This window comes from Thamnophis elegans, chromosome 5 (assembly GCF_009769535.1).
Source record: "Thamnophis elegans isolate rThaEle1 chromosome 5, rThaEle1.pri, whole genome shotgun sequence".
Taxonomy (NCBI): domain Eukaryota; kingdom Metazoa; phylum Chordata; class Lepidosauria; order Squamata; family Colubridae; genus Thamnophis; species Thamnophis elegans.
In genome coordinates this window covers 74,942,429-75,086,607 of record NC_045545.1, presented here as the reverse complement: position 1 = coordinate 75,086,607, position 144,179 = coordinate 74,942,429, and the positions used below count along the sequence as shown (strand labels likewise).

Here is a 144,179-nt window from a genome sequence, read left to right as displayed (position 1 = left end):
AAAGTGTACTAGAAGAACGGAATCGGAAATAAAAGGGGAAAGTCATTTTATAGTACTGAAATTTTAATATTAAAATTAACTTTCATATTGGTTTCACAGATATTTTAATAATAAATCACCAGGAATAACTCCTGATGATTTCTCCCCAAAGTCAATTCGTTTGAATGCTGCAGATATTATTTTGGATTTTTTTTAAAAAATCTCAAATTATAGCTTTTTTTAACTGATATTGTACATCTTGAAATCAATCTACAAATTTGATACAAAGTATGAATGTAGTAAAGCAGTTTTTATTCTTCCCTTTTATATATAATAATTTAAATCTATGAAGCAACATTCTTAAACTTACTGGCTTTTTTTGCTCTTTTTAAAAAAAATTGACTGCACACTTAGAAACATTATTTTTAAGGGTGAAACATGTATTTTAAAAATATATGAAATAAGAAACACTTCTTAATCTCATTCTTTAACTTCTGGATTCCCTTAAAGCAGTGCTTCCCCAAACTTTGTGGCTTGGAGGCCTGGCTGGGGAGGAAGAGAGGGGAACTGGGCCACTCTGGTGATGGACTGGTGTGCATGCACACAGCTTGACTTGTATTAGCGGCAGGCCGGTGTGATGTATGTGGTTGCCTGCTGGCCTGCTGCTTGCACAAGTTGAGCTGTGCAGCCAGCCACTCATGCAGCCCAATTCCGAATAGGTCATCCCCCCCCCCCCCGAGATTGGAAACCCCTGCCCTACAGAAAATACCTTTGCAAACATACCAAAGCATACAATCAGTGGTGGGTTTCAAAATTTTTAGAACCTCTTCTGTAGGTGTGGCCTGCTTTATGGGAGTGGCTTGCTGGCCATGTGAACAAGTGGGAGTGGCTTGCCAGCCATGTGATTGGGTGGGAATGGCCAACTTGTAAAATATGGTGAAACTCAGTTAACAATGCTCTTGCTTAGCAACCAAAATGTTGGCTCAGAAATTCAGGCATTTTCTGAAGCACGCAAGTCTTAAAGTTGTCAAGTTACAAGACACCTGCACCCCTAATTCTTTAGGGAAAAAACCCCAGGGGTGTTCAATCTTGACAGCTTTTAAACTTGTGGACTTCAACTCCCAGAATTCCTCCTCTTGTTCTTCATCTTGATGATGTGTGGAAGGCCGGGGGAGGGAGCTGGAACCGGTTCTAAATGGCACTGTAGATTTGTGGAACCTCTTCTATAGAAGAGGTTAGAACTGGCAGGAACCCACCTCTGCATACAATCCTGCCCCTTTCTGAATTTTATCGAGATTTGGCTTCTCAAAGATTCACTTGAGAAGACAAGCTTTAGTTTTGCAGACCTGAAAGGAAGAAGTGCCCTAGCTGCATGATTTGCCAGCTGAATAAAAGAGAGTAGGAGGTCTCTTTTGCCCTGCAATACCCTTTTAAGAGATGGTTTCACATCTCCTGTCTTGACCCTGCAGATTTGTTGGCCACTTTAAGTCCCGCCGAGAGCGAGAAGCAGAATATGGAGCCAAAGCAATGGAATTCACTAATGTCTACATCAAAAACTTTGGCGAGGACATGACTGATGAGAGGCTGCAGGAAATATTCTCAAAATTTGGTAAGGGTGGCAGTGAAAAGTACTGTTAATAAAATATGGGTTGTGAGCATAAGTTTAACAGCTTAGCAGAATAGCAATAGCATTTAGACTTATATACTGTGTTACAGTGCTTTGCAGCATTCTCTGAGGAGTTTACTATGTCCGAATATGGCCCCCAACATTTTACTCATTTTACCAACGTTGGAAGAATGGAAGGCTGAGTCAACCTTGAGCTGGTCAGGATCGAACTGCTGGCAGTCAGCAGAATTAGCCTGCAATATGCCATTCTATCCACTGAGCCACCATGGCTTAGATGCTGCTTCAGTTTTTTTGTGCAAAAGATACGGCCAGTAGTGTGATCTAACCTACTTCCACATAGGTAAAAACATTCCATTGTGAAGTAAAAATTTGAAATAATAATCTAAGCCATAAGGGTACAACAATTTTGCATCTGTTTTTAAGGATATATTATGGGACATTTTCCCCATCTGTTGCTGTTCATATATCTCCCCTAATCCTTTTGAATTTGTCTAGTATCCCTAAGGAATGAAAACTGATAACCATTATATTTGGAGGGTACAGAATTATGGAAAGCTACACGTAAGCTGGTTTAAAAATGGCTTCCTTTTCAATATCAATTAGAAATTCTTTCCCTCTAATGATAGGCAGAACACCTGACTTGTTTGTCTTGAGTTATCTAGTAAGTGGATGCGCTTGGTAAGAGGAAGACTTCATTGTAAGAGATATAAAATGACAAAGTTGACTATAGTGTTTAGGAAATAATAACTTGATTTGTATGGCTAGCCATTGATTTAAGCAACTCTGGGTCACATAAACTGTCATGAAACAAATTTGAATTTTCTATTGCAGAATTTGAAGACATGAAAAATATCTACCTGGAGTAAAATTTCTCTGTGAGCCAAAAGTTTAAATGTAATAGAAGAATGTGGTACTTATTGGCATGTATCCATTAATATCCATGAATGGAGTTGAGCATATTGTGCCTCAGCACTCCATCAAAATCTTCTTTCTTGTAGTATTAACCTAAACGTTTTTGTTCTACTTCCAGGAAAAACTTTGAGTGTCAAGGTCATGTTAGATAATACTGGCCGCTCAAAAGGATTTGGTTTTGTCAATTTTGAGAAACATCAAGATGCTCAGAAGGCAAGTTGATCTTTGTTCTCTTTTCTCTATTAAAGAGTAATAGTAGGGGGAAAGATTTGGGGAATATATTAAGACTTTAAGAGTCTTTTTAAAAGCTAGTATCTCATCAAAGGTTGAACTAGTGTTCCAATTATTTCCTCAGGCTGCAGCAGGATAGCATTTCATCCTTTGGCTAGTTCAAAGCAGGCCTCGATTAAAATAATAAATGCTGTTAGTACGTGACTTACAACCAGTGGAAGGTTATGACTGGTACACCCCGGTATGGGCGTAACGGTGCCTGCTGGGAGCACCAGGTACCGATTCAGTATGGTGCCCTGGAGGGCCCACCCACCCACACTCCTTACTGATATTTGAGGTTTTAGGGGCTTCTGCGCACACACATGGAGTGTATGGCACCTGCGCAACGCTCCGCCAAGCAGCTGGAGCGTCGCGGAAGCATCGTGGAGCATCGCGGGTGGTAAGTATGCATGCGCGCACTGCATGCATTCATGTGGACGCCCAGCCCCATTGCACCGTACCAGTTGGAACGGGATCTAGAACCCACCACTGCTTACAACATTTCATTTAGCAGCTCTTTGAAGTTACAACAGCACTGAAAAAAAGCAACATACAACTGGTCCTCACTCTTACGACTGTTGCAATATCCCCATGGTGAAATGATCAAAATGTGTATGCTTGGCAACCAGCATGTTTTAGGACAGTTTCACTGTCCGATTGTCATCTGAGATCTCAAGGAATTCTGACAAATGAGATTAATGGGAGAAGCAAGATTCAACAACTGCATGATTCATTTAAGAACTGCAGTGATTTGCTTAACAACCATGGTAAAAGTTGTAAAATGGTGCACAACTCACTTAACAATCTGCCTTGCTTAATAATGGAGATTCTGATGCCAATTGTGGCTGTAAGTCAAGGACTGCCTGTAATGAAATGATAAAAGTAAGGTGATTTCCTGTGAAATAAATTTACAGCCTGGCCTGTCGCCTCTTCTCACTGTAGGCCGTTGAGCAGATGGATGGAAGTGAGATCAATGACCGAACAGTATTTGTTGGCAGAGCCCAAAAAAGGATGGAGAGACAAAATGAGCTGAAGCGTAAATTTGAACAAATCAAGCAGGAAAGAATTAACCGATATCAGGTAATATGATCTGAAGGCAAAGAGTGATTGGTACAGAACCATTGGATGTCTTTTAAAAATCCCACATTCTGTTGTTGGACTCCAAAATACACCTGTACTAGAATGAATGGACTGGATGAAGGGATAGAGATAGCAATAGCAATAGCAGACTTACACACTGCTTCGCTGTGTTTTACAACCCTATCTAAGCGGTTTATTGAGTCAGCATATTACCCCCAACAATCTGGGTCCTCATTTTGCCGACATCGGAAGGAAGGAAGGATGGGTTGATCTTGAGCCTGGTGAGATTCGAACTGCCAAATTACATGCAGTTGGCAGTCAACCGAAGTAGCTTGCAGTATTGCATTCTAACCACTGTGCCACCATGGATCTTGAAGAAAGAAACAGGATCAGGAGTGGGAGTGAGAGAAGGAAAATTGAACTAAATTCCTCTTTTCTGCTAAATGATCTCAAATGTCCTGTCTATCGCTGGCTATGATTCTTCATCTTGTATTATGGTTGACTCTGATTTGATTCAGTCCCTCAGTTACATATTTTATTACAGTAACATTCTCCATTCTCATACTCATTCTCTGCCCCTTTTCTATTCTGTAGTAGGACCTATTGAACAGAATGTTGGAAAATATTGAGTTTAAGTGACTGTTGTTGGCTAATCCAATACTTCAGATGTTTTCTGATGCCTCTAGCATCAGTTAGGTTCACTTTACTATGTTGCTTTTAGTCAGGCATAGGCAGCTGGGGGATGGAGGCTGCCTGAAGGAAGAATGGACTATAGATTTGGAGGTTTCTGAACAGCAAGTGTCAGGTTGCTACTAAATAAATGTAGAGATGTCTCTCTTCTTTTTATGCCTTTTGAGCAGAGTGCCTTTTCCCAAGAAAAGTGCTCAAACTCTGGACAAACCTCATTTTCTTGTATTTTATCTATTTTAATTTGGACCCAGTTTCCTATTCTGCACATTTCTTGCTTCATGTTACAAACTCTGAGGTATATATTTTGCCTAAACAAAAACCACAAATGTTGGCAAGATGTAACTGGATTGGAAGCTAACAAATATGATAGTTTAAAAAACTATTTCTAGAGGCCAATTCTGTCAAGCTCCTCCATATAGTCTGAAGTTCCTCACATTTCTCAAATAGGGAACTTTTCAGTTAATCAGTTTTTCTGCTAATTAGCTCTTTCTTATCTTTGTTACATGAATAGAATGTTATTATTGTAATCCAGGAGTCAGGAGGAACTTGGGGATCATTTGGGGAAGGACTGTTTACAGTATCTAGGTCGGCCTTTCTAACCAGTTACTCTTCTTTTGTAAAATATGAACATGGCTGCATAGTTTAGGACTTGGATATCTTTCTAATATTTTTTTTATTATTTTTAATTTTCAAAACAAACACAACACATAAAATCTTCCTTCTTTACATACTGTAGAAAGTGTATCAGTTGGTTACAAAAGGCTTCCGTGCATCTCTTCCACAGTCATCAAGCATAATTCATATTAACACAAGTATATTAACTCAGATATTTATACATGTTGCCATCATCATACCTCCATTTTCATTTGACTATAATTGTTTAAATGTCCATCATAAAATATACCAAGATTCAATACATAACCACATACTGGCATTTCATTTATTATTTCTAATAATCCTCTTTTCCAAATCACTGTTTACAGTTTACATCCAGTTTTCTTATGTTCTACCCGTACATATATATACGTTGTTATCATTATCCCTCCTTTATTTGACTATATCCTGTACCATAACATTTTCCCCCTAATAATCAAGACTTAACTGTATTTAACTTAGTTCTTTTTAAATAACCTTTATATATAATCCAAAAGGATTTCTAATCATACTTTCATGGGTACCATTCAATATTCATATCTAATTATCATAACACTACACATTGTATACATTATTATCATTATCAATTATTATTTAACATATCGTCACTAAATTTCACTAAGGTTAACTAGTTTTAAATTATACTCTTCCATCTATCAACCTGTATATTTCCAGTAGCAAAAGAAGTCTCACATCTTCCACCATTTGTGGTGTCAGTCCTCTAATCATCTCCTTAATCAAATTTGTATGGACCCCTCTTAGCAACTCCTTGCTTATAAAATCTCTCATGTAATTTCGATGCCCTTCTTCTGTTTCCTTAATCAGCTTATCTTTGATTGTCGGTAGTGTTATCAATGATGTTGCTAATAAAATTTCTCTCCTTAAATACATAATTTTTTTGTTTTTTCTTCTTCTGTGTCTTGCCATCTGGGATAGAGTTCCTCTCCATTTAATTCCTTTTTCAGTATTCCACTCTTTCCATTTTCAGAGACAAACCTATCACCATAAATATCAGCAAATATAATTTCTTTATAGTCATTTTCCTCTTCGATTTTTAGGATTCTAACCACCACTTTTTCCACTTGATAAACAGCTCCAACTTCATCATATTTTACTGTTAGATGCTCTAAGTCTTCCAGCTTCTTCTCTATCCTCTCAAATGTGTTTGATAATTTCTGTGTTGCTGAGAATATCTTTTGAAGACTTAAAGTTTCTTTCTGCTGTTGAAATTTTGCCATTATTTCCAGCTAACAAACACTGCTGCTGTAGCTTGGATGGTTTTAACAAGATTAAGCATAAGCATAGATTCACAATAAAGTTTTATTTTCACTTTTCTCTGGTTAAAGATATACTTCAAAGGGACATCTGTATGCTTTTCTTCTTATCACTCTCTATAAACAAGCAGTGAGACCTTGGAGTGCCAAGCCAGGATAATCAGTGAGAAAAGTAAGAATGTTTCATTTCCAATACACAAACCTCCAGCCTCTGAGTAGCAGTGTTATTATTGCAATTTTCTTTGTTTCTTTTTGTTTCTTTTTTGTATTTCAAGTTAAAAAAAAGTCCGATTCTTGAATGAGGTAGAAGAACACCCACAGTAATAAAAGAGGAGAATTTTAGTCCATAGGTTACAAAGAATAATAAAAAAAGAAGAAGAAAACTTAATCCATTTGTTTTAAAAGGTTTGCATAAATTCCATCCATGAACATAGCATTTAAAAAGTAAGATAACCCACTGTCCAAAACCATTCCAAACTGAATTCCGCTGCTTATTTCTTCTGTTCTCCAATTTAAATTAATTTTAAGTTTTTTATAAGCAGTCTCTTTTAAAACGGTAAAAAATCCTCACCAGCTGGAAACACTTTCTCTTTCCGTATCCTTCCATTTTGGAGCCGCACCGGCTTCATCAGCCTAATGGATAGGACTTGGATATCTATGGATTGCCTTCAACCTGTGGCTTCCATCCACTCATTAAAATTGGAAGTCCTTTCTCTTAAGGAATGCCATCTTTAGAGACCTTAAGATTGAACCTTCTCAGTTGGTGTCCTCCTCCTTGGGAACAGCATTCTTCTCAAGATTAGGTTTGCTCCCATCTCATTGTTTGTCAGAAACATAACATTTTCCTGAAAGGATTGCGATTGATTGATAATTAAAGGGATCATTCTGCCATGTATTGGTTGTTATAATTGATCCTCAGGGTGCTGTCATTCTGTTTTGTTGCATATTGTCATTGCTATATTAATGTTGCATTGCTCCTTCTGGTTGTAAGTAGCTATGACCCTCATTAGCATCATGTAAACTGTAGTAGATATAAACAACCAGAGAACGAATTCAATAAAAATAACATGTGTTCTAGATTTAGGTCCTGGGTAAATGGCAAATAATAGAAGTTAGCTTAGGTCAATGTTAAGTTCACTTCATGAATTTGAAAGATAACATCTAGGGCAGCCCCTTCCCCCGAGGAATGTCTAACTGTTTTTTATCTTTGACTTGCATGACTACTTATCAGATAAAGCTAATCTTAAACTCTAGTTATTGCTTTTGATGACATGTAAGTTCCTTTCAGCCTTATGATGCTGGATGATGCCACACACACACATAGTCATTACAAAAGTCTTATCTAATATCATTTATGGTGAAGAGACAAAAAATGGCTGTGCTTGTTTGCTTTCAGGGAGTAAACTTGTATGTAAAGAACTTGGATGATGGCATTGATGATGAGCATTTGAGAAAAGAATTCTCACCTTATGGAACCATAACAAGTGCCAAGGTCAGATTCTAATGCCTGAGTATCTTTGCATATTTGATGTGAATGCTTGCTAGTTGTTCTCACCAACTGAAAATAGTACTGGGCTGTATCCTTTCAGAATGCAGTTTGAACTTGTTTCATGATTTGCTTTACCAAAACCTAGTGGATGTTTTAATATGTAGGGGTACATTATATGGAAGGTATAATAATCATGGGAGCTTTTACTTGCAGCACAGTCCATTATAATTCTTCCTTAATTATTTTATTGATCTATTTATTAATATGCTTAAACCACTCAATAATCAAAGCTCATTTTATGACACCAAGTCAGTCTCCATGTAATTATAAATTAATTACCACTCTCTATGCCTTGTACTTTCTGCAGTAATTCTGATTGGTATGTTTTTTATTTAAAATATTTTAATCTATTTTTTCTGTCTGAAAGCATAAAACACAACGCTTGTTTTATACAGTGGTTGAAAGCAGAGGGATAACTACAGGTGTGAAATCCTCCCGGTTCGGCCTCGTTTGGCCGAACCGGTAGGGACAATTGTCCTTGGTTCTGTGAATCAGTAGTAAAAAAAAAAAAGCTTCCAAGGATCGTGCTGCTCAACTGTGAGCCGCACAATCATTGGAAGTGTTTTTTCTGCTTTTTAAAGCATTTTTCCCTGCTGGTTCAGGCGAACTGGCAGGAAAACAAATGCTTTAAAAAGTGAAATGAAGTTGGTCACGCCCACCCGGTCACATGACCCACCACCACCAAGCCACACCCACTGAACCAGTGGGGAAAAAATTAGATTTCACCATTGGATAACTATATGGCTTACCGATAGATATACCAATATAACCAAGTTTCTGCAAATTCTCTCTCTTTGTCTCTCTGGGGGAGAGAACATGGAAGGGTAGAAACATCATACAATCTTGAAATAATAAACCAATTTAATACATTGATTACTGTGTGTTAGAAGCTATGTAACAGATTGGGCACAGTATAATATGAAGCTTGTAATAAGGGCTGGAGACGGACATTTGGAATTGAATCAACTAGTGTCATTTCCCTGGTAGAGTGTTCTACCTGCAAGGTGGATTCTAACACTAATACATCTTCAAATCTGTTCTGCAGTTTTGGAAAAAATCTGGGACTTCTGCTTAGGAAAGTGTGAAGAGAAATCTGTTCCATATTGTTTGATATAGCTATTAGCTTTCACTTGAAAACAAGAATTTAAATTAGAGTTTTAATATTTCGAAACTTCCTTAATCCACACAAACTGCTTTAAAAAGCTTGTTTTTCCAGAGTTTGGAAAAGTTGCCAGTTGGTTTCATTCTCTTGGGTCCATTTCTTTTTCTATGCATGGGGTGTCTGCAGGTTGTGGTCAACAAATCAAGATGATGGCCACAGAAGTGCAAGTGATGCTCTACTGTTCTTTTTATGTGCAACCTACATAAAAAGATGTGGAGCTTTGATTGCACTTCTTTGTTTAGTTGCAAACTACGGATTTGGGGTCCAATATCTTTTGTCATTAAAAGGACTGTTGCAGTCCAATTGCTGCCTCTCTAATTTTTGACAGTAAGAGAAAGTATCCAGTTTGGTTGAGATGTGTATAGACTTTTAGCCACTCTGTTAGGAGAGAGCATACAGCTTCATACACCTGGCCTGGCAGTGGTGGGTTTCCATTATTTTACTACCAGTTCACTCATGCATGCAACTCTTCTGCACATGCACAGAATCATCCGTGTGAGTGGGCAGAGCCTCCCACCGATCCGGGCCGAACCGGGAGCATCTCACCTCTGTGGCCTGGGATGATCTCATAGCAGCTACACCAGAAGCAGTTAGATGGTTAGCTCCCTTAGCTATAGAATTGGAACATCTATCCTATTGTGACTCTATGGTACCACATTAGGAAGATTTTATCATGGTTTTACCTTAATGTAATATTTTATCTCATATAATGTATTGTACACACAGACACACACAGCTCTATGTAAATGCATATTTGCATATTAATGTTGCATATCAGTGATTGCATGACCTCTGTAGATGCCATCGTGACCCGACAAAAGCGCGCACGACAAAAGCGTGCCGACAAAACTGCGTCGCTAAAACCGCGACGTCATCAACGTGCCAACAACAGCACGCCAACAACAGAGCGTCGACAGAAAGGCGATTTAAGTTAAGGTAAGGGTTAGGTTTAGGGTTAGGTTTAGGGTTAGGTTTAGGGTTAGGTTTAGGGTTAGGTTTAGGGTTAGGTTTAAGGTTAAGTTTAGGGTTAGGTTTAGGTTTAGGGTTAGGGTTAGGGTTAGCGTTACGTTTAGGGTTAGGATTAGCGTTACGTTTAGGGTTAGGGTTAGCGTTACGTTTAGGGTTAGGGTTAGCATTACGTTTAGGGTTAGTGTTAGGTTTAGGGTTAGTGTTAGGTTTAGGGTTAGGGTTAGGTTTATGTCTACAGCACGCTTCTGTCGGTGCACTGTTGTCGGCGCGATTCAGTGCTCATTCATCGGCGCAGTTTAGAACTCGCGGTTTTGTCACCACGGTTTAGTCGGGCACGCTTTTGTCGGTCGCCCTTTTGTCGGTGAACCAATGCCATATGGTAAATAAAATAAAAATTAATTGCACTGTTGTAAGCATCACCTTGACTGGTTTGATCATCCTGTCCAAGGTGGACAACCCTTTCTATGCTGAGAATCATGGGCTCAGTGGACTTTGTTTTAATTTTCCATTCAGGTAATGACGGATGGCGGACACAGCAAAGGCTTTGGGTTTGTATGTTTTTCTTCCCCAGAAGAAGCAACCAAGGCTGTGACTGAAATGAATGGACGTATCGTCAGCACTAAGCCTTTGTATGTCGCCCTTGCCCAACGGAAAGAGGAGAGAAAAGCCATTCTCACCAATCAATATATGCAGAGGCTGGCCACCATGAGGACCTTTCCTGGTCCCCTCCTATGTTCTTTCCAGCCTTCTACGAGCTACTTCATGCCCTCAATTCCACAGGTAAGACCTATAAGAATACCGCTTCCATTAAAGATGCATAAATAAAGCTAATAGCATTTGACAGCTTAGAAGTCAAGGAATAGGAAAATACTTCTCCCTTGAGATGCATATTTTAAAATGTGCCATCAAGCATCAGAATCAAATTTATACCTGCAACATGTGAGTGATTAGGGTGGACTACTTTTTTTCCCCAACCTGGGGCTCTATTTTGCTTTTGTGCTTGCCTGGAAGCACAACTGATGTCATGGCATTACCAGGTAGACAGGAGAATCATTTGGGAACTTTTTTTGTTTTGGGGACAGAGATGGGAGTGAGATGCATTCCCTTTAATCTTCACAGAGAGATAACTGGTTTGTCTAATCGTTAAAATATTACAATGAAAAACTGGAAGGAAAATTAGATTTTTGGTATCATGTAACCCTAATTTAAAATTTTGTTAGTGCTTATTATCATTCTTATGGGTATTATTTCCACAAGGTAATTATGCACTCTGTGAAGAGGTATTATTTCAGTTTGTCAAAAATCTAATCAGCTTTATTTGAATCCCCTCAAATTCTCCTGTTAGAGGGGAAGTCTGCGAAACAAGCTATGGATTGTTTCAAATAAAAAACGAAGTGAATTGTTGCATGTGAAGCGAGGCTTCATCATTCATCATGCTCTGATGGAAATCTGTAGTCCATTCCATTTGAAATTCACTAGGTTGACAAAAGCTTCGTATGGTCATGGCCAGCAAGTAACATTATTCAATTAGGCATATAACTAGACTGGGAAATAAAAAAGAAGACAATAGCAAAACATTTTCATATTGTTGCTATAAAACCTGCCTGGATATGTTAATGAATTCATCATCAATCATTGAGTTAGAGCTGAAACTCCCAATCTGGAGGCACCAGATTGGGAAAAATTGCCTAGATTTATAACCCTATTGCAGGATAGCAACAATCTGTAACCGTGATGGTGAACCTATGGCACATGTGCCACAGGTGGCATGTGGAGCCATTTCTGAGGGCACGCGAGGCATTGCCCTGTCAGCTCCAGCACGCATGGACGTGCTGGCCAGCTGATTTTGGCCTTGATTTTTAGCCATTTTTCTCCCTCTGGAGGCTTCAGGGAAGTGGCCTGAAGCCTCCGGAGAGAGAAAAATGGCCCAATGGGCAACCCAGAAGTCAGAAAACTATTTCCAGCCTCTTGAGCGCCTCCAGGGGGACTGGAGAGGCCATTTTCGCTCACCCCAAGCTTGTAGAAAGCCTCTGGAGCTTGGGGAGGGCGGAAAACGGGTCCACCATGTCATCACGCACCAAAGGCGGGGGGAGGGTGTGGGGGGTCTGATATACATGCACAGGGGGAGGGTGCATAGAATTCTGGGTGTGTGCATGTGCGTGCATGACACCCTCCCCCCCCCCCAAGCTCCCTCGCTTTTGGCACACAATGGCAAAAAGGTTAGCCATCTCTGATCTATAATAATACTGAAAGTACAACAATAAAAATATCACAGAACTTATAGAATCCCGATGTTGGTTCCTTCGTATGTTTCAAACTGTTAATGAGGTAAAAATAAATACCTTGTTAGTTAGTTAGTATATATTGTCATGCCATCTTCTCTTCTTTCTTGTCAGCCACAAACTAGAGCTACTTTTTACAGTCCTAGCCCTGTTGCCCCGGTCCGCCCAGCCCCACGCTGGAACACGCAGTCCTCCAGACATCCTTGTGAGTTGAAATGTCATTATCCAGAAAATATGTCTGTGAATGTAAGGAAATGTGGCTGCGCATGTGTGAAGTTCTTCCTTTAATGTCACAGTGTAGAACTATGGTGATGAACCTATGGCAAGTGAGCCACAAGTGACACGCAGAGCCCTCTCTGCAAGCATGGGAGATGTCGCCCCAGCTCAGCTCTGCCATGTATATGCGCGTGCCTCCCGTTGGCCAGCTGGTTTTGGGGTCTCTGCTGTGCATGAGGGAGATGCATGCGAGGCACATGCAGGAGATGTGTGTGCATGCATGGGGGTGGGGAGCAAGCATGCGGTTACGTGCGCAGGTGCAGGGGGCTGGTCGCACATGGTGGCGCATGCGGGGGCAGGGCCACATGCACATGCATGGAGGGGTGCATGCAGGGAGTCATGCACTTTGCATTATGCATGTGCGCGGGTGCATTTTCAGCACTTGGTGCCAAAAATGTTAGCCATCATTGGTGTAGAATGAAGAAATGTTCTTAAAACAGCAACCAAACCAGGGGGTGGATTCTGGCAGGCACTACTGCCAGTTTACCCCTTGTGAGCACTGCATACACATGCACAGTGCAATTAAAATTGTTATGTGCATGTGCAGAACTGAAAAACAAAATGGTGACACCCCTGGCACCACCCGGAGAACCAGTTCAGGGGGCGTGGCAGGCCTGGGTTGCTGCCGGTTCCAGCTACCCAGGCCACCAAACAACTACCGGTTTGGCCAAGACAGTTTGAACCAGTAAGAACCCAACACTAAACCAAACTATGATTCAAATATGGTGGGGGAGTGTGATGGCTGGTAGTCTTAATTGTAAACTCAGTATTGAAAATGAACCAGAATCCTGTTATTAACTACTGCTATGATCTCATCCATAAATCAGGTATCTGAGTGAAGCTATTTACTTGTTGTTAGCATCCTATCATGCAGCTTCTCCAATGTTAAGAGCCAATGGACCCCCTCGCCGCCTCCTCTCCAATATCAGCACTATGAGACCAGCCTCCACTCAAGTTCCCAGAGTACCATCCACTGGCCAGAGAGTGGGTAGGTTTGGGGCTTTTGCTAACCCATCGTCCAGATGAATGCGAATTATATCTCTCAAGGGAATGGGTTTGTCTTGGTTTTTGAATCACTGACCGGAAACAGGGAGGAAATTGGACCTTAAAAGTTTGCACAATAGATTCTACAATGTGCTACTTATTTCATAACATAAAACCTAACTTTTGGAAGTCTGTTGCTGTATGATTGGAAAATATAATCTGAGAATACAGTACTATGTAATGCTAAATCTGGGTTTTGTCTTGGCTTACTTAGCAAACCCATGAGGGTTAGCCAAAAGGAATGGATTTACACAAAGCTAAAACAATTAAGGCACGTTATGGCTTTTTAATATTAAATGTAACCCAAGAAACTAAATTTATGGCTTAATTGGGCTAAATGTATTGACAGCAGAATGGTGAAAATGTTACTTCTTGGGAGCCTGTTCTGGACAAAAGGCTCACCAAGAGTTTCTGTCTGATGTAATCTTTCTTCCCGGAGTGTCATCAGATATATCTTTTTACTTTTGTACTATGTATCATGCATGTGAAATCTGGCAAGGCTATTACAGATCTGTATCTTCCCAGGTTTGGGTGCAATGCAAAATTGTGCTATTTTAAACTTTTTTTAAAAAAAATAAACATGTAATATTGTGGAACAATTAAAGCCTGTCTTCAAAATATTTCTGGTTTCATTCCAGTCAACATTGGAACCCAGACCATTAGTACAAGAGCATCCTCTTCTCCAACTTTCTCACGTGGTATCTCGCAGTACAAGTATTCTTCAGCTGTGAGGAATGTCCACCCTCTGGGCGCAGTAACATCTCAGCCAATGCAACAGGTCTCTACTCTTCCATTCTGCAGTTAAAATGCACGGTTAGATGCAGAACCTAACTGCTCTTAGATGGGTTGTTTTTGAGATACTGAATTTGGCAAATTGTAGCCAAGATATAAAAGGAATGCAGTGGCTCAGTGGCTAAGACGCTGAGCTTGTCGATCAGAAAGGTCAGCAGTCCGGTAGTTTGAATCCCTAGTGCCATATAACCGAGTGAGTTCCCATTTCTTGTCCCAGCTTCTGCCAACCTAGCAGTTCGAAAGCACATTAAAAATGCAAGTGGAAAAACAGGAACCACCTTAGTGGGAAGGTACTGAATTGTAGCCAAGATATAAAAGGGACGTGGCTAAGACACTGAGCTTGTCAATCAGAAAGGTTGGCAGTTCGGTGGTTTGAATCCCAAGTACCGCACAACGGAGTGAGCTCCTGTTACTTGTCCCAGATTTTGCCAACCTAGCAGTTCAAAAGCGCATAAAAATGCAAGTAGAAAAATAGGGACTACCTTGGTGGGAAGGTAACAGCATTCCGTGCGCCTTCAGTGTTTAGTCATGCCGGCCACATGACTACGGAGACATCTTCAGACAGTGCTGGCTCTTCGGCTTTGAAACAGAGATGAGCACCGCCACCTAGAGTCGGGAATGACTAGCACATATGTGCGAGGGGAACCTTTACCTTTACCTTTAACTGAGAGATGTAGAGCTGGGATTCTAATTTGGGAATGATCTTAAGTTGGATATCAGTGAGAACTCATTCACAGAGAAACCAACAAGTCAGATTATTATCCAGTTCATGTTTGCACACTTCATTGATCAGATGATAAGGTGACCAGATTACCAATAACATTCCTTTCCTGTGTTTCTCTCTAGATGGAAATGGAGAGCACTACACTCCTGAAATTCCTAGTGCTATTATTACACTCAAAATACAAGATTGTTCTCTTCTGCATTTGGTTACACGAAAACATACTTTGATTTTTTAAAAAATACAAATATAGGATTGAGAGGACGCTGCAAGATACTTTCAGTGTTTGCCCAGTAGTCAGAACATAGTGGGGATCTTTGGGCTACAATGATTGACAGCAGCTTTCCATCTTTTAAGACAACTCCGTTTTCAGAAATTGAGGTTTAGGTTTATGGCTTTCTGTATGAAATGGAGATATTATACAACAACATTCCATCTTTTAAGTTAACTTAAGCTATATATTGATTACTGCATAGTGTACAGAAATCAAAGGTACTTTATTGTTTCTTCAATACAGCAATAGCAATAGCAATAGCAGTTAGACTTATATACCACTTCATAGGGCTTTCAGCCCTCTCTAAGCGGTTTACAGAGTCAGCATATCGCCCCCAACAACAATTCGGGTCCTCATTTTACCCACCTCGGAAGGATGGAAGGCTGTAAATATGGCCAGGAGGAAGAATAAATTCTTTCACTGGATAAGATTTGAGTTGGATAGATGCTTATATTAAAGCTGCTCTATGAGTTTGCAAAGCTCTAACCAATGGCTACTTCACAGAGAGTCATCAGTTGATATTAGTTGTTCGGTAGGAATGGAAGGGCTATTCTCAGTGTATTTTGTTTCTTGGGCTTTAGGCTGTAGAACCAATCATTCATATCCATGGACAGGAGCCTTTGACCACAACCATGTTGGCTGCAGCCCCTCCTCAAGAACAGAAACAAATACTGGGTGAGTGGTGTGCATCTTCTAGTAGGCAGCACTGTGAACTTCCCCCTCAGCCAGGACTTTCTCATAGAAAAAAGTTGCAATCAAATATTTTATGCTTCAGCTTAGAAAACAATGTTTCCTAAAAAAGGATGTACTTCAACCAATCAGAATAGAGCTGGAGATTTTCTAGTCCAACCCTCTGCCCAAGCAAGAGACCCTCCACCATTTCAGGTAAACTGCTGTCACATCTCTTATTAAAAACCTCCAGTGATGAAGCACCCACGACTTCTGAAGACAAGCTGTTCCACTGGTTAATTGCTCTCACTCTTAGGAAGGTTCTCCTTAATTCCAGGTTGCTTCTCTCCAAGATTAGTTTCCATCCATTGTTTCTTGTCAATGGATATACAAGTACTGCTTGTAACGACAGTAACTGGGACTGAAAACTCCATTGCTAAGCAACGTGGTTGTAAAATGCAATGTCATGTGACTGCACCAACATAGGGCTGCAGTCCTGGCAGTTCAGGTTGCTGAAATTAACAAAATCCTTCCTGGTTGTTACAGGCAATGTCTTGTGATCGCCATTTGTGACTTCCTGCTATCTTTTCCCATGGACGATCCTTGTCAGAAGTCAGTTGTGAAGGTTGCCAATAGGGACCATATGACCATGAAACACTACAACCATTGTAATTGGATGCCAGTTGCAAGTGTTTGAATTGCAATCACCTGACTGTGGCACTCAGTGTGCAGCCCCCGCCAAAAAAGCTAGTTCAATCCTTGGTTGTATAAACAGAGGCATAGAATCAAAATCACATAAAATATTAGTACCGCTTTATAAAGCCTTAGTAAAGCCACACCTGGAATACTGCATCCAGTTTTTGTTACATTACAAAAAAGATAGTTGAAACTTTGGGAAAAGTGCAAAGAAGAGCTACTAAGACGATTAAAGGCCTGCAAACTAAAACATGAAGAACAGTTGTAGGATTTGGATTTGGCTGGTCTAGAGAAAAGAAGGACCAGGGGGGACATGGGCAGTCTATATAAAGTATTCCAGTAGTTGAGAGGCTGCCACAAAGAGGAGGGGGTCAATTTATTTTCCAAAGCACCAGAGGGCAGAACAAGAAACAATAGATGGAAACTAACCAAGGAGAGGAGAAACCTGGAATTAAGGAGAAACTTACTAAGAGTAAGGACAATTAACCAGCAGAACAGCTTGTCTTCAGACGTTGTGGGTGCTTCATCACTAGAGATTTTAAAGAAGTGACTGGACAGTCACTTGTCTGAAATGGTATAGGGTCTCCTGCTTGAGCAGGGGGCTGGACTAGAAGACCTCCAAGATCCCTTCCAGCTCTATTCTAATTCTGACTGCAGAGATTCTGCAATGGCTGCAACTATGGGATCCAATCCTAAAACTCATTCAATGCCATCATGGTCACTACAAGAATGATTGTTAAGCAATGACTCCCTGTATTATACTAGTTCTAAAATCTATCATAATGTTTCCTACAATTTATCTAAAGCTTTTATTTATTTGCTTAGAAATTCACAGGGCCGCCTGTTTGGTACAAGGCAATTCTAGGCAACTCACAACATTAAATAAAAACAGAATAAATGAAATATTTAACTTCATATACATAGTTCTGCAACGTCACATCACTTTCCATGCTCTTGCATTTGCTGAGCCCATTTCTATCCTAGCCCAAATGACTGGGTGAAGAGCCAGGTCTTTACAGTTCTCCTAAAGCCCAATACAGTGGGTAGCTTCCAAATCTCGGGGAAGCTGTTGAAAAGCCATATGCTAATGGACTAATAGCAAATGTAATATTTTAGAAGGTTAGTTTCTTAGATGAATACTCTACAACTCTGTATGTGGGACATAAACCATAATAAATCAAATTATAGTAAAAAGACTGGAAGAGATGCATCTTTTAGCTGATAAGATGCAACTTCTTTTCTATTGCAAGAGAAGAGGGTTATTATCCAGTTATCTTCACAGGCTTAGTTTTTGAGTCTCACTCTGAATTATATGTTTCTGGCTACCACACTGAGTTCTAGAGTCAGTCTTTGTTGCTTTGCTCCTCTACCCCAGTGCTTCTGGAAAATACAGATGCAAGAAACACTCTCAGGGAAAAAATCTAGCTTCATGTCTTAGTTCAATGCCACCCATGTGCACTTTATAGCATTTAGAATAAAGCAAGCAAAAGGGATGAAATTGTTACAGCGAGTACTGGAGAGAAAAGGGGGAGAAGTATTACCTTGGTCAAATCTTGAATTTTCCAGTTTAAATCACCTGGTAAAGAAATGATAAAGCTTACTGAAATTAATGCCTTTATAGGCGGTCTATGTAGAGGTTTTTTTGGTAACAGTGCAGAAGTCGTCTTCTGGGGTGCTTTTGTCATCTACTCAATGTAGCCTATAGCCTAAACACTTCTTAGAGCCTACCTATTTGACTTTAATCAGGATGAAGTCTATCTAGTTTTTTGAGATCCCAGTGGTCTCCAACCTTGGCAACTTTAAGACTTGTAGACTTCAACTCCCAGAGTTCTCTGAGAGTTGAAGTCCACAGGTCTTAAAAGTTGCCAAGGTTGGAGACCACTAAGATGTGATAATAGGACAGTAAAAACAAGTGGTTGGCTGGTGAGTCATAGAATGTAAGAAACCACATGATAAATCAAGAGGTCCTTGGTTAGAGTCTTGTTAGAATCACTTGTCTTCCAAAAATGTGATGTATGTGACCTATGACGCTCCTCTCCCAAACAGTCTAGAACAGAGGTGTCAAACTCACGGCGTCACAATGACATCACATGACGTATCAAGACTTTTCCCCCCTTCGCTAAACCAGGTGTGGGCGTGGCCAGCATGTGACTCATCTGGTCCACAAACCAGGAGTTTGATAGCCCTAATCTAGAATATGTGGGCTAAGGGAATAATAACAGCCTAGCAGTTTGCAAATCAATATACCTATTGCTAATGCACACAAAGCACTGTAAAAAATGAAATCTCTATCCAAATATTATTATGGATATTTATAAAAATGTCACGGGCTGCCAGTTTGACACCCCTGGTCTAAAATATCTAATGAGCAGCATTAGGCCTTGATGCAGATGTAGAGAGCCAGAAAAGTAACAAATAAGTATTACTTAAAGAAGTATGATATGAGAAAAATACCTACTCGGTGTAGTCTTCAAAGATTTTTAAAAATAGCATTAGATTTATATCCTGCCTTTTTATTTGTTCAGCTTAAGTCAGTATACATGATGCTCTCACCTTCTATTTTCCCCCCACAACAACAACCCTGTAAAGTGTGTTGGACTGAGAGAAAATGAGAGACCCAAAGACAACCATCCAGCTCAACTTTCAGGCCTAAAGAAGGACTGGAATTCACAGCCTCCCGTTTTGTTGTCCCGTACTTTAGCCACTACACCAGACTGTCAGTTGGGTTGTCTGCATTATCTATGTATCATCTTCTAACTGTGGTGGCTATGGAGAGCACCTGGGTTCAGTGGAGGATGAAATCTGCCAGCTCAGTTTTACCCAACAGCTTAAAGGCAGAACATTGACAGGTCTCGGTCTGAAGCAATGGTGGTCCATCTGAGATTCTGCTTCCCATGTTAATGAACCTACTTTTCAGATATGGATTCCCTAACATGGAGAGATTAGCTTTGGGTCTCTCATGAAAGGGTTGGCTAAAAAGTTGCCATTTAAAATTTTCCATAGTACCTGACAATGATCACTATACATTAGCTATTTCAAAGATTGTAGGAAACTTCTCAGACCTCATAGTCTTGTGTTGGTGGGCTGGATGAAGGTTAGGTGCTGAAATAGAAGTGACCGGGGGAATGTCATAAAACACAAGAAAAATTCAGGTTTCCCAGTACTTCCTTTTTTTATCCTTTTTTTTTTTTTGCTGTGCATAGGTGAACGTCTCTATCCTCTAATTCATGCAAAGCACCCTACCCTGGCTGGGAAGATTACAGGCATGCTGTTGGAGATTGATAATTCTGATCTGCTACTTATGCTGGAGTCACCAGAATCCCTTCAGTCTAAGGTACTGGGATTCCATGTTTAAAAATGCCCTAATTCTGCCATTTCCAATTTTTCAGTTGAAATGAACTATCCTACTTTGTGTTAGGTTGGTCTGCATGGTTAAATTGTCTGAGTAGCACCTCCATGGCTGTTTTTCAATTCAGTTTTTTCTAAGCAGACTGATTTTCCACCTGCTTTGTTCTTTTACACCTCCTGATTGTTCCTTGTGGTACTGTTCAAAATTGGGGTTATGTAATTGTCCCTTGGGACGCAGTGGCTCAGTGGTTAAGACCTTGAGCTTGTCGATCAGAAAGAAAGCTGCAGTTTGGCAGCTTGAATCCCTAGCACTGCGTAACGGACTTAGCTCCCGTTACTTGTCCCAGCTTCTGCCAACCTAGCAGTTCGAAAGCATGTAAAAATGCAAGTAGAAAAATAGGAACCATTTTAGGTGGGAAAGTAACAGTGTTCCATGCGCCTTCGGCGTTTAGTCATGCCGGCCACATGACTATGGAGTCGTATTTAGACAGTGCTGGCTCTTCAGCTTAGAAACGGAGATGAGCACCGCCCCCTTGAGTCAGGAAAGATGAGAACCTATGTGCAAGGGGAACCTTTATCTTTAATTGTTTAACTGTTGTATGGATCCACCAATACAGATCTGGTTTAACTTTTCAATGGTGATCCATTATAAAGATAGCATGAGGGAAGAACAACAGGCTAGAGACATTAACTGTGGAGTATTCACTCCTACACACGTTCTCTCCTGTTTCAACCTTATGAGCATAGGGATACTGGAAGAGGGATAGCAAATGTTCAGCTAGTCCATTGTTCTGCCTCCTGTAATGGCCAACCAGATGCCTCTAGAAAGGATGACATTATCAAAATAGAACTCACTGGTGGTTGATCTCCAGCTAAGTACTAAATTTCTGACTTGGAAATCTAGCGGTTGCATATAGCAGTAATGTATTCATTACTGGCCTGATCTATTTTAGCATGGTATGGGAGTGCTACCATGAATATGATAAGTTCTAAGAATGATCAGAACTGTGGTCAGAAGAAAGCATGATAGATTGTGAAAATGCAAGTTTTGTTTTAAAAGGTGGTGTGAAGAAACTATGATAAGACAGGAAATCTTGAGCAGATATAATGGGAGTGATACAAAAGGTTGGGAAGGATTGCATTTAAAATAACATTTAAACTTGTAAGGATGTATTCTTCAAGGTGTTTGTTTTTATAGCTATTATATATCTACTGAATATTCATGTACCTGTATTGGAGCAGGTTTGATCCTAGAAGGACAGATTGAGCACAGGTAATCCTCGACGTACAACCACAATTGAGCCCAAAATCTCCATTGCTAAGCAAGGGGGGGGGGGGTAAGTGAGCTGTGTCCCATGTTATGACCATTATTTGCCACAGTTGTGAATCACTGCAGTTTTTAAGTGAGTCACAGGGTTGTTAAGTGAATCTGGCTTCCCCATTGACTTTGCTTGTCAGAAGCCAATTGGGAAGGTTACAAAAGGTGACCCCATAATGCCAGGACAGTGCAATTGTCATTTAATACATTCCAGTTGCTAAGTACCCACATTTTGGTCACTCGATCAGAGAGATGCTGCAGTGATTTTAAGTGTGAAGACTAGTCATAAGTTGCTTTTTTCAGTGCCTTTACAATTTCAAACGCTCACTAAACAAATGACTGTAAATTGAGGACTTACCTGTAGAGTAGTTTAATTCATGGTCTAGTCTTAACATATCAGTGTCTATTATTGTTTATTAACTGTTTAGTTAATAAAAGTACTTGGGCTGCTTTATCTCTGTACCAAGTCCCATCTGTTTTCTTCCTCTCCTGCATCTGCATTAGCATGAAAAAGTTTCATCATCTCAAAAGCTCAAGTGTGGATTAAAAAAAACATTGAATTTGAATGGGAAATAATAATTAATAATTTGGGTGGCATTGTTCTTATTAGCCCCTTTTCAAATATTTTATAGCAAGATGGTTCATCTGAAAGCTTGTGTAGGTGGGTTCAGTGCCAAGTAGAGAGAGCGAGAGCCCACAAGTAAACAGATGAACTGGACTATAAATACAACTTCCCAGATCTATTAAACAGGGACCATTTCACAAAAGTAGTGAAATAGTTGTCTCAGTATGTTATTATAGTCTTCTCCAACTTGGGGTCTTTCAAGACAATTGAAATTGGAGCCAATGAATTCTGGGACTGCTGATCTCAAAGCATCAGCAGGGCTCTGGAGAAGCATGCGCTATTGTACCAGCCAAATTCAAGTGGAGCTTCCTTTTAAAGCTTTTTTTTTGTCCTGACTGTGTGTTGGATTCTTTGGCTGCAGAAACAGTGATATTTCAAACTCTGCAACCAGCTGTTCTAAACTCCAATCTTGTCTTTGACTACTTTGCCTTTGTTAGATCGAGGAAGCAGTAGCTGTGCTTCAAGCCCATCAGATCTCTGAAGCAACCCACAAGAGCAGTTCAATGGCATTTCACCCCTGACGAAGGTGCGCCGAGTAAGCATTACCAGCTGAGCCTAGCTCTCCATTTCCAGTGTCTGTTATTTTACAAAGCCAATATTCTGTTCCGGCTGCCTTCCCTTTCCCCACGTAAAAGCATTACTTTCCATTGCATAGAACGCCTTAGCAGTGTTTGCTCACTCTCTACAATTTTAAAATGTCTGGATTTCAACTCCCATAATTTCTAGGACCCGATATCCACACGTTTTAAAGTTGAAATGACTGAAAAACACAGCTTTAGCAGGAAATGAATGTTGATGGTATAATAGATTTTAAGTGCACAAAGGCTGCAGGAAGGCCTGTCTGGGAGGGAACACCTAATTTACAATTGAGGTATTGGATGCAAATGCTCACTTTCACATTGAAATGGAAAAAAATTGATTTAAAAAGTTGTTGCTGAGGGTGTGAAGCTAAAAAAAAAGCTATTGAAAACCTGTTAAAACTGGCAGCATTTTGTTAAAAAAAGGAAATTAGCCTTGGCTTCTCCAATTAAAACTAAAATGTGTCGTTGCAGGAAAAAATGAAAACAGACAATCTCCACTGAAGAGGACAAAACCATCATGTTACCAGAGATTTTGTGAATATCTCTTTAAACTAGTTGTTCTTGCAAAAATCTAGCCTGATTTGAATTGTTTTCTTTTTTGCACTGAATAGCTATTTATAGTAACTTTTCCCGTATGTAATCCTGGTAATATATGATAATGATGCAGTAGGAAGATGAAATTGGAACAAAATGATTCTCTTATGTTGTTTTTTTGCAAATTTAGTTTTCAGTTCTGGTTCTTTTTTGTTAACCTTAAGCTTGAGAGTCTGTAAAAATATTTTATTTATTCCTACTGTTGACTTGATAAAATAGCTGAAACTTCATTTCACCAGCCTTTGTCTCCTTTTTTAGATGCTACTCTTCACATTTACTGTAGACAACAACCAAATGTTTTGTTTTGTGGTGGATTCAAAACTCTTCAAATGCTTATTTTTGTATTTATTTTATTCAGTTTATATGATTGTCCACTTGCAAGTAATTCTGGCCACTAGCAACATTGAAATAAGCAAAGGAATATAAATAATAAAAATCCAAGAGGAAAAGTATCATCACAGATCTGTCGCATCAAAATTCACCAGGACTGAAATTGCTGTTGCTAAGTGTGATATCATCAACCATCATCGCTTAGCAATGGCAGTTTTGGCAGGCCGCTTTGCCATTGTTTAGTGACAACCATATGGCTCCTTAAGTGAGGACCTCACATGGCTGTGGCTGCCTGCTTCCTGCTGGCTTCCCTACTGACTTTTGCGTGTGGAAGCTGTCAGGAAACATCAGAAATTTTGACATTAGAACTGCAACTCATTGTGGCCAGAACTACAAGGACCTGTCATAAGTACCACTCATGCTGTTGTAACTTTGAACAGTTGAATCTGAGGACTGCCTATATTAACAGACTGATGCTCATGGAATATCCTGACCTGCCGACTGTGGGAAGGCCTTTTTGAAATCTGGCAGTGTTGGAACCATCTGGATTTCTGGGTGTTTTTAAGAACTGTTCTTAAGACTTAGAACAGTCTTAAATAGAAGACTGTTCTATTTAATAGGAACTACAATAGTTCATGCTGGCACTGTTAAATAGATGTAACCTGGAATATGCCAAACCTTTCTAATATTCTTGAATGAGCAGAGAAATGGAGATAGGCAATTCTTCAAATATTCTAGCCCTGTGCCATTAAGGGGCTTTGTACACAGTAACCTACCCTCTGAATAATAGAAATACACCAGTAATCCCTGCAACTTATGCAGGGATGGTATTATATGTGTATAGTAAGGTGCAACCATAACTACTAAATTCTGGATCACATGTAGCTTCTGAGTCGCCTTCAAGGAAGCCCATTTAGAGCATGGTCTGTTAATCCAGATGAGTGACTGTAAACAAAGTCCTCTAATCCAGGAGCTGGTTTAGAAGGTTATCTTGTCTGAGCTGTCAGTTGAGGATGACCAAAAAAGGAAATTTGGCTTTTATAAATATGTAAGATAATGCTCTCTTTAGCATGAAGAGCCCTGGGTCTTTCAGCCTATGGCATACAGCCTATGGCGTACTATATGCCACAAACCAAACTCAATATAAACGTGTATTTCCCTGATTAGTATGACACCATCATTCATATTACCAGAATTACATTTAATATTATCATTTGGGCTGATGTCTGCAGTTAGTTTGTGGACGTATGTAATCCAGTTCCAGTTGGCTCCAAAAGAGGGAGGGAAGATTAAAGCCTGTCTGGAAATTGGCTATTCATGTAGGCTGTATTTATGCCATACAAGTTATGGCTCTTTCCTCTGATGTTCCATTTGCCTTAATATACTGATTTTTATTTAAACAATGCCCTGCTATTCAAGGGCAGTCAAGAAATGCCAGGATAGATGCACCATTCCCACACCTGGATAATTAATTCTATGTCAGTGCTATACTAAAACCAATAATTTACTTTCTTCAAGGCCTATTGAAGCTGCAGCCTAATCAATTTCTCCACCTTTCCAAAAAAAAAAGGAGGAGGAAGATTGGTTGAAAATTTTCTAGGATGATGGTATCTCAAAGAAAAGGTGGCTCAACTATCCCATCCCACCTCCCACAAAGCTGGAAACTTCCACAGATTATGAGATTTTAGTGGGTTTACATTTATTTTTAGCAGATAGTATTGCTTGGCAAGTATAGATGCTACATGCATTCCTGGTGTAAATCCATTCATTCTTGGGAATGAAATAACATAATGATAATGTAGGGATGAAATTAGGATAAGTTTCCTTCAAAAAGAAGAGATGCCCAGTATTTATAACACTAAAAAAAGAGAGAGATTTGGATCATTCTGATTTTATATTCATAACAGCTTTTTTATTTTGAAAGTTAAAAATAACAAGGTAATTTGATACTGTAAGCAACAAGCTTTATTCCTTGCAACAAAGCCCAAGGAAAGAATTTTCCCTCTCGCTAAAATTTCTAGGAACAAATGATACTCCACAGTACATTGAAAACGGATCTTCTCAAAATGCTTGGTGCATAAGTGTCTACTCTGTAGTAAGAGGCAAAACTCTTCTCTCACTAAGACAAGAAGTAGTAATGTTCTAAGTGGGTCCCTACAGACCCAACTTGGAAAAGCTGAAGAGATAGCATAATTTGAGTAGCAATATATGTATAGGTACTGAAGAAGATATAAGGATTTTTTAAGGTGACACAGTGGTAAATCTTGGGTAGCGTTTTTACCAAATAGCAAGTGGATGTTCAATTCTCCTACTCAAGTAGTTATCAGGATAGTAGGCTGAATACTAACAAAAAGTGTTTTTTCATCTGCAATCTATTTCTCTATAGTAGGAAAGGAAAATATGCAGTTATCTAGATGTTGCCAAATTACAGCTGCCCAAGAGACCCATCTAAAACAAGGCCAATGTGAGAGATACAACATACCAACATATGTGACTCATTCCTCTCTACAGAGATGTTTTTTGAATTATCATTCTGAGTGTTCTTTTTTTTTTGGCTTGCAAGAATCTAGGTTGTAGATAAGCAATGGTAAGCAGGTGCAAAAGCAGCCCTGAGATTGGGCCATTCTAAACTGATCATATTTTCCTTCCTCCACTATAACATGAACTTTAGCTTATAACAAGGTTAAAATGAAAAAAAAAGTATCTCTGGAAAAAGAATAACATATTTCAACATGTATTTAACTTCAGAGAGTGAAATTAAGCTAAGTTACCAAGAATTGAAGAGGTAAACTGCTAAAAGGTATAGATAGAATGAAGAAAGGACAACATGCCATTCTATAGTAAACAACAAAAGCATTTTAGATTTCCAAATAACACATTGAAGATCAAAATGCTCCACCAAAGCTAGTCCACAAAAATTAAGGCAAAGCAGGATCTTGAAAGTCTTACTGCCTATTTGTTATGCCAAGACTTTCATCAATCAGCCACTATAATAGTTCTGCCTCTGCAAACACACTAGGAATACATTGGACAAATAGTGTGCTAATTAAAAACAGTTCTCTAGAATTATTTAGAATTCTCTAAATAATTTGCAGATCTCAAGAGATAACACAGAATTTTTAGAACTGCAGGAGGAAGAATGGACACTTTTTATAAGGGAAGGAACCAGAGAAACATCAGCAGGCCTAGGATTTTGCAAACGCATCCCTGTAATCTTTTTTTAAAAACAAAAACATATCAGAAAAGCACAAAGTTCTAGCTATCTTATTTTAAAAGCTTGCTTAGTTCTTGTTGTAGCTTCTTAGCAGCACTGTTCTCTGATTCAATTTTCAAGAGGCTGTTGATATCTGCTTTGCTGGATTTATAATCCTAGAGAAACAGAAAGAATTACAATTCTGAGAAAAATACCTTTAATATATATTTAAGGGATTAAAATACTTTATTTTGTTGCAGCCATACTGTTCTAAGTGTAGACAATACCTGCCCATGAATGTACTGTCCATAGAGTTTATAAACTTTGTTTATAAGCAAAGAAATAATTGTTTGGAGTTGTCTTTTTAACATACAGGCAGAAAAAAAATCACAAAAACACCTAGAAAAATATGATAAGCAGCTCCAATAGTTCCAAATTTGCAAGATGGGTCTTTAAATGAAATGCAGTTAAAATGATCTACATTGTAAGGAATATTATCTCCTGAAAATCTTAAGAAAACCCAATGGATATATTTTCTTACTGACTAATATAAATCTAAGTGTCCTATGTTGACTGCACATTTACCTAAAACTAAAAAAAATATTATTTACCTTAAGCTCTTTATATGCTTGTGCTCGTCTGTAAAATGCTTTGACATTCTTAGGATCTATTTTAAGAGCTTCTGAGCAATCCACAATTGCTTCTTTGTACTGCTTCAGATTCAGGTAACAAAGAGCCCTGAAATATAGAAAATAACCTATAAATATCTTCAAAAACATTTGGTTACAATCTAGGATTCAAGGTATTGATTCATCTCTTGATGACTAATGGTGCAAAATGTTCCATTTGTATTTTCAAATGTTTGGCTTTAATTATACTCCTATACAATGCACCTGTTAAAAGGCTTTACATATCTTGCAACATTATCTACAATTTCTGAAAAGCTTGTCCTCCAAATCTGTTTCCATATCCCTGAAATTATAATGGATGTAATTATTTGGCATTATTTGTCACCACCAGTACAGTATTTATTTGTATATTCACTACCATTACATATTTACTGTTGCTATGCACTTATTAACTGAGGATACTGCAGTTATATATACCCTGACCAGTTGCTCTAGATTTGTTATTAAAATTGCTACAATGTATCTCTTTCTGTTCATGCGTATAGGTGACAAGAATGCTATATTCCAGCAAATCCAATTTTTATAGCTAAGAGTTCTCCAGATTTTTTTTTTACAAATATACTGCAGCCCCTCCATGTAGCATTTATTCACAGCAACTCTGAACTTTCAATCTACTTTTCAGCATCATCTCTAAAATATTACTAAGATGTTTGGAAATATAATAGAAATGGAAAACTGAAATATTTGATCCTGTTTTCATTGTTGTTATCATAATCATAAACCAGCATTTTTCATAATTGTAAATTTTAAGAAGTGTAGAGTTTTGGAAGCCCTTATCCACACACATTAAAGTTGCCAAACTTGAAAGTCAATATCCAACATCAGCCACAACACGATGAAGTCTTTTTTATTGGTGCTATGTAATCCACCATGTTGATCCAGTGCCGGTTGATAGGCAGAAGTTCTTCAACTTCTAGGATTGAATCACTTTGTCAACTTCCATGCCCAAAGGAGGACAAGAAACTGGATTACCCTATTTCTATTCTCACACCTTAACTTTTTACCATGCTGGCTCTCAGAACAGCACTATATAATCCCTTATTATAATATACTTTTTTATTTTGTTTGCTATGCTACATAATTCTATGTAATCCTTTTCTTGCGTTAACTTAGAAACAAAGCTATTTTACTAATGTATGTTTTACTTGGATAGATGGCATATAAACTAAATAAACATCACCAGCAATTTTCCCACATTCCTACACAGGATAAAAATGAAAATGCATTCTACCAAAAGGATTCTTACCACTGCATTACACCCTTTGCGAACTGTTATCTATTGGACTATTACTACTGTCCGCAGCTTTTCTAATTCAACATTCTTACATAATGCAAATGGGAGGTTGATCTTTTTCAGTTCAAGGGCCCAGTTTAACTTAGGGATCTAAACTGACTTCAGAAGAGAATGGGGCAAATGTTTTTCCTATATATGAAAGACAGATAAATTATGCCATGTAAGTAGAGCAGGAAAATGCTGTTCTGAAATAAAGAACTACAGAAGGAAGAAAGGACACGTGCAGGTTGTTTTCCATGAACAAAGTAATTACTAAGATGTTCTTCCTTTAGTATAATTTTAAGCTGACAATCAAATCATCTCCAGTCCCTGACACTACCACATTTTTGGAGTATAAGACGCCCCTTTTTCTCTCAAAAAAGAGGCTGAAAAGCTGGGAGTGTCTTATACACTCTATACAGCATTTTTTGCCTCCCCAAACCCCGCCTCTTTCACCAAAATGGCCGTGCATAGCCTTTAGGCGGCTTCCAGAGTGCGCCTGCGGGCTGGGGAGGGCAGAAATGAGTGAAAAACGGGCCGCTTTTTGCTTAATGTTGCCCTCCCCCCCAGCACCCAGGAGCACTCTATAAGCCTCCTAAAGGCTATGCTTGCCCTTTCTTTGACAAAAATGGGCCATTTTTGGGAGGTCTGAGGAGATCAAAAAAAATTTTCATTTGCTTCTTCAAATCGTGATACATCTTATACTCCGATGCGTCTTATACTCTGAAAAATACGGTATATAGTGCTTTGGTTCATACGTATATCAGGCAAAGCTGTAACATCTATCAATCAGTCAACTTTACAATGGCTTCAAAACAACAAACATATCCATTATAGTGCTTCAAGTTATAGTAGCAAAGTAAGAGATGGAGATTATTTAAGCATTATATTATAAAATACAATAAAGTACACTGATGAGATGCATTTCCATCTTCCTGTGGGTTTTTTTTTTTTTTTTGTTCCATGTGATGGAGCTGAAAAATGTTGCTATTTGCCGTTTGATTTCGGTCCTTATTTAAAAGTAAACACTTATACGAAAAACAATCCAGAACATCTGGAAATGTTTGCATTAAGGGGACAGACTATCACAACATTGTAGACATCCACATGGAAGAGGCAGTCATCGGTTTATGATAACAATTTGGACCAGAACTGCCATAGCTAAGTGATACAATGATAAAGCACGATGACAGGTGATTGCGCTGCTTAGCAACAGCAGTTTTGGTTGCTGCTGTTAAGCAATGTTACGTGATTACAACGTCCGACTCCCTTTCATGTTGATTTTGCTTGTGGGAAGTCAGGGAATGTTGCTGGCTGCAAAATCCAGCACTGCAATCAATGGCTGAGGGCTTACTGTAATTCCCTCTTGTTCAGTGCTGCCATAATGATAAAAAAAAAAAATGGATGTAAGCTAAGGACTACCTGTACAGAAAACATCGGCAGTTCCAAACTCAGTTCCTGCAACTCACCGGAAGAATTTTCTTCCATGCTGAACTCTTCAGGACAGAGCTCAGAACCCAAAGATCTGAGCTCCAATCCGGCAGTCTGCTTCCACACATGGAGGGGTGCTGAACTCAGCGGGCAGCTCTTTGTTTCTATGCATAATAATGTGCGAGAACGCTAAATGACCACAACCAGGAGGGCTGAGATTGTGGTTATTCTGGAAGGCAGTCATATGGGTGTCTCACTTAATGACCTCTTCACTCAACAATCGAGATATTGGTCCCAAATGTAGTGGTAACCTGAGGACTACCTGTATATTTGTTATATAAGGAAATCATTTTCTCTGTCCTTGGGGTATAAGGTTTGGAGATGCTGTTCCAAATTCTCATGTTCCACATCATAGTGACATAACTGAATTATGTTTTGCTATTTCTAATAAATGATCTAAAGTAATGTGGAAGTTCAATGGAGTTTACTGAGGCCATAATTCTTCTTTTCAGTTCAGACTCGAATTTATTACATCACTGGATGTGTAAATCTCAAAGACCAGTACGAGTACCAATACCAGTATCACCATTTAAACAGCAATCATCCTTGTATAACTCCAAAAATTGCAGCAAACTATGTAAGAGTTACATAGAGTGCTGCTCATACTGGTGCTGGCTAATACATATATACATACATACATACATACATACATACATACATACATACATACACACACACACACACACACACATATTATCCTCAATATATACATATATTGAGGATAATTCCTTTCTATGACCTATTTAAAGTTGAACAAAATGTTAATTTGTAAAATAATACTTATGAATAATTATATTGCATACAATTAATCAAATTACGGTTTAACATGTAATGTCAACTCTGCCAGTGACATCATCTGATTACTTAACAGTCAACCTATTGAAGTTACTTTTCATTTGATTACATAAGCATTACCTGTTAGTGTAAGTTGTGCATTCCATCTTGTGGAGTTTTATGCTCTCTGTATATTTTTCAATAGCTTTCTTATAGTTGTGCTTTTTCACAAATTCATTTCCTTCTAGTTTCAGCATATTTGCTCGTTCACTTAAGGCAGCGTTAGGCACTAGAATTCATATTCAAGAAAAAAACAGTAAACTCACTCTAAAATGAAAAGATTTCACTGCATATTTATTATTATGCAATATATAATATATTATAAGAAAAAATATCAGGAATGAAAATCCAGTCCTGAATGCTTGGGACTTTGAATGACAGTACTTAAGATTTCAGGAATTAACCATGGTGCTATAAAATATGATACTTCAAATATCAACAAGCCCAATGTTTTTCCAGTTACTTGAAATTAATTAATTATCTGAAGTAGAAGCTGCTTGTACTGCATGGAATAGTAGATTTTGCACTCTTCCTTCTAAAATCAATTCATATAGAATGCCTCTTTATTTATTCTGTTAAAAAAACATATTTCCTACTATTTAGCAGAACAGGAACACAAATAACCACATGCTTATTTATTGATGTGATATGTGCAGATAGCAATTTTTGTACATGTTTTTATCAGTTATTTTCTACCCAAAAAGATGCTCTCTTTCTCCACTCACAGCATTCCAAAATGCATTTGTGGTTACACTTGGAAACACGATACAACAAAAATGAAAGTGACTGTTTGACAATATATTTTAGAAAAGTATATACGCATGAGCTAAAGATGCTTTAGTCACTTACCACTTAGTAGATAAGAAGGCTACTGACCTTGGTTTGTTGCAGGAACAGAATTACTTGCTTTGGCTCTTGGAGTATCTTCCTGGCTTCCAGTAGGTGGCTCCCACCTTCTCTGAGCAGAAACAGGAACAGTTGGGATGGGGGGTAACTTCTGGCGCCATTGAAGACCATCTTTTTCCAATAAAGCCTTTGTCATTCTAAATGAAGAAAACTATACATAAGCTTATTATAATGTGTGTTACCTGCCTCAATATCTTTTTTTTAATGTTATTTGGTAAACAAATGTATGTCTCTTGTCAGAAAATAAACAAAGAAAGATTTTGGTTGATAAGTTTAGAAACATTCATTGGTCATATAATGTAATAGCCATTTAATGGCAGTCACTTAAAACAAACTGATTAACAATTATGGAATAATAGTTATGGCCATTTCTAGAATGTTTAATTCAATACAGTATTCCCAAGAAAAAAGCTGGTTTACTTTATACTATGCCTATCCTCCACATCTGACGGCCTCCCTGTTGACAAGAACCTTAATACTGACAGGATTCTAGCTCATGTGTGCTAGGGGGAAAATTGGTGAAGGGAGAGTAATGTGTGCCATCTTGACTTCCTGGAGGACAGAATATAAACCAAATAATTATACAAATAAATGTTCCAAAACATTACAGAACATTTTACACATTTCTATACATAGCATGTACTTCTTACCTAAGTGAGGCTAGAGAAATCTATAATATAACCATGCAGTTTCATGCTAAATATTTTGAATGTCATATCCCATGACTCCCAGCCACTGTGGGCTAGAGTCACAGACTGTAGGAGTACAGTCCCATTCGTATCAACGGCATCAGATTGGCAAATCATTCAATCACTTTTGTATACTCATTAGATACAAAGAAAGGGATTACCTATTGACTCCATCATGTGCAGCCTGTACAGTGCAATCAATCTGTAATACAGTTTTGTAGTCCACATAAGCTAAATTGTATCGCTCAAGGGCTTCATAGGCTGCTGCCCGCCTCAACAAAGGTTTAATTCCAAAAGGGACCAGATCCAGAGCGCTAATCAGCAGAGGAGAAAACAATTCATGGGAGCAGAAAAGTTAATATTCATATTTAATTTCCGGAAATATTATATACATAGAAGTACCATCAATACAAATAATATTTAAATTCACCTAATTTAATATTTGAAATTTGGCTGAATTATCCAAACAGCTTTAAGCATTTGATTGAAGAGTATAAAATATTTCTATAGAGCTTATCTCTCACAAATGTTTCCAAAGTATATGAGAAAATAAAAATATGTATGATATATAAATATTGTGCTTGCGATATAAGAAGACCTACTCTGTTACAAATCTCCCCACCTCAGAAATATCTGTTTATCATCTTTACTAATGTTGAATAATATTTATTTAATAATATTAACTTTATTTTTCTTCTTCTGAACCACCTATCAAATAATTGGAATGCCAAATCTGTTCAACTGAATCAGCTGCACAGACAGGTGAATCATTTGTCTAGATAATCACCAGGGATGATTTTCAACTTGATGGTACCTAAATAACAAATATGACATTCCAATTTTTAAAATATTTACATTTCCCAGACCTAAGAGGTGTAGTGCTAACTCCAAGTCAGCAGTTAAGATGGCTGCTGCTATCTTAAGGACGCATTGCAAGCCACTTTTTAAATCTCTCCTACTTTTCCTACTGTTTGTCACTTAATGGGAGAGAATTTTTCAATGTCTTGAACAAGCAGCATTAGTTACTTTCTTTATTTCGCAATCCCAACTAGACTATGAAAAACTTCAACTGCTAAATAGCCAAGAAGTAAAAAAACAGGGCTGTATGCATTCATTCTTCTTTTGAGAGCAGCTACTTACGCAGAACAATCCTTAATGCAAAGACTACAGTTTCCATCTTTCAAATAACAAGCAGCACGGTTGGAATAGAGAACACTTTTTTCTTCTGTATTCACATCCCCTATGTATAAAGACAAGTATTAAAATATAACAAACATACCCTAAGTATAGAACAGCATTTGTTTATGAAAAGGAACAGTTGACTTCTCTTTTTGAGATACCTTTTGCTGTCTACATAAAACTTCCGAGTCCACTAATTTCTACTTAGCCTTAAGTCACAACTGGGGAAAAATCAAGCGAAATGTGTGGCTTATAAGTAATAAAATTTTCTCTATCACATTATACAGGTGAAATTCAAAAAATTAGACTATCGTGCAAAAGTTCATTTATTTCAGTAATGCAACTTAAAAGGTGAAAATAATATATGATATAGACTCATTACATGCAAAGCAAGATAGTTCAAGCCCTGACTTGTCATAATTGTGATGATTATGGTTTACAGCTCATGAAAACTCCAAATCTCAGAAAATTAGAATATCATGAAAAGGTGCAATATTCTAGGCTCAAAGTGTCCTACTCTAATCAGCTAATTAAGCCCTAACACCTGCAAAGGGTTCCTGAGCCTTTAAATGGTCTCTCAGTCTGGTTCAATAGGAATCACAATCATGGGAAAGACTGCTGACCTGACAGTTGTGCAGAAAACCATCATTGACACCCTCCATAAGGATGGAAAGCCTCAAAAGGTAATTGCAAAAGAAGTTGGATGTTCCCAAAGTGCTGTATCAAAGCACATTAATAGAAAGTTATGTGGAAGGGAAAAGTGTGGAAGAAAAAGGTACACAAGCAGCAGGGATGACCGCAGCCTGGAGAGGATTGTCAGGAAAAGGCCATTTAAAAGTGTTGGGGACTTTCACAAGAAGTGGACTGAGGCTGGAGTCAGTGCATCAAGAGCCACCACACCAATTTCGACACACTCAACAGTAGGCAACAGTAAAAAATATTGGGTTTCTGTCTGGATGGACTCTTGTGACGAGCCTAATGACAGAGAGTGGAAGTGTGACCTTCCTCCCATACTTGGGCATACCAGGGGTTGTGACTTTAAGTATATATATATATATATATATATATATATATATATATATATGTATATGTATATGTATATGTATATGTATATGTATATGTATATGTATATGTATATGTATATGTATATGTATATGTATATGTAGATGTAGATGTAGATGTAGATGTATATGATGTATATGTATATGATGTATATGTATATGTATATGCATATGCATATGTATATGATGTATATGTATATACATACATACATACATACACATACATAAATGTGAGTGTGTGTGTCTGTGTACGTATGTATGTATATATATGTATGTATGTATGTATGTATGTATGTATGTATATATAATTTTTGTAAGGATCATTTAAATGTAGTTTACATGCATTTAGATATACCAGCATCTCGAATCGTATTACTAAACTCTATGGATCAATGGTTTCACTTGATATGAAATTCAACACTACTCAGTCTTATATACTGCCTTTCAAAGCACTATTGAATATTCCAATCAACATGGCTAAATAATCAATATGGTCTGTAAATTTCCTTATAATTGAATACAAATATCAAAAAATATAAATATACACATTCAAAAATGAAGTTCTCTTACGTTACCTTTGCTGTTTTATATACACTGGGTCCCTAAATAATGCTTGTACAGTATACAATTTAAAATAGAATTTATTCAAGGAAAGAGGCAGAGGTAGCAACTTTTTACCTTATTTTTAATAGGTAGCATGTAAACCTTTGTATCCATTATTCATACATGATTATTAATAAAGAAAATATCATATATCTAAGCAAATTATGGAAATACTTTAATTAATTTTATATGATATTTTCAAACAACTATGTTACAACTATTTATTATTTAAAATTCTTTCTCAGAATATACATTAATAGCATTTTATAAGACATAAAGACATGCTCCTTAAAAATGGTCTTTATGTTACAAAAGGCCTTTTAAGTCTTCTCTAATTTCTTTCATTTATCTGCTGCATATCTTAGGGCTTTCACTATGTTCTATCATTCCAGAATGTTGCTTTCTATTTAGAAGGTCACTCACTCACTATCTCTTGTGTTTAGGAAAGGCCATGGGCTATAACTGCGTAAGTGAAAGGGTGATAAGGCTGATGCTACAAGGTAATTAGATAAGTTTCTGTTCCTCACCTTAGAGTCCATAAGGAACACAGGGGACAGAAATAATCAGAAAATACTTAAAAATGAATTGCTCCTATTAAAGCTCTGAGGCTCGGGGCAGTAGAAAGGAAAAGAAACAGAAAGTGCTTCACTAGAGCTATCCAACTTCTGACTCTACACATAACTTTCATTTCTGCTAGTGGCCAAAAATCTCTCATTGTGACTGAAGCAGATAGCTTTGCTGACATAATAAGTCTAAAGCTTATTATGAAAGGGGCCTCAGAGGCTCCCAGTAACTTAAGACCAGGAAATTATGAAGACCTAAAGTTCTTCTTGCATGTCCACCACAATCTGCCACATTTGGTCTATGTACTCCACGGGCTGCAATTCCAAGAATATGTAGCAAGAGAAAGAATGCTGTTCCATTTTAATCCAGAGGACCATAAAGTACCTCTTATCTACCCAAGAAGCTGGTAAAAAAAAAGAAAAGCCCAGAACAGCTCAAAGCCAGCTAATGGGATGGAGTTTTTATATTCTGCCATCAGGTACTGTTTAAAATATTCTGGCTGTCTGCATTTGTGATTGTTGGTTTTGTTTGTGCATTTACACAAACATCCTTGTTGGTTTGTTTTGTGCATTTACACTTCAGAATCCTCAAGCTTGGTTCTAGTTCTATAATCTAAAATATTAGTCACTAACATGATTTTTTTTTTAAAAAAACAAATGTCTGGGCAGGACTTAAGCCCAAAGAGAATGTGCATTGATATCAATTGGAATTCATCTAGGAACTTGTTTTGAAATATAGCATTACTCTCATAAGCCCAGGCCAAACTCAATTCTGAATTGTGTGTCTTTCTAAGCTTCTGCTTGTCTCTTAACAGTGTGTGGCCCATACATTTTACTACCCAATTGCTGTTTCAACAGATTCAAATCTCACCTCTGCCAGGGAATCTCTCCTCCTCAGTTTCACCCACCTATGAAATGGGTGAAGTCATTACCCAGGAGATATTGAGAGAATCCGTAAAGGCCTTTCGTGATTTTGCAAATTAAATGTGGAATGTAAACGTAAATAATGCCCCCCCCTCCACACACACCCCCTCCTCCCCAACCTCCTCCACCGGCTGTGGCTTTGAAGCCCAGCCGGACGCTCCCACCCCATCTTACAACTCATTTACAACACGAAAGAAGTAAATGGAGTCAAGACTTGGGGAACAAGCCGGTATCGACCCGATGGCTGAAGGTTAAAAAAATCAAAACACCCTTTCAATGCCCATCGAAGGGATTCTAAGAGAGGCAATGAGGCGACTGCCTCAGAGTCCTAACCCGAGGTCTCTCGTCCCGGACTTCCCGCCCCGGACAACCGAGCGAGGCCTTGCAGGGGCTTCGCGCTTCTCGCCAGTACCTGCCGCTTCCAGCAATTCCAGAGCTCGGCCGTAGAGCGCAGCCGCCTGGCCGTATTGCCCATTGCGGAACTGTTCGTTGCCCGCTTGCTTAAGGTCGGCGATCCGCGACGCAGGAGCCATGAACTCGGGAGGTCTGAAAAAGCCGGCACCGGCTGGCGGCGTAGAAACCAGGAGACGCTTTACTTCCTTCGTGCTCGATTTAATTAGGGGCGGCGCAAGAGGCCTAAGCCCCGCCTCCTTCCTTTAGAAACGCCCATGCGCTGGAGGTCCAGCGCTGCAAGCCATGCATGGTTGGCTAGGAAGTCAGTTATGGGGGGAGGGGGGGGCAGAAATGATGCTACCTGCTTAGATTACGGGCCCTTTATTCACCGGGAGGTGGGCCCAATGGAGTATTTCGAGGTCGTTCTGTGAGAGGAAACCCCACTGCATTCATTCTGGAATAATTTCTCAGTAAATTTATAATCTCCAATAAAACTGCATAGAAATGAATTGAATAGGAAACTGAAGTTTCAGTAAGAAAGAGAAGGTTGATGTTAAACGTGTGTGTGTGTGTGTGTGTGTGTGTGAGAGAGAGAGAGAGAGAGAGAGAGAGAGAGAGAGAGAGACTTTCCAACTGCTAGTGGGGTTTCTATTGTATTAAAAGGTGGGGAGAGTCATACCAGTTTTTTTTTTCTAGCAAGGTTCAGTGACTTGTAGATTAGAAATGTCTGCAGTTTGGCGGTTTGAATCCCTAGCGCCACGTAATGGAGTGAGCTCCCGTTACTTGTACCAGCTTCTACCAACCTAGCAGCTCAAAAGCTTGTAAAAATGCAAGTAGAATAATAGGAACTACCTTTGGTGGGAAGGTAACAGTGTTACGTGCGCCTTTGGTGTTTAGTCACGCTGGCCACATGACCAGAGATGTCTTCGGACAGCACTGGCTCTTCAGCTTTGAAACGGAGATCAGCACGCCCCTAGAATCGGGAACGACTAGCACATATGTGCGAGGGGAACCTTTATCTTATAATAAAGTATCCATGGGATGGAAATTTAGAACAGTGCAAATTCTGGATCAAGACAGAATGCTTTTCTATTAGAAAGGAAGTGGATTCTGCACTGAAGTTTTAAGCCATGAGGGACCTTACAAAAGGGATTCATGAATTGCACCCAAATTTGTTACACTAATGAGATTTATAATGCAACAGAAAGGAGGATGATTAAATACATGACAATAATATGAGCTCTATTTAATTGCAATTAGATTTATATATAAGAATACCTATTTGTTTGTGCCATCCAGCCCAAAAGATGTCTGCAGACTACACACAGCCTCCAAGTGGCCCCCATAGCCTTTTCTAAACCTCAGAATTCCCCTTTTAATCTTTTTAAAAATTCAGAATCATAGCATTGAATGGGGCCTTGGGGATCTTTTAGACTAGGACTCCTCATGATATACCATTCTTAAAAGCAAATGAGCACCTTAATCTTAGCGGTTAAGGTACTTATTTTATTTTTTTGAAAAATTCCAGCAAAGCTGAAATTTTCCAGTTAATACATACTCAGTTTGGTCCTTATTTTTCCTCAAACCTACAAAAAAACTCAGACTAGTTCTTAACCAATTACCTCTCCCCACTCTTGCATAATTGGCTAACAGATTGTTGTTAATAAGCTTTATGCCACAGACAATTTAGTTGTCTGATGGAATTTCAAATGTCAAATACTTTTCTTGGGAGTTGCTAGAATTGCCCTCAGAAAGATCATTCTGCTTAAACCAGTGCGTGCTGTAATATATAAATAATCCCTAATTCTCTGTATTATTTTAACAATTATAACACAATTCACTTGATTCAAAGGAGCTGTCTTCCAAGTGAATGGATTATTAACAATCCCAAATAATCAGGACTGTTCTTTTGAACTAAGCATACTTACTACCATATGCTTACAGTATTCTAATCATAAATATTCACAAATAACCCTGTATGTAAGATTGAGTGGTAGCATAGTGGTTAGAATGCAGTACTGCAATGTGCTCTACATGGGGCTGCCCTTGAAGAGCATCCGGCGACTTCAGCTAGTCCAGAATGCGGCCGCGCGAGTGATTGTGGGTGCTCCTCGGTTCGCCCACATAACATCTATCCTCCGCAAGCTGCGCTGGCTACCTGTTGATCTCCGGGTGCGCTTCAAGGTGCTACTTACCACCCATAAAGCCCTTCATGGTAGTGGATCTGGGTACTTGAGAGACCGCCTCCTGCCAATTACCTCCTCACGACCGATTAGATCACACAGATTAGGCCTCCTCCGAGTTCCATCTGCCAGCCAGTGCCGACTGGCAACTACGCGGAGGAGAGCCTTTTCAGTAGTAGCTCCGACCCTTTGGAACGACCTCCCCGTGGAGATTCGTACCCTCACCACCCTCCAGACCTTCTGCACAGCCCTTAAGATCTGGCTATCCCGCCAGGCCTGGGGTTAAAGATTAGGATCCGTCCCCACCCGAATGATGAATGAATGTTGCTTCTATTTTTTAATTATGTACTGTCTGTATATGTCATTACGTGTATCCCCTCCCTATAGGTTGTAAGCCGCCCTGAGTCCCCTCAGGGAAAAGGGCGGCCTATAAATAAAAGCGATCTAAATCTAAATCTTCAGGCTATTTCTGCTGATCACTGGCTGCCAGCATTTTGGCAGATCAAATCTCACCAGCGCAAGGTTGACTCAGCCTTCCATCCTGGTAAAAGAAGGACCCAGATTATTAGGAACAATATGCTGACCGTAAACCACTTAGAGAGGGCTATGAAGTGGTATATGTCTAAGTGCTATTGCAACCAAGTTAGTTAAATTCTCACTGACCAAAACTAACATATATTTGTAGGCTCAAATGTTTTTCCTGGGTAGCTTAGGATACTTAGGGCCAGTTATTGTCAATGTTCTGACAACATAATTTTCTGGGTTTGTACACTACATTGGAATATAAGCCATGAAACTTAGCTTTGTGACAAACAAGCCTAATGGATGTCAATTTCAGGGGATCGCTGGTAGCCAATGTTTGCCCTGGACTGTGATGCTTCAGTTTTCATATATTTTCAAAAATTGTTAAAATCTTAGGGGTTGATGTACTCCCCCCTCCACCTTTTTTTAAACTTCCTGCCTAAAATCTTAGAAGAGGAGAGTTTCAGGATATTTCAGGACTTTTTTTTAAACTGTTTTACTTAGTTTTGTGATGCTATTGATACTTCCTGGCCCTAACAGGTCATAAAGATATAAATCAGCTAAAGGAATGAATTCCGCCAAGGTGATTGAAAAAAAATCTTTTAGAATAGAATAGAATTATTTATTTGCCAAGTGTGATTGGACACACTTGGAATTTGTCTTTGGTGCATATGCTCTGTGTATATAAAAAGACAAGATACATTCGTCAAGAATCATAGCTTAATGATAGTCATAGGGCACAAATAAGCAATCGGGAAATAATCAATATATTGTTTTTAATATTTTCATGCAATATGTGGATCCAACACTTCCAAAGTTAACGTGTTTGCCACATCTCACTCAAACTTCGGGAAAGCGCGTGGCCACCACGCCCTCCCTCGTGAATAAATGAGGACTAAAAAGAGGGATGCCCCCACCTCCCGTAGCCACGCCCTCCAAAGCCAGGAGAGAATTGGCGCGAACCACGTGGGTCGGGCTGTGAATTTCATCTCTTTCCCCCCCCCCGCCCGCCCACCTCCTTCTCGCGCGCCGTCGCCCGTCAGTTCCAGCTGCCGGGTGGGCGGGGTCCGTATTTGGCTTCGGGTTGTTTTTTTTTTTGGTTGTTTTTTTTTTTGCAGAGGCCGGCGGGCATCGCCTTGATAGGCTGCTCCCGAGGCGGAAGTGCAAGCCGCTTGTTTGGGGGAGGCGGGGCTGCTCCTCGAGTCGGAGCGAGTTAAGAAGAGCTGCGGGAAAGCAGGGCGGGATGGAGCGCCGGTGACTGCCGCCTCTCTTTTGATTCTCCGCACCACTCCCGGCTCTGCCAACCGGCCGCCGCTGCTCCTGCGGCCATGGAGACCGTGCAGTTGCGCCACCCGCGCCGGTGAGAAGCCGGACATTGGGGGGGGGGTAGAGAAAAGGGCGTGACCGCGCAATGAGGATGGGGGAAGACTCCTCGGGGATAGAGCAAAGCCGGGGGAGGGGGCGGGAGGCTGCGCGCAGACTGCGCGTTTTCTCGCCTTTGAGCCCGGCTCTTTTGGTCTTCTCCGCTGGTGAAGCCCTGACCCTTCTCCGCTGCTTTTCGCTGGTCCGGCTTCGCCTGCACCTTGTGCTCAAGGACAGGCGTCTTTCTCTAATTCTTTGTCTCAAACTGGGGTGCCCGGCTCGTTTCCTATTGGCTTAGTCGGGTTTGCGTTTTGCAGCTGTTTGCCTCTCTCTTGAGTCTGCGTTTAATCCAACTATTTTCTCTATGTTTAAGTTCCACCTGAAACAATCCCTAGACTACAATTTTGGGTTACCACCTCGGTGTATTTTGATTAACTGCTTTCCTCAGTCGTGTTCTTTTTCCATTATAAAAATCGGACCAGAAATGCAGCGGTCCCGTTACTGTGATAAAACAATATTTATTTATTTATTATTTATTTAATCAAGCATGAATTAGATAACAGATATAGTATAAACATGATTATGAATACATGAAATGAATACAAATACAAGGGAATATTAGGACAGGGACGGTAGGGACGCTGGTGGGCTTATGCACACCCCTTAAAGACCTCTTAGGAATGGGGTGAAGTCGACAGTAGACAGTCTAAGGTTAGGGGTTTGGGGAAGATAACCAGTGTCAGGTAGTGCATTCCAGGCATTGACCACTCTGTTATTGGAGTCGTATTTTCTGCAATCAAGTTTGCAGCAGTTTACCATAAGTTCGTATCTATTGTGTGCTAGTGTGTTGTGGTTGAAGCTGAAGTAGCCATTGACAGGTAGGACATTGTAGCAGATAATTTTATGTACTACAGGCGGCGAAGTTCTAAGTTGACTAACCTCAAAATTTCAAATCTAGTGGCATACAGTATTCTGTTGTGTATCAAAAGATACAAACTTCTCATCTCAAGCCAGGGAGGCCTATAGGGTGAAATCCTATATTGATTATTGTAGTAGTTTTCCAAAGATTGTTTCTTGCCTGGACCTAGGTTTTTCTACCTGGGCATTCCTACAGTTCAGGTTGGTTTCCAAGTGTTTGTGTTAACCCATCAACAGAAGAATAGAGAAGTGAATAGTAAAAGTTTTGGTTTTATGGATTTGCAAGGCTTTCCAAGTAATATATTGTCTTTTTAGAAATAGCTTTTCTCTAGGAGGTAAAGCATAAACTGAAATCCAAAATATTATGAGCTTGCATGTATACATTTTGATGTACTTTGGACATTTTAGATACTGTCTACAGAGGAAGTTGGTATGTTTAGTTACCAAAGCTCATTGCTTAAAAACATGCTAAGGGGAAGTGAATAAGTAAAGGAGTACTCAGTGTCTTAAAAATGCATAAAAGGAAGTTCTAAAATGTCAAAACCCTGAAATACTGGCAATACATTTCTTGTGCAGTTTTAATTGCTTAAAGAGTGCCTTAAACATTTAAAGTATTAAAAATTTCTGTTTATGTAGATTGCAAATTACACAATTTACTGAATTATTATAGATTTTTGTCCCATCTTTAAAAATACTTCTTGAACATACTCCTTGATATTAACTCAGACTAGTCATGTGTAATCTAGAAGTACCTTTCGGCTTTGTACATTTTAGGTATGAAATTATAAAAAAATCCCTTTGAAAGCAGGCGTAATGTTTGTATGAGTATCTTTATAAAAGTAAAACAGTAAAGATTATGTAAAAAAAGAATTGTTATTTACTGCCTGCCTTGTTTAGTGACTGTTTGCAATTATAATGGTGTGAAAAAATAACTTTGCAACCAATCCTAACATTTATAACCTTTGCAGGCCTGGAAAGCCAAAATAAGATCATAAAATTGTAATATTGCACTTAGCAATATATTTTTATTAGTATTTTGTAATATACGTTCTGTGAAATCAAGTGGCCTCTACATTGGATGGACGGACAGACAAATTGGAGTTGCAACTCAGTATCTGGAGAACACAAATATAGTATAGGTAGTCCACAACTTATGACCACAATTGAGTGCAAAATTTATGTTGCTAAGCAAGACAGTTAAGTGAGTTTTGCCCCATTTTACGACTTTTCTTGCCACAATTAAGAGAATCACTATAGTTGTTAGCAACCCGTTTGTTAAATGAATCTGGCTTTCCCATTGACTTTGCTTGTCAGAAGGTCGCAAAGGTGATCACATGTCCCCAGGATACTCTGCAGCCATTATAAATATCAACCAATTGTGAAGCACCCAAACTTTGGTCATGTGGCCACGGAGATGCTGCCATCTCCGTGGTCACTTGGTTGTAAGTGTGCCATCATGGTTGTAAGTGTGAAGAACAATCATAAATCACTTTTTTCAGTGCCGTTGTAACTTTGAATGGTAGCTAAACAAATGGTTGTAAGTTGAGGACTACCTATAGTTTACCAATTGCAATAGGAACACAAACCCAAATTAAAAACAATTGAGGTCAGAAGGAATTTCTGAAACTTTAAACTGTTATCAAAGACTGCAACTGCTTTCAATTAATGCATTTGCAAGCTGAGCAAAAGAACTTTTTTTGTGTGATACATTTATTCCACAATAGTGATGGGGTGAGAGAGAGGGGGGGGGGGGAGGGAGAGAGAGACAGATATTGATTGATTTGCTTATGTGTCTTATCATCTCAGCCTTTCCATATTTATATTCACATGAATATGAACAGTTTGGAGTCTCAAATTTGTTTCCTTTTTTGCCCTTTTATTGCCAATTATTTTTTAAACCTTTTAGGTTTGGGATTTTACTTGATGTATTATTTGCTTTGTAGCATTTCTCTTATTTTGATAAATATTTCATTATTAGTCTATAGCTGTATACATTAAATTGTATTACCTACATACAATATCCTGGTTCATTGTGACATTTTGTAATCATGTTTTCAGCAACTTTATTCAATTTCTATATCCGCCGAACTCAGTCAATGATCTTATAGGCACGAGTGACTTTAAAATTGGGTTAATGTTTTTCTGTTAAAATATCTAATCTCTGATATGTGAGTTGACTGGTCATATTTCAATTACTCAATGAAGTAATACCCAAAGAGTGTATGTTCTAAAATTGTAGATGATGACCATCCAGAGTCATGTTTGTGAAATGGGCAGCTGCACAGATAACCCCCACTTACTGACTGCCTAGTTCAGTGTCTGTTCAAAGTTACAACCATGCTGTCCTTCAGTCATATGATAGTCACAGTTATGTCATCGCCATTAGTAGGCATTTCGTGCCTGAGCTGTTGTTTTCTTCCCCGCTCCCTTGTAGACCAGAGAGATTGAAGAGGAAAACATTACAAGAGAATAAACAGGTACACAGTGGAAAATACATGTCAAAAGCAATATGCTGTTTACCTCCAATCTCTCCCCTTTTGAAGGAGTGGGAATGGATCAGACTCAGGAGAAATTGCTTGTCCCCCTTCTCCTACAGAGTGGAAAGATTGGAGAGAAAGGTATAAGAGTGTAAATAGGCATGCAACAGAGAATATACAGGGTAATATTTTCATTGTATGCTCCCACCTGCTGATGCTAGTACATTGCTTTTCATGGGTATTTCCCCTTTGTGTGCCTGCTTACTCTCTTACAGTATAGTATAGCCCGTGATGGCGAACCTATGGTGCAAGTGCCACAGGTGGCAGGCATAGCCATATCTGAGGGCACATGAGGCATTGCCCTATGTAAGTTCCAGCGTGCATGCGTGCGCTGGCCAGCTGATTTTTGGCCTTCTGAAGGACAGGGGAGGCCGTTTTCACTCTCCCCAGACTTCAGGAAAGCCCCCAGAGTCGCTGGTGAAAAAGGTCCCAACAGGCCTACCCGAAGTCCGGAGGCTTTAGTGAGGCCTGCATGGGGAAGGGAGCGTGGGTGGTTGTGCACGCATGCTTCGGGGGAAGGGCATTGCATTATGGGTGTGGGCACGCACGTATGTTATCATGCGCACCCTTTTGGTATCCAAGCAGAAAAACGTTCATCACTGGTATAGCCTTTATTATAATTGTACTTCATATATACAACGAAATTGGTTATTATCTTATAATCTTTCTCTACAATGAGTCTAAATAAAACATTAATTCCCTTCTTGTTAATTATCCCAGCACTAGGGTATACATTCCAAAGGTAGGGAAGTGCTTAGGAGGCAAACGAAAGTGAAAGGTATAATTAGTGTTGTCAATTTTGATTCAGAAAGCACCAGTTATTGTTATTTCCTATTTAGCCCTGGTCCCAATTGTGGTGCTAAACAAAGACTACCTATATAAACTTACCAAATAAATAAAATTACAAAGTTTAAAAAATCCTAATATATGTAGTTGCTAAATATGTTATGATAACATTTAGAAATCAATTAACTGATTGTTTATAGTATATGAGCACGATTAATACATTTGAATTCACACTATGATATATGAAAATAGTCAATTATGGCTTATTTAAAAATGCATAGCTGGAACAGTTTGTGAGTTAACAGTTACCCAAATTGTAAAATGGAAAGGATAATGTATTTGCGATTTTCTATTCTAAACGAGATTATATTCTGTAATCTCAAAACTTTATCATTAAGACTTGTTTTCATGTTTCATCATTTCCTGGGCAGAATCTTAGTAATATTTCCTCTTTTAAAATCATTATCTGTTTTGCATATGCTGCTGATTTTTTTTTAATATTGTTGCATTCAGGAAATGAATACCTAGTTTTCATGAAAGTATAGAAGACATTTCATTACCAATAAGTGCATTTTGGGTGAAAAATATTTTATGAATTGTAATACACTGTAGTACAAGAGATATTCTTTTTCTTCTTCTTGTGCCATATCCATCATCGGACATTGGCGATCATGTTGGTGATCCTATTTTTATCAACAGCTGCACAAAAAAGTGGTTCTGTGTTTTGTCCAAACCAGTCCCTTAGGTTTTGAAGCCATCATGTTCTTTCTTCTGCCTGAACCTCATTTGCCTTCAATCTTTCCCTGGAGGATTAAGTGAAGTAGTTGATGCAAATGTCAGGCTGCCTTAGAACTTTGAGACTCTCTCTTCTGTCTGTCCTTTAAACACACAGTGTTGCATATGTCTGGATTATACTCAGTATTAGTAGAAAAATTTGTTAATAAACTATATTGACGGCTGGAATTAAGTTGATATTGAAGGTGTGTCCATCAAAATCCAATAACCTATCTAATTATTTGATTCCAGGCAGCTAAGAAAATTAGATGAAGATAGTTTGACAAAACAGCCTGAAGAAGTGTTTGATGTGTTGGAAAAACTTGGAGAAGGGTAAGTAAACCACATAAATTATCCTTATAATGCTACCATAGATAATAGCTGTACATATAGGATTGATATCATTTCCTGATACATATGTGCAGTTAAACAAAACTATTTGAAACAGAAGTCATTCTGAAGACTGTAAATAAAACAGATTACTTATTTCAGGTCAAAACATTGTTTTATTAGACTGCAGTAGAGAAAGTCAGCCATAGAGTAACTTGTAGACTAGGACAGGGGTCTCCAACCTTTTGGACCTCGGGGGCCACCAAATCCATAATTTTAAATCCCATGGACCACTGGGGGCGGGCAGAGGGTCAGCCTCCTTTCAGGCCTACTTGTCTGCTGCTGTTAGGCGTCCGGGTGGGAGGCCCAAGAGAAAGCGCCTGGTCCAGGTACACAACCTGGGAACTCTTCTCTCAAGAAGCTTGGTCAATCTGACTGAAGGAAAACAAAGACGGGCAGACTGATGGTGGCCTCCTGACATTAGTGGAAAAGTTGGTCCCATATTTCAGAGCTGTAGTAGTCACAGGACTGGCCCCTTGGTTATCCTGGAGCAGCTCCTCCACCTGGGTGCACTAGCCTGCAGGGGAGCTCCCCATTGCAAAAGAAGAACTGGGCTGGATCATTTTAACTAGCCCTCTAAGCTTGTAAAGCAGGGGTGTCAAACTCGATCTCAATGTGGGCCACATCAGGGTTGTGTTTGACCTCGGGGGCATGGCTGGGAGGTGTGGCCAACCCAACATCACACACTGCACCTCCCTGGCAATCTTTGCACCCTCCAAGCCTTGCTGCACTCATGCCATATATTCTCATGCATACTGTTCAGTAGTGTGCCACAGTAGCAGCCACCCCGAGCCCTGCCTTCCCCTCACTCCACTTCCCATTTGGCAGTAGCTGTCTGCTGGCCTGCTTATAATCTGCCCGAGACTTGCAATTTCCTGTTGGCTTCCACACTGACATTAGTTGTTAGAATCCAGCAGGTAGTTTCAAGGAGGACTTTGCTTAACTACCCCCAATCCTTGTTTAAGAATAACAATGGGGACTACAGTGATTGCCTTTCTAAGAGATCTAGTCATATGATGTCATGCTTTACAACTGCTTAGTGACAGAAATTCTGCTACCGGTGGCCATTGTAACTCAAGACTGCTTGTATGCATGCAGAATTCTGTAAAGATTCCATCACTATTATTCTGAAGACTATTTTTCTAAACAGGCCAGGAAACCATTAAGATTTTTCCACCATGGCTGGGGGAAAGGGGGGAAACCTAAGAGTAGTGTTAGTGAGGTCTATGAAATGGTTTTGTCATTTCTACGCAGAGTGTTTGTTACTATCTTCATTTTTGTAATGTGTGACCTAAAGATCATTCCATTGCTACTCCTGTAATGTCAGATATTCCATATTGCCAAAAGTGGTTGAAAGTGCACAGACATAAATCAGAAAATAAAATATTTTTCCAAAACAAAGTAAACCTTTTTACCTGAATCAAGTTGTTAGTAGCACTTATAATGAATTCTTAAAATTTTATAGTTTTTTGTTTGCTTCTCTCCCCCCCCCCCCCCAATTTTCTGGTGTTTTGTTTGTTTAGCCTATTTTAGGTTCTGCAAGTTTCCTGCCTCAAGGCAGTAGGAAACTGTGGTGGTTAGAGGGGTTCCGAAGGGAGTCTGCAGGTTGTCCATTTCTAGCAATTGAGGAAGTCGTGCTGTGTGCAAAGCCTCACTTTCTCGGTCTGAGTTAAGAGAATGAGAGAACACTGTAAATATTTAGAAATGTTTCTCTTATATCCAGCAGTGCCATGCGTGATTTACATCGCACTCTTTCCAAAAGCAAGATTAATCACGCAAAATATACTCCACAGGTCATTTCTAGTAATGAAACAAGTTGATTAATCTTTGGCACATTTAAAGTTAAATAATGTCACTGGTGCATAAGATTGTAGATTGTAGAAGTTTATTTATATGCCGCCCTTTTCCCTGGGGGGACTCAGGGCGGCTCACAACCCAAAGGGGAGGGGGAGACAAACTTTTAACATATAAGACAATACATAATTAAAAACACAACATATCATTCGGGCGGGTTACAGTCTTAGCCCCAGGCCTGACGGGATAGCCAGATTCTGAGGGCTGTGCGGAAGGTCTGGAGGGTGGTGAGGGTACGAATCTCCACGGGGAGATCGTTCCATAGGGTCGGAGCTGCCACCGAGAAGGCTCTCCTCCGCGTAGTTGCCAGTCGGCATTGACCGGCAGATGGAACTCGGAGGAGGCCTAATCGATGAGATCTAATAGGTCGCGTGGAGGTAATTGGCAGTAGGCGGTCTCTCAAGTACCCAGATCCACTACCATGTAGGGCTTAACTTGTATCCCACTAAATAAAAACATTGATTAGTGATGAATATTTATGCTAGTCTAGTTTTTAGCTTCTAAAATCTAAAAAAATCAGCTTATGAGAAAAAGAAAGTTATGTTTCTCCTCCAAATATATTTTTTTCCACATTAGGAGTATTAAAACAGCTTATTCCAGTAATGTTTCTTTTGTACAGTGGTACTTAAAGGTTGGTGAACCATTTTCAATATTTCTGCATATATGATCTATGATATGATCTGTTCTCTACATAAGTTCTAAAATTAAATTAAAAAACCCAATTAAATGAGTCAGAACATTGATTTTCATTAATTTATTAAGGAAAGAATCCCTTGATTTATTGAGGAAAATAATCCAAACTTACATATTTGTGTGTAGCAAATTTTTTTGAACGTTTACATTTATCAGTTTATTTGAAGGGGAAAATTAGAATGAAGTTTCAATCAATGATGATAATAAGGTACGAATGTAACCATGGGGTAGTGGTGCAACTAGTGGTACATCACAATGAACAAGCTTCTTTTATTGCTTTTTCTGAGTTTCAAGTTTGGGTTTCTTGTTATAGATCCTATGGCAGCGTATTCAAAGCTATCCATAAAGAAACTGGCCAAGTTGTTGCAATTAAGCAAGTTCCTGTTGAATCTGATTTGCAGGAGATTATTAAGGAGATATCGATAATGCAACAATGTGATAGGTAAGTATCAGCACTCAGTATTTTCATTCACCTGTGGGAAGTCTCTTATTTCTCATTTTAGAAATGTTATCATATGGGAATATGTCATAACTTTTCTCTTCTCAGAGCTGAACACAGTCAGTTCCTATAGTGTCTTCTGATCAAATGTCCCATTTTCTTTTTCTGCCTCTTATTTTTCTTAAAATGTAGGGGCAAGGACAACATACAATACTTAAAAGGAATACAGCCTATGTGGAGCTGTTGCTTCCTGTGATTTATAAACCAGATAGCTGTTGATTTAGCTTAAAATTGCTTTTGGTTTTTTGGCAGCTATGTCACTCTGTTGGATTATAGTTATATGGTGATGTACTATTCCACTAGACCTCATGAGGTCTAGTGTTACCCAGAGGACCAATATCTGTACCTTCAATTTATTTCATAATTTGAGAACTTTGCATTCTTCTTTCTTAAAGTTTATTCTGTTATTTTCATCCTATTTCTCTAGTGATTTTGTTCTCATTAAATATGAAATTAAGCTATGTCTAGCATTTCATAACCTACTAATTAAATTACTAGATAAGTTTACTCTGGTGAGATTTGTTTTGGGCAAACCACAGTACTGTTTTTAGATGCTATAGATCAAACTCTATAATCTTCTGTAGAATGTTTCAGGTTAAAAATTTCAGTTGAAATAATCAGAAGCTGTTGCCCCCAACCTTTTGAGCACCAGGGACCAGTTCCGTGGAGAAAGGTTTTTCCGCAGACTGGAGGGGGCGTGGTTTCACATACTGCCTGCAAACTACATATTGGGTTTTGCTTGTTTCACGGCCCGGTTGCTGGCATGCCACAGATTGGTTCCGGTCCAAGGACCAGGGGTTGGGGACCCCTGGTCGAAAGTATTCAGAATTCCATTTTGCCTTTCTGTAGTTGGACAGAATTCGGCTGACTCCATCTCCCATTCTCTAATATTTCTCAGAGAACTAACTCAAAGTAGGAATTATGTAGTTTTTCTTTTTCTTCATTAACAGTTAGGATTTTCTCATTTTCACCAAACGGTCATTAAATGTTTTTTTATTTTCTTTTTAACCATACCTGAAGAAGCCCTTTTTGTCATTTCAAAATTGCTTTTCGAGGCAACTGGACTTTGTTTTTCCTTGAAGCTTCTTCAGCTCCTGAAGATGTTTAGCTTCTCCACCATTTAGTCAGAAGTGAAGAAGCTTGAATGAGAAGTGAAATCTCTTCAAGGAAAAATAAAAATAAGAAAAAGCACCTTTGAGACAACCGTCACCTGAATAACCAAGAATCTCCATAACATCCTTCTTGTCATTTTTAGCACTCTTTACTGACTGGCTCATTTTGAGCTTGACCTTTCCTGATATCACCTACAATTTTGGCTACCTGTATATGCTATTATTCTGCATCCTGTCCCTCAATTCTAATTCTGTATGTTCCTTCCTTGTTTAATTTTTGCTAAACTGTTTGGACTGCCATCTAAAGTTCTTCTGCTGTTTTCCTTTATCTTGCTTGAATTAGTCATTATTGTGCTTTTAGTGTTTTATTTCTTCTTCCATCCATTTTGAGCACCTTTCAGAGATCCACTTTTCATAGTTCTGAATTTATTAAATCTGAAGTTCAAGATAATACTCAGTTATATTGATCTTTACTTTCTCTTAATATCAGAAACTATATACTATCATGTAACTTTCCTCAAAGTTTTCATTGCTTTCATTTCATCTACCAAATATTTTGTGTTAGTTAAGTTCAAGACCTGTTTAGCATGTTCTCTTCTTCTGTCTCTTCCCTCTGAAGGAGAAAGTTGTCAGGAATTTCCAATCATAATAGTGGACACCAGCAGGGCCTGTTTATTTTGATAAGAGACGCTCTCAACAGCAGAGTCTAAATCACTACTCTGGATATCAGGGCAGATGTGGATATTTTTTTAATAAAGAGTTAAACGTGTCATCCTTTTCTATTGCTTCTATTCTTTCTGAACAATTGAAGCTTTTAGTTATTGTATTTGCATACATTTGTATTTGTATTCTAAATACAAATGTTTTATTAACTTGGCCATATTGATCTATGTAGTCTCGCCTCATTAGGTTGTTTTGAACTTTGTAAATACAATAGCAGAGTTGGAAGGGACCTTGGAGGTCTTCTAGTCTAACCCCTTGCCTAGGCAGGAAACCCTTTACCATTCCAAACAAATGGCTATCCAACATCTTCTTAAAGACTTCCAGTGTTGGAGCATTCACAACTTCTGGAGGCAAACTGATTAATTGTTCTAACTATCAGGAAATTTCTCCTCAGTACTAAGTTGCTTCTCTCCTTGATTAGTTTCCACCCATTGATTCTTGTCCTATCCTCAGGTGTCTTGGAGAATAGTTTGACTCCTCCTCCTTTGTGGCAATCCCCCAAAATAAGAGAGCTCTGTCAATTTCCCACAATCATCTTTCACTACAGTAATTTATTTTTAAATTAAAATGATAACATGTTTAGCTTGTAACAAAGTGATTAAATGTTGTTGTTTTTTCAGAAATTTTCAGTTTATTTAAAGAAAGGTGAGATACAAAAGCTTAAATGTTGTGTTAAAATATTTTTATTGGAAATGATTTCTTGGAAAATTATTGGAATATTTGTAGATATACCAAAGTCCATGTGATCTTTTTAAAAGAAATATGTATAAACTCTAACCCTAACCTATTGGTGCTGAAAGGAGTTTGTATGATTTAATTATGCATTTTCATTTAAAATAGATTAATAATGAAAGCATAGCAATCTGAAATATGTTAAAACTGTGAAGCTGTCCCACTTGATTGATAATGGATTATTCCATTTGCTGAAGAGATTGAGATCTGATGAAAGAATTTAGGAAAAACATTTTCCTTGTCTTTGCCTATCCTCCTTGCAAGAATTGGGCCCCCCATCCCCAAATGCTTTAGAGCAGATTTTCACTAGTGTACAAAGGAAGCAAGAATGTGTGTGTAGGTGGGGGAGGGGGGGTTGTAGGAAGAGGACTCACCTTTCCTACAGCAAGAATATGTAAACCATTCATGAACCATTCATTCATTGCTGTTATTTTAAAACAACTGAAGAATTTCTACAGAACAATACATCAGGGGAACTCTGTGTGAGCTGATTGTTTTCACTATGTATGGGTGTTTAAAGAAATGTTTTAAATGTTAGTAAGATAATAGATAGAAAACAATGAAAATATATTTTGCACAATTTTCTCTGTTAAATGTACTATTATATATACAGTATATACTATTGTAAGAAACTAAACCTAGAGGAATATATTTTGAAAAGTTGTGGCTAATATTAATATAATGGTTATAAAAATTATCAACTTGAATAACATTTCATACCTGAACTGAATTATTTTATTTTATTAGTATATTTCCTGTAAAATATTAGGTAGCTATTGGAAGTGCTGGACTTTAGATAAACATGACTTCAGATACTCAGCTATCATTCCCATAGTCATAGCTAAATAACACCAGACGTTTCAAAGACTTAACACCATTAAATAAAACTTGTATTGCTAATTAAGTCATAGCTACCTAATTGCTGCAGAATCCAGGAATCCAGCTTTGCCTGGGTAAATATGTATGAGGGAAAGAGATAGTCAGATGGGCACTCAAGACTTAAATCCTAGATCTTGTTCACCTGTCTTTCATGGTACCAGTAATTTTTGACAGTGTTTTCCCAGAACAGAATGTGGAAAGTGCTGTCTCATATTTACAGAATGGTCTTGCCAAGGTCTGCAGCTTTTTGATTTTTGCCTTGCCAGCTCAATCCTTAGAGCAAACCAGCTAAATCAAACTCTTCCACGAGTTGTCTTTTGCAAAAAAATTCTCTCCTTTGAAATAGGAGTAGAAATACATAGTTGAAAACCAGAAAATGGAATTTCATTTTTCTGAGTTTATGCTTTTTCTTAAGATCCTAATACTCCCCCAATCCTAGAATTGTAGGTTGATTCATAGCTGGCTTTTTTTTTTGCAAAATGTGCACTTGAGTCAATTCAGTAATATGTTCTGTCTTCCTTAGTCCTCATGTAGTCAAATATTATGGCAGCTATTTTAAGAACACGGACCTCTGGATAGTAATGGAATATTGCGGTGCCGGATCTGTGTCTGATATAATTCGACTACGAAATAAAACGGTATGTGCTGCTTTAGGATCTGTATAAATGCTTGAGGGGATTTTTTGGATAAAAAGTTTGAATAACAGTTGATGAACTTTATAAATGTTAGCCTGGTTTATTAAATAATCAAAAATGTGAAAGTGCAAAAATTGAACATTCCTTCTATGTTCCACTGGAAATTTGTTATTCCTGGAAATCAATAAGTCGCATTTTCATCTTGTAGCCTTTTCCATCCCCTATCCTAATAGAAGACATGTATTTTAAGCGACAATAATAGTGTCTTAGCAATGACTGTTCATTTAGTAAGTTTTCTTCTACAGCTGATGGAAGATGAAATTTCTACAATAATACAATCAACACTGAAAGGATTGGAATACCTACATTTCATGAGGAAAATACACCGTGACATCAAAGCTGGCAACATATTACTTAATACAGAAGGACATGCTAAACTTGCAGATTTTGGGGTAGCCGGCCAGCTTACTGTAAGTGCAGAACCATTGATACAACTCTTCCTATATTGTGCAAAGACTTGATTGTTTAACAAGTCACTGTTGGGAGCATAGTAATATATTAACAATGTTTTTACAAACCGTATTGACTGGATGCAAACATCACAAAATGCCAGTATCCAAATAAACATTCTAGTTCAATATATGTAAACCAAGCAGGAGTATATTTTCTGGATCATATGTTGCTGTTTAATATGAGATGGTCATGGGAGAACTACTGGCATAGATAAATAACCTGATTTTCGTAAGCGTTAGATTTTTAGAAATTATCTATTTTCATTTGAATGTATCTTTATTGACTTGGATGTGCACAAAGTGGGAGAAGTGTTTTCAACCTAGAACCTTTATATTCTGGAGGTTTTGCTAACTTGTTCAGGCCAGGCATAATTTAGAAAAATTGAAATTCAGAATGCTTTGCTTATTTAGGTTTTGAATGAAACAAAATCCAGACAGGTTGAACAGGACAAGGTTGATGTGCATTGCTCCCAACCCAGTATATCCTACCAGCTTGGCTATCTGTAATAATCTTCCACTTTTTTCCTTTCTCTCCCCTCTGCCATTCTGCTGGATTGAGAGCATCACTCATAGTTCAGCAAAAAGTCCTATCACCTTACCAGAAGCATCATATCCTTTCTCTTGGTCTTTCTGCCTCTCTCTTCCCTTATCCACTAATGTCCTTTGGGTTTTTCTTTGCCTCTCCTTCCTGGAACAAAGTTATATGTTCCAGTGCAGGCATGAGCAACTTGAGCCAAGCTACTCTGTACAGAGTATTTTGCCCATCTCTACTATCAAATATGTTGAAAATTCTAGGAGATGGGTTACCATTATATTTCTATCCCACTTTTCCTTATGTATATGTAACTCAGGATGGCTAACTTATTTTTGCTTTCCCCACAACATCAACCCTGTGAGGTGAGTTGGACTGAGAGAATGATTGGCCCAAAGTCATCCAGCTAGCTTTCTTGTCTAAGAGAAGCCTAAAACTCATAGTTTCAAATTTTAGAAGAGCATATTCACCACCACACCAATCTGGTGCAGAGATGTTTAATATAGCTTACAGTATCTGTAATTTAAGGTTATAGTATAGCTTACAGAAAATTTGAAAGCATTTGAACAATTGATCAGCAGATGCTTTTACCAGACCCCTTTTAAAAAGCTAACTTCCTTAAAATTTGTCTCCCTTCATAGGATACTATGGCAAAAAGAAATACTGTGATAGGAACTCCATTCTGGATGGCACCTGAAGTGATCCAAGAAATTGGATACAATTGTCTGGCAGACATCTGGTCTCTGGGTATCACTGCCATTGAAATGGCTGAAGGAAAACCTCCATATGCTGATATTCATCCAATGAGGGTAAATGCTGGGTATCTGGTCCAAAATAGGAAGATGATTGTAGCTTTAATGCACTAGTAAAGTTGAGCCCTAGTTCTCATTATCTTTGGTTTGATCCTACTTTGCTAGATGTAGTCTCTAAACACCAGCTTAATAAAATTCCACGTGCATGATGAGGATACTGTGCGTAGTAAAGTAGATTTGCCTAACTTTTTGCAGGCATAAAAGAAAAACTAAATTTGATTACTAAATATGTCTATACTGCATACACTTAATAATTTCTCCGATTATATTAAAAAAATACAGTGTTCTGTCTACTCTTAGAATAGCTATAGCTATATTCAAAAATTTTTACAGTCTGCCTGAAGACTCAAGTTCCCTTCCTTTGTAAACAGCAGTACAGACAATCTTGTTGAATGACCACACATTCACTTATGACAAATCTTTGTAGTTGTGGTGGTTCCTGTGGTCATGTGATTGTGATTTGGGTGCTTGGCATTCAGCTTGCAATGTCCATAGTCACATGATTGCCATTTGCAATCTTCATTGCCAACTGCTGTTTTTAAATCAGTGTGGTCACATGACATTACGTGTTAAGATTGTGTCACTGAGCGATGAAGTGCAGTTCCCAATTGCCATAATGAAGTGAGGACTATGTGTATAAGTGAAACATCTGTGTGAAACTTAAGTCTTCTTAGAGAATAAATTTTTTATCATTTTCAACCCACTTTAAGCAGGAAGTTGGATTCAGTAAAGTTCAAAGTCATTTGAATGCAAATATGTAAAGTAGCCCATGTTGAAATATATTGTAGTGCTGTTGCTAATTACAGGTAGTCTTTGACTTTCAACCACAGTTAGCCCAAACTTTATGTTGCTAAGTGAGGAATTTATTAAGTGAATTTTACCCCATTTTATGATCTTTCTTGACACATTTCTTAAGTGAATCACTGCAGTTACTAAGTTAGTAATACCGTTGTTAAGTGACTATGGCTTCCCCATTGACTTTGCTTGTCTAAAGGTCGCAAAAGGGATTTACATGACACTGGGACATTGCAACCACATAAATATGAACCAGTTGCCAAGCATCTGAATTTTGATCACATGACCATGGGGATGCCACAACAGTTGTACCTTATTTTTCGGAATATAAGATGTACTGGAGTATAAGACGCACCAAGGTTTTGAAGAGGCAAATTTTAAAAAAAGTTTTTGCACTCTGCAAACCTCCCCAAAACAGCCCGTTTTTCAAAAAAAGGGCATGAATAGCCCTTAGGAGGCTTGTAGAGTGCTCCTCAAGGTGAATGGGCCAAGAACGAGCAAAAAATGACCCGTTTGCAAAAAAAAGGGGCATCAATAGCCTTAGGAAGCTTATAGTGTTGCTGGGGGGGGGGGCAAAATTGAGCAAAAAATGGGCTGTTTTTTTTGCTCATTTCTGCCCTCCCCCAGCCCCCAGGAGCTCTCTGAAAGCCTCCTACAAGCAATGCATGGCCATTTTGCGAAGGCGGTGGGGTTTCAGGAGGCAAAAATGCTATATTCAGTGTATAAGACCCACCCAGATTTTCAGCCTCTTTTTTGAGGAAAAAAGGTGCTTCTTATTCTCTGAAAAATATGGTAAGTGTGAAAAGCGGTCATAAGTCACTTTTTTCAGTGCCGTTGTTACTTTGAATGATCACAAAAACTGTTGTAAGTCTAGGACTATCTGTATACTGAAACAGGATGAAGACCACTAGAATAGCTTTTCCAATCTGGGCCATTCAGATAGTTGGGGTGCCATTGCATTTAATATGTTGGGGAAGACTAGAGGAATGTCCTGTTTCAGCCTTGTGCTCTGAAGTGGGACATTGCTATCCTTTAATATTTTCTGTGAGGCCAAGAATGACATTATATAAGAACCCATTTCACATCTGGGCAGATTTTGGGTTCTTGAGAAAGGTTTTTTTTTTTAAACCTACTTCAGGATTAATGCTATAATTTTCATCTCTTTTCCATTGTCAGTATGGCAGAAACCTGTGCCACCAGTTTTTAGTAGTTGTGATTAGAAAAATAGCCACATGAAGTTGTACTCCTATTTTTGATCTACAGAAAAATGATAGGGAAGCTTTGACCCTTTGGGCTCTTGAAAGTATTTTTCTTGTGCATCAATTTTTTGCTTAGATACAACATGAGCAAAGGGCAAAAACCAATATTGTTATTTGCAGGCAATTTTCATGATTCCAACAAATCCACCACCAACATTTCGAAAGCCAGAGCTATGGTCAGACGAATTTACAGATTTTGTAAAACAATGTCTTGTGAAGTGTCCAGAACAAAGAGCCACTGCTACGCAATTGCTTCAGGTTAGTATCTGCTATTCTGGAATAGAAGGAAATATGGAGCCCTTCCCTCCACATACATGTTTGGAGAGCTTAACAAAGTAGTGTTTTCTTCTAAGCTTTTAATGGGGATGAGAAGAGAATGAGAAGCGCTCCTTTTTTTTGGTCTTTCAATTTCATTTTATCAAACTTTGAAAAATCATGTCTCTGAATTTTGCTTGGGAGTTTGGGAGTTTCCAAAGAGGCTGAAAGGGACTGACTAAATCCTGCAGATTGGACTTCTCTGTTTATTAAAATATTATAGAATAGTGTATCAATTTTTCATTTTCTGTATACATTATATACAATAAGTTGAACAAAATTGACCTGGTTTTGCATTAAAGTTACTACTAGCATTCTCTTTAGAGTTGTATTAACACAACTTTGGATTCTGATTTTTTTCTCTACTGCCTTTAACTTTTGTGTTAAAAAATTAATATCTGTTTTTTAGCACCCATTTGTAAAAAATGCCAAAGGAGTTTTCATCTTGCGAGATATGATTAATGAGGCAATGGATATTAAACTAAAAATTCAGCAGGCTCAACAGCGTGACATGTTTCATGATGATGAAGAAAATTCAGTGAGTAATAAAGACATAACATTTTCTGTAGTAGCATTGTAAACTCTTTTTTTCCACATACTGTTCACACTATTGTTTAATATTTATTTATTGCTACTATTTGTGTAGCAATCTGTTCCGACCGGTTCTGAGTAGTATGTGACATAACTTGAAAATTAAAAACAACACAGTAATTAATTAGGAATAGAATAGAATAACAGAGTTGGAAGGAACCTTGGAGGTTTTCTAGAGAGGGGTGGGATTCAGTTGGTTCGGACCAGTTCGGCCGAACTGGCAGTTCTGACGATCAGCTGGGGAGCGAACTAGTTTGCTCTGGTAGGCCTGCCCGCCCCTGCGCTTTACTTACCTATATCTTCTCAGCGGATTCACATGGCAGAGAGAATTGCTGCGTCTCAGCTGTGTTACTCCCCAGAAGTAACATGGCAGGTAAGTTTTGTTAAAACTGTGCACATGCGCGGAGCACGCAATCTCTGAACCGGTTGTTAAACTGGCAGAATCCCACCACTGCTTCTAGTGCAAACCCCTGCTCAGGCATTTCTTAATTTCTTAAATGTAGAAACTTTTCCTTAGAAAAAAAAATCACGTCTTTAGAGGTGAAGTATCAACAGACTATAATATGAACTTGCTGCAGTCTTTCCCAGTGTTCTGGCCCTCACCGCTTTCCTTCCTATCCTATGAAGAGAAGTAACAGGATCATTCCTTTGTGGATAGTAGGTGATCACTTAACCTCTCTAAGGTTTTGTGTGTGTTGTGTATTGGGAGGGATGAGATGTTGGCAGGTTCCATGAAACTCTACAAAGCCAAGGCTCAGCCCCATAAGGCACCTGAAGAAGGAATGCATGAATGCTGCTTTGAGCTCCCAAATGAAAGATGGGTATAATTTAATAAACAAACTATAGTGGTTGCACAATTATCGCACTCAGGAAGGTTTTTGACACCTGCTTTGAACTGTGAGCAATCTATCAGTTATATGGAGCTGCGATGGCACAGTGGTTAGAATGCGGTACTGCAGGCTACTTCTGCTTACCTTCAAACTGCCTGCAATTTGGCAGTTTGAATCTCACCAGGCTCAAGGTTGACTCATCCTTCCAACCTTCTGAGGTTGGTAAAATGAGGACCCAGATAGTTGGGTGGTGGGTCAATATGCTGACTCTGTAAACCGCTTAGGGATATAAAGCATTGTGAAGCAGTATATAAGTCTAAGTGCTATTGTTATATTATCTACTTCAGAAGTATAACATCATCTTAAATAAGTTTGCTTTTTTCTTCTATTTTTATTTTTCAGTCGTTTTAGTGAACTTTGTTAATTTCTCTAACAAAGAGGTTGTTGGAGACAACTTCAATAAGTAGTATTTGCCGCCTCTCATAAGTTTGCTACTCTTTTTTGTTTTAGCCACCCTAACTTATTGCCTGCGGGTCGTTTTGATATATTGAAGCCAGTTCAGTTAGAAACATGGTTGCTCTATTACAAATGTTTCTCTGCATTTCATTAGATATAATTTAAATGTATTGATATCCCGAGTTCCCATGCCTTGCATTCTTGGCGTTTAATGACAGAATTGTGGGCCATCAAGTTAGCATCAGTGACCACATAGATTGGGGTCCCCAAACTTGGCAACTTTAAGACTTGTGGACTTAAACTCCCAGAATTCTCCAGGCAGCTATGCTGCCTGGAGAATTCTGGGAGTTAAAGTCCACAAGTTTTAAAGTTGCCGACTTCCTGGGGGCGGAGCCTGTCGCCGAAGGAGCTCAACGGAGCTCCTCTCAGAGTTCTGGTCTGTATATCTAATTAAGATCAATAGATATCACCCCTTTTTGGCAGAAAGGGGCAGGCAGAAGCTCAGGTGCTAGGATTTATTCGTAGTTCACAGCCCCTTTTCTTTTTTTTCTTGGGCTGCGAACGGAGAAAAGATCCAGCGTAACTGAGCTCTTATCTCCAGCCAGTTCTTCTCAGCTGCTTTTTTTTGCAGCCCTAGACAGGCGATCCCCCCCCTCAGGACAATGATAAACTGCTTAAAGTAACTTAAGACCAACACGAGCGGGTTTTACTCCTGAGATTTTCTTTTTTTATAACTATCTAAACACCAGCCTCGTTTTCCTTTGAAGCTTCTTTGTTCAACAAAATGGCGTTTTTACTGTGTTGGTGATTGATGACGTAATTAACCGGCTTTATCTCCCCGGAGACTGCTCCTCATTAACAAGCAAAATCTACAAATAACTTATTCAGAACTGAGCAGGTGAAGATACTGTTTATCTGTTTATTCTCAGCTTTTATCTATAATGCCTTCCAGGTCTAAGCAGGCAAAACGCTCCCCCCCGCATGTGCTTAAAGAACTTGTTAGAGAATCGCTGCCCTTGCCTCCTATACCCCCTACTGGAGATTCCTTAACACAGGAGCTTCTTTTTCAAATACTCAATGATTTTAAACAAGAAATCAAAGAATTTGTGCTGGATTTATGCGACAAAATACAGACCAAGATTGCCCATATAAAGATGGATATGTTTGAGGCTATGTCTACTTTGACAGATTATATCGAAGAAATGGAGACTAAACTGGAAACTTTGGAGGAGGCTAATTCTAATTTGACTTCCAACATTCAAGCATTACAACAAGAGATTAGAGATACTCAAACACAACTTATAATGATAAACTATAACAGAAAGGCGTTTGCAATAAGAGTCAGAGGACTGCCCGAAAAGAAAGGAGAGAACTTGAAACAGACGTTTGTAGAGGCTTTCAGTCAAGCGGTGGGAAGTCCGGGATTCAATTTTGATTGGAATATTCGAAAAATCTATCGCCAGAATTCGTGTGTAGCAGAACAGCGACAGCTTCCAAGAGACATAATTATATATTTTTTCACAAGAGAATCCAGAAATGCGATCATTCAAAAGTTTTACAACAACAGGCTGCGAATCGATGGGCAGGATTTGTTTGTCTTTAAAGAAATACCACTCCAGATGCTGCAAGCAAGGAGAGACTATACTTTGTTAACACAAGAGCTTAGAAATCATCAAATACAGTATAGATGGGAAGCTCCAGCTGGAATCACAGTTACATTCGAGAATCAAAGATTTCGTCTCAATTCTGTTTCGGAAGCTCGGGACTTTTATTATAAAACTCTGAAGGCGGGGCTTCCTGATTCACTCGGAAATGTGGAAAGACAAGGTGAAGGAAAGACAAGCAGCAATTCACTTGGTTACAAGACGGAGGGAGTTGTTCTCCCCCTACCGGAGAGGCAGAAGAGCGGAAACTGAGGATTTAGCCATATCTTCAAAGCAGCGGGACACGTGGTTATAAGGCAGAGGGTTGCCTTCTCTTTCGGTTAGGGCAGAAGAGTAAAGAATAAAGATCCAGCGATGTCTTTAAAATACTTTTTAAATTTTTGGATTGATTAAAATTTTAGGATTCCTGTTTGGTATGAAATGGTAAAGCTGTGTACCGATGAGGAACGGAAAGAAGCATCGCTTATTTTGGACAGATATTGTATGGGATCTTTATAAGACTTATTTGAATTTTAATCCAAACTGCGCATGAATTGTTTTCTGGTGTGAGGAAAGCGGAGACCAAGATTTATTTGAATTGCGGTTTGGGATGAATGGAGTCGGGAGGAGTGGGGCAGAAGGGAAGGTGGAGCGGGATATCGATGAAGGGATCTTGGGACTGAATGAAGTGGTATGGATTTTGGGCACACATTTTACGGATTTATATGCTTGAAGTATAACATAAAAAGCTTAGGATTTTAAAGTGAAGAGCGAGATCCTAATCTTATGGAATTTGGGCTTGGGAGGAATGGAGATGAGAAACGAGGGGTAGGAAGAAGAGTAGCGAAAGTATGATTAGACTGCTCTGTATTTGAAGGTAAATTGATTTTTGTATAAACTATTATTTGAATATAAGGTTAAGAAAGGCTATTTGGAGAGTCTACAGGAAGATGGGGGTAAATATCAAAGAAGCAAGGGACGAAGACAAAATATAAATGGAATGATCTATACTGTTTAAATTTTAAGAATGATGGGAGGCTGAGCATAATGCAAAAGATTTTTATTTTTTATTTTTATTTTTTTTATTTTTATTTTTTTTATTTTTCGGAGTGTTCTTTTTATTTTATTTTCATTATTATTGTTAATCTATTTGATTATAAGATATTCTAGAAGGTGAATGGTATTGAACTGTGCCGGGTGTGGGACCTGGGAAGTCGGAGGGGATTAGGGAGGGGGATTCATTGGGGGTGGGTGGGTGGAGATATAATCTCAATATATAGAATAAGAAGAATACACTTGTATACTGTTGTTCCTTATCTTTTCTTTTTATTTTTCTCTCTTTTTTTATTTTTCTTTTTCTTTTTTTCCTTCTCTTTTCTTTTTAGCGCAATTTTTAGTAACTGAATAGATTAATGAATAGAGAAATGCACCAAAGTGAGAAGTAGAGGAAAAGAAGAGGGAGAAGTAAGGAGGGAGGAAGAGGGGAATGTAAGGAGGATGACAGGGGAAGGAGGGTGAGGAAGGCGAGAAAGGAAGATAGGAGGGGAAAGGGAAGTAGGAGGGGTGATTGTTGGAGGGAGAAAGGAAAGTTGGAGGGGGAGAAGAAGGGGTGTATGAAAGCGACAGGTTGGGTTTATGATGAGTTGTGTTTAGGTTGGGTTTTTTCTTTTTCTTTTATTATATCATTATTATTGCAAATATTCAGTATATAAGTGAATGTACAAAATTGAAAATGAAAATGAATAAAACATTTGAAATACGAAGTTTTAAAGTTGCCAAGTTTGAAGACCTCTGACATAGATCAAGTTCCTCCAAGATTATTAGTCCCCAGCATGGTCCTTCAAGTCTTCTAAGAGTGTACTCATTGCCACTGTAATTTCAACCTCATTTCTGGAGGCCATCCCCTTGTCTTTCCTTCCAGTCACAAAATAAATATCATGAAGGAATATTTTACTGTCCATTTGTGACCAAGAGAAGAAAACAAATTGCAGGTAGTCCTCGACTTACAGCAGTTCATTTAGCGACCGTTCAAAGTTACAACGGCAGTGAAAAAAGTGACCAACAACCATTTTTCACAGTTACAATCTTTGTAGCAATTTCCATGATCATGTGATCAAAATTCAGATAAGTGGAAATCTGTTAATATCTTTGACCGTTGCTGTGTCCCTGGATCACGTGATCAGCTTTTGCAACCTTCTGTCAAGCAAAGTCAGTAGGAGAAGCCAGAATCACCTAACAGCCGGGCTAGTAACTTATCAACTGCAGTGATTCACTTAACAAGTGTAGCAAGAGTAGTTGTAAAATGAGGCAAAACTCACTTAACAAATGTCTCACTTAACAGCAGAAATTTTGGGCTCAATTACAGTCATAAGTCAAGGACTAACTATCTGATGCTGTTTGATGAGTTTTAGAAGTAAATTTGGAAACAAACCACATATTCTTTCCGAGCCAACTGAGAAAGCTTAAACGGCCCAAAGAGCTGCTGATTCAGTTCTACAGAGGAATTATTGAGTCTGTCATCTGCACCTCCATAATTGTCTGGTTTGGTTCTGCAACCAAACAAGACAGAAACAGACTTCAATGGATAATTAGAACTGCAGAAAAAACAATTGCTACCAATCTGCCTTCCATTGAGGGACCTGTATATTGCAGGAGTAAAAAAGAGGGCTGTGAAAATATCTACAGACCCCTCACATCCTGGACATAAATTGTTTCAACTTCTACCCTCAAAATGATGCTATATCACACCAGAACAATTAGACACAAAGACAGTTTTTTCTCGAATGCTATCACTATGCTTAACAACCAATTCCCACAACACTGTCAATATTTTACTAAGAATGTATTACTATTCTTATCTTTCTTCCTAGTGTCTATCTCTCCACACTTGTGACTATAAGCATGTTGCTTGTATCTTTCTAATTATATTGTTATTTTTTCCTATTATGATTTGATAACTTATTAGTAACCTTGACTATCACTAAGTGTTGAAACTTTTTGTTCTTGATTAATGTATTTTATTCCCTTATGTACACAGAGAGCTATCTACCAAAGGCAAATTCCTTGTGTGTCCAATAAAGAATTCTATTCTTGCTTCACTTCTGTTTTAATGGTAATTGAAGAACCATGATGCCTTGAATGATTCTAGACAACTGGATTATTTTACTTACATGAAAAGTTTTTCTTCTCATTCAATGCAGGAAGAAGATGAAATTGATTCTAGGACCATGGTTCGAGCAAGGGGACAAGAAATGGGTACAATCAGAGCTGCTTGTGGAATGAGTGAAGGTGCCAATACCATGATAGAATACAATGACACTTTAGCATCACAATTAGGAACAATGGTCATAAATGCGGAAGATGAGGAAGATGAGGGGACCATGAAAAGTAAGTGCTTTTTAAAAGTATTATTTAGTGAAATCAGGAAAAAGGGTGTTCAGGAATTCAATATAGAAAAAAATTAACTAAATATATTTCCAATAAAGGTGATAATTCATGTAAATTTGGTTGCTTCTGCTAGGTAAGAAGAACTTCCTTGTTTTAGAAGGAGGTATTATAGCCACTGCTTGTCACACTTGGATGCACAAATTTAATTGGTCTAGAAGAAGACTCTTATGAATGAACTTTTTATGTAGCAACAGTGTACAATAAATATGGTGCTAGCTATTGAATAAAATCATTTGCCGTATATATTGTGAATAAATTTAGAATTTTTAATGCCAAAATGCACCCAAAACATCTGGTTGGGTTTATCTACAAGTATATATGGTAACACATTTTATAAGTACCTGTATTTTCCATAGATGCATGTGGATAACAGATCCCTTAACAAAAGTGCTATGAAAAATGCAGGACATCTTGGTGGCACATTTGTGATACATTTTGATTAAAAAACTGAGGATCGACTTATCCACAGATGCATTTATACAAGAGCAGGTTTGGTAAAAACAATCTTATTATTACAGTAAAACATTCTTTTTATCAACCTTATACTAGCACAGCAAATGGCCCCAAAGGACCCTTTCAGGTGATCAGGTTATATTTCTCAGATATCAGCCATTTCAAAGTGCTAGGGGGAGCACTATATTTGAAACAGATGTTTGTGGGATATTAAGTATCTTCTGGCAACCTGACTCGAAAAGCATCAGCTTGTAGTTGTCATTGCTGCCATTATATGAATTTGAGGTGTGATGGAACTGAAAGGGTTCTGCCACTATCCTATATCCTGTCCTAACTGGCCAGGGGAGGGGCAAAGACTTTTGGGGCACACCAGTGGCAGATGGCCTGCTCTGTATGGTAATTGGATAATGTAGTTAGTTGCTGCTCTTAACTTCCTGTGAGCTGTTATAAGTTATTTTCCTCCACATAGTTTGAATTCTTCTCATTATGTCTTTCCATGGGAAAATTTTAGAATTTTGTTCTTTTGACCTAAATGGTTTTTTTGTAATGACAGACAGGCTCATATTTATCTTACTCAATGATTGGTCTCTCTGTAAAGGGTTTATTACTATGAAAATAAAGTTTAAAAAAAGATTTAGTAATTTGTAAATTGTGTAGTTGTATCTTCTGGTTTTTGTTTAACATACTGAAATTTTGTTAAATACTATTGGATAAATGAAAATGAAATGAAAATTCAAAGTAGTATTTTACTCCCATTATATCATTCATGTTCCAAAAAACATTTCTACCATGAGAAAATCTGACCTGCAAAATAACATCTGGATGACATGATAACATCCCAAGAGGAGTCAGGGTTAAACATTTCTTTCCAGTTTGCTGTGCTTTTAAATGTTTTTTTGCGGGGAGGGCAGTCAGAAAGAAAGCAGGAGATCTCTAGTGCCATCATCAATTTTACCATAAATATCTGACTGCCCCCACTCTGCTACCAAATGTTGGTGGTAAGATTTCAGCCTTTAAATTTTTTTTTAGTGTGTGTGTTAGGATCAGAGTAGAGGCTTTCCCTCCACTTGCATTCCAGTTGTGGGTTCCAGCCGGTACACACTGGTACAGGTGTACCGGTGGCAGCTGGGAGCAGCAGCCACCATACCAGAACGGTGTTTTGGAGGGCCCATCCGCATTCCTTACATGTATTTAAGCCAACCGGGCTATTTGCGCACCCACATGCAGCATACAGCGCCTGCGCAACCTCCACCGAACAGCTGGAGCATCTCAAGGTGGTGGGTGCACATGTGTGCGCAGCATGCATGCCCGAGGTGTCACAGCGTACTGGTTGCGACGGGATCCGGAACCCACCACTGTTGCATTCCCATTTTTTTTAAAGAAAAGAAAATAGTATTTCTGAAATTTGACTAGTTTGCCATAGAAGTTTGAAATATTGGAGATAAAATCTTCGTTTAAAACTGTTTATTTCATTTTCATTTTCATTTTATACAATCACTTATATACTGTGCATTTAAAAAAAAAAGGAAAATCAATGAACACCACTCATCTTCCACCATAGAAAACCAACATAGCACTTCAATCCCCCATACACCCTTTCTTCTCCCCCTCCAACTTTCATTTCTCCCCTCCAACATTCCCCTCTTCTACTTCCCTTCCCCCTCAAACATTCCTTTCTCCCCTTCCCTCCATCTCACCCTCCTTACATTCCCCTCTCACTCCCTCTTTACTTCTCCCTCTTCTTTCCCTCTACTCCTCACTTTGGTGTATCTCTACAGTTCATTAATCTATTCAGTTTATATTTTACTCTAAAATTAAGAAAAATGAAAAGAAAAAAGAGGAAAAAAAAGAAAAAAAGAAAAAAAAAAGAAAAGAGAGCAACAGTATACAAGTGCATTCTTATTGTTCTGAAAATTGGGACTGTATTTCCACCCTCCCCCCTCTAAACCCCCCTCCCTAACCCCCTTTCGGCTTCCCAGGTCCCATACCCGGCATAACTCTTTATCAAGCACAGTCTGGAGTATATTAAAATCAAATAACTTTAGAATTAAAAGATAAAAAATAAATGAAAAACAAAAAAAAAAAGGAAATAGTAAAAAAAGAAAAAAAACCGCACACACACACAAAAAAAGGAAAAACGGGAAAAATCAACAAATTCTCTACATTAAACTCAGCTTCCCATCATTTTTAAATCTTAAACAATGTACCTCATTCCTAATTTCAGTTATTTTATTACTTGCAGGATTTCAAACTATATTGAAACCAAGTAAATTAATTAAATGGAATTCCAGCGAAGGCCTTATCTCTTTATCTAAATATCCAAACCTTTGATTTATCTCTTTTACCTCCTTCTCTATTAAACCATTTAAACATTCAAATACTTCTCTCGGTTTCCTTTTCCAACTCCTCCCATCCTGCCTTTACCCGTGTCCATATATATATTTTATTTTCATCCGTACTCCTCTTATATTTGCTTCACCTTCCTGCAGACTCTATCTTTCCAAACATTATATTCAAATAACAATTTATACAAAGATCAGCTTACTTTCTGTCTCAAAACAAACTCTACTTAAACCTTCACTACCCTCCCATCTACCCCACACTTCCCAGCCCCATTCAACCCGAACCACAATCCAAGAAGATCACGATCTCCGCTCTCCTCTCCCTAAAAAATAAATCATGAACAATTAAAGTAGAAATTCAAAGTTATCCATCGAATCCTGTTTAAATCCCATACAATATATATTCCAAAATCATCGCCACTTCTTTCAGTCTCTTTCAGTCTCAATGTCTCTTCGTCAGTATGCAGCTATACCGTTTTACCCAAGACAGAAATCACAAAGTATTATTCAGATTAAAAATTAAGCAAATATTTTAGAAGCATAACTAAGTCTTTATTCTCTACTCTTCTGCCCTTCTGGAGGGGGAAAGCAATGCCTCTTGCCTTGTAGCCACGTGTTCCGCTGTTTCTCTTCTCCTTCTCCTTGTCTTTCTCCATGTCCAGGTAATTCAGGAAGTCCCGCCTTCAGAATATTGTAATAGAAATCTCGGGCTTCCCAAACAGAGTTGAGGCAATGTTTTTGGTTATCAAATGTAACAGTAATACCAAACGGCACTTCCCATCTGTATTGTATCTGGGAGTTTCTGAGTTCCTTAGTTAAGAAGGCATAGTCTCTTCTGGCTCTTAATATCTGAGGTGGTATTTCCTTGAAAACAATCAAATCCTGTCCATCAATTCGCAGCCTATTATTGTAGAACTCCTGTATTATCGCGTTTCTGGATTCTCTTGTGGCGAAATATATAATTATGTCCCTCGGAAGTTGTCGCTGTTTTGCTACATACGAATTATGGCGATAGATTTTTTGAATCTGCCAATCAAAGATAAGTCCCGGACTTCCCACCGAGCGACTAAAAGCCTCAAAAAAGGTCTGTTTCAAATTCTCCTGCTCATTTTCACGCAATCCCCTAACTCTTATTGCAGACTCAGTCTTCTTATAATTTATCATGACAAGTTGTTTTTGCGCAATTTGGATTTCCTGTTGTAATATTTCAATTTTAGATGTCAGGTTGGAATTAGCTTCTTCCAAAAGTTCCAATTTATCCTCCATTCCAGCAATATAATCTGTCATAACATTCATAACCTCGATCATATCCTCCTTTGTTTGAGCAATCTTGGCATCAAGTCTGTCATAAAAGTCTGAAATAAATTTTTGCATTTCCTCTCTGAACTCTTTAAGGATTTCAAAAAGAAATTCTTTCGTTAGCAAATCTCCAGTAGGGGGCGTAGAAGGCAAGGACAGCGGCTTTGTGACAAATGCCTGAGATGAGCGTCTGGGTTTCGATTTCGGTGCCATGATAAAAAGGGAAGCAAACAGAGTCTCTACTCACGTTAATTTGAGATAAGGTAGTTTCAACAAGCCCCTGGCAATCAATAAAAAGAACTCTTCGAGGGAACAGGGCTAATTAGTTTGTAATCCCTTAAGTCTGTCCAGGAAGTTGAAGATATATCGTTATAGCAAATGCGGAAGTTACAAAATCGCCATTTTTTTTTAAAGAAAAAAAAAGGTTAAACAAAAGGAGTCTTTTATAAAATTGAAGCTGGTATTTTAAATAGAAAAAAAGGAAAAATTCACAGGTATGTTCACTGCCCGGATTAATCTTAAATGGGTTAATTACAAAGGTTTGTTCTGGGGGGGGGGGGGGGAAGTAACTTGCCTAGAGCTGAAAAAAAAAACAGCTGAGAAGATCTGGCCGGAGTAAATGACTCAGCTTTCGTTGATTCACTCTCTTTCGTTCGCAGCCAAAAAGAAAAAAAGGCTACGAACTTCAAAGAGGACTCTAACTGGCTGAGGGTCCCTCCCTACTTTTTCCTTAATGGAAAAGAGTTATCTAAGATCTTAAATAGATATACGAACCAGAACTCTGAGGGCAGCTTCATTAAGCTGCCGACGGCGGCAACACCTCCCCCGGAACCGAGATAAAATCTTGATGTTCTGAGGGCCATTCATTGTTTAGAAGTACAGGAGGCTAAATAATCAGACCTAATTCTGAAAAATATGTCCAAAGCTCAAGAAACCCAAGCATTTTTTGAGTTCAAGCTTAAGGAGACGTAGACATTTGAAGAACAAGCCATCCCTTGAAAAGGGGCTTATTGGGAATCAGTCCTCATTGGGAGAGTTTCTTCTAGAGTATGTAATGATTGACAGCATAAAAATGGTCCCAGCAGTTCTCAGTAAGGCTCAATTCTAAACAAGAATAAGGGAAAATAATAGTGATTATTAAGAGACCAAGCAACCACAATTTAGCACATCATATTTTAGTTTACTGTTTGTTCTCTCAGCCAATTCTGCATGGTTAAATTATAGATCAATAAACGTAGGAAATCAGGTTGAGAAAATATTGACTAAATTAACCATGCATAATACCGTCAAATAGACACAGACTAGTGTGTTTTTTGATTTACCCATATCTGAACTTGCAGAACTTATAGTGATCAAGAGTTCTGCTTTGAATTCTATACTAGGTGCTGTCATATCTCCTTGAATATTGGACATATATTTTGGATTGTCCACTGTGTTTTGATTTTGTTGCAAGGTTCATGAATTCATGACCTGATTTTTAGCCCATGTAGAGCCAAGGTGATGCCAGAGACTGGCAGATGGATTATTAATTGTCTACTCAGGTTATTCTACTTTGCACTAATTCTTTGAATATTAATCCACCTAGGTTGCACAACCACCATATCACTGTATTTAATCTTAATTTAAATAAGGAAAAAACCTAACCTCTTGAGTGGTTCAGGGATCATTTCATGACTCAGTCTGAAAGTCTGGGTGCCCATTATGCTCACCAGAAACTGGTAAAACAATTGCATTTACAACATCATGTAGGTTCTATTTTCATAGTTCTGGTGCTTTCACTTTCGTTAGTTCTAGTTCAACAGGTGATTTGTTGATGACTGTTCTTTATCTTCCTTTTTGTTTCCTCTTGCCTTTTCTCAGTTCTATAGTTATATTTTATACTCCATGCCCTTCTGTGTGCAGAAATTTTGGCTTTAGAGTTATAATGCTAGTGTATTTTCTTATTAAATGTTTATCTGTTTGTAACTAAGGCATCCAGTTGGGTATGAATGTTACTGATGTTATGTTACTGAGAATGTCACTAAGATGGTGCAGAAGGCATAATAAGCTGTGAAATTTAATGGAAAGCAAAACCAAAAAAATATTCAGCTATCTGAATCTGCCATTGAGCTTAATACAAAATTTAAATAAGGAAAAGCTAGTGTGAGTAGCACAGTATCACAACTAGTGATGTGTAGCACAGATATTAGAGATGGTTATTGCATAGGACATTTACAGATGCTTATACTACAAGTGGACATGGCTATAAAATGCTTGCTTGGACTATTTTCTGCTTTGTCCAGTTTGAGAACAAAGCGTATGTTCTCAATAAATGCCTTATTCAATAGTTATTTTCAAGTTCATCATTGTAAGATAGGAATTTAAGATGGAGTCTTTGTCTTTTCTGCTATAGGCAGATTTTTTCCCCTTAAGTCCATGGTTTATTTTTGGGTTTATGTTATTTCACTGACAAAAAGTGCAACAGTTTTGGATTTAGATGAAATAGAAGGCTCTTGATTTAAATCGTTTAACTTCTATCTATGTGATCTTTCAAAACATGATAGAATTTGCAACTTTCCACTCAATTTTTCTTGGCCTACAGGACTTTTATTTCTAAATATGATGTGTGAATTCTGCACGAAATCTTCCTACTTTAAATTAATATGGATTGTAGTGAGTTGTGAATTTTTGTGTAATTTTATGTTAATTTTATCTGACTAGCAGAAAAAGTGATGTAGTGGAGCATCAACTAAAAGATACAGCGATGAGAGCAGTTAATCAAAAGGGGGAGCTCCAACATAACTTCAAATGATACATTAGTAGAAAGTTCACACAGAACTTATTTTCTCCTTGGTGTTACTAACAATGTTAAAAACAATTACTGAATTCTAACTATAGCATAAGGATTATTTGGGATCTATATACAGTATGTCCCTAATATTTATTTATATCGTCAGACTCCAAAAACCAAGAAAGACACAAAAAGTTACTTCTAAGTGGTTTCCTTTATTGTTTTTTGCCTATAGACAGAAACTCTGCCACATATACCAGTGTCCTCCAACCTTTTGGGCACCAGGGGCCGGTTCCATGGAGAGAGATTTTTCCACGGATCGTAGGGAGCGGGGCTTCATGTGCTGCCTAGATCCCATGGATTAGGCTTCACTTGTTTGCACAGCCCAGTTTCTGGTATACCACAGACCAGTGCCAGTCCACAGATTAGGGATTGGGGACCCCCGACACATACAATGTATAAATAAGAGACCGAAATAAATATCTGTGTTAGTATTACATTCATCGGGAAATGTTTTTCTGAGTTTTTTGTCATGTTAAATCTAGGGATATATAGTTATTTGGCTGCAAAGCAGCAAAGATGCTTCAGTGAGGGTCTGGGTTACATGTGTCTGGGCTTTCTTACCTGGACTTTTCCCTGGGGGTCATCCTTTAGATGCAGACCCAGGAAAATATGCTTTTAACAAGTTGATGAATGGGGGTAGGTGGGTGGACAAGATTGCATCCTACTGACATGTCTCAAATGCATAAATTTCATGGCGGTTACCACTTCTTTAAGATATACTGTCAAATGAAGCAAGCAAAACCCCAAAAGTAAAAGAATGTGAAAAGATTCATAAACTGAGAAATAAAATAACAAAAAGAAGGAAGATTGTGACATAGATGTACAAAGAAACATGTGAGTGTGTGGAGATAAATATGTTAGGGAGTGCAAGCAGCAGTTTTCAGGAGAATGAGTTAAAAAGAACACATCCAACAATGATATGAATTAAAACTGGAACCTGATTTACTAGTGTTTCTCAGCCTTACAACTTTAAGATAAGTGGACTTCAATTCCCAAAATTGGGGAATTCTGAGAGTTGAAGTCTACTTACCTTAAAGTTGCTATGGTTGAGAAACACTATTGAACACGGTATGTAAAGAATGATTACTGTTTCCTATCCATTAAAAACCAATGTCAAGTTGACCTGCAAATTATCTTTGTGGCTCTGAAATTTAGAGAAGAATATCATTTTTTGCAAAGTGACTTGTGCCTTATTCAATACATGGAGTGTTCCACATTCATTTATTTCTAGAGCTCTCTTTTTCTGCTTATCACTTCTGCAGTAATAATTTCTTTCACATTTCATTAAATTGATTTAGCTGTAAAAATTTATCAGCCTTGTATAGGATTCTTCATGGGAAATGATCACTATAACTAAATGGTGTTTTAAATGCAGTTGAATTGGGATCATTAATATCCTAGAATGGCTTGTATTTCACGCCTGGTGTTAAATAATAGAAATAAATTATAAACCGTTTCTTTATAAACTACGTATGCTGTTTATCTGTTGGGAGTAAAATACCTTTTTTTTCTTCTTAGACACATTTTCAGTGAAAATTTTATTCGTCAGAAATATGTAACATTTAATTCATAGGGCATAGTAGGAAATTTTCTACCCTCATCTGGCATTTTGTGTTTGGTTCTGATTGGGTCCTGCAAGCCTATGTCCTCCATGATTATGTCATCCTTAAATCTGTTTTGATGAAGGCTGGTATAAAAACATTTAAAATAGAGAAAGAACGTTGAGAAGTAAAACAGACCCTGCTAAGAAAATGCTCATTGGCTTTATTTTTAGCTATTGTTTGGACAAAGAGATAGAATATTTGCTAGTACTTTTCTTTTCAAGGTCGGTACTTGAATAACATTCATTCATACTTATTGGTTTTGGCAAGAAGGCAGTTTAATGCTTTTTACTTCTTTGAGTGAATTAAAATATTTGCTTCCTCCCAATAAGTATTATGTTGTGAAAGAGTAATATAAGTTTTATTGACCTGAATTAGGATGTTCTTTAGTTTCATTTTTATTGTTTGCCACTGCCTCATATTACTACTATGTAATATGTACTAGGAAAAAACAAGGGGAGCATTTTATCCCTTTCAATGCAGGTAACTACAATCTGGCTGTTAAAACTACGCTTGGGGTGTCTTAAACCTATGGGATTGAACATCCCAAGAAATCTATGACATTTTGGTCCAGCTTTCCCCTGAACTCTGATTTAGATTCATTTCTGATTACGTGGATTTTCCCTGTGCTAAGTACAGTATGTCGTTCACTGTGATCTTTTTAATTTTCATATTTTTGTATCAACATCCTATGTTTACAGTGGACATTCAGATTGAAGAGATTGTGACATCACAAAAGCAACAAACGTGTAAATTTTAAAGTACTATTTTTACTGTTGAGCTTGGAGACAGAAATTGGTTTTTTTGGGGTGCAATCCCTGAATTGCTCAAAGATTCTTTTTCAAGAACCCTTTCATAAGCTAATGGTTCTGTAGTATCAGACGGTGCGTTGCACCCATACATAAAATGATGACCTTCACTTTTGCCTATACACAAAATTATGGCTGCTATTTTGGGTATGTGGGAATGACGTTGGAGACAGGAGGAAGAGTTACAGTCCACAGAAGATGAGAAGGAGGCGTGGGAAGTTTCTCAAAAGAGACTCTGAGTTTTCCAGAGAGTAGAAAGAGGTAGGGAGAAATTTTTCCCACCCTTCAAAATTCTGTTAACATAATCTTACAACAAAGATAGAGGAAGCACTCATAATTTTGCTTCTTGTCTGGACCATCTCAAAGGGCTCACATCAGTCTTTTAAGACTCTTATTTTCTTCTTAAGAGAGGCACAAAATTTTGATTGGATTTTTTGTAATGGTCTGCAGTCCTCAGGGGACACTTCCCCACCCACCCATTACCCAGCTGCAACATTATTACAACACCAGCAAAACATGGCTGTATAAGTAACTAATTTTTTACAGAATGCTATCATAAAACTAATATAGCAGCTGGGACAGAATTTGCTCCAATCCAGGGGAGAACAGCAAAATGCAGCTCTTCCTTTTGTCTCCCAAGGTCATTCTCTCATATCATTATATTAGAAAAGTAAAGCTCATCTGCTTCGTTCAATAAACTTTTCACTTGGTAATTTTTCATGCAGAGCAATGGCTCTATTTTCTCAGTAAAATTGGAGATCTGAAACAGTATAATTATAGGAGCCTCAGAACAGCATCCTTTAAATGTGTAGACAAAGCATGATTGATCACATATTTTTTTAAGGGAGAGCTGAAGGTGCTTTAATAACAGGGTTTTTTTCCCCTGTTATATCTTATGCCTGGTTTCCAGTTTTGAAAATAACTTTTATAAGAAATGGGTTTATTATGGTTGCAGATAAGTTCTTTCTGTTCCAGAATGGCTTTTTATGCATTTTTTTAAAAAATCTATGAGTTGTAAAGCTTAAGAATATTGAAATCATGTAGCATTATTGATATTGCATACAAGTTGAGATCTGATGTCTAAGCATTTAGCACTTTATCACAAAATTGTTTTTATTGAGTACATAAAAAGTAGGGGATAAATAACAGCTGGTTACTTTGTACCGAGCACGTCTTTCTGTTTTAATGATAGACCTGACTTACACACTACACAGTCAAAGTTTGTTTAACTAAGGTTTACTGAATAACCACCAATTAGGAACACAATGGCTGGCTTCATACTTGTTATGTCAAAAGCAAACAAGAAACATTTAAACAAAACAGAGATGTTCTGCTGAAGTCTTTGGTCAGGGAACTGCTCCTTTAGGGAAAAAACAACCACATACAGAGCCAAATTTGGAGCTTCTCAGGCACAAGATTTCTGAACAAACAGCCACTCTGTCTTGCAAGGAATCCAACTTGAGCCTCTTTCAATCCATCAAGTCCCTGACAGATCCTGGGTCAGAACATCCATTTAATTTCTCTTTTAGCCCAAGGAAGAGGTTTAGTTATCATCAGCATAGTGATAATAATCTTAACATTGACCAACAGATGATTTTGTCCAGAGCTTTCATAAATGTTACCCATGCCTTGGGTCAGCCCATACTGGGCTGATCAGAAGCATGAACTTTCTTCCTCCTTCACTTTCAACACTGCTTAGGGAAGAGCAGAATTGCTATAAAACAGTTTGCTTCAATCCCAACAGTTGCAGGTGGTTCAGAAGAGTACTTATTGAAGCTTTGTGCTATTGAGAGTCAATCTAACAGGATCAGCATGGTGGTACTGCAGGTCCCGTTGGAAGTTATCTTCAAGAGTGATCAATTCGGTTTCCCTAGATTAAAAAGAAACCTCTAGATTATAAAATATAAATGTTTAAAAAAACATCTGTATTCAGATACAAATGTCTAGACCACGGGTGTCAAACTTGCGTTGTCATGGTGCCGTCATGTGACATATTGGGCCTTTTCCCCCTTCGCTAAACCGGATGGGGGTGAGGCCAGCACATGACACATCCGGCCCATGGGCAGTGAGTTTGACACCCCTGGTCTAGGCTATCTAATCATTGAAACACAGTCTGGGACCTGCAGATACTTCACCCCCAATCTCCCCATTTTCCCCCTGCAATTTTTGTTTTTTCTCTTTATTCTATAGTATCTATTTTCTTTATTCTACCGTATCTTAGCCATTGACTATTACTTTTGCTATCCCTCTGTTACTATGATCTAATAAAATAACAGATGTCTCTCATTACTAAATGTAAGACTTATGTGATCGATATTTCTGAGTTAGACATTCAATTATTATTATTTTTTGCCTCTGTACTTCTGTGGTACTTTATCATATCGTTATGTAAAATGAGTTTCAAAGAGAAAATTGCAGTAAGCAGGAGAAAGTTCTGGTCTTAATAATTCAGAAATCTATAGATACTTTTATACTTGAATACTTCTAGGAATGCTGGTTAAAATACTATTGGCATTTTAAAGATTTATATTAATATTTTAGACTGTATAGACAGACTCCCTTGCATACCTTGAAATATTAACAATTGACCCTCTTTTTATGGGAGTTCACTTTGTCATTTGTCTCTGCCATGAATAGAATATTATCCTTATAAAGTTTTTTTCATTCTGTCTTTGTCAACACACATATAGGATTACAAATAATAAAAATTGATTCATTAAACGTTTGAAATTACGGTTTTATAACATACGGGAGATGACCTCAGAGAGTGGCTACAGTGATGGGTATGGCCAGTTGCTGAGCTCTCATTTGCCAGAAGATTTCATCTCACAGTGTCAACACTTTGGACAGCCAAGTACATCCTGAACTAAGATTCTCAAATAAGCTTCTCTAGCCAGGTTTATTAAAAGAATAGAAGTTACAGAAATCCCAAAACTAAATGCTTCACTCCCCAATTTATTTCTTATTTTATTAGGGCATGCCTTTTTTTTTCTTTTTCCTAGTAAGAGTCTTTTGTGGATGGCTAGCTATCTGTGCAGATAATTGAAGAATTTGCAATATTTTTAAGCCATTACCACTCTCTGAGGCACCCACTCTCTTATCAACTATAGAGTGTTTGCTACCCACCCAGTAGGGTATTTGTGACATACAAAAAAATGGAATTATTTGAAAAAACTCGGCACTTGTTTAAGAGCATCAGGGAAGCCCTGTGAGGCAGAGGTTGGTCCACCTTGCGTCGAACTCTCAGCTCAATCCCAAGATCCAACTGCTTTTTAACTGCAGCAACTTTAATATACATTGTTGGAGCTTGAATTATCATGGCTGATTCTTTGAAATGTTGCACTACTTTCTAGGTAGCCTGGCTCATTCAGGGAGTAAGCAAATCTCTTGTTTGTTTTCTCCCTATGCATTATAGTTCTGTTCTTGTTGAAAGTTTTAAGAAACTTAGTCAGGTCCTTTACACAGTTACATTAAAATCAGGTAGGGCTACATTAAAATGAAGCAGAACTGTGTAATGAGTTCCCTGAAACCTCATGGTATGAACAGCTATGAAACAGTAATAAAAAGTTTACATTTGTGTGCTACTTTAATTTTAATGTATTTCCGCAAGTAAATAAATAGTCCAGCAATGTGATACAACTGTTTTATGTCTGGTGGTACATGTATTTATTTATCTGTAAAAGGTTTCTCCTGTCCAGTCGAGTCCAACTCTAGGGGGCGGTGCTGATGTCTGTTCATTAGCCAATGGATTGAGCGTTGTCCAAAGACATTTCTGTAGTCATAGGGCCCTTATGACTATACATCGAGGCACACAGAATGTTATTACCTGCCCACTGAAGTGGTAGCTGTTTATCTACTTGCTTTTGTATGCTTTTGAACTCCTAGTTGGGCAGGAGTTGAGGCAAGTAATGGGGGCTCACTCCTGACTGTTCCAAATGACAAGCTCAGTGTCTTTAATCACTCAGCCATTAGGCCCCTCTTATTTATCTGAGTAATATATAATCTGGCAGGAGGGTAATTGACTTTTCCAGTTCTTTTAGCCTAAGATGCCAGGAAACAAGACACTGTTGATTTTCATATATTACATCAAGTCAGGACTCCTGGTGAGTTGAACAAACATCTGTTTCTCAATTTAAGATTGTTTAGTAAAGACTGGTTCTGGGCAAAGTTATTTGCAAATACCTGTTTTATAGTTGCTGAGATCTGAAATTTCCGGGTTATCTCTGATAATTGGCCAGTCTCTCCCTTTTTTAAATAATAAAAATGAAAAATAACTGGAATATGTTTCCAAACTAAAGAACCAATATCTCTATCACTATTTTAATTTAATTTTAGAAATGATGCCTTCTCACATCAATTTTGTTGTATACATGATGTACAATGACAATAAAAGGCTATAATTATACATCATGGAAATGGCTGTTGAAAGTAATCCTTAGCTTTAGAAGGCTACCCCAACTCTGGAAAAAGCTTAAAACAAAAAAATAGAAAGGGAGCTTCTTGCCTTAGGCCTTTGGTATCGGAGGACAGTTTAAGTGATTGGACAGCATCAGCTGGTAGAGTGGTAAAGAGGTACAGGAACTACCGGTAATGAATAAGAGAAGAGAAATAGCACAAGAATTTCTACTTATTTTCTAGATGGAGGTTTTTGTGCATATATGCACCATATTTGCACTTGTATTTTGAAAGTATGTGTGTGGGAAATGGGTTTGTGAGTGAACCTTATATTCGCCTAAAGCAGAAGTATAGAACTATGGCCCTTTTATGACTTGGGGACTTCCATGCTGGCTCAGGAATTCTGGGATTTGAAGTCCCCAAGTCATAAAATGGGTCATAGTTCCACACACCCTGGCTTAAAAAGTGGTTTGTATTTTAGGACTTGGATCTTTTTGATATGCAAATTCTGGACTGCCTCTGATAATCCCTATGTCTAACCATACCAGGTTAAAGATTCTAATAAAAATCTTCAAAAGATATACATTATAGTATGTGAAACACTCCCAAGATTTCAGAAGTAAGTTATTTTTCTTTAACAATTTGGACACATTGATTTGATCTTGCAGAGCAAATTCAGAAATGTGTGTAGGTGGCAATTTACATGGCAGAAATCCATCACTCTTCAAAACAATATCACATTTATATATGAATCATCTTGGTAAATAAGCTGGGATTATTGATGATTTAATGTCTTTGTATGATTCATTTTGCAGATACTTCTATTTTACAAACGGTTTATATGAATTCCATTGTTTTGTAGGGCATATCAGTTTGGCTTTATTTGGCCAGCATACTAGCCAGCATAATTCTAGAGTTACATGGGCCAGCTTCTTAGCAAATCACTTTTTAAAAAATGTGCAAGAATATAGAACCTTAACAATTGGGATTTTGGTGGTTCCACCCCCAGGTGCCTTATGGACCCTCAGGGCTTTCAGACGGCGCTTGGCGTTGTGCCTGATACTCTTGTCCACAGTCCGATGGAGACCTTGGTTGCTGCTTGGAACTCAGCAGCGTCGGAGGCTCTCAACCAGATTGCGCCTTTACGGCCGATTCAAGGCAGTGGATCCAGGAGGGCTCCTTGGTTTACTGAGGATCTCCGGAGATGAAATGCCAAAAGAGACGCCTAGAGCGCCGCTGGAGGTCCAGTAAATCCGAGTCAGACCGAGCAGTGTTAAAAGCCTGCATCAGAGCTTATCTTCTGGCAATTGTTGTGTTTTCTTTTTAACATGCTGTATTGTCTATTGTTTGTTTTCTCCCCCTTCCTCTTTTGAACTGTGAGCCGCCCTGAGTCCCCCCAGGGAAAAGGGCGGCATACAAATAAAGGCAAAACAAAACAAAACAAACAATTCGGACTTCTAAAAACACATATATTGCCGCTCTGATTGCATCCGCTGAGTTGCGCCCAGCCGCCTTGTTCAGGATAACTTGCTCCCTCCTGAAAGGGAGGGATACGGGCAACCCTTTACGAGGTAGAGCTGAGGAATTTGTCCAATTTCTTGTGGATAAAGTTGCTCGGCTTCGGACAGACCTGGACTCCAATTGCGCAGAGCCAGCCGAGGTACTGGGGGAGGGTCTTGAGCGGTAGCTATGGATTGATTTTCAACTTGTTACTCCTGAGGAAGTGGACAAGGCCATGGGAGCAGTGAGTGCCTCCACATGTGCGCTGGACCCGTGCCCCTCCTGCTAGTTGCGAACAGCAGGGAGGTGACACGTGGCTGGATCCAGGCGATAGTTACCGCCTCCCTTGGGAGGAGTTCTTTCCCCCCTCTTTAAAGGCGGCGGTGGTAAGACCCCTCTTGAAGAAGTCGTCTTTGGATCCAGCCATTCTAAATAACTATCGTACATTCTCCAACCTCCCATTTGTCGGGAAGGTTGTTGAGAAAGTGGTGGCCTTTCAGCTCCGGCGGTCCTTGGATGAAACCGATTATCTAGACTCCTTTCAGTCTGGATTCAGGCCTGGCTACAGCACGGAAACTGCTTTGGTCGCACTGACCGATGATCACTGGAGAGCCAGGGACGGGGGTCATGCCTCCGTCCTAGTGCTCCTTGACCTCTCAGCGGCCTTCGATACCATCGACCATGGTATCCTTCTGCGGCGGTTGCGAGAGGTGGGGGTGGGAGGCACCGTTCTTCAGTGGTTCTACTACTACCTCTCGGACAGGTCGCAGTTGGTGTTGGTTGGAGGGCAGAGGTTGACCCCTAGGCCCCTTAAGTATGGGGTGCCGCAGGGTTCGGTCCTGTCCCCCCTCCTGTTTAACATCTACATGAAGCCGCTGGGTGAGATCATTCGGCAGCATGGGATAAAATATCACCAGTACGCGGACGATACACAGCTGTATCTGTCCACCCCGTGCCAACTCAGCGAAGTGGTTGACGTGATGTTCCAGTGCCTAGAGGCTGTTAGGGTCTGGATGTGGGTAAACAAGCTTGCACTCAATCCTGACACGACCGAGTGGCTTGTGTTTTTCCCTCCCAATAATTGGCCATGTATTCCATCTCTCAGGCTGGGGGGTGAAATTATACACCCCTCAGACAGGGTTCGCAATTTGGGAGTCCTCCTGGACCCACAGCTGACTTTAGAACATCATTTGTCGGCTGTGACCAGGGGGGCATTTGCCCAGGTTCGCCTGGTGCACCAATTGCGTCCCTACCTGAACCGGGAGGCTCTCGCAACAGTCACTCACGCCCTTGTGACCTCAAGACTGGACTACTGCAATGCGCTCTACATGGGGCAGCCCTTGAAGAGCATTCGGAGACTTCAGCTTGTCCAGAATGCAGCCGCGCGAGTGATTGTGAGTGCACCTCGGTACACCCACGTTACACCTATCCTCCGCGAGCTGCACTGGCTGCCTATCGGTCTCCGGATACGCTTCAAGGTGCTAGTCATCACTTATAAAGCCCTTCATGGTATTGGACCTGGGTACTTGAGAGACCGCCTGCTGCCACTTAGCTCCCAAAGACCTATTAGATCCCACAGACTAGGCCTCCTCCGAATTCCATCCGCCGGCCAATGCTGATTGTCGACCACCCGGAGGAGGGCCTTCTCTGTGGCTGCTCCAGCCCTCTGTAACGACCTCCCCGTGGAGATCCGGACCCTCACCACCCTTCATGCTTTCCGCAAAACCGTTAAAACCTGGCTGTTCCAACAGGCCTGGGGCTGATGAGTTCCCATCCCCACTCGAATTGTGTGGCTGTTGATTGCTTTTAAATTGTTTCTGTATTTTGTTTGTTTGTCTTTTGCTTTTTGTCTGTATTATTCCCTCCCCTTTGGTTTGTTAGCCACCCTGAGTCCCTCCGGGAATAGGGTGGCATACAAGTTCAATAAACCTTGAACCTTGAACCTTGATTGGCTTTGGAATAGGATGTGATTTTCATGTGAAAATATTGTACCTAAAATATCACTGAAGACAGTACTAACCCTTTTAGATTCCTCTATGATCATTGATGTTGTTTAGGAAGGTCTTACATAAGATAATCTTCCAGAGGTTAATAAGAACTTAGAGTGATACTTCTTTAGTGGTTAAGCGGATGTTGTGGAATTTCCATTAAGGAAAAAATCAATCAAACAAAAATTGTGTTTCCGAGCAGGCAACACAAATCTGGCACTGCAAATGCCAGTGAACCTTTGCATCTGTCCTGGCCCAAGATGAACATTTTGCACTATGTTGCAGTTTGCTATTAAATAATGGTTTTGAATGTTTTGCTTTAGAAAAGCTTTTTATGAGTTTTACGGAAACTCCAAAATATATTGGGAAGATTGTAATTCTTCCCCCCCCCTTTTTCTTTTTGCTCCATTTTACAGTTGGTACACATGCATTTTGCCTTTTGTCCTGCAGAAATTATGTTTTTAGTCTGTCTTATTACATAAGAGCTTTACAATGTCTTAAGAGAAGAACCATCAAAAGCTGGAATATTGTGCATTGAAACTGATACAGTAATTTTAGAACAGTCTTTATGTGTGTTAATTGAGAAACCTAACCACAGCCATAACATATAAATGCATATAAAATTGCAGACTAAATGCTTCAGTTGGCATTATTATGCAGCTAGCAGATAACCATAAATTGCATTGACATAACGGATACCAAGGTTTAGCAATCATAAATATCATGCAACAATTTTGCATTTTGTGGAAAGAGGAGTGGATTATAAGGGTGGGCAGCATCATGTGGACCTTTCTCAAAATTCATTGAAGGGTAATTTAACTATGAAAAATAAAAAGCTGTTATGAAAACATTTTATCCTTTCTTTTTGTTAGTTTGGATAAATCTGTTGAATGTTTCTGAGAGTGCTTTGTATTTTATTCAGTGCATGGACTGTTGTCACATATGTGTGTACCTCATAATTGAACATTCATGGGCGTGAAAAGAAACTTGACATTTCCATTCTCTCCACTATCTGTTGCCTTTTTCCCTTTCTCAGTTAATTTACAGCTATTCTATCAAGTTGCAGAGTAGAAAAATAGAGGTGAGACTATTCCATTGCCTCTGCGGAGAAACTCAGACTTTTCTGAATAATACTTTCCTTGTTAGCTCTGGATTGGTAACTTAAAAGGATATGTTTAAAATAAGAACTGGTTACAGAATGAGGCATTTATTTCCACAAACTTCCACATTTCATGACAGAGTGGGCTATTGCTAATGAATGTTGTACAATAAATAAATAAATACACCAACTGCATACAGCGTTATTTTTCCCCTGTTCGTGAATGTTTTGCTTGATTCTTCTCTGTGTGAAATGGAGATAATTGAGAACAAATTCCTAGTGTGTTATCTAAATAACATTGCATTATCTAAATGATACCTAAATATTTAAAATGACATTGAGACAGAACTCCTTGATAATATCATTAATCTGTTCTTAAAAATCTTTAGAATACAAGCAAAACAGTACCTGAAATAGTTTAATGGTTTATAAGATAAACCCAGCATTCTCTATTTGTTAAATTTATAACCTGTCTTCTAAGAACTCTACACTTCATATAGCATTATTGCCTCCCATTGTTTCCCCTAACAGTTACAGTACTATGGATTAGTCTAGAGTAGGAGATGTAAATTGGCTCAAAGGCAGCCATTCTCTGGCTAACAATGGACTTGAACCGGGGTCTTCATCATCTTAATTCTACATGTTAATTACTGGCCCAGGGCATTGCAGTGATAACAGAGTAACAGAGTTGGAAGGGACCTAAGAGGTCTTTTAGGTCCACCACTTGCTCAAGCCGGAGACCCTATACCATTTCAGATAAGTGGCTGTCCATTCTCTTCTTAAAAGCATCCAGTGATGGAGCACGCACAACTTCTGAAGGCAAGCCATTCCACTGGTTAATTGTTGTCCCTATTAAGAATTTTATCTTAGTTCTAGGTTGCTTCTCTCTTTGTTCGGTTTTCATCCATTGCTTCTTGTCTTGCCTTCTTGGTGCTTTGGAAAATACATTAACTCTTCTTTGTGGTAGCCCCTCAAATATTGGAACATTGCTATCATGTCACCTCCAGTCCTTCTTTTCACCAGACTAGACAAACCCAATTCCTGCTACCGTTCTTATATGTTTTAGCCTCCAGCCCCTAATCATCTTTGTTGCTTGTTTCTGCACTCTTTCCAGAGTCTCTGCATCTTTTTTTTATAATGTGACCAAAACCAGATGCAGTAGTGTGGTTTTACTAAGGCTTTATAAAGTGGTATTGATGCTTCACATGAACCTGATCCTATCCCTCTGTTAATGCAACCTAGCTGTAATGTGTAGATGTAATGTGGATTTTAAACTGTAGAAATTGATATCTAATGATTCTAATCTGAGTTATTTTAGGAGATGAATACAATTAATGTATTCCCAATTTTTGTCCGTTTTTTTAAATTAGACTTGTGAAAATCTTCTAAACAAGAAAATATATATGTTCCATTACTATGATAATCAAGCATTTATTTCCTATTTGAAAAATCCATCCCTGATGGAAGTTCTTCTGGAATGTGGACAAGATAAGAGTACAAGAGTATTAGATGAATTTGCTCCTGATTGGACTTTACTCAGTAACTGATCATAGGGTGTGTCATAGTTCTCCAAGAAGCTCTGAGAAGTACAAAAGACAAAAATGATTGGACACAGTATAGGACAGTGATGGCGAATCTTTTCGGCACTGAGTGCTGAAAAGGAAGCATGCACGCATGCTTTGCACACTCATCTGGGCTGTGATCCAGAAGAGGAGCTGCCTAGGGGGTATGCGCACCAGCCAGCTAATCTTCCAGTTCCTGGCGCTTATGTACGTGTGATAGTCACCTGGCCGGCATGCACGCTCACGCCGGAAAACGGAAGACCAGCTCTTCCAGTTTCTGGCACTGCCGCATGCACAAAAGCCAGCTGATCATTGTGCGTGCATGCATGCCAGAAACCTGGAAGAGGAACGGGTGATGCTACGTGTGTCAAGAAACATGGCTCCGTGTGCTATAGGTTCGCCGTCATGGGTATAGGACTATGGTGATAACAGCAGTGAAATGAAGCGTACTACATTCACCAATAGGCTGATGGGACATATTTGCAAAGTTCTTTGTGAATCAGATTTTTATTATTTATTTTCAATTAGTCACAAGATGGACATGTTTGAATATTAAATTTGCTTAAAAGGGGTTATTAATATGTGAAACTTCTCTTCTGAATCAATAAATGTGTCTTTACTTGTAGGGAGAGATGAAACCATGCAGGCTGTCAGACCATCTTTCCTTGACTATTTTGAGCAAAAGGAGAAAGAGAATTGGCAAAACAACTATGGGAGGCAGGCACCTGAAAGATGTTCCTCAGATTGGAGAGTTCCTTTGGATGGTAATTATGAATTGGTAAGTAAAATACTTTTGGCCTGTTCTTCAATTATAATTTCTTCTGTTTTTACTGATATGGAAAGAAATAGCCACTTCAAAGGCAAACTTGAAAAGAAACAAAAAAGAAAATAATTTAAAATATTTAAAAATGTAAAGAGTGTTTATTTAAATCATACAATTTAAAAACATTTAGAATGCAAATAAAATCAACACATTGTTCAACATATTTATTTTCTGGTTATTTTATGACTAAATAATTCAGTAACTGTGAAAATAGTATACAAACTGTCCTTAACTTACGTCCACAATTGAGCCTAAAATTTCCATTGCTAAGCAAGACAGTTGTTAAGTGAGTTTTGCCCCATTTCATTATCTTTCCTGGCATAGTTGTTAAATGAATCACTGCAATTGTTAAGCTAGTAAAATAGTTAAGTAAATCTGACTTCCCCATTGGCCTTGCTTATCAGAAGTTTCCAAAAGGGGATCACATGACCTGGGGACACAGCAACTGTCATGAATACATGTCAGTTGCCAAGCATCCAAATATTGATCATGTGACTAAGAAAGAGGATGCTGCAGCACTCATGTGAAAAACAGTCATATATCACTTTTTCAATGTTGTAACTTTGAATGATCACTAATTGAATGATTATAAGACAAGGAGTATCTGTATAACAATTTGGTTGCTAAATTACCGTGTTTTCTCCAAAATAAGACAGGGTCTTATTTTCTTTTGCCCTCCGAAATAAGCGCTTGGTCTTATTTTCTGGGAGGTCTTATTATTTTTGAGGTACAGGAGGTGGCAAGTGTAGTCATCTCATGGCTGCTGCTGTGTTGCAATATTTTCAGGGAGGGCTTATTTTAGCACATGCGCTCAAAAGTCTAATTTGGCTTATTATCTGGGGAGGTCTTATTTTCAGGGAAAACGGTATTATGACCACTGTTTTTATGGAATTGCTTGGTAGAATGTTTAGGGGACACATTCTAGACTCTATCCCAAGGCTATCAAACTCATGACCTGTGGGCCAGATGTGTCATGTGCTGGCCACACTCACACACACTTTAGCAAAGGCACGGGGTGTGTGTGTCCCCAATATATCACATGACACTGTTGTGATGCCGCGAATTTGACACCCCTGCTCTATTCTATAATCCATTTTGAAAAGATGCAAAAATAAGGCGACCTAAATTTAACTGACTTGGTTTGTTTGGGCTGTTACAGTGCTATTTGTCTTTTGTGAACTAGTTTTGATTAAAACACCATAGCTTCAGGCAAACGAACCTGAAGCTATGGTGATCATCTTGTTATTGAGATGGAGATTTTTAGCAAGTGTTTCTTGCAGCATTTTTAATACACTCTTTCTCTGAATCATTCCTTCAAGCCATACTAAAGACAGAGAAGTGGGCCAAAGCAACCATCAGTTCTCTCTATTTGTCTCCTAAATATTGTTTAGCCGCCCTTCCTAATAGACTGCAGCATAGGAAGAGTTCAGAATCAGGCGGTTCTGGGGTTAGGGTTAGGGGCACAATTGACAGCCCACAAATATTTGACTCTTGTTTTTCAGCTGATAATAAGATTAACAACTTTGGCTTTTTAAAGCTAATTTAGATAGTTGTAACAAGAGCTAAGCACAAAAGATCCTGGGTCTGGATTTAGTTGCTTTCTATTTCCTTCCCCATTCTTTTTTTCTTTTCCTTTCAGCCTATTCTTTTCAGATTGTAAACTTGAGGTCAGGGACTGTCTCTTGTTTTTATTGATTTGTAAGCCTTTCTGGGAGTCTTTGTGGCTGAAAGAAAGGTATGAATGCCATAAATAAATAATTACTTTGACATTGACAGAGCTTGGAAAATCATCCTAAATTTGTGTACCCTTGATAGATTGTGAGAAGCTGTTGTAAGAAATTAGATCTGTGTTGACAAGCTAAGTGTTTAAGAATCTGAATAAGATTGTTGTGATGCTTTTGACCCTTTTAATTTTCTGTGGATAATTTTCTGTTGTGAACTGCAGAATTTATTCTGTGTATGAAGATTTCTGGTTGTTCAGACTGAAATTTTTATTAACACTTCGGCACATAACTTTTCATCTGCTCATCCAGACCAGGGATATTACTTACAAGTTCTGCATGAAAAATCTAAGCATCTCTTTCAGAGTCATCTGTCTTTCTTAGATGTGTTGTTCGCCACTTAGTGCTTAACTTTTAAAAACAGAATTCTGGTTGACCTAAACTGTTACTGAAAGAAATCTGTTGTTTTAAGATGTAGCCACGTTCTTGTTATATTATGTACACCACTTTGGTGGGAAGGTAATAGCTTTCCTTGTGCCTTTGGTGTATAGCCATGCTGTCCACATGACCACATAAATTGTCTTTGGACAACATTGGTTCCCTCAGCCAAGAAACAGGATTGAGCATTGTGCCTAAAGTCAGACATGATTGACAGGGAAACCTTTTACTTTTTATAGCTAATAGTTAAAGAAATTAAATACTTTAGCATTAAAATTTGTAGGTGATAAGTGTTGGGTAGAAGAGTTCTCTGTATAGAATTACTGATCACAGTAATGAAGAGCACTTGTAGTAATTTAATAGCAAGGCTGTAGTAATTTAATAGCAAGGCTGGACTAGCATTATATCAGGTGTATGTAATTAGTGATACTAATTGCACAATCTGATATAATGCTAGTCAAGCCTTGCTATTAAATTACTACAGCCTTGCAGTTTTGAACAAATTATTTTAATTTACTAGTTTTTGTTGATAAGTGTTTCTTTCCCATCTTTCCTAGACTTCTCAGATTTTTATAACATAGAAAAGTTTTACATTGCATTTCTAATTTGCTTTAAACCTTGGCCTACTCCATTTCATTTTTAAATTGGGGGATGTCAAAGAGATGTAAGAGGATTGTGAAACTCAGTGCAGTTTTACCCAAAATAGTGATGGAAAAATGTATTCACTATGAATATTCATGTTTAGATGTGTACATGAACTTGGAAACTATGGTTATTATCTTATTACCTTAAGTTCTATTTCATAAAGTTATTTTTAAAAGTTGTTTTTTCCCCCCATTTTATTTTCCTCATTGTAACATGACAAAAATATTTTTGGGAAAGGCCATTACGAATAACTACCTTCATTTCTAGAAAATTTGTAGCCCTTGAAACACATTAAAGACTACTGGGTGTTCTTTTATTACATTTCATCAGTTTAAAAAAGTAGTTTTCTTTGATTCAATTTAAACTCCTGGACATTTTTATGTAGTTCTCTTGACAACAGTACAGGATTTATTTGCCATTAATCTAAGTCTTTTTTAACAATAGTTTTTTGACTTCTCATCTAGCTTTCAACTCTGAGGTTCCCTGGAGATTTCCACCAAAAAAATCAGCAAAGTCACTTAGAGAATCATAGAGACGGCCTTGAAGGGAATATACAGAAGCATCAAGGGCAGGGACATTCTTGAAGCCCGAAGGAAAGGACATCATTGTTAGGAAGTGACTTGAGTGACTCATTCCTGTCTAAGCAGACTAGCAACAGTCTATCTCAATGATGGCTAACCTTTTCTGGACCGAGTGTCCAAGGCACGCACTAGCATGCATGAACTCCCTAATGCAATGTGCACCCCCTGTGCATGCATCCCACCCCTGTGCATGTGCACCCAACCATCCCCATGCACCCAACCCCTGTGCATGTACATGTGACCCCCCCACGTGCCGCACACACATGCATGACCCTCATACACGCCTCTCCCTCAACATGTGTGACAGACCCGAATGCCAGCTCACTGGTGGGCTGCGCGGGTGCAAGTGCGGCAAAGCTGAACTGGGCGACAGCTTGCATGCCATCAGAGAGGGTGCTGTGTGCCACCTCTGGCACACGTGCCACAGATTCCCCCTCATGGGTCTGTCTCACTAAAATGCAGTTTTGGCCTTCCCATGGAGCCAATTTTCCGATCTGGTCTAGCTCATAGAGCTACTACTTCAAACCCAAAGCTTTTTGTAGTCCTAGTGTTGGCCATGTTGTAGAGCTAAGGTGCATTTCATGTTTTTAAATGCACAGCAGTTATAAAAAAAGTTATTTGTGCACTTATTTTAAAAAAATATTGAAAGTAGTGTATATGTGCTATAGCAGTAGCACTTAGACTTATATAATGCTTTACAGTGCTTTACCAGCCCTCTCTAAGCGGTTTACAAAGTCAGCATATTGCCTCCAACAATTTGGGTCCTCATTTTTCCAATCTTGGAAGGATGGAAGGTTGAGTCAACCTTGAGCCTGGTGAGATTTGAACTGCCAAATTGCAGGCACCTGGCAGTCAGCATTCAGCAGAAGTAATCTGCAGTAACATATACATTTACATATTCCATTTTTTAATTTACCAATTTAAGTGTCCCTGCATCTTGCGGATGTGGCTTTGGGCAGCTAAGAACACGTTATAAACAATGCAAAAAACCAATCTCGATGCCATGGTCATTTAGCAGAACAATAACATCTCATGAAAGCTAACCTCCAGTCTTGATGCCATGGGGTATATCGAGGTCTTCAATGCTTTGCAAAAAGCAGTAGCATCAAGGCTATGACTAGTCATGGAACTTTATTGCAGAGAATTCAGTGCTTTAACATTTGAGAGAATGAATCAAGATCACGTGAAATGTTAATATCACTTTATAATGCCTTGGTAAGGCCACACTTGGAATACTGCATTTAGTTTTGATCACCACGATGTAGAAAAGATGTGGAGACTCTAGAAAGAATGCAGAGAAGAGCAACAAAGATGATTAGGGGACTGGAGGCTAAAACATATGAAGAACAGTTGCAGGAACTGGGTATGTCTAGTTTAATAGAAAGAAGGACTAGGGGAAACATGATAGTAGTGTTCCAATATCTCTGGGGTTGCCACAAAGAAGAGGGAGTCAATTCTCCAAGGCACCTCAGGGTAGAACAGGAAGCAATTGGTGGAAACTAATCAAGGAGAGAAGCAACTTAGAACTGAGGAGAAATTTCCTGACAATTAGAACAATTAATCAGTGGAACAGCTTGCCTCCAGAAGTTGTGAATGACCCAACACTGGAAGTCTTTAAGAAGATGTTGGAAAGCCATTTGTCTGAAATGGTATAGGGTTTCCTGCCTAGGCAGGGAGGTTGGACTAGAAGACCTCCAAGGTCCCTTCCAACTCTGCTATTGTATTGTATTGTATTATTAAATACTACATTTGGCTGTAGAAAATATTGAATAGTGTTTGAGTTTTTATAGGTTTTTAACATATGTTGTAAACTTCCAGGCTAAATTATGCAGATTTTTATATTAGATCATTAAGTAATTCTTGTGTCCCTACTAGTTTCTTCTCCAACAGCAACTCTAAAGCTTTCCCAAGTTTTGAATCTTTAGTATGCAGTGTGTGTTTTCTGTAGAAAACTTTTACAACAGAATACGACTGTAACGAAGGTCAATTAGATGAAACTTTCATTTTCCTCAAGCATATTTGACTTTCTAAGATTTGATATATTAAATGCTTCAGAAGAGCTCTAAAGAATGTAAATGGTCTTACCAGTTGCACAGAGGAAACATCTATTATTATTTATGGAAATGATTGATAGTGCCTTTTAAGATGCCAAGTGATTTACTGTTTATTGATTAATGAAAATATGTTCTGGTTTACAATGTCCAACTTGCCTGATGATGTATTACTTTTTTGTGCTGATGGTTTTTTTTGGCTTGCAACGATTTGGTTTCTTGCTTCTTTTCTTTTTATACACACCACTCAAATAGTGTTTTTTTTTTTTAAATAAACTTGATGTTTCTCCTTATCCTCCTTGATGGCAATCAAATTTGGAGGACAGTTTGATGCCAAACAAGTTTCTTTTTCAAATCTGATTACTGCAAAGAGAAGTGATTCACAAGGGAATCACAATTTGTATATATTTTTTATTTTATAGCCCCAGTCAATCAGGTCTGATAATTAACAGTAAAACATCAAATGACAATTTACTGGAAAACTCAGCACTCTCAGATGAGCATGGCATAGCTAAAAGTGGCAATATCCAGTTCTTGGAAAATCCTTTCTCCCTTACTTCATTTAGAATAAAATAGAATAACAGAGTTGGAAGGGACCTTGGAGGGTTAGGATCTTCTAGTCCAACCCCCTGCTCAGGGAGGAAACTCTATACCATTTCAGACAAATTGTTGTCCAATCTCTTCTTTAAAACTTCCAATGTTGGAACATTCACAACTTCTGGAGGCAAGTTGTTCCACTGATTAATTGTTCTAACTGTCAGGAAATTTCTTCTTAGTTCTAGGTTTAGTTTGGGGGAAGGCCTTCCATTGAAATCAGTGTTGAAGAAGTAGATGAAGCTATAAAGATTTTCCCTTTCCTCTACATCTCATATGTTCTCCAGTGCTGCAAAGGGTCTTGGAAGTCTCCTCCTGCCACTAAGACAAATTATAGCATCTTGAAAGAATCTCAGCCTACGTGAAATGGTTGCAGGAGAGGCGGGGGTGGGGTGGGGAGCAGGACTTTGACTGACAGATTTTTTTTTGTCTTCATCCTTTCCTGTGGCTGATTACAAGGAGAGAGAAAAATGTAACCTGAACACTTAAATATGGCAGTTTTTCAAATACCGTAATTTTCAGAGTATAAGAAGCACCTTTCCCCTCCTAAAAGTGGGCGAAAATTTAGGTGTGTCTTATAGACTGAATATGCCTCCCGAACCATCCCTGCGTTGTGTTTTCGCCCTCCCTGGCCTCAGAAGCATACTGCGGTGCTCCACATGTCCCATTTTCACCAAAAACAGGCCCTTTTCCCCCCAAAACTAGGCCCCTTTTGGGGCTCCCAAGCCCTCCATATGTCGCTTTTTCACCTTCCCCAGCCCCAGAAGCACTCTGCAGTGTTCTGCATGGCCCGTTTTGCTCAAAATGGGTTCATTTGGGGGCTCCCAAGTGCTTCTGGGAGCCCGGGAGGATGAAAACAGGCCATGCAGAGGCCAAAAGCTATTTTTTTTCTTGTTTTCCTCCTGTAAATCTAAGTGCGTTTTATAGTCGGGTGCATTTTATAGTCTGAAAAATGCGATAAATAGGGGGAAATCCATACAATATAATCATTCACAATTCTCTATTTGAGATAAGTTAATGCTTTAAACAAAGAAAACGGTTTAATAATATTGATTTCACCCATAAATGATCCTGCTTTAATTGTTTATGTGGGCTGAACGCTGTGTTCAAGTTTTTTTTCATTTGCTGCATTTAGAACCCTCCAGATCGATGACGTTTTGTTCCAAGATCCAAAAGGTGTATGTTGTTCTAACTTTACAATAAAACTGACTACACATGGGAATATGTTTTGAGCTTATAACGTTGAAAAGATCCTTCAGAGTCAGAACCCATAGCATTTCATAACGTTGGCAGATGGTGAAAACGTTAGATGTTGTGATTAGGAGATTATAAAACAACAATATTCCATACTAATGGATAATTTTATGGATTCCATGACATTAGAATTAATGTCTAATTTTTAAAAACAATTTTTTTAACTAGCATATTTACAGGTAATCCTCAGGTTACAATGGCAAGTGGCACTGGCATTGCTGTTACTAAGCAATCCAGTCGTTAAGCACAAGTCAAACGATCCATTGCTTAGCAGCAACAGTCTCAACAATCCAGGTTGCTGGTATAACCCCAAGGGGCTTGTTAAAACAGGAAGCAGCGGGGACACCAGGTAAGGAGAATGGGGATGGGGGTACGGATGAAGGCTCTGCATAAGTGCGGGAAGGGTAAGAGAAGCAGGCTTGGGTTTGTGCTTGTGGTACAGGGAGGCCAGACAAAGCAGATTGTGGGTTGGTGTGAGCACAGGGGAGCCAGGGACACTTAACAGAGTGATTTGTGAGTTTCCCTACCAGCTTCTCCGTAACTGTTTGTGGAAAGCCTGGCAAGGAAGATGGCAAATCGTGATCATATGACCTTGGGGTGCTTCCTTAACACTTTTTTGGGGTTTTGAAGATAGGCACTGATACGATTTGCAAAAATACAATCTTTTTTCACTGAAGGATGTTGTTTTTGTTATTTTTGCTTACAACTTACTATAAAGACTCCTAGTGTTTAAATATTGTTTATAACAGGTCATTTTAAGAATGTTTTGTTTTCCTATAAATCTAGTATGAATAGCTGAACTGATTCAATTTAAGATCTCAGTTTAGTGAGATTATATTCTTCAATGTTATGTTTGCCACCTTAAAATACGTATAAAAATAATAAAATAAAAAGGTAAGGAATAAATTTTTAAAAATTAGAAATGGTACAAAATATGTCACTTACAAAAGCCACCAAAAGAGGTTTGACTAACAGGATTTGATTGCAATGTTTGCCAATCAATTTTTGTAATAGACTCTCTTCTTGACCTTGGTGAATCTAGCTTCCAATTAGCTACTGTATTTGTGCAGCAGGGTCATTGAGGTGTTCTACAAGCTTGAGAAATGTGATCTCATTCTGGCTGTATGTCTTACAGTGAACTTCTAATCACTAAGCAGGGACATTTGCTTGAAAAGATGGCTCTTTACTTTCTTTGTAAATCATTTAATACCATCACTAATATAAAAGGATAAAAGGAATCCAGCCACCCACTTCCTTGGTTTAATCGCAATGTCAGAGCAGGCTTTGGTAGTTATATTTCTCACAAAAACTCTCCAAGATAGTTTGGAATGAGATTATTGACAAAACCAACTCTGTGTGTTTCATGATTGAGGATCTAATTTTTTAAATGTAATCGGAGTCCAGCTTTTTCCCATCAGTTACAAAATAAAGTACAAAATGAAGTAAGGTTGGCTGCAACATGAAATATAAACCAAAAACAACGGGATAAGACTAAAGATCTAATTAGACCAACTTTCTTCATATTTCCCAATTAGATGTTTATGTTAGGCTGCAAACAACAAAACTGGATAGCATTTTTGTGCTTCCTAGTAAATGGTAGTCAGAGGTATATTATTTCTGATTCTGGATGCAATGTATCACTATAATAACTGGTAGTCACTGATAGTCTCAGCCTATATATATATATTTGTTAAATCCTTTTGAAAGTTTACTGGCACAAAATAGCCCAAGTCTTGCATTATTCATTTTCATTAAAAGATTTTAGGAATGGTACTGAGAAAGGATAAAGTTTTATTTCTATTTACTTTCACACATTGCCTACTTTTATATATCTTTATTTTGCCATCTCTTTATTCTGAAATATTGTAATTTTGGTGTCTGAAAAACCCATCACTATAGTTTTCCTCCAGAGTTTTTTTTTTCTGCTCTTCAGTGTGTTTTGCATGTTATAACAGTCATGTGCACCGTATTCCCAACATGATAGCAACATGGATTATCAGGTTATCCACCAAAAATCCAGATTAGTTTTCCTGGTTAATTACTGTCAGATCCAAATCCAAAGACAACACGTGAAATCCAATCAACTCATTTTTTTTTTTTTTTGCTTATCCTTAATAGACAGAATCTTGCCAGACTAAAGCTATAACCTTCTAACCTAATGGGTATATTCTGAGAGATACTGCAGTGTGGTTTCCCTGACCTCTTCCTTCCTCCCCCATCAAGTTCAGGATTTTGCAGGGTTTTTTTTTTATTTGGGCTTCTCTCTGCAATGTACTACCTCCTCCCTGGGAAATTGCTGTGCTCCTGCCACAACCCGTCCCCCCCACACCTTCAAGTGCACATTCAATCACTATCAATATATGGGAGATGTCCGAAGTTTCTTTTTTTCTTTTTCCTAATTATGCAGCAGTTTACATTTGCTTACACCGCTTACACCAAACTGCATTTCCCCATTTCTGAACCAGTCTGATGTAAACGTTGGTACTCTTCCATTTTTAAAACATTCACTGTAAAGCAGGAGTCCTGCTCTGTGGACCACTACCAGTATGCGGCCTCTTGGCCACGCAAGCATGAGCGACAGAGGTAGTATTGAGCAGGTTCTCACCAGCTCTGGAGAACTGGTAGTGGAAATTTTGAGTAGTTCAGAGAACTGGTAAATACCACCTCTGACTGGCCCCACTCCCATCCATTCTCTGCCTCCCAAGTCCCAGGTGACTGGGAGGAAATGGGGATTTTGCAGTAACTTTCTCCTGAAATGGGGAGGGAATACAGATTTTACAGTATCCTTCCCCTGGAGTGGGTGGGAATGGAGATTTTACAATATCCTACCCCTGTCACATCCACCAAGCCATGTCACGCCTACCAAAGCCACACTTGCAGAACTGGTAACCCAGAACCCACCACTGGTGCCATTGCATATTTGGCTACCACACTGGAAACATTTAGTCTTCTATTTCTTGGGTTTTAGAAATTTTGGTGGGCATGCAAGTTTTACCCAACAGCAATATTAGCCCTTTGAAGTGCTACTGAAAGAATTGCTTCCCCCCCCACCCCACTATTAAGCATGGTTTAGATTTTTATTCCACCAGTTTTTAATAATACACAACTCAATACTTCTTCCTCCTCTTTTTTCCACAACTACTACTTTGGAGAATGATTTGCTTAAAGTCACCCAGCCAATTTTTCATATCTAAGGTAGAGCTAGAACTCACACGCTCCTGGTTTCTAGATCAGCACCTTAACCACTACAGCAAATTTTCCCCAAGTACCCAATATCCCTAGTAAAAAGGTTAATTATAGCTTTAACTAATGTCTAAAACTTTTGAGTCAGTTGTTAATGTGTAAGACAGCATTTCTTGTTGCCATAACATCAGAGTGCTGTTGCAGGAATATTTCTTTCATTCAGATGAACTTTAAGTTACTTTAATCCTTCCCCCTTTTCTTTTTCTAGAAATAAGCCAATCTTACAGATACAGAGTGACTCAAGACCACCTTTTTTAAAACATTGATTTGATAAATGGTCTATAATGATTTTTGAAATGGATATCTTGTAAATGAGCAGTACAAACGGAAATGGGAACAGTATATTTTAACTTATTTATTCAAAAAAAAGTTGCTTTCCTGCAGAGTTTAATTTCCTGAATTTAACATGATTCTAGAATTCTGCTTTTATAAATCAGTTTTGACTTAATATTTGAGCCCCCCTCCCCCCAAGATGGGTGGTATTGCAGAGCAATATTGTTCTCAATATTTTCTTAATGCATGGATTATTGAAATGGGTTCTATATGAGATTTCCCTGAAAAGCAGTCAGAAGCCACAGCTGGTCCCAAATGTTACGGTATATGTCAGCGATGGCAAACCTTTTGTGCCATAAGGGGGGGAGCACAGGGGGTCGCGCATGGGCATGCTGCACCCATAATGCAATGCATGCCCCCCCCCCAGTTTGCATGCGCGCATGAGAGCCGCTTCCCCCCCCCATTTTTCCATGCTTTTTTTGCCCTCCCCAGGCTCCAGAGGCTTTATAGGAGTTTGGGGAGGGCGAAAACAGCCTCCCCCGCCCCACGGAGGCTCTCCGGAGGCTTCAGGAACCTTCAGGAGTTTTCCCTTGAGCCTCTGAAGGACAAAAAGCGACCCTACGAGCAAACCGGAAGTCACTTCCAGTTTGCTTGGAGAATTATTTTAAGCCCTCTGGAGGCTTCAGGGACCTTCAGGAGGCTTCCCTGATGCCTCCGGAGGTCTTAAACCTCTGAGCAAACCGGAAGTCCATTCCCAAACTTCCTGTTTGCCCATAGGGTGGGATTTTGCGCTCTTGGGGGGGGGGAGGCTTTTTTCACCCTCCCCAGGCTCCTATAAAGCCTCTGGAGCCTGGAGAGGGTGAAAAATTGTTTTAAAAAAGACTGAACTCAGCACGTATGATATTTGAAAGTCACTTTATTTAGATGTCCCGTGTTCTCACCATTAGAACTCCAGTAGTCATGAGATAGATAAATATAGAGTAGTAGATAGCACGGCAGTCCTCCAGATGTTATTTATTTCCACTTTCTCCTCTGTCTTATCAGTATTTTTCCCAGGGTTATGGGAGTATAATTTCTATTCCTGTGATGGCGAACCTATGACATGCGTGCCAGAGGTGGCATGCAGAGCCCTTTCTGCTGGCACGTGCACCGTTGCCCTAAGTTAGATCCATGGCATTTCTTTAGTGAGTTTCTGTTTTCTGCAAATGATGAAACAGAAACCCACGAAATAAAAAGATCTTACTTCTTGCTGCGCTGTCAGTGTTGGGATGGCCCATCTCCCACTGGCCAGCTGGTCTTTGGATCTCTGCTGCGTATGCACATGCAGAAAGCCATGCATGTGCAGTTTGGGCACTCAGTGTCTAAAAGGTTCACCATCATTGGTTTATTCCATTCACCTTCAGCTTAACTTTCAATGTTCCACAAAATCTGACAGGTTCTGTTGGTATTTATTCAAACAAATAATCATAATTCAGACAATGCCTTATTGCCAATAAAAATTAGAAATCCAATCTTTCTATGTTTTTAAAGGTTTTGCGCTCTTCTCTTAGAATCTTTTCTTTCAGTTCTGTGATTTCTCTCTCTGTATTTGCCGCTTAAACTTTTCAAAGAGTCTCCTTTCCAGAATTTATTTTCTTTAGGGTAGGTTTTAGGTTTTTTTTAAAAAAAGAATCACCTCACCCAGTTCCAATCACTGTTCATCTACACCGCTCCAGCTCATTTTTTGTTTTTTTTTGGCTGCCCCAGCTTCATGCAGCCATTATGGCTGCCTCTTCATTGTTGGATGAGAGGAAATTAGGCCTGGGTCAAGCAGGGAGCTGCCACTCTCCGCAACCAGCAGGCAGCCCTCCATGCTTCGTCACCCATACAGGGTGACTTTAGCCCCTTATGGGCCCTCCAACTAAGGGACTTGATGCGAGTTCCCGGAGTCTTGCTCCTCACATCTGATTGCGGCACGACGTCAACCAGAAGTCCCCCTTTTGTGAAGCATTTTCAAGGAATGTGATTATTTATCTTTATTCCAATGTTGTATGTATGTAAATTTTCCTAAGTATTTTTACCCACTTCTTTCCCCCTTCAAGCTTCTGGTTTTGGGAAATTAATAATAGTTCCATGGGGTCCTTGATGCTCTCTGAGCTTGGTTGTTTTCTTGCAGATGTTTCATTACTAACCTAAGTAATATCGGTGTAAGCAGCAGTTATGATGTTATCTTAGAGCCGAGGTGGCGCAGTGGTTAAATGCAGCACTGCAGGCTACTTCAGCTGACTGCAGTTCTGCAGTTCGGCTGTTCAAATCTCACCGGCTCAGGGTTGACTCAGCCTTCCATCCTTCTGAGGTGGGTAAAATGAGGACCCGGATTGTTGTTGGGGGCAATATGCTGACTCTGTAAACCGCTTAGACAGGGCTGAAAACCCTATGAAGCAGTATATAAGTCTAACTGCTATTGCTATTGCTATCTTGTTTAGTAATGAAATGTCTGCACAAAAACAATGAAGCTCAGAGAACACCAAAGATTCCTCCCAGTTCAACCCTGAACTACAAATATTGTCTTCTAATGTAGTTCAAGAATTACTGCAAGAAAAGTATTGCAACAAGGAGTATATGAAATAATGTGAGATCTTTAAAATATGTGCATTAAATAAATTTTCTTAAATCTAAGTTTGAAAGCTAGGCTAGCTGTGACTTCTTTTTACTGTCGGCTGTAAGAATAATTACTCATGCGTAATTCAGAATGTATTAATGTAATCCAATTCAGTAAAACTATCCCATGGGCCAGATAATTTTTTTTTTCCTGCAGAGGATTGATTTAGGCTCTTAGAAGCTCGATATGGTTAATGTGTCGGTAAATTGAAACTGCAAGATGTGATTTCTCATCAATTGTGAATGCTATGGAATCAGTTCTTGCAGGTTACAAAGTCTTTTATGGCTTAAATATCCTGTGTCCTATGAATGTCCCTATTAAAGTTTGCTTTTCAGTATTTGTATAATCTATATCTATTAGCACTGCCCAATAACCAAATGAAGATTAATATTGCCTGTAGAAAGGGAATTTAAATGCACAAAGCTTATATTGTTTATGTTACTGATATATATTTGTCCAATTTGTATGGTACTGACTCCTGATGGCTTATAACAGTATACAAAAATACAATATAAACCTACAATAAGTAAATAAAATAATACAATTCATAGTAAACAGCATAGTAGAATAGCAATAATAACTACAACATACAAGTAAGCAAAAGTTCAGAGCTTAGTAATTTGATTTATTGCTTCGTTAAGTTTAACTACTAAAATCAGAAAATGAAGTATTTATTTTGAAGAGAAAATATGTCCACATAAAACAGCCAACAATTTCTCAATTTATAAGTATTTTAAGGCTTCAAGTGCAATAAATGGCTATATGAAAAAGGTTTGTGTTTCATTTTTGTTGATCCTGAGATGCTGACCTTTGCTTTTTTAATTCAATTACAGGGTAGGAGTAATGGAAGAAAAACAGCATCCTTTGTGTGTTAGATTAAATTATCAAAGCCTTTTGATGTCCTTTAAAGATTTATTAGATGAAATGTTTGTAATTGGCTTTTGTGAAACAAGACAGTTGAGGCACCCTGACATTTCTTCCCTTCCAAGAAACCTTGTATCAAAATCAAAATGCTAGCAGAAATTAAATTTGTAGTACTTGCAGATGTAAAAATATTCTAGCATGAGCAAATTGAAGACGTGTATTCCAAAATGTGGGATTTGCACGCATTTCTTCATCATTTTTTCCCTTCGAACACTTGTATTACAATTATTATTTTCTTTTACATCTAACTCAAAGGTGCTTTTTTCAAGAGGCAACTAGACTTTCTAGGTTTTCTTTGAAGAAGTTTCGCTCTGAGCTGAAGAAGATTCTTGGTTGAGAAATGAAACGTCTTCAAAGAAAAATCAGAAAGTCAAGTTGCCTCTTGAAAAAAGCACCTTTGGGACAACCATGACCTGGATAACTAAGAATCTCCATAGACTTTTACATCCAAGCAGGGACATTTAATTTGATATCAGTTAAATAATTTGTAAAGGTGAAGTAGTTATGAATAGGTAGTTCAGACCAGGCAAAATTCCTATAATATATCTTTGAATGCTAACAATTATCCTTCGCCTTAACTTAATTCATATAGTATACAAAAATATAGTATAGAAAATTATATTCTCTTGGGATTTCTTTGCATAGAATTGCAATGAAATCTAGGGATCAAAAGTCTGGGCCCTATGTTACACATGAAAAGGAAATGAGTCATGAGATCATTCACTTTAAAATCTTTCTAATTCTGTGGGAATGAAATTAGGATATCTATTTTTCATTAGCGAATGAAAAGATACAAAGACAGGAGCTCAAAACTCACTGCTGCTTTTCCTGAGGCAATGCCTGATAAATAAAGAAATAAAGCATGGCCATAATGCATATTCTACCTGCAGCTCTTTGGGACTGACTGAATAATGACAACACTAGACAATTTATTTATTATTGCAATTTGCTGTTAATGCAAAATTAGGCTATTCATTATAATTGCTTTATCTGTGTTACAGCTGAGGTGAGGGTAAGCCAAAATACTAAATAATCATATGTATAGATGACTCTAGATCACATGGGTGACTATAAGTGACTGTTTAGTCTAAATATTGATGGTTTCTTTAATCCAGATTCTAATATTTACCTTTCTGTGCAGAAGAATTGGGCAAAGGAAATAGAACAGAAGCATCAATCTGTTTAAGTTAGAATAAATATTCTATTAATTTGCTGTTTTCTTTTTATGACTTGATTTTAGTAAATCATGTTTTCTTTTCAGAAACCCAGCAGGATTTCAATACAGCTTACAATCAGAAGTGTGAATTTCCATAGTGCTATATGCCCTTTCATAGCTCAACATAGTTATGTACAAATTCATGCACTCACTGTTTTGGAACAGTGGTTATGTAGCATGCCACATAAAATACAAATGAACCATATTGTTTCTCCTATTTTTTATGGAGAAAGTCACTGTATAAGGGTATCTCTCAAAACTGGATTAGCAAGAGAAATCTGTTCCTTGAATTTGGGAATAGGCAGTGGATAAGCTACATTTCAGGAGTATCACATTTGATATCCTATAAATTGAATATATCTTGAGAAATTTCTTATTGATGAATGGGATCTCTCAAAGTTGCTCTCAAAATCTATGTTAAAGTTGACCTAAAAGTAAGTTTACTCATGTGCTGGATTCAATTTAACATTCTGTTAGATCATCACAATAGTGCTGAATCTAGTGGTGAATTGTTGTGGATGTATAGAACCTGATTACTATTCTTTAAACTCCCAACTTGTTTTCCTGGACCATTTTTTAAAAAACAAATCAGGGCAAAATCATATTATCAAAACAACAGTGATATAATTTAAACCATTATGAAATCACAACAAATTAGTGAGCTAGATGATGCTTATTTATTTAAAAAAAATTATATGGTTGCCAATCTTACTCTTAGTGAATTCTGGTGACTTAATAATAAACTCCCAGTACAAAAAGCAATAACCTACCACCATCCTGGCAACAACAATCAGCTAAGCCATTTGATGGGGCTCTGAATCACTCTGGGATTCCCCAGCTGTGTTGGCATAGTTCTGCCTTCAGGGCCATGTAAAAGAATATCAAAGTGGGGACCAATCTTATCTCTGCAGGAATGATGGTCCACAGGAAGGGAGCCACCATGGAGAAGATCCTTCTTCTGATCTTCCAAATGGAACTCCTTCGGAAAGGGGACCTGTAGCATTCCCTGCCTCCTCACTGTGGTGGGTTGGGTAAATATAACTGGGAAAAAATGTTCATATTTAATACTTTTTTCTCCTTGGGCCCCTGTGAATGAAGAAACACTAATTCAGTTGCCTGGTAGCAAAACAAAATAACTCATCATAAGGAATTCTCCAGACACTATTTTCCTTCTTTCCCAGGATATCTGGAGTCCCTCCCCTTGTTTAAACATCAGGATGCTTAGTTGAGCCTAGAGAATTATGTGCCTCCACATTACTGATTAGGTGGCTGTTTGTCTTCTAAAGAGAGCTGCTACTTAACCCAAACTAAATATTCTAGACAATCTTTTCACATATGTTAAATGGATTCCCATGTTTTTCATGCCACATTTTAACATATACTAAAGTCCCTCAAGTCTTCCAGTTCTTGATAAGGGAATTGCAGCTTAGGATAAAGAAGTTTTCCCCACCACTTTCTAATATCCTGAACCAAAATGCAATGTACAGTGTTATGAATGCACTCCGTGTGGCTGTTTACAGTATCTCCTCATCCAATAAACCTAAATTATTAAGCTGCATTAAGAGTAGATGCTTACGCTAAGATTTTTACTTTTTAGATCCTCTAAAATATTAATAGCTTTCCATGTTGTAAATTTACAGGAATTCCCACATAGCACTTGATGTTTCTTTTCAGTTGTTTCTAGTCTGTGATACTTTCTGGTCACATCATCTTATTTCATAGTTTGTTCTGTGACAAAAGGGATATATACACATAAATAATTAAGACCTGATCCTGTTGGCTAAACTAACTAATTAGGCCTCTTGAAAAATGTGACATCTTGGCATTTCAAAAAATTTATTTTCAATGTTTTAAAAAACCAGGGTAGTGTAGAATAAGAAAGCAACTATCAACTGCTGAGAGGTCTACAAGAATAGATTCCAGAATTATTGCTTCCATGTCTGTTTCCTAACTTAGTTAATCAGAGTAGTTAAAGTCGTTTCTCTGTAAAGGATGAAATCTGATGGAAGTTGATTCTGATAATTAATCTCATCCAATATTATTTAGAGCCCTTTGTCTCTAGTGACAGCAGTTTTAATTTAAACAGTCTGAGATAATGTATCTTTAATGATGACTTGCAGTTGTTTAGCAGTTAAATCTAATGCAATGATTGAAGAAACAGATAAACTTCTGCATCTGCTCATCTATGTCCGTAAAAATTGGCTCAGTGTTGCTGAGGATTGGTCTTTTTTCCTGGAATGTGAATTAAGTTCATATTAATTGCTAACCATGTTTTTGAACCTGTTTGCCAATACTTGAACTGAACATGTAGTCTTGATCAACTGTCTCAGACTTGGTGGCATTAAACTGTGTTAGCACTGCGGCTTCCAAAATTCCCTAACATTATAGCACATACCCTGCTAGAAGAGAATAGGTTTATTTGAAAACGAGATTATATGTATTGATTCTTGTAGTTAAAGTGACTGAAGCAGGCACCGCTGTTATCTTGTAATCAAAATACTTTTCACCCTAAGGGGATATGTAGACATTAAGCAATAGTCATATTTCCGCCAAAGACTAAAATTAAGTCATATCTATATTCAAATGTGGCAGTAACTTCATACTTGGTATGTACTGATGCTGTTTCTAGGAGATTCAGACATCTTCCCCTGTTCATGATTGTGTACTAAAGGCTTTAAAAATGTTTACTTAGTAAAATAATGATCCCTAAAACCTGTTAATATTGTAGAGTCCTTGGTTAATGACATGTCCTGTCTTTCGTGCATTGTGATGCAAATGGGCTGGACCAAATTCTCTTTTGATAATGGTATGTCATTTGTACCTTTCCTGTTGCATTAAAGATAGTACAGTCTCAATTTCATAGCAAAAAACAACAAAAAACAGCAAGCTTTTCTCAGACTGAATGTTTTAAGAAACAGTGTTTGTGAGGAAGGAAGAGTTGGTTTCTCTGTGCATCAAACTTTTGAGAATATTGCTTTGGAAGTAACAAGCTGTACCTCCTTTTAACAATGATAATAGTGTACAAAAGACACAATACTCCTCCAAGGAATTTTTTTTTCACCACTTAATCTTAATTTAAGTCACGGATTGAAATAATTTTTCAACTGGTGCCCAGTTACTTTTCAAGCCCAATTTAAAGTTGCAGCATTAAATTTTAAAACCCTAACATGGCTTGCGACCTACTATCTGAGGAACCTGTTTCACCTAGAAGAATTTTGAGGATATCAGCGGGAGAGATTCTTTTGAAGAAACCCCTATGTTCAGAAATCTATTTATTGTATGCACAGGGAAGGGCCGTCTTCTGTGTATTTGAGGAGTTGTATTTTGTACTACTTCTTACTGTAAAAGATCAATTAAGGAATACCTGTTTGGTCAGTGACAGTTGTCATGGGGGGAAAATCAGTGCAGTCTGAGTCAACAGCACATAGAATGATAAATGTTAATGGTTTTCTTTTTATTGTCCTTTATTAAATTTATTTTTCAACTCTTATTTTTTCAGATTGGGGGTTAATTTGTTAGCAACTTGTTCTATATATGGATTTCCTTCAGCCTTTTTCATATACTAAACAATTGTAATTCCCAGTTTACAAAAACCATATAGTATGCCAATGGAAACGAGGTTGCTTAACATGCTTGGTTATTTCCCAGAGCACCTTTGCTTTAATATTACTTTACTTGCAATAGCATTTTCAATACAGATAGTTCTCAATTTACACATGCTAATTTAATGACAGTTCAAAGTTACAGTGCCTTTGGACAAAAATGATTTATAATTTGTCTTGGAAGTTACAACCATCACACCACTCTTGGGGTCACATGATCACAGTTCAGGCACTTGACAACCAGCTCACATTTACTACAGTTGTGGCGTTTTGAGCTCATATGACCTTGATGTATGTGACCTTTCCAGACATTTTTAATTGGGAAGCTGGATTCACTTAATATCCATGGTGATTCACTTACTGTCCATAGTGATTCATTTAATGACCATTGTAAAATGGTTGTAAAATTGTGTGGTCACATGACTGGCTTTATGACTGCACTGACTTAACAACAGTAATTCCAGTCCCAACTGTAGTCATAACTTGAGTAATAGTTGAAATAAGTTCGTTTTAGTTGCTAGTGCCCCTAGTATGGCAGTTCCCATCTCTGAAAAGGAAATCAGTCAGAATTCCCAATTTAGTTTTGTAGCTGCTAATTGTAGAAAATAATATGTAACTGTTTTTTAGAGAACGTCAAAAATACTGTGCTGTTGTCATTGATGAAAGAGGATAGTTAGATAATTAAAAAAACTTCCCGATTCATATTTTCTTCTTTTGGGACACAAGCAAAGAATTATTTGCCCTCAGAAAGGCAATGAAAACTGACCTAAATTTAGATGGGTACATAAGTACTCACAGGGATCAATAATTGATTGCACAAATTTAGCATTAATAAATATGTTTAAGCATAGCTAAGTAATTTCTTCCATATGAAGTTTTTTATTTACCATATTGCATTTACTCACAAATAGACCAAAAATATTAGATGCCAAAATACACATCCCCAAAATAGGGCTTAGCTTATTCACAAGTATTTGGTAGTATATTTGTTACCCATATATCCCATTTATCCTCCAGTATAAGCCCTTCCACAGATAAGTTGACCATTGAAATTTTAATCAAAATACTGTAGAAAATGGATATCCGTGAATTACCTACAGGTAAGCTATTTGTGAAAATTAAAGCAGAGAAAAATATTGAGACTTAGCTTATCTGCAGGTAGTGCATTTTTCAGTGTGTTGGATAAATATTTGTTACCTTAGGCTCATGCAGGAGTATACACAGTAACCAGTAGGAGCTTCTTTTCCTAGTGATATAGATTTGGTTCCCTTCTTTCATCCTACATAAAAACTACCTTCCTTCAGTCAGATGCTTAATGGATTTAACTATTACAGGCCTAGATGCACTACACTAAAATGAATTATTTTATATTGATAGCTTTAGGCAACCATCAAGCTGATACTTATATGTATATAAAAATAAAATATGTTGAATATAGCTACATTCTTAGAGAATTCATGGTTTTTCTGATACTATTTTAGAAAGGTTTTTATTGCTGCACTTTCAGTTTATTTGTGTTTTAAATTTCCTATCCAGTCATAAAACTTGAAATTTCCTGATAGTCTCCCTTACTACCACCACTGGAAAGACTGATTAGAATCTACATTTAAAAGAAATCAGTGCCTGAATTTGAAAAATTAAAAATATGAATTAGTGGGATATTATGTACAGAGAGGTTTTTTTTAATTATCAAGGGAAGCAAAGTATCATCTGTCCATGTACAGTTGATTACTCCAGTATTAATCACTTTAGGCTGTGTATAAAACACTTGGCAATCCAAATGAATAGGTTCAAAGGATGAGCTTTATAACTCATTTATAGAAATCTGGGAATATGTGATTGAGATGATTTTACATTTCTCAAGCATATGAAATTTCCTCACAGTGGGGTACATACAGTATGAACCCTTTATTTTCCAAAAATGCTGATATCTGCTCACCATTTCAGATATAGGTAGTCCACAATTTACAGCCATCCGTTTAGTGACTGGTTCAAAGTTCAAAGTTGCAACGGCTCTGAAAAACGTGATTTATGACCAGCTCTCTCACTTATGACTGTTGCAGCATCCCCATGTTCACTGGTCAGTATCCCCAGTTCAGACACTGGGCAACTGGAATATATTAATGACAGTTGCTCTCTCCTGGGCTTATGTGATCACCATTTGGAACCTTCCCAGCAGAGTTCTGAAAGGCAGAGTCAAAGAGGGAAGCCAGATTTGCTTAAAGGCCACATGATTCACTTAGCAACTCCAATGATTTGCTTAACAACTCTGGCAAAACAAGTTGCAAAATGGGTTGCAGCTTACTTAACAACTGCCTTACTTAGCACTGGAAACATTGGGATCAATTGTGGTTGTAAATCTAGAACTACCTGCAAAGATAACATTAACAAGTCGGCAAGCCAATACTGTATATTTGAATATAGGCTAAGATTGAAGTTACAATCTTCAATACCATAAATAAAGCAAGCCCAACGGGTTAACTAAACTTACGCTTCATGCTTCTTTTGGTTTGCATTCAGTGTTTCAGGACAACAAATTACGCAGTATATGATAAAGATTTGGAGAAGATTATATTCACAAATAGTAAAGTCAAGCTGCACACCTGGTGCCATATAGTTGTCATTTTCTTGACAATAGTATGGATTTTGCTATTGTCACTTTTGGGGGTGTTTTATTTAATTTTCAAGGCTAGACCATTGCTTTAGGTTTTCCTGATCCCATCCAGGTACTAATCTCTATTGTAGCTTTTCCAAGAACAGTTAAGATCAGCTACTATATGTTATGCCACTGACTGTGATGTTTAGAACAAATGTTAAGTAAATAACTCTTGAATGAAATTTGTACAGAAAACTGGCCAAGCTCCTCTCTTGGCAACAGAACAATGCTTGGGTCCAGAGAGCTTATGAGTCTGAAGAGCTAAGAGTCACTGGCTTTCCCCCCCAGTAGCTGTTGTGGCAAAGAAACCTTGTCTTTTTGGAAATGCTTTCACTGTTTTTATAAAAACCTCCCAGGCATGCAGATAAATATGTATGATGCTTGGGTCATTATCAGTGTTGGAACAAATGTAATTTCTAATGTCAGAAGTCATCTCAGGACATAATTGAAAATTTTCAAAGCAGATTTAAATGCTGATGCTTACTTAGAACATTGATAATTAAAACATGCCCAGTGTCATTTATAGTCCTTGCAGTATTGTTATTATTGAATTATTGATTGTAGTTCCAGCTTGCTTTATAACCACTTTTTTCTGGATGCTCAGTAGGTACATTAAAACATAAAATGCCAAAAAAATAATGGGGTCTTAAAATATGTGGTTGAAGATAACATTTAAAATAATAGTAAGGGATGGAAGTAATTTGAGACATAAAACAAAAACTGGGGGAATATCAGAAGATGTAAAAGCACTAACATAGTTTTTAACACTGCAAACATTTAAAGAAAAAGATTTCTACCTCCCTCGGAATGAAATATAATATATTTATCCAGTAAATTTCCCTATAGAGGCTTTTCCAAAAAAATAAGATGATTTTTTTCAACTCTTACACAATTCCCCCCCCCCCATGACAATGAGATAAAAACTGATAGTGGAAACTTAAGATATCTTAATACTTGTCCTTGTAGACAGTGTTATTATCTTTTCAATACAACATGTTTTGCTTCACGCCTGTATTGTTGAGATTGTACCGACACTTCAAAATTTTGTTGCACACTAGGCTAGACACAGCCTGCTTATAAGATGCTTTAGAACAGAGTTTTTGTGATCCTACACAATACAGCATGAAGATAAATTCCCACACATATTGAAACTTGCCTAACTCCTGGTAGAGCCTACTATAAGGTCTATAAATAATTCATTTGAACTTCAACTTTTCTTTCATTCTATCTTCCCATAGACTTCATGGTTTCAATTTTACCTCAGCCTATTAACTTCTCTTCAATATATCCTACTTAGGGGATCCAGTAAAGTTACTTCCTGGCCTAGAATTTTAGGTTTCCTTTCCTCATCAACTAGAGCTGAGTTGAGAATCCCATGTAATTAACAAAGTTGACTGCTGGAATAGGTGCTCAGTTATTACAATTGGTCTGTGTTATTAAGTAAAGAGCTTTATTGTGTTTTCCAGATTTGTCTGTTGGTTATAAGATAACTAGCTGATAACCCAGCGTTACCGGACTATTTATTTATAGGGGGGAAATATCCGGACCAAACCTATTTTCTAATGTTGGATTGTGCCCCTTACCAGAGGGAGGCCCCTTGTGGAGTACTGTGAAGCCATTACCATGGCAACTCCACTGCACTGTACAGCAGTACAGTAGAATCCATTTTGAGGCACAACAGGCTGTATCTTAACAGAACATACACACCGATGGGTGTTAGGGCATCTTACCCCGCAGTATTTTTTTTTCCAGAGAGTAAGTCATCTGTGTACCACGTTTGGTTGAAATTGCTCGAGGCGTTCCAGACTTATGCTGGGTCATACACACATAGCCATTTTTATATATATAGAAGATTGTTTAACTTTCACTTTCATTGTTTAACTTCTCAGTATTTTATTCTGTGCTGTTCCTGGGTAAGAAACAGACAGAATGAACTTATGTATGAATAATGTCTATGGAAATGGAAATAGACTAATGTGTCTGCCCTCTGTCAGGACCTAGTTTATGATCTAAAAGCTTTAATCTGTGGAAGATGTTAATGACATATTTGGAATGGAGTAGTGTCACTTAATCTGTATCTGGAGAGGTCTGCACTTATGTGTTGCATCACACACACACACCAATGGTTCAGTTTCCTGCTCTTCTATTTTATTATAGTTCTGGCAATGCTTTCAATACTGAGAAAAAAGCCATATTGCAGTTATAAAATGGTCTCTGGAGATCAAAATAGTGCATGATACCTTAATGTTATTGAGTGAAGTGCTCTTGAGAACATGAATTACAGGTTGTCCTCGACTTACAACAATTTGTTTAGTGACCATTTGAAGTTACAAGAACACTGAAAAAAAGAGAGTTATGATTGTTTTTCATACTTATGACCATTGTGGCAGCCCCATGGTCATGTGATGAAAATTCAGATACTTGGCAACTGACTCTATATGATGGTTGGAGTGTCCCGGGGTTATATGATCATCTTTTATAAGCATAGTCAGTTAGGAAGCCAGATTCACTTAACAACTATGTTACGAACTTAATAACTGGGGTGATTCATTTGCCACCTGTGGCAAGAAAGGTTGTCAAATGGGACAAAACTCACTTAAGAAATGTCTCACTTAGCAACAGAAATTTTGAAACACTATTTTGATTTTTTTTCCCCAGTTTTGTGTCTGAAACCAGGATACTTCCTTACTCTTGGTTTGTTTTTGTTTTCTGCCCATCTGGATTTTGTATGAATATATGAAAATAGACAAGAATCTCACCATGGTTATTTCGTGTCCCTGCAAATCTGGTTTATTGTTGCAGGAGATCAACATTAAAGCAATTTCTGGCTCACTGCAAATTGGAAAATAAAAATAAAAATAAAAAGCTAGAAACTTTAATTAGCTCGATCATGAAAAGTCAGTCAAGATTCTTTCTGAATACTGCATTTTGTGTGTGCATGGCGTTTCTATCTAACAATCCTTCTATTTATCTGTGCATGTATTAAATGCGGACCCTTTGGCTTAATCTTAGAAATACTCAGTATTTTTATTTGAAAAACTGTAAGGGTGGAAGGTGATATTTTAACCAGACATCTAGTAGCTCTTTAGTGATTTGAGACAATGGGACTTTTAATCAAAACGCCACTCAATCTTAAATTAATATTTTCTTTTTTGCATTATACTTCATTCTATTATTTCAGTTCCTGAGGGTTGCATGTTGTAGAGTCAGATCTGAAGCAAATATTACAAGAATAGTGTAAAATTTTAGCTTGTCTAATACATTTAAATGATTGTTTTCTAAAGTCATGTTATTGTTATGGGTGATACTATCTTTCTGCCATCGGTTCTTGCAGTTGTAAGTCAAGTCTGACTTGATTATACAATTTTCCCAATGGTGGTTAAGTGAATTACTATGGTTATTTCACAAATCACTCAGTTGCTAAGTGAATTCAGGTTCTCTAATGGGTATGTTTTCCTAGGGATTGGCAAAAAAGGTTACAAATAGTAATCACATGATTGTAGGATGCTGCAATCAGTAGTAAATGCAAGCCAGATGCCAAGCACTCAAATTGTGATCACATGACTCTGGGTACCTGTAAATGCAAATTCAGTTCATAAGTCACTTTTTCTAAGGCCCTTATGACTTCAGAAGTTCGTTAAATGACCAGATATAAGTCAAGAACTTACCTGTAAATAATATTAGTTAGCAATTTAGGTTATTAATTGTATTATATATAGTACATGATATGCAGTTGTTTTCTGCTGAATTAAGGCATAGTAGTGAATCATTTGTTACATAATAAAGGGAAAATATTCCCACTACCTGGGAATTAGGTATTACGATATGATCATGATTAAAAGTGCATTTTTGGCAAGGCAATTGAAGGTAAGAACAGTAATTAGGTCCAAGTGTTAGCAGTAAATTTCATTACACTTATTTGCTAAAAGTAAATTCCTCCAGATTACTCTTTAGTATAATGCATGTTTGGTCCAATCTTTCCATTTCTATCTGTTCTTCTTTTTGTCTGTTGCAAGTTCACTCTATTGTATTTATTTTGCCTTATGTTTTTCTTTAGTTGAGGAACTGGACAGTTGATGAACTTCAAAGACGACTTGGGACACTCGATCCCATGATGGAGCAGGAGATAGAAGAGGTTCGCCAAAGATATCAATCAAAGCGGCAACCAATTCTAGATGCCATTGAAGCAAAGAAAAGACGCCAGCAGAACTTCTGAGGAAAACCTGGCAGTAGAATAGATGTCCATCATTCCTTACAATAAACTGTTCTACAATAAACTGTTCTATGACTACTGTGTAGGTGGATTTCTATTTCTATTTGCTATAGCACCTTTTCTAACTCAGGTATGCCATTGAATGGAGTCCTCATGAAGAGATCATGCTTTGTATGAATGGTAGATAGATTTTAGATACATTGCATGTTGCTTTTGGGAAATCCTGACTTAGCTGGGAGCTAAACTTTGTATTACAAATCAATAGAAAAGTAGGAAATGGATTTGAATAAGATTGGTATTCAGTTGAAAAACCCAAGTAAACAGAACAATAATTCTGACATGTTGTTCTTGGATGAAGTATAGAAATTCAAATTTTTGCTTTTTTATTAAACTGTTACAAATGTTGTGAAATCAGAATCCTTACACACTAATCTATTATCTAAATTGATCCAAAAAATATTCATCATCTCTGAAATGTAACAACCACTTGATGTTAAACAATCCTTACTTTCATTTTTCCCTATTGGTATAATGAATTGTAGAAATGAGTTAAAAAAGAGAAGTGATTCATTAACAAGTTTACCTATACTGCTCCAGCATTTGAAAAGGAATATGAACTTTATCTAGTCTAGAAACTTCTAAGAGCTCCATGCTTTTTTATTTCTTTTTTTAAAGTATTACTCTTCAGTGTTACATTTTTTTCTTTCTTTTTTATTTTTACTAGAATCATAACTCTGAATGAATGCTAATATATTTTCAGTGATGTCTATCGGATAAAAAAACATAACAAATCTTTTATTTTCTGTATTTTTTCAGACTTTGTGATAGCAAAGGAATGTCAGTCCCCCTAGTTCAGGGAAAATGAGCATCTCTTGATGATAATGTTATTTAAAATAGTTAAGGAATTCTGGATTTTGTATTCTTTGCTACTTTAAGCTGAATTTGCCTAAGGTTTGTGGTACTGGTTTTGAATTTAAACTGGCGTAAGCGTTTCTTTTTATTTGGAAAAATAAACATCAGTTAGGATCTAAGTAAAGATCTTGAGACCCAAATTACTTTCCAAATACCACTTAGTTAAAAAAAAAACACAATACTGTGATAAAACAATTGCCTTCATGAATAGAAATTGTGTTTCCCTGAAAATAAGACCCAGTCTTATATTTTTCCCAGACCAAAAAAAGGTACCAGGTCTTATTTTCAGGGGGTGTCTTCCACTGATTCACTTTGTGGTATCCCTGCACAGCAGGAACCTGCTGCCAGCCCACTTCTTCTGCGGCCACTGGTTGCCGCTTGTCCACGTTGGCCCCAGCCTCTGTTTCACCGGCAGAGGCCTTTCCTGAAGGGTCTCTGATGGTGAAAGAGAAGCCGGTGGTGACAATCTGGACCTTGTTTCTTGACTGCAGACGCCATTCTGGAAGGCCTCCGTGAAACGGAGGCCGGGGGTGATGCACATAAACGGCGGCAAGTGGCCCCAGAAGTGGTCTGGCAAGGCAGGTGTCGGGATGTGCAAGGCCTGGTAAGTAGGGCAGCTCCAACCCCTCCCCCCATATCCCTATCCTAGCTTAATATTTACCTGTGCACCTCACCCTACCCCGTGCATCCTGGAATGGACTGGGTCCTAACTACGGCTTATTTTGGGGTAGGGCTTATATTGGGTGCATGTGTAAAAAATCAAACTAGGGCTTACTTTTGGGGTAGATTGTATTTTCAGGGAAACATGGTACTTTGTGAAAATCTCAAGGTTGGATTTGTACTATGGAAAACTTATGATGGGACTTTCAAGTTTCATAAGTGTCCACAGAAATCTTCCTTCCTTCCCCCTACAACCTATATGAAACTATTGGAATGTAGCAACCAAACTACAAAGAGAGGTCTATATAGTTAAGTGGAGTTCAGAATGTGAAAAAGGACTTGAAATTCTTCTATTCTTGCAACAGCCTCGTGTGCCTAGTATGTTTATCCTCAGCGGTTCTTTTGACCTGTAGAGGATGCATAGAGAATGGTTGAAATATCATACTTGTGTATGGAAGACTGTGCTTACAGCTAACAGTTCTGATTAATGTCTATAATTTATGACTCTGCAGTCTGATAACTTCCCACGGGAACAACATAGAAATATATGATTATGTCTTTGCTGCTCAAGATGTGGAAACATTTATTTGATAGTTAACACACCAAATTGCAAATTACATATATGTACTGCGTTTTGTGTTCCCTCAGAGCTAGGAAGAAGAATACTGTTTGGTTCACAAATTAAGAAGATGTTTTACATTTTCATTTCTACAACTTTGTCTTCTGTCAAGTGGGAAGTTGAGTTGAGCCCTTCTTATTTCTCAGAGAAGAATGATAATTCTAAGTAAGCCATGTTCTTTTCAGTATTGATATTAAGGAAATATTTCCATTGGCTCAGTCAAAAACAGTTTGACTGAGTTCTCTTTCTCCATTAATACCATAATAATTGATCTATTTCCATTAGCAAACATTTTGTATAAGTTCACAGCTGAAAAAGGAACTAATGAAATAAGGAACTAGTGAAATAATAAACAAGTATTTATGTTCTATATAAAGCAATGTTGGACAGGTACCACATACGAGCTAAGCTTGTCAATTTCTCTGAGTTAAACAATCTGGCTTACAGAAATTTGCTATGAAAACTAGAAACATTGCAATTTGCTATTCAAATTAATAAAACTAGATGCTCTCTGGGCCATTGAATTCCGTACCATGTTTCCTGATTAAATTTTCTTTGCAGCTATCCCTTTAATCTCTATTCTTACAATCCCCCCCCAAGAGTTCTCATTCCTGTATAATTCCACTACCCAAATAAAACGAGAAGATTTTTTTTAGTAGACTATTAAAATAAATAGCTTCTGAATTGAAGACATTTTGTCTTTAGTAATGACGTTTCTGCAGAATGTGACTCATGCCTTTAAAAGCCTATGTAAATTGAAAATATGGTCCTTTGGTTGGACATATTTGCCTTTACAGTAATCAGTGATTATTCTTCACTTCAGGCAATGGTAAGAAAAGATCTGTGCCTGACAAAACTACATTCTAGTCCAGTGTGCCGAAATGGGAGAGTGCACATGCACATGGGGGAGCACCAGCAAGAGTTTCCTGCGTGCACATACGCGCCGTTCACCTGGTCTTTCAGTTTCTGGTCCGCATACGTGTGTGAAGGCCAACTGTCCAGCGCGCCTGCGGGCACCGGAAACCAGAAGATCAGCTTCCCAGTGCACGCATGCCCGCCAGGGAGCTGCTCTTCCGGTTTCCAGCGCTTCCAAATATGCGAAGACCAGCTGGCCAGTGCGCATGTGTGCTCCAGAACCTGGAACATCAACGGGCAACAGCTGCTGTGCCTGGAGAGATGGCTCTGTGTGCCACTTTCGGCCCACTTGCCATAGGTTCGCCATTTTGGTTCTGGACTGTCTTGTGAGTAAAATACAGAGAAAAAAAAACAAGGGAATGAAAGAGTATAGCAATTATAGCAGTCAAGTTTCTTCCTCAACTTTAAAAACTACAAGAATTGAGGATTATGTTCAGAATGCCTATTCTCTGCAGTAACAGGAGATTCTGATTCCTATTTTGGAGTCTTTTACAAGAATATATCACTTCATTTGTCATCCAGGCTGTATTTTCAAAGTATATATACATTCCATTCTCATGGATCATATGCACCAACTGAAGTCTTTTGAGTAAACTGTCACCTTTTTCTTTTTTCAGTCTTAAATCCACTGTTTAGTTTTAGTTCTGTGAAAAATTAAATGTGAAGCCAGTAGCTTTAATGTTTTGTAATAAAAGTTACACCGCTGTATTTTGAACTTCTCTTTTTTTAGAGATCTGGCTGTTTTGTATATAATTGTTTAAATCCTTAGTTTGTATATGAATGAAGATAATTTTTTATCTTATTTAGCTAAATACAGAAAACTTGTTTTGGATTTAAATATTTGTTTTATAGGACAAAATAAACTATTCTGGTTATTGTAAAATATTGTCTTTATCTATCATAAGAACTGTTTTCTTGGAACACATCTGATTTAAATGCTCTGTAGCACCACTGGATAATGCATTTTGGAAACTCTGCTCCCAGGTCCTGTGGTTTGTTCTTTATGCTCCCATTATTTTGGGATTCCTGGAGTTCCCAGTGTCTGGAAGTTATAATCAGCAGCATTCAGGGCCAAACCTATAATGTGGAATGACTACAGATTTGATATCATTTGAAACCAGCAGTTCCCTGGCTTTGAGTCTAGATGAACTGAAAATATATTCATTAGGAGTCCTCCTAGGCTCATAGCTGCTAGTTGCCTCTTTAAGCTATTCCTCTTTAAACTATTCCATCTCCTTGCCAAATAAATGAAAGCATCAGGAACAATGTAAACAGTGTTCTAATTTCCTGCATTTAACACAATTATCCTCCTTTTGTATCAGCAGGTACCACTGCTGCTAACTAGACTTAGGATTTTGCTTCTCCCAATTTACACATTGCACATTTTTATTTGAAGTTTTGTGCACATAAACCAATGAAAGTTGCAAGCAGTGGCTGTTTTCATAGCACTCATACCCATAATTCATCTTGATTCGCTCAGTCCAACTCTGCTGAATTACATGATGCGCTGAACCACAAACTAACCATGAAATCTTAAATTCATTCAACATAGTAGAAAATAAAATGGAATACTTTTAGTTGTGTTAGGTGTTGGCACAGCCTATATTCACTTGAAGCATGCTTTCATAGGTCACTGTCCCAGTTTCCTTCACTGATTGGCAGAATGCATCAGCAGTCTTTGCACGCTACTTGTCTTATGATTCACAGGTCAAACTGTAACCTTGGAGCGCTCTTATTTTAGTCAGGGATTGTATATTTTTAAATCTCATGATTAATGTGCATGCATGAACAAAATCCTGTAGAATACGTAAAAGACAGCAATAGGAAATAATTACATCGGAGGCTTTCAATCATTTTACCAACATAGCTTTTTTTTAAAAAAAAATGCAAACTATAAATCTGGACTAAAAGGAAGGGAATGTTCAAGAAATACACTGGCAAGGTAGAAAGCTTTTTACAGCTGCAGATTGTACTTCCTTTGCTGCCATACTTTGGTGGCACATAAACTGCACTTTCCTTTCTAGTTAAGAGGTTTAAAGCACTTGATAAAATTGCCATAGTCTCTTCCTTGATAAAATTGATTAAAAGGATGGATGGTTCCACTGTCAGATGAATTCACAGTTAAAATATACATAATATGTAGTCCTTAATGGGTCTATTATATGGAGAGAGTTATACAGAGAAGGTCCAGGATTCTGTCCAGGACCCAGTGTCTTTTGGTAAATACATTTTAAGTACATTTTGGTAAATAACTCAAGTGAGAGTTTTACAGATAATACAGCACTGGAAATGGGGATGGCTAATGCATAAGATCAGTTGCAATGAAAGGTGGACCATAAGAAAGACTGGAGTATCAAAAAAATTGAGGCCTTGGAACTATATTGCTGGAGAAGACTCCTGCAAGTCGCTTGGATTGCAAGGTGATCAAACCAGTCAGTCCTAGAGGAGATCAACCCTGACTGCTCTTTAGAAGGCCAGATCCTGACCATGAAACTCAAATACTTTGGCCACCTAATGAGAAGGAAGGACTCACTGGAGAATAGCCTAATGCTGGGAAAGTTTGAGGGCAAAAGAGGAAGGGGACAACAAGAGAATGAGGTGGCTAGATGGAGTCACTGAAGCAGTCAGCATGAGCTTAAATGGACTCCAGAGGATGGTAGAGGACAGGAAGGCCTGGAGGAATGTTGTCCATGGGATCACAATGGGTTGGACACAATTTTGCAACTAACAACAACAACAATACCTAAGAAAATGAATTCAATATTCAGTGGACATTCTTGATAATCTTGAACATTGGACAGTATCTTAAATTGTGCTGTTCAATAGCGAGAAATTAAAGGTTTTGCATTTAGATAAGGGGGGAGGAACCCTATAGATGCACAGGTACACTAGTACCTAGATTGACAATAGTACTTGTGTGAAAATTCTGAGTGTCCTGATAGATCACAAATTAAGTATGAGACAATGCAGTCTGGAACTGTGTTATGTCAACAGAGATACAATATTAAGGCCATTGGAAGTGATGGTTTTGCTTTACTTCACACTGGTCAAGCTGCATCTGAAACTGTCTAGTTTTGGATGCTGAAGACGTGGACAGACTCTAGAGAAGAGTGAAAAAGATGTGCAAGGCCTGGACTATATTCTGACAAGAATATTCAAGTGAACAGACTATTATGTTTAGCCTAAAGAAGAGAAGGCTAAAGTGGAGCCATAATGGCAGTCTTCCAATACTTGAGGATGCAGATTTATTTTTCTCAATGCTCAAGGTAGAGCAAGAACAAATAGAAAGATGTTTGAAAGAGATTCAAAATACAGTCATTAGTATGCAAAGTGTGTATTAGTATGCTGAACGCCAAAGAATTGAGCCCTTTGAACTATGGTGCTGGAGAAGACTCCTGCGAGTCACTTGGACTGCAAGGTAATCAAACTGTTTAGTCCTCGAGGAGATCAATCCTGACTGCTCTTTAGAAGGCCAGATGCTGAAGATGGAACTCAAATACTTTGGCCACCTAATGAGAAGGAAGGACTCACTGAAGAAGAGCCTAATGTTGGGAAAGATTGAGGGCAAAATAAGAAGGGGACAATAGAGAATGAGGTGGCTGGATGGAGTCACTGAAGCAGCAGGCGTGAGCTTAAGTGGACTTCAGAAGATGGTAGAGGACAGGAAGGCCTGGAAGAATGTTGTCCATAGGTTGCAATGGGTTGGACACGACTTCGCAACTAACAACAACAACAATGCAAAGAATGAATAGTGAAAAGTTTTGGTGGTTACTGGGGTTACAGTTACAAGTAACAATCCAGATAAAAGGTCTTCATTCATGAATCCAAATGGGTGGGAGTTCCTAAAGAAGAAAATGAAACCACAATTGCAAACAATTTCACCTTTTGAGGGGAAATTGTCAATAGAAGACACCAATATGACTAAAAAAAAACAATGTGCAATCAAAAAAAGGGCAGGCATAGGAAATGGGAAGAGGAAGTGATCACAAAGAATGTACAGGCAAATAGCCTATAGAACTGGTGTTAGGAAAGTGAAAGCTCAGAGTAAGCTGGGGTTAGCATAGGATGCAAAAAGTAACGAGTTCTTTGAATATGTTAAAAATAACAGAAAAAAACCTAGTGTAATAGTTGTTCAATAAAAATAGTGACAACAAAAGAGCTATTTAACACCTACAGGTAGTCCTAAATTTATGACCAGTTGCTTAATGATAGGTTTTATTTATTTATCAAATATATTGGTTACCCATCTTAAGGTAAAGGTAAAGGTTCCCCTCACACATATGCCGCACATAGTCGTTCCTGACTCTAGGGGCGGTGCTCATCTCTGTTTCAAAGCCGAAGAGCCAGAAGAAGTCTCTGTGATCATTTGGCTGGCATGACTAGATGCCGAAGGTGCACGGAAAACTGTTACCTTCCCACCAAAGGTGATTCCTATTTTTCTACTTGCATTTTTTAATGTGCTTTCAAACTGCTAGGTTGGCAGAAGCTGGGACAAATAACGGGAGCTCACTCTGTTATTTAACACCTACAGGTAGTCCTCAATTTATGACCAGTTGCTTAATGATAGGTTTTATTTATTTATCAAATATATAGGTTGCCCATCTTACCACAGGATAACTGGGCTGCATAAAATGTTAAAAATAAAACTCTATAAATAGAATGCTACAAAACTATAACATATAAAACAGGTTGAAGTTACAACCTGTCTAAAAAAAGGGAGTTGCGACCCAGATCCAAAGTCCCAATGGCCATTTTCCCCTCTCTCATGCAACAGAACCTTGGACACTTGGCAACATGGCTGGTTTAATGGCTGCTTGTAGCAAGTCATGTTCACATGACTGCATTTTGCAATGGTTCTGATAAAAACCATCACTTCCAGTTTTCAGCAAAACCATGCCATAGTGATAATGGGGTTTTTAATGACTGCACATTTGCTTTATCACCAACACAGAAAACATTGTGAAATCAGGTTGGTCGGGTGACCGACCCATTTTATGACCATTATGTCTTACGACCATAATGAGGCGCCTCCGTTACGGTTGTGACTTGAGGACTACTTCTATTTTGGTTCAACTTTCTCCAAAAGAAAGTGAGTATTCCACTATGACATGGTGAAGATCAGACTGAAGGGGTAAGACTAACGCTTGAAATCAGTAGAGCTCATTTTGTTTAAAATCAGGTAACGTCCTTAATACATTCTGGGAGTTTTTCAGATGAAGTACATTGAGGGAAACTTTATCTTTCCTTTTATTATTAGGATAGCAATTCTTATAAAGCTTAAATCAAGAACCCCTAAAGATTTAATCTTAATAAAACTCCACATATAAAGGCACTCCAGGCACAACTGAAAGCATATAACATTTCTAGTTGCTAAAATATATGATGGCATTCTGTGGAACTGATTTCCCAAGAGTTTAGCCACAGTGCTATTATCATTCACTGGCAGTCTTCTGTCTGTTTTCAGCGCTGGACCAGTTCTGAGATTTTCTATAAGATAACATTTCATGTAAATTTTACCATGGTTCATGGATTTTGGATCTGTTTAATTGAAAAGTGACTTGTCTTGTAGATATTACAAATAAATAAATGTGTTATGGCTGGCAGTTTCCATTTCACACAGAATTTTATATTTTCGTCTTTCTACAGCCATAGTGTAGTTCTATTTCAGATTTTAGCTGAAGAGAAGCACTGAGATGCAGAGCTCTTGTACTAATCTGCCTTCTCTGCTACTCCTGTAAGAAACACTATTCATTACTAATTATTGAACTCTCTAATGATCAGTAATTTACCAGAATCACAGGACCAAATTCACAATTGTATTGAAAGTGAAGAAGAAAAACTTCAGAAAATAAAGATGTTATATTAATAATTGGAATAATAGGTAATGGATCATAGGATGAAATTGTGCTGTACTATTAGTACAAGAAAAACTAATTGTTAATACAGAACCTGACTACTGAAAGATTATTTATAAGGTTTTGTGTTGTTTAGTAATTATAAGCAACCACAAGGCATGGAATCTTGTGCATCAAAATAGAATAATAATAAACAATAATGTAAACAAGGGTTAAAAAAATAAATAAATAGGGAGATAGAAAAAGGAAATTATATTCAGTGCTTCTTGTAGTCCACTCCATTAAAATTACAACAAGGGAAAGTTTTGTGGTACTTTGAAGATTAACGAATATGATACAATATTTATAGGCCATAATCTATTTTTTCAGGGGCATGATAACCAATCCAAAACAGGCACACACAAAGTGGATTGATGTAAAGGAGAATACTCAGCTATGGGATCAGAGGGGAACTTAATGCAGTGAAGCAGAATAATCAATGGTAGAAAACAAGATAGCTATAGGAATAATTAAGAAGTCTTTATGAATGATAAAACAAACTTCCTTTTTGTAAAATACCAATAATTTGTAAGAGCCGGTTTACTCTAGTGGCTAAGGCACCAGACTAGAAAGCAGGAGTCCATGAGTTCAAGTCCTGCTTTAGCCATGAAAGCCAGCTGGGTGACTGTGCTAGTCACACTTTCAGCCCAACCCACTTCACAGGATTATGAGGAAAATAAGGAAGAAGGTTTGTATGGAGTTATTTGTAAAAAATAATACAGCTGAGATACAAATAAATGAATAAAAAAATATATAAGATACCATCATTAACCCATTCCTTGGTCAAAAAATATACCCTTCTACAATAATCTCAGTAGTTCTTTCAGAAATTTGTATTTTGACCATTCTATCTAATTTTTTGATGAAAGGCTGCCTCCCCCCCCCCCCCCCCCAATGGTGGGTTCAAAGACATCTGGGAAGAAGAAATTGCATGTTATTTGGGCCAAGGGATTTCAAGAACACTGTCAATCATCATCCAAGCAATGAACCAATCAGCCAAAAACTAAATACTCTGAAGAAAAACTGTGGTGCAGAGAGAGGGAATGTCGCCCTGCCTGTGTGCTAGAATGAAAGTGAGAAAGAAGATATTCTAAACTAAATGTATCCTGAAATTATCTGTTAACTGCAACTCTGCTAGGTCACACAAAAAATGAGGATGGCTATTCCCTGCAAATCCCAAGTGTATGTATGCTCCTCATATGTTCCCACAGGATTATCCTAGATTTAAACTAATACTGAAATAACCATAATTTTTATTTTTAGTTATATGTATCCTGTTCGGCGGTTTAATACCTAGTGAGCTCCCGTTACTTGTCCCAGCTTCTGCCATCCTAGCAGTTCGAAAGCTTGTAAAAATGCAAGTAGAAAAAATAGGGACCACTTCAGTGGAAAGATAACAGTGTTCCGTGTACCTTTGCCGTTTAGTCATTCCGGCCACTTGACCCCGGAGACGTCTCCGGACAGCACTGGCTCTTCAATTTTGAAATGGAGATGAGCACCACCCCCTAGAGTCGGGAACAACTAGCACATATGTGTGAGGGGAATCTTTACCTTTTATCCTACCTTTATTATTTGTATAACTTACTTAAGGTGGTGAACATATCCAACACACCTTTCTGTTTTTCCTACAACAACCTATGAGGTGAATTGAGCTAAGAAAGAGTGACTGGCCCAAGGTCACCTAATTGGCTTTTATAAGCTCCCTCTGTTGAATATTTTACTGGTATATTGGCTGGTTGTCCTGTTCCTTGTGAATTGATTAATCTGGCTATGGGGTTTGTTAGAAAGTGTTGCCTTATTTGCTCTTGTGATGATCAATGGAGTTTGAGTCTATTCATAAGATTTGGATCAGCCAAATTCTCACATACTGTTCCTGAAATGTATTGAGGCATCTAGTTTATAAACTATGCAAATGTTCTTGGCTTCTGTTGCTTGTGTCTCTTCAAGGTCTGAAAGGAGACACAGCCAGCTGCTATGTTACCACACTAACCTTTCTCTGCATTGCTTGTCTCCAAAGGTAGCCAGAGAAAAACAAGAGGAGCAAAAGAAATGGTTTTGGGGACATAACACATATTTGTCTAGTGGTTTCAACCGGCCACATGCAGAATTTTTTCCTCCGCGTCTTTGGAATGTTAATCTTAAATTCTAATCACTGTCGCGATGCAAATTTTACAATGGCAAATGGTTGTGTGTTAAATGTAACTGCAAGGATTACGACTCCTGTGATTGCAATATGGCATGCTAATGGTTCTGTAGAAGGGCAAGTATGATGCAAAATGCATGAAGCACATGCCCTGTCAGTGTATAATTTTAAAACTTTTCAAGAAAATCTCCAAAGGTGAAGTAAGGTAAAGTAAAGTAATCACCCTTAGTGATTTCCGGCTCTAGGGGTGGTACTCAGCTCCATTTTTAAGCCTAAGAGCCAGCGCTGTCGAAATACTTCTCTGTGGTTATGTGGCCGGCATGACTAAACGTCGAGGGTGCAATGAGCACTGTTACTTTCTCAACAAAGTGGTCCCTATTTTTCTACTTGCCTTTTTTATGTGCTTTCAAACTGCTAGGTTGGCAGAAGCTGGGACAAGTAACAGGAGCCCACCCCATTACGTGGCGTTAGGGATTCGAACTGCTGATCTGCCGACCTTCTGATCAACAAGATCAGCATCTTAGCCACTGATCCACGACGTCCCTTATGACTCTACTCAGTGGTTATGTCCAGAAAACATCCTGTATGATTGAAAAAGATAAAAAAATAAAGACAATTTACAGGTGGCATTCGCTATGTCTACTGTTGGGAGAGCTAACAGTTCTACCATATGCCATACAAGTTTTAATAACTAAATTTTAAAATGCTATCAGTTCAGACTTGTGGTTTATGGCAAACAAAAAAGGGCAGTCTTTAATTTTTAACCTGGTTTCTTAAAACACTCCTGAAAAGCATGGGTGAAATGATTTAAGGCAGGGGTATCAAACTAATGTCATCACTGCAGTGTCATGTGATATATTGGGACCTTTCCCCCCCCCTTCTCTAAGCCAGGCATGGCCGTGGCCAGAGTGTGATGTATCCAGCCCGCAGGCTGGGAGTTTGATAGCCCTGATTTAAGGCAACATGACCACCTCTAGTCCTAGAAGCAATATAAAGGAATCTGTTTCAAAACTGCAATGAAAGAGTGGCAGTCCATAGAAGAGAGCAAAAGAAATGGTCAGTAACCATGGAAACAAAAGCAGTAGTGTAACTTTATATTAGTTTGCCCACAGCTACAGTAAGTTCAAAGGCTATCTTGAATCAGCAGAAAACTTGAAAATTGTTGTCCCCATTGAAACCAAGGCAAGGAAACATGGTGGGAATGGTGTGGTCATTGATAAGAGGTATGATGGCACAGTGGTTAAAATGCAGTACTGCAGGCTACTTCTGCTGACTGCCGGCTACCTGCAATTTGGCAGTTCGAATCTCACCAGGTTCAAGATTGACTCAGCCACCCATCCTTCCGAGGTGGCTAAAATGCGGACCTAGATTGTTGGGGGCAATATGTTGACTCTGTAAACCACTTAGAGAGGGCTGTAAAGAGGTATATTAGTCTAAGTGCAATTGCTATTGCTATTTATACTTTACAGGATCCATCCCAACCTTTCAGATGTGTTGGATTCCAATTCTCATGATCCTTAGTCATCAATTCAGTATATATTTTCAGCACCATTTTGGGAAAGCTGAATTGTAAAATTTGTCTCTAAATAGGATTTCCATAGGATTTCCTGGAAGATCTTATTAAGGCATTTCAGACAAAATAGAAAAAACTGTGCAGTAGTCCCCAACTTACAGTTCATTTAGTAACTATTTGAAGTTACAATGGCACTGAAAAAAGTGACTTATAACTGTTTTTCACACTTCTGACCATTACAGCATCCCCATGGATCAAAATCCAGATGTTTGGCAACTGGTTCATATTTGTGACTGTTGCAGTGTCCTGGGGGCACGTGATCCCCTTTTGCAAGCAAAATCATAACTTGACAACTGCAGTGATTCACTTAACAATTGTTGCAAGAAAAGTTGTAAAAAGTGGGGCAAAACTCAGTTAACAAATGTCTTGTTTACCGATATAAATTTTGGGCTCAATTGTGGTCATAAGTTGAGGACTGCCTGTATTTCCCCTTTCCTTTGAAATCTCAAGGGAATGGGACGAAGAATGGGGAGGGATCCACTTTCCTTGGAACTCCAATCCTTTTCACATAGGAAGAGGGCATGAAAATACAGATTTTGAAGTGGCTTTTTTAATATATATAAATAAAGGTATTTGAGGATGCAATGAAGGAAAACCAGGGGACACAAAGAAGTAAATACTGCATTGATGAATTCACAGATTGCGTTACAATATAATGAGATGTGGTTTTTGATTTTGGTTTTGAGTGGTTGCCCAAATCCAAGTGTTTTGAATGAAGCAATGCTTTATGGCTTTGCGTTATTTGTGAAATCAGCCTGTAATGTATTATGGTTAAATACTCTTTGAATCCAGCTCATCCTTTTTGCTGTACTCATAGGATACATCTTCTGTATTTAACTGAACAAATTAACTCAATTTCTGGAGTCACAGAACACTATGAATCAAACTAATCACGCTGGTTGGGGTCATACAAGAGACAGCTCCAGATGAGGGAATAATATTTTCTTTGAACTTTTGATTCCATTTCCCAATTGTATAAACTGATGAGATATAAAGCAGTGAAAAAGAAGCAGGCTGAGCTATATATGACCAAACTGAGACAAAGTGAAAATGTGGGGCAACTCATTTTGATTGGTGCAAAGGATGATTCATTCCCCATTGGGCAATTCCTGAACAGCTACCATGAAGATGATCTAGAAGCAACAATGATATGTCTGCCTCTTGTAACAAAAGTGAAAAAGATTTTAGAGATCTAATATCTTCCCAAAATGAAAGTCATAGCAAGAAGCCCTAATTGGTCATTAGCCAAAATTACAGCAGTCAGTTCTTCTTAGTTTTTATATAAACACATTTGAACTACCAGAAGTCTGAGTTGAATGAAATCAGCCAGCTTCAATGAGTATCAGAAAGGAAGGAAGACACTCTGAAATCAGTGATATTTTATGCTTCTCCAGAAGAGGGGAGTTCATATTTTACTTGGCAGATTCTCAGGGATAAAAAAGAAGCTGGCACTGATTACTGAATCCTCCATATCAAGTGAGAATTTCCTGGGCCTAGGTTTTAATTCCCACAATTTTTAAGAAGGGCAAAGAAATCATGCTGGAGGTGATATAGTATAGTATAGTAGAGTTCTCTCCCCCACCCCAGTGTTGTGACTTTCATGATAGACACTGAAATTACCTTCACCTTATTGTAATAAAAGACAAAATGTTCTGTAATGGAGAAAGGAAAACTTATTTAAGAAGTGATTGGCAAAAAGGGAGCTCATTCTTCCACCTTACATACTATTTCATTACAGAGTGAACTCTCCATTTTAGTTCCTATCCCAGGGGTCAGCAAACTGCGGTTCTGGAGCCACATGTGGTTCTTTCCTCCTTCTGCTGTGGCTCCATCACCGGTCGGTGCAACAATTTTGAGAGGAGCTTCCAGTGGGGGTGGGTGGGAGGTGGGGAGAAGCACAGGGCACCAGGAGAAGACTCTATGGCAAGGGAAGGGTTTTCCAGTTGTCTCCACAATTGATAGGCTTCCGGTTATGACAGGTAGAGGAAAAAGTATGCCGCGCTAGGAGGAGAGATTATGGTGGGGGAACTGAACTTCTGGTCAGCTCCAGAATTGAACAGGGGGCTTCTGGTTAGGACCTTTGTGGCTCCAGGTGCTTTCTTTTCTGTGGGATATGGGCCCAAATGGCTCTTTGAGTGTTTACGTTTGCTGACTCCTGTCCTATCCTGATAAAAGTGTAGCAGAATAGGCTTGCCTAGTTTTTCATCACAGCTGTGCTTTCAAAAGTGCCTCAATCTGTGGCTATTAGAAGCAGAGAAAAAGCTGTATCTTACTTATGTGCAGAATTTTGCTAATTCTCAAAAAAAAGGTCTTATCCAAGGCATAATTGCAGCAGATAGCAGGAAGTATAAATTACATCCACATCCAAATTCCCCTTCCCCATGTATAACTCTCCTGATTACTGGAACCAAATAATATTTAGAGAACAATGTTGAAGGAGCTAGAAATGGCCATCCTATCAAAGAAAAGGATTTGCGGGGAGGGGGGGAACATGATAGTTGCCTTCCAGTCTTGAATCCAGTGGTGGGATTCAAATAATTTAACAACTGATTCACCCAGGATCAATTTGGCTGTCGTGGGAGGCCTGGCCCATTCCTGTCCTCTAGCTCTGCCACACATGTGGGACGAGCCTCCCGATACAGTCAACCTGACCCTGGGAGAACCAATTGTTAAATTACCCTTCCCTCAATGAAAGTGGATCTTGGGTGCTGCACTGCAGTGGAGAAACGGAGAACAGAGTGGCTGCTGGCCACTCTCTTGCTCGTTTCTCCATTGCAGCACAACATTCAGCATCCACTTTGATAGTACGGGTTAGTTTATCAACCAGTTCACTCAAACCGGTGCGAACCGGCTGAATCCCACCACTGCTTCCAGTACTTAAGGGGCTGTCACAAAGAAGAGGGGATTTGCTAATTCTCTAGGGCACCAAAGGGCAGGACAAGATATTAATGGGTAGAAGCTTATCAATGAGATTTTCAACTTAGAAGTAAGGAAAAAGTTTCTGACATTAAGAGCAATTAATCAATGAAATCGTTTGCCTCCTGGTGTTGTGGTTCTTTCATCACTGGAGGTTTTCAAAAATAGACTGGACAACCATTTGACTGGGATGGTCTAAGACTCCTGCCTTGAGCAAAGGGTTGGACTAGATCTCTGAGATCCCTTCCAGTCCTATGATTCTATATGTATCATTTTAAAGCCTTTCTGTATGTGATAGCACCTATCAACCCCTAACAGAGCTCAAAAAGGCTAAGTAAGATTGCTTCAGTAAGCATAAAGGTGGTGGTGGCAGCAAGTGACAAACCTGAGTGATGACACCATAATAATTTCTTCCTCATATAGGGGTGTGTGTGTGTGGCGGCATGATATGATCAGGCTTGCATTGTGATGTCACAATGCATATTTTGTCAATTCAGTATCATCATGATTAGGTACATATGCCTATCTTTGATGGAAAACTATCAGAGCTGTAACTTGCCTGGAAAGTCCCAAAATAGCATGGAAGAATATAGCATCAAACCACTTGTGTATTTTTGTCAATCGATGTACATGTATCAGTTCAATTTATGAGAATGTTCACATTTACATCATTTTAAAAGTATGGATGATTCAATTTTACATAATTCATAAATTTATAGTATATATAGGAAACTCTGGGATTCCTTTAGCAAATTTTGATAAGAGTGGCCAGAGACTTTATAATTGAATTATTATTGAAACATCTTTCCCAGAACTTTATAAAGCCATTGGTCCTTTCTGGTTTCTTCCCTGGGCATTCAATGGAAGTGGGAGAAATGTCAGACGCAATGTAGACTTCACTCTTGGAGACCTAAAAGTTAAGATATTCACACACACCTCTTAGCTACCTTGTATTAATTGCAAAAATGTTACCCTGCTACCAATGAAAATGTCTCCAAAATTCTTGTTTTCAAACCATTTTCAAAGTGAATGCTTGCCTAAAATTGCTTATGGAAAACTATGCACAGTTTGTAATATTCTGCACTAATTTAGACTCAAATATGCATTTAGTTGGGATGGTCACATGATTGCCTTGTTGAGTTAATGTCTCTAGCTGACTGTGCAACCCACCCACCCACAGTAAGATTTCTATAAATTTTTATTCAACACCCCCCTCAAAAAAAAAAACCAGGTCCTCAGAAAGCACCCGTGTTGCACAGGTCCAAATTTCAAACTCTGTACAGCAAGAATCACAGGGTAACAAACTCCAATGGGCACACACAAAGTCCAGGAAAGCAGACCGGGAGTCAAACAGTCCAGGATACAGGGCACAAGGCATAGAACTGGGCACATTGCTCCAACAACACTCAAGTCTTCAGGGAGGGATTAAGTGGGCAATGCTGGTAACAGTCCTTCATGAGAGGTGAAGTTGCCTCCTCATAAGTACTCTAGCTGACCAATGTTGTGCCTGACTTCTCTCTGCTCTATGTGTCCTTGGATCAGGAGGAGGTATAGACTCCACCTCCTCCTCATTCCTAAAGGGAGGCAGCTGCTCCCTGTCCTCACTTGGACCCTCCTGGCTAACTTGCTGCAGCTCACCTAGTTCAGTCTGTCACTGGTCCAATGGACCCAGATGAGGCTGCTCCATCAAACTAGCATTCTCAGAGCAACGATCCTGACCAATAGTTGGCTCCACATTTTTCTTTGCAGATTCAAACTTACCCTCTTACTCTGAACTTGCATCTGGAGAGGGGTGGGGATGGGGCAGATCCATGACACTGCCTTGCCTTGTGTAATTTGAAGCACTTTATGAAGTATGACTTGGGTGTAGTATCTAGACTACCACTAAGTGGCAGAATAGATATATCACCTTATGTTGCCTGCCCATTGCCATCTAGTGGTCATCCAGTGCTTTGTAGCCCAGGATTGGTGATTCTGTTATAATGTACATGGCTGAATACATTTTTGGAAGCAACTGAGCTTTCAAAGATACACTGCCCAGCTCTGGCAATACTGTTTTTCTCTTTTTCTTGAGCATACCACTTTTAGCTCTCAGAATAAAATACATTTTTTCCTCCAGCTTTTGTAAAAGCAGTCACAAGAGAATTAAACCTTGTTATATATTCTCCAGGGAAATTTATGACAACATGGATTAGAGTGTCTGATAGAAAACTTGGCAGGAGGGCAAATATAGAAGAAAATAGCCATGAACTTTTCACCCAACTGCTATGCTGGTACTTTTAATTCCAATTTGGAGAACGATGCTGAAATCTACCACTGATACTTTGTATGGTAGGGAGCCAAATAATCAAAGTTTTTTTTAAAAAAAAAAATATTGCCAAAGACTGGATGTAAAGCAGATTGTAGATGAAGGGTGTAGTGGATTGCGTGCTAACAGATAAATTCTTTGAATCTATAGCTGTGTTCATATATAACATGCCTAACCATAACGTAGTGAAATAAATTGTAATTTTGTTTTAGAGTATTTTTTAATGGTTAATTTCATGCTTTTTGTGGATAAAATCCCTAGTGTTTTATTTAATAGAAAGAGAGAAATTTAATCAAATGAGTAAATACATTGTAGTCTGGTATTTCATGCAAAGGCAATATGTTTATCAGTTAATTTGATAAACCATGACTAAGCATCTTATACAAATATAGCCAAGGGGTAAAATGCCTTTAAAATTTTTTAAACTGGCAAATTTCTTTATGGAGCTATTGCTCTATACCAGGGCTGTCAAACTCACGGCCCATGGGCTGGATGCGTCACATGCTGGCCATCCCCACCGCCCAGTTTAGCAAATGGAAAAGTCCCGATACATCACATGATGCTGCCATGATGACACGAGTTTGACACCCCTGCTATATACTGTCATTAAATGTGCCATGATTTCTCGGTTGCACCACAAAACCGCGGTAGACTAAAGCGCGCTCGACGAAAGCCCGTACGTGATGTCATCACAGCGCAACGAAAACAGCACGCTGTGAGCGGTAAACTTAAAATTAACGCGTAAATCTAAACGTAACCCCCCCAAACCTAACCCTAAACCTAACCCTTAACCTAATGCTAAACCTAACGCTAACGCTAACGCTAACCCTTAACCTAACCCTAAACCTAACCCTAACGCTTAACGTAACCCTAAACCTAACTCTAACCCTTAACCTAACCCTAACCCTAACCCTAAACCTAACCCTTACCTTTATGTGAATCGGCTTGCTTTAATTTAATTTTAATTTTAATTTAATTTATTTTTAATTTTATTTGTCGCGCTGCTGATGATGTCACGTACGGGCTTTAATCGGGCGCGCTTTAGTGGACCGCGGTTTTGACGGGTCACGGATTTCTCAAGTCTTGCTTACACTTGATTAGAAAATGTGCATAATCTGTGATTCTTTTTTTTTAAAGTAATCTTTATTGGTTATACATTTTTTAAAGAGTAAAACATACAAATACAAATACAATTTTAAACATACAACCCCCCGCCCCGCGGTGACAGTCATTCACAGCCCAACTTTTTTTTCCTTCCTCATTGTTTAGTCTCTAATCAGCATCTTCTCGTTAAAAAGTTCAGGGATCTATTATAATACCCATGTTCACTTTTAGTTCCCATTGTTAACAACTGCTATTTAACTTTCCCCGTTTTAAGTCCCTGCTGTTCTCCTTGTCACCCACATATACCATAGGTTCCAGCTAAGATAATGTTCCGTTTCTCCTTTGTCCCTCAGCAAACCCGTCATTCTGTCCATTTCTGCACATTCATAGATCTTTTTAATTATGGCATCTTCCGACGGTATGATAGTAGATTTCCAAAATTGTGCATAGGTTATTCTTGCGGCGACAATTATATGTAGACTCAAATGCCATATAGATTTACTCATGTTTTCTGGTTTTATGCTTAGTAAAAAATTCTTGGGTTTCCATTCCATGCTTGCCCCGGTAATCTCTTTTAGCCATTTTTGAATCCTTCTCCAGTATTTCGTGGCCTCAGTACAAGACCACCAAATATGGTAGAATGTGCCATCCCTTCTTCCACATTTCCAACACAGTGGAGATAACCCAGGAAACATTTTGGCTAACCTCGTTGGGGGGAAGTGCCATGTTTTCTTTAAATGCTGTAGATATTGTAAGTTTAATAGTCTTACTCCATAGATCCCACCATTTGCCCATTTCAATCTCATAGCCAAAGTTTCTCTCCCATGCTATTAGAAGGCTTTTATCCATCTCTTCTTTAGCATCTTGACAGGTCAAAAATTTGTTATCTTCGATAACATCTATGATTCTTGAGGGATCAATCTGCTGGATTAGACAAAAATTGTATTGTGTTGTGTTGTGTTGTGTTATGATATGATATGATATGATATATATTATTATATTATATTATATTATATTATATTATATTATATTATATTATATTATATTATATTATATTTATTATACTCTACTCTACTCTACTCTACTCTACTCTACTCTACTCTACTCTACTCTACTCTACTCTACTCTACTCTACTCTACTCTACTCTACTCTACTATTCTCAGGTAAAAATCCTACTGAAAGATTCCAGAAACAGGTTGCATGATATACTTCCTGGATCCTTGTGAACCCTACATTGGACAATTGATTTCTTAATATAGAATAAGTAAGCAGTGCATTGCAAAGTTAGTGGTAAAGCATCTCGTGAAGCTACAGAAAGTTATATCTTCAATTTTTTGTATATCATACTGGAAACAAATATATACCAGAGCAAGTAAATATAGCACTTGTCAAAGAGCCTAATGCCCAAAATATTTGGTGTGGATTTCTTAAAATTATTTTTTTAGTTAGCATTAACTATTATAGCATTTAAAAATGTTTCTAAACCATTAGCTTCAAAATGATAGGCAAAGTTTGAAAATATGTACAAATGTTAATCAAATATAAAGTATTTCTTTAATTGGGTCAAAACTGCACTACAGTCTGCTGTTCCGGTGCTTGCTGTTGTTTTTAATTTTTCTATTACTAGGGCAGAATGGTTCCCACAGGCTGTAGCTAAATGCAATTGGTTACATTACTTCTTGAACAGAATGGCAGATCGTAAACTACTGGATATTTTCTTCCAGGATGCCAGCAGTTTTAAACAGTATAATCTTTTTTTTTCTTTTTTGGCATCACAAATGGTAAACCAGAGATCCTCTTATAAACAATACAAGGGAAGAAAAAATAAAGCGTTCTCCTTATCTCCAGCAGTTTGTGATGATGCACTTAGAATTTGTGGAAACCACTTTAGCAAAACAAAAGAATCAGAATGAAGCAGGTTTGATTATATTTTATTCTAGGAAAGACATGATTTAATCTCTGCTCGAAACTTCCCCAGCTCCGCTTGCAAAATGCTTCATGCCCATATATATCAACATACCTGGAAGAATGTCAATGGCATTTATAAAATACATTACATAATTAATTAGCAACATTTTTATAGTTGGCTGCAGTGCTATATATAGATACATGGGCCCTGAAGTAGATTTGCATAGGTTTGTACTGTCAGTTTCTGATCTATCAAGCAGCTACATCATGCTATCTCGGATGGCTGGATATATCCATCAGTTCAATAATGCCAAAGAGAACAGTTACATTTCTGAGTTGAGCTGGTTGTTTTATTCTGTGGCTGGCTACCTACTTTATCTTATGCTGTACAGAACCAGAGGCAGCAACCAAGAACATTTATGCAGAGAATTTATACACTTCATCTTTCAGTAAAACATCATTTTCATTTGTACTTTGGATCTTTCAGGATTCAAGCACAGTACTCATTCTTTTTAATTTATAGTACCTAATTCTCTTTCACTGAAATCAACGGCATTTAGATAATTGTGTTTTCTTAATAATGGCCAGCGGGGAGATATCACAGACAACAACAGAGCAATACGCCCAGTTGGTGTTGCCATATTATACTATTATACTGAGGATACTGAAACCCAATTATCTGAACAGATGTTACAGAATATGAAGTGTGTCTGAATCCCCATCTGGTTCCCACAAGTGATGCAGACAACTAAAGCTAATAATAAAAACAAAATAAAGTGAAGGCAAATTCACAAGAAGAAGACAATGAGGCAAAAATAATTATGGGTGCAAATGAGTACATCAAAGTCCTACTTCCACTTTTTAGCAGGTGTGCTACATATTAAATGCATGTAAAAAGAGGTGATACTTTGATAGCCCACACCTGCCCACCATTTTGACATTAGTGACACACACCTCTATGCTTCTGTAAATTCAAAACATAAGTTAAAACAAAGCATCTCCCAGAATGATACAATCCGTCTAAAACACTGTATGGAGTTCTAGCACACCAATGGAAGCTTTCAGTACTAAGCTGTTTAGACCAGATATTATCATCTTCAATCCAATTCTTTCTTTAATGGTGTTGTTGTCTTGTGTGTGTGTGTGGTTTTTTTTGATGATGATGAAAGTTTCATTGTATAGTGGATCCATGAAAGGTTTCTTACTTTGCTGGTATAATTGTCCCTTGAGCTTAAAAGTTAGTAAGATAATGCTCAGTGAGTTCCATGAGTCTGGATGTTTCAAGTTATGTTGTGCAGTAATTCTGCAATGAATTCTTTTGCTAGTTCTGGATTTATGTATGTGAGGAATGAACCAGTATCCCACCAATTCAATCCCAAACTATGTAGATTTTTTTCTATTAGAAAGAGGCTTGTAAGTACCATGACACCAAATATTTCTCTTTCCATACCATTTGGTATCTACAGTATGTCTATGTCTATGTTTATGTCTGTCTGTCTGTCTGTCTCCATCCATCCATCCATCTCCATCTTTCTCTACCCACCCACCCACCCACCCACCCACCCACCCACCCATCCATCCATCCATCCATCCATCCATCCATCCATCCATCCATCCATCCATCCATCAATCTATCTATCTATCTATCTATCTATCTATCTATCTATCTATCTATCTATCTATCTATCTATCTATCTATCTATCTATCATCTATCATCTACTATCTCTCTCTCTGTCTATATATATATACATATATACATATATACATATATACATATATACATATATACATATATACATATATACATATATACATATATACATATATACATATATACATATATACATATATACATATATACATATATACATATATACATATATACATATATACATATATACATATATACATATATACATATATACATATATACATATATACATATATACATATATACATATATACATATATACATATATTTGTTATATTTATGCTGATAAATAAATAAAGGGAGACTAGTATAGATCTATTTCAAGCTATTTAGCTCTCATCAGCTAGCCAGGTTAGAGCACAGGTTCGATTCCCAAACTTGGGTATGGCTAGCTGATGAGAGCTAAATAGCTTGAAATAGATCTATACTAGTCTCCCTTTATTTATTTATCAGCATAAATATAACAAATGTAACAAAAAAGGCAACAGTAAAAAATATTGGGTTTCTGTCTGGATGGACTCTTGTGACGAGCCTAATGACAGAGAGTGGAAGTGTGACCTTCCTCCCATACTTGGGCATACCAGGGGTTGTGACTTTAAGTATATACATATATACATATATACATATATACATATATACATATATACATATATACATATATACATATATACATATATACATATATACATATATACATATATACATATATACATATATACATATATACATATATACATATATACATATATACATATATACATATACATATATACATATATACATATATACATATACACACACACACACACACACACACACACACACATATATATCTGTGGTGGGATTCAATTTTTTTTTACTACCATATGTATTGTATCACAACCTCTGGTATGCCCAAATATGGGAGGGAGCATACTGCTTCCATTTTCTATCTTTTGGATCACCCTAGGAGCTATCCAGGCGCAAAGCCATTTTTTTATGTTGCCTTTGTTACATTTGTGTTGCATTTGTGCTGATAAATAAATAAAGGGAGACTAGTATAGCTTGAAATAGATATATACTAGTCTCCCTTTATTTATTTATCAGCACAAGTGCAACATATTTATATGTTGTATTCGGGTCTTTTCCTGTGTAAGATTGAGATTGTCTTGGCAACGTTTTGGCGAGGTCCCACCCGCCATCTTCAAGCTGAAAACACAGGCTATTATATTCCAAACCTGTTTCTTAAAAACCAAACTTCAAGAAAAATAGTGGTTCACTATTTGATTCCTAAAGGGTTGATGTGGTTGGAAATGAACACCCACAAGAGTGATAATGTACATCTACATTAAAAAAAATAGAATTGCAACCCACATGAGGCACACCTAAGGAAATGTAGATCTAAGTCATCAGTTTATGACTATGTCCATGATGGCAAACCTATGGCATGCATGTCACAGGTAACATGAAGAGCCATATCTAAATGCAAACGGGGCGTTGTCCTATGTCAGCTCCAGTGTGCATGCGGATACTGTTCAGCTGATCTTTGGCCTTCCAGAGTGGGAGAGGCCATTTTCACCCTCCCCAGGCTTCAGGAAACCCTCCAGAGCCAGGGGATGGCAAAAGATTGACCCAACAGACCTACCAGATGTTCACAAACAAACTTCTGGTAGGCCTGTTGGGCTGTTTTTTGCCTTCCCCAGGCTTTAGGAAAGCCTCTGGAAGCCTGGGGAAGGCGAAAAATGGCCCAACAGGCCTACTGGAAATCCGGAGGCCTGAGAGCATGCACGGGGAGGTTGTTCGTGCATGCGCCAGGGGGAGGGCATTGCATTGTGGGTGTGGGCATGCGCTCACACACTATTGCATGCAAGCGTTCCATTTTGGCACCTGAGCAGAAAAACATTCTCCATCACTGGACTATGTGGTCCTGTCTTTTCTGGCTGTTTTCTAAAATATCAGAGTCAAATTAGAAAAGATATGCAATGGTTTATTTAACAGCCTGAGAGCAATAAAAAAAAAGAAGAGACTGATCTTTTCAAAAAGCTGTTTAAAGAAAAATGCAAAGAGATGAGGAAAAATATAGAATGTAAGCAGTCCTCAGATGGATGCTGAAAATCCTGCTTATTCCAAGAAAATGAAAACTAGAACAACTGGAATCTAATATGAAGATCTGGAAAAAAATTCCTCGGTCATTTTTTAAAACATCTTTATCAGAAATGCATAATTCATTGTTTCTTTACATGTTCTTCAAATAATCTTTCTGTTTTGAACCAGATGCTGTCAATGACTTCTGTTGAATGCAACAGGGCTTCCTTTTTAGGGAGATGTGACTGTAATCTGGAAGAGTAGCTTAACTACTGAATTTTCATTCCCTGGTCATTGTTAGCAAAGATGTATTTGGAACATTTAGAGATGGTAATAGCAATTATGACAAGCAGTTTTCATATCAATAATAGCTAAGGATTTTTGGATACTTTACCTTTTTTAACTATTACTTTTAAAAAGACTTAGTCACCTGGCTGTTTTCTTCTTTCCAAGCTCAAGAATAGTAATTTTAATATTTTTATTTTCATAGTATTTCAGATAGATTACAATGTAAGGCTAAAACTACTTGTAATCCTAAATTGGATTAACATAGGGATGCATTAATAGAGGTATTAATACATGAGGTATTAATACCACTCTATAAAACCTTAGTAAGACCATACCTAGAATACTGCATCTTGTTTTGGTCCCCACACTATATAAAAGATGTTGAAACTCTAGAAAGAGTGCAGAGAATAGTGTAACAAAGATGATTAGGGGACGGAAGCTAAAATATACAGTATGAAGAATGATTACAGAAACTGAAGAGTGAAGAGAAGGACCAGGGGAGACATGATAACAGTGGTTTCAATATTTGAGGGGCTGCCACAGAGAAGAGGGGGACAGCCTATTTCCCAAAACACCTGAAGACCACCCAAGGAATAATGGATGGAAACTGATCAAGGAGAGGTTCAACTTAGAAATAAGGAGAAATTTTCTGCCAGTGAGAACAATCAACCAATGGAACAGCTTGCCTTCAGAAGTTGTGGGAGCTTCATCACTGGAAGCTTTCAAGAAGAGACTGCACTGCCATCTATCAGAAATGGTGTAGAGTCCCCTGCTTGGGCACGGTGTTGGACTAGGTGACCTACAAGGTCCTTTCCAGCTTTGTTATTCTGTTATTTTGTTTTACTTGGGGATTGGTAATGAGTGTATTCATGTGCAATTGAAGCAATACGGTTGTTCATTAACATCCCATAGAATCACCTGAAATAAGAATATAATAGATATGATTACTGTGGAGAAGGGAGTGTTTTCTGCTGTCTTGATCTTGGAGGAAAGTTGGGATATAAATAAACAAATATGTATATTAATTGCTTTGGCACAGCCAGCGTCTTAAACCTTTTTCAGAAGTACAAAGGAAACTCCACTTTAACAACTCCGTGCATTCTGTTATTTAATGCATTGCTTTTTATCACTGTAAGAGTGATAATTTCCTCCAATATAGCATGCAAAGTTACCTTCCTTCTTGGCTCTGTAAATGATATAGTCCCCAAGAGCCTATTTTTCCCAATATTCTCATAAACAATACTACATAGGAAATGTGTCATTTTAAGAACCATAAAAGCTACTTGACTCACGCCTAGGTGTCACAAATAATTTATTGCACTCATCTGATGCAACCAGCATTGAGATGAACAAGGAAAAATGATGCTGGTAGAGGGAAAGCAGGGAAGCTAGAAAGAATTATACTGCATAAGAGACACAGTTGACATAAATATGGATGAAGAATCCTAATTCTTAACAGCCAAGAAGCATAGCCAATGATGATTGATGGCAGAAGGCATAGTTCAGCAACACCAAAGACTTCTCACCTTTGACCTAAGTATAAAATTAGATCAGTGATGAAATTCATTATTTTTACTACTGGTTCTGTGGACGTGGCTTGGTGGGCGTGGCTTGGTAGGCATGTTAGGAAAAGTATACTGCAAAATCTCCATTCTCACCCCACTCTGAGGCCAGCCAGAGGTGACATTTGCCAGTTCTCCAAACTACTCAAAATTTCCGCTACTGGTTCTCTCGAACTTGCTGGATTTCACCCCTGAATTAGATCCTTCAGAATTATATATAATAGCTAGTTCTGGGTGTGGTTGAATATATGTCAAAGGATTCATCCAGAACAGTGTTTCTCAACCTTGGTAACTTTAAGATATATGGGCTTCAACTCCCAGAATTCTCCAGCGATATTGCTAGCTGGGGAAATCTGACAGTTGAGATCCACACATTTTAAAATTGCTAAAGTGAAGAAAATTGATCCAGGCAATTCAAAATGTCTTGAATGTCTAATACAACACAGCTGCTCATATTTGCCCAAGCCTCTATTTGCATCCAAGCCTCTATTTGCATCGATAGCAGTTCAGCATTTGAATAGGTTTATATCAAGTCAAGCATTAGTCTATCAAACATCTTTTCTTTTGAGTCAATAAGCACATCTGAATTTCGAGAGTAAGCATTTTCACAAAACGGCTGTAAATTCAGATGATGTCTAATATTAAGTATCTGCTTTTCTCCCCCTCAGAAATTACAAATAAAGTCAAGTAGAATAGAGAGACTGGACTGCACTAGAAGAGCTATTCCCACCAAAGGGTGTGCCCCACAGAATCAGATTGTCTATGTTGATCAAAATATGGGATTCTTGGTTTCTCTTTATCTTTCCATTCTTGCTATCATTAATGGTGCTGCTAGGGTTAAAACAGTTCTTCAGATTGAAAACCTGGGCCTTATGAAAGGACCTTGGGGCTACCAAGACTGTTTTCTGAACACGTGATATTATTGATAAGACCCATATAAAAAGCAGAGGAGATACCTTACAGTACACAGATAATTATACAGATGAATCCTCTGCTCCCTCTGCAATTAGATCCAGATCTCAGATTTAAAAAGCTATGACCTTCTTGAAAAAAAAATTTGGACTGATAAAACCTTGCCTGATAATGGTAAGCATAACTAAATACTGATAAGCCTTATAGCCAAGGAATACTTGCAAAAAAGAAGATCAGATAATCTAGAATTAGGTATTATAATTGTGACCAAGAAGCTTAGCTACGCATGAAAGCCTTGACCTGCAGGTAGTATTTCTTTCCATTCATGCAAAATAAATAGATAATGGATACGTGATTTTCTGGGTAAGTGCGCGTATGTACATATTCATTATTTCCAGTGCTTGGACTTCAGTAGGATGTAACTATTTGTGTTTCTTTGTGTACACGCAGCCTTGAAGCTCAAAGCTTTTACTCCGAAGGAGAAAAGCCAAAGCAATTTTCATCACTTTTACAAAGAAGAATGGCTATCCGTTCTGAACTGCAGTGCTCACCCTGATCACTTCCAACTTGCTTTTCTCATTTGGGGATGGTTTCAGGATCATTAGCTACTTGTGGTCATCAATATTGTAGCTTAATGCAATCTTTGGCAACTTGGAACGAGAACGCTTACATTCATTTTGACTTTTCTCACTTTCTCCAACCATTTAGCATTCACAGCTCTTGGAGACAGATACATTAGTTTTCCATATTTGCTTGCTGTTGAAAAAAAGGCCTGCCCTATCATTAAATGAAGCAGTAGATTTTCCATAACCTATTGCTCCCAAGATGTGTTGTGCTTTTGGCTACCAACTGGGATTCTGAATATATTTTGATTGCATTGCAGGGGGAAAAATGGGAGGGTATAATATTGGTCAAAATCAGAGGTGGTATTCAGTAGGTTTTGACCAGTTCTGGAGAACCAGTAGCGGAAATTTTGAGTAGTTCAGAGAACCGGTAAATACCACCTCTGACTACTCCCCCACCATCCATTCTCTGCTTCCTGAATCCCAGCTAATTGGGAGGAAATGGGGATTTTGCAGTAACCTTCCCCTAGAGTTGAGTGGGAATGGAGATTTACAGTATCCTTCCCCTGCCATGCCTACCAAGCCATGCCACGTCCACCAAGTTACACCCACAGAACCGGTAGTAAATTTTTTTGATTTTTTAAAATCATAACTTAATTCCAAGGCTAGAAAGTATATAGTTGCAGAAATGTTCAACAGTGAGAATCCATGGACAGGAAACAAAACGATCTTTTGGCACAGGTTTCTGCTAAAAGTGGATCTTCAAATTAGCAGTGGCTAAGAATCATCCACTCAATTTCCAATATACATTTGGAGAAGCACCCAAGTAGCAACATAGACATTTTATTGAATTTATTCTTCTCACTTCTCCCTTTCCTTTTTATTCCCAGCTTCCTCCTGGTTAGGTTGTGACCTTTGTTACAAAATTTGTTGTCTCCTACGCTTAGCTTTTAGTGCTTCAATTTAAACAGGGTAGATCTTGTAGCTGTACATATTACAGTTAAAATTCAGTCATGGATCTTTCTCCAGCATTTTCTGGTTGCTAGACAATAGCCAGTTCCCTGATAAACAGCAATGTTTCTCAACCTTAGCAACTTTAAAGGTATCTGGACTTCAACTCCCAGATTTTCCTAGAATCCTCCCTCTCATGTTCTCACAAACTGGACCCATTGTGATTCCAATTCCTGCTCTTGAAATGTGGTGCTAATTCTTTGGATATTATCTGTTTTTCCCTGCCCAGTGGATTTGCCATACATCCACTGATATCCTTTTTTCATTTTTAAGTTGAGTTGGCATTGGCAGAGCATTGTTAATGAATGCAAAGGGAGCTCTGGGAAGGGCTTTCCTGAATCAAAAATCAGCTCTCTTGAACAACCCAGTCCCACAGGTTGTCTGTAAGGTAAAAGGTAAAGGTTCCCCTCACACATATGTGGTAGTCATTCCCGACTCTAGGGGGTGGTGCTCATCTCAGTTTCAAAGCTGAAGAGCCAGCGCTGTCCGAAGACATCTCCATAGTCATGACTAAACGCCAAAGGCACATGGAACACTGTTACCCTCCAACCAAAGTGGTTCATATTTTTTTATTTGCATTTTTTACATGATATATTGGCAAAAGCTGAGACAAGTAACAGGAGCTCACTCTGTTACCGGCTAAGGGATTCGAACACTGAATTGCTGGCATTTTGATCGACAAACTCAGCGACTTAGCCACTGATCTACCGCATTCCAGGTTGTCCTTAGTAACTCAGAAGGAGGACATGGAGACAATAGCTATTCCTTTAGTCATCATCATGAGCTGGAAGCCTAGATATTCCTTACAAAAGAGAACTCTTTCTTTTAAGGTGGTAATAAGACAAGTGCCTTTGGCCCTTCACCAGAGGAAGATTGATCCAAAACAAGTTCAATATTTAAAAGAGTTGGAAGAATTCACATTTTTAAAATGGGAGGCAGAAAAAACCCCCAACATTTCTAATTTATTCCCAGGAGTTATTTCAGTATTTTTCATTCTGTCCCATTTACTGGACCATTGATTTCATTAGGAAAAGAAAATAACAAAGAAATAAATCATAGTGAGTGGTGGAAAAAAAGAGCTGAGAGATGCTCAGATATGTATGCTATTACTGGGCTTCTCAAAGCCTTATAAAGGCTCTAAGAGAGATGTCTGTAAATTGTTAATATAAGGGATGAAACTCCTGCTTTTCTTAGGTAAAGGTAAAGGTTCCTCTTGCACATATGTGCTAGTCATTCCTGACTCTAGGGGGCGGTGCTCATCTCCGTTTCAAAGCTGAATAGCCAGTGCTGCCCGAAGACATCTCCATGGTCATGTGGGTGGTATGGCTAAATGTCGAAGGCACACAGAATGCTGTTACCTTCCCACCAAAGGTGGTTCCTATTTTTTCTTCTTGCATTTTTACATGCTTTCGAACTACTAGCTAGGCAGAAGCTGTGACAAGTAATGAGGGCTCACTCCATTACACGGCACTAGGGATTCGAACCACCAAACTGCCGACCTTTCTGATTGACATGCTTAGTGTCTTAGCCACTGAATTGTATGATAAAAGCCGAGGTGGCGCATTGGTTAGAGTGCAGTACTGCAGGCCACTTCAGCTGACTGCTATCTGCAGTTTGGCGGTTCAAATCTCACCGGCTCAAGGTTGACTCAGCCTTCCATCCTTCCGAGGTGGATGAAATGAGGACCCAGACTGTGGGGTAATATGCTGACTCTGTAAACCACTTAGAGAGGGCTGAAAGCCCTATGAAGCGGTATATAAGTTTAACTGCTATTGCTATTGCTATAATATATATACCGGGACAAGTAATGGGAGCTCATTCCATTACTGAGTGCTAGGGATTCGAACCACCAAACTGCCGACCTTTCTGATTGACAAACAAAGCATCTTAGCCACTGAGCCACTGCGTCCCTGCTTTTCTTACAACTAAGTAAAAACAGAAAGCAATGCTAGGTGCATGCCATCTATGCCATTCAAAATGTTCACGGCAATAGACTTACTCCTCAAAATCATATCTAGCCAAAGAGTTCAATTTATGCAAACGTTTACTGCTTTGCTTGGAAGGTGTGACCCTTTTTTTTGCTGGCCCTGATCAACATGCGTCACAGTGTCATACATCTCCACTTCTCACCCACTCATCATCTTTCCAGTAGCTTAACAAGCTCTTCTTCAGTTACTACCCTTAAAAGATTTTTTGTCATTTGCAGGATGTCAGCAACCATAAAGGAAGAAAACAAAGACGGCAATGTATGAAGAACCAACTCATCCCCAGTTTATAAAAGTATCTCTGCCCAGTTGCCTGGAGACAATTTTTAATTGCTATTAGGCAACAAGGCAAAGGGTTGTTTAATACAACTGCTTCTGAGCAGGTAGAGGACAGAAGGGATGAGTAGGAAGATATTTTCTCGCCTCAGATCATGCTGAGTTGCATGAGAATGGCATAAGAATCTAGTTAAAAGTCACATCCATTGCCATTTACTTTTGGGAAGTTGAAAGGTAATCAATTTGGAACTTTTTACATGAAGTTTATAATTTCAGAACAGTGCTAGGGAGAATTGTTGCATTGGAGATAGTACAGATACTTCTAGAAGAATCCAGTATGAATATAATGAGGGAGCAACTAGGTATCATGGATTATCAAATTATTACTGTGAATTGATAGTGGCGAGGATTTGTATTTGGGATCATCACTTGAGTAATTAGCAAAGATTGCATGGTCTTCTTCAATATCAAAAGAGACTCCAGGAAGACTAAAATATCTAGGGCTGTCCCTCATCTTGTTTATTTAGAAGCAGAAGAAGCTGCCTTACATGGAAGGTTGGTTGATTCAGTGTTGGTTAAATCAAGACTGTTGGTTGATTCAGATTATATTATTGATACTGTTGAGATCTTCCCTATCCCTGCAAGAAGTTAGCAAAGTTTGTGCTGGGATATCTACTTGCAAAATGTTTTTTTAAAACTAAACTAGCACTACCAGCAGTGCCTGGGGTTTAGGAGAATAGCAATAGCACTTAGCACTTACATACCGCTTTATAATGCTTTATAGCCCTCTCT

At 38.3% G+C, this 144,179-nt stretch overlaps 3 protein-coding genes across 6 annotated transcripts in view; 2 read left to right on the top strand and 1 right to left on the bottom strand.

Moving 5' to 3' along the window:
• PABPC1L (poly(A) binding protein cytoplasmic 1 like) overlaps positions 1-23,597 on the top strand; it is a 29,867-nt gene extending 6,270 nt beyond the window's left edge. Inside the window, exons 4-15 of one of the 4 annotated variants that reach the window (XM_032218678.1) lie at positions 1,449-1,588; positions 2,637-2,731; positions 3,731-3,868; positions 7,883-7,978; positions 10,680-10,946; positions 12,563-12,653; positions 13,584-13,712; positions 14,407-14,546; positions 16,137-16,230; positions 20,124-20,254; positions 22,649-22,737; positions 23,264-23,597. In XM_032218678.1, the coding sequence (XP_032074569.1) occupies positions 1,449-1,588; positions 2,637-2,731; positions 3,731-3,868; positions 7,883-7,978; positions 10,680-10,946; positions 12,563-12,653; positions 13,584-13,712; positions 14,407-14,546; positions 16,137-16,230; positions 20,124-20,254; positions 22,649-22,732 (1,405 nt within the window). In that variant the 3' untranslated portion in view covers positions 22,733-22,737; positions 23,264-23,597. Of the gene's footprint in view, positions 1-1,448; positions 1,589-2,636; positions 2,732-3,730; positions 3,869-7,882; positions 7,979-10,679; positions 10,947-12,562; positions 12,654-13,551; positions 13,713-14,406; positions 14,547-15,406; positions 15,868-16,136; positions 16,231-20,123; positions 20,255-22,648; positions 22,739-23,263 lie in introns of those variants that run through there. The other 3 variants (XM_032218679.1, XM_032218680.1, XM_032218681.1) reach the window with 3 other exon arrangements.
• A 2,009-nt stretch (positions 23,598-25,606) lies between these two features.
• On the bottom strand, positions 25,607-37,750 carry TOMM34 (translocase of outer mitochondrial membrane 34). The gene is made up of 7 exons (XM_032218768.1): positions 37,534-37,750; positions 33,932-34,031; positions 32,953-33,105; positions 32,073-32,239; positions 31,278-31,425; positions 27,521-27,647; positions 25,607-27,085 (listed from the first exon to the last, which is right to left on the bottom strand). The coding sequence occupies exons 1-7, from the start codon at positions 37,652-37,654 to the stop codon at positions 26,981-26,983; spliced, it is 921 nt and encodes a 306-aa protein (XP_032074659.1). The 5' UTR covers positions 37,655-37,750; the 3' UTR covers positions 25,607-26,980.
• Positions 37,751-41,394: 3,644 nt separating this feature from the next.
• Positions 41,395-113,062, top strand: STK4 (serine/threonine kinase 4). The gene is made up of 11 exons (XM_032218930.1): positions 41,395-41,579; positions 46,849-46,929; positions 49,847-49,975; positions 54,002-54,116; positions 54,419-54,583; positions 55,799-55,966; positions 58,144-58,281; positions 58,748-58,876; positions 65,059-65,245; positions 85,813-85,964; positions 111,906-113,062. Exons 1-11 carry the CDS (start codon positions 41,548-41,550, stop codon positions 112,062-112,064), a joined length of 1,455 nt encoding a protein of 484 aa, XP_032074821.1. The 5' UTR covers positions 41,395-41,547; the 3' UTR covers positions 112,065-113,062.
• The last annotated feature ends 31,117 nt before the right edge of the window (positions 113,063-144,179 follow it).

What these genes read in the sequence shown, in the direction of transcription:
- TOMM34 (XM_032218768.1), bottom strand. Translation starts at nt 37,654, where the DNA reads ATGGCTCCTGCGTCGCGGATCGCCGACCTTAAGCAAGCGGGCAACGAA. An exon ending in GGAATTGCTGGAAGCGGCAG is followed by an intron (nt 34,032 to 37,533) that starts GTACTGGCGAGA and finishes CTTTATACATAG; the next exon opens with GGGATGTGAATACAGAAGAA. An exon ending in GCACATGATGGAGTCAATAG is followed by an intron (nt 32,240 to 32,952) that starts GTAATCCCTTTC and finishes TTCTTCATTTAG; the next exon opens with AATGACAAAGGCTTTATTGG.
- STK4 (XM_032218930.1), top strand. Translation starts at nt 41,548, where the DNA reads ATGGAGACCGTGCAGTTGCGCCACCCGCGCCG. An exon ending in CTGCTACGCAATTGCTTCAG is followed by an intron (nt 58,282 to 58,747) that starts GTTAGTATCTGC and finishes TCTGTTTTTTAG; the next exon opens with CACCCATTTGTAAAAAATGC. An exon ending in ATGATGATGAAGAAAATTCA is followed by an intron (nt 58,877 to 65,058) that starts GTGAGTAATAAA and finishes CATTCAATGCAG; the next exon opens with GAAGAAGATGAAATTGATTC.